The sequence below is a fragment of the Gadus macrocephalus genome, chromosome 9 (genome assembly GCF_031168955.1).
Source record: "Gadus macrocephalus chromosome 9, ASM3116895v1".
In the NCBI taxonomy this organism is placed as follows: domain Eukaryota; kingdom Metazoa; phylum Chordata; class Actinopteri; order Gadiformes; family Gadidae; genus Gadus; species Gadus macrocephalus.
In genome coordinates, this window is record NC_082390.1 from 20,799,451 (window position 1) to 20,906,436 (window position 106,986).

Sequence of the window (106,986 nt, forward strand, 5' to 3'; positions counted from 1 at the left end):
ACCGACCGACCGACCGACCGACCGACCGACCGACCGACCGACCGACCGACCGACCGACCGACCGACCGACCGACCGACCGACCGACCGACCGACCGACCGACCGACCGACCGACCGACCGACCGACCGACCGACCGACCGACCGACCGACCGACCGACCGACCGACCGACCGACCGACCGACCGACCGACCGACCGACCGACCGACCGACCGACCGACCGACCGACCGACCGACCGACCGACCGACCGACCGACCGACCGACCGACCGACCGACCGACCGACCGACCGACCGACCGACCGACCGACCGACCGACCGACCGACCGACCGACCGACCGACCGACCGACCGACCGACCGACCGACCGACCGACCGACCGACCGACCGACCGACCGACCGACCGACCGACCGACCGACCGACCGACCGACCGACCGACCGACCGACCGACCGACCGACCGACCGACCGACCGACCGACCGACCGACCGACCGACCGACCGACCGACCGACCGACCGACCGACCGACCGACCGACCGACCGACCGACCGACCGACCGACCGACCGACCGACCGACCGACCGACCGACCGACCGACCGACCGACCGACCGACCGACCGACCGACCGACCGACCGACCGACCGACCGACCGACCGACCGACCGACCGACCGACCGACCGACCGACCGACCGACCGACCGACCGACCGACCGACCGACCGACCGACCGACCGACCGACCGACCGACCGACCGACCGACCGACCGACCGACCGACCGACCGACCGACCGACCGACCGACCGACCGACCGACCGACCGACCGACCGACCGACCGACCGACCGACCGACCGACCGACCGACCGACCGACCGACCGACCGACCGACCGACCGACCGACCGACCACACCGGGGGTCCCTTTGTGCAGGCTACCATTGCCTTATCAAAACGCCCAGGTCAAAAATGACACTTGTTGCCTTCAATAAGTGTGTGCTTGGAGAGAGATAGAGAGAACATATCTCTAGAGAGAGAGAGAGAGAGATCGAGATCTGTTTTACCCAGGTCAGAGATCATGCAGTCTTAACAAAAGACTGACCATTGATCCCCTACCGACTTGCAGGAGAGAGAGAGAGAGAGTGAGTGAGTGAGTATAAAAGTGAGTGAGTGAGTGAGTGAGTATAAAAGTGAGTGAGTGAGTGAGTGAGTGAGTGAGTGAGTGAGTGAGTGAGTGAGTATCAAAGTGAGTGAGTGAGTATAAAAGTGAGTGAGTGAGTGAGTGAGTGAGTGAGTGAGTGAGTGAGTGAGTATCAAAGTGAGTGAGTGTCAAAGTGAGTGAGTGAGAGAGAGAGAGGATGAGAGAGAGAGAGAGGGAGGGAGAGAGAAAGGGAGGGAGAGAGAGGGAGAGGGGGAGGGAGAGAGAGAGAGAGGGGGAGAGGGAGAGAGAGAGAGGGGGAGAGGGGGAGGGAGAGAGAGAGGGGGATATAGAGAGAGAGAGAGGATGTAACACTTTAGCTGAGCCCCCCTGTTGCTCTCGAGCAATGGCGTTTGTTTCCAAAAAAGGGCTCTGACTATAAGGACTGTGGAGGTATGAACAAAGGAAGCGCACGTTTCCAAGACGCGCCGTCCCTTTAAATCGTACACCACGTGGTACATCCAATAACGCGGTAGCAACAAACTGGTGTTCGACCCAGACAGCACTGGTCAAACGCACTGTATTAGATATCTATAAGAAGTATGAGATTCCTGCAAGTTTGTCCCCACAGCGGGTTAGCGAGGCACTCAAAACAGATGGGTTAAAAACTGCGCAAGTGTGCCTCTACGGCTGTGTTATATACTATACGAACTTGCCCTTTCGATTTTCAATGGACCGGGCCTAGAGGAATCAAACCCATTCAAACTCCACAGCAAACAAAGCCACGCCACCGGTTTTATGCAAGTAAGATAGATTAACGTTAATATGTGACCTTTTTCACCCCACCGTAAGGGCTCAAACGTTTTCTGGTCGGTCATAAATAATATCTTTTGTACCGGCTTAACATCCGTACATTCTTCACACAACACAAAAACCACAGGTATTATTTCTCCCACGCGGTACAAACATTAGATCTAGACGGGATCGGATACTGTCTATCTACGAAACCATATAAAATACACTCCTAGCCCTTTGCTTCGTGAGTTAGTTATTTAATTTAATCTGTTAGCGTATCCGAGGCCGTTTATCTAACCGACTGTTTATGAATTTCAATCCGAGGCCAAGACCACGGAGCCTCGAGACCAGACGGAGGCACAACAAGCTCTTCACCTAAACGTTTCTATAACTAATTATATTGCAGATTCAATCTTTAAGACAATGGGCTCTGCTTACCTAATTCTTGAATGGCCTGCGAAGAGCTTGTTATGCGTCTCGGTGGCCGCGTGGCTCGAGTCTCGGTCCGGAACTTCCCAAGAACGTCGGGGTCACCAAATTGCTGAGTTCTTCAAGGAAAGGGATCGAATCCAAAGGAATAGCTTTAAAGAGACTTTATTTGTATAAAGTATTTTCGGTATGGTAAACTGATACTCTGAAGCAAAGAGAGAATGAAGATGTATTCTAAACACGTGCTGAGCGTCTCCTAGCTGATCAAAAACATAAACCCATCTATGTCTAATCGCTGCCGAGAAGATTCTGAAGACAATACTCGATCTGTAGGCTGTTATGGTCTGAACAGCGCGGTCCGGAAGTAGTGGGGGGAGCCGATGTGGGGTAACCCTCGGTTTTCTCGCCTGGTCTGTGGTGCTGCCTTCTGTGGCTAAAGTATTTATTGCAGCCTTCAGTAAGGTCTTGCTCCCCTTGTGGCTATGTATGGTATTTACGGCTTATATGTTTGGTCCTACTTCATTGGGCCTATGTGTGGGTAGCTTAGATTCTTAAAATACGTAACACTGCCGAGCACGCAGACACAGCTCTCGCTTTGGAAGTACAGAGATTGCATATAGAGATGGCAGCTCTGAAGACCCTGGGTGATTGGTTGCAAGGCAGTGGCTAGGTTGATGCACTGGTAGAAGCGGAAATCATAACAGCAGGCACTGCCCACTCCTTCTTGCATTCAGAACAAGTTGCTCGCAACAGATGTGCCCACCAAGCCCCAGCGACTGCATTATACATCCTGCAGTATCGTATGAAGGTATTATTGTAGCAAAAGTCTTTAGCACCTGTAACTGCAGAATTTGAATGCGTACACTAAAGTCACAGTAAATTTGAAGTCGTATATATTTATTTTGCATGTGTACTCTAAAGTCACAAATGTGTAACAGTACATTTGTAGTCGTAAAAAAAAATAATAATAATTTATACCATTGTAAACACAAAATAGGGTCTACGAGTACGCTAATCTGTGTTCCAGGTGCACAAATCCTTTTGCTACAATTATTGCAGCGCAGTTGGTGCAAAACACATTCGCACACCCGTGTTTCATAATCTGAGAACATGCCCAAAAGGTGTGCATTCGTAAACCCAAATTTGAACAAATGCATCAGAAGTTGCACATCTGTGAACGCTATGTTAATTCAGCATTTTAATGAGCGAGCACAAAACCATTTTACAACTGCTCGAATCTGCTCCTGCAAGTCTCAGCTGTGGGGTTTTTTACAGGTTGTTTTGCAACACCCCTAGGTGGTAAATGTGTAGCAAAAGTATTCGTATCCGTAGATGACAGAGCGTCCGTGAGCGGGACAAAATAGTCCCGCCCATAATTTCCTAATCCAATGAAAATCGCCGGCAGGGATGCATTTCTCAAATTACACTGGGACCCACTGCGTGCCAGTCATGGAGCTATAAAGATCGCAGCATACCCAGCGCGGGATACGTTTCTTTCTGGAGAAGTGAAGAGGGCGTCCTACTGAACGGAGATGGGTATCCTACATTATGTTAAATGAAATGACTTGGTTCAAGTGAATTCCCCCCAAAGTATTTCATTAACATGAAATACTGAACGGAGGTGGGTATCCTACATTATGTAAAATGAAATGACTTAGTTCAAGTGAATTCTCCCCAAAGTATTGCATTAACATTTCTGAATTTATGTTATGGCGACCATTAAAATACATTCAAGGACATTTGCGGCATGTTAATGAAATACTTTGGGGGGAATTCACTTGAACCAAGTCATTTCATTTAACATAATGTAGGATACCCATCTCCGGCAACAGTCATGGCATTGGAGATGTTTTTACTGGTCTATGTTGGATCCCTGTGGCAGTCCTCCTTCAACATCAACAGTACCTACATGCTCTGACAGAACTCGTCCCCTTGTTCTTTGCTCTGGATCATACCAACTATGCGCTCTGGATCCCAGTTGATCTCCGGGATACGACTGAACTACCAACAATAAACCCAGATCTTGCCAGATAATTGAATACTGCCAATTTCACAATTCAGAAGAGCTACCGGGTCATCTCGGTAATCCCCATCAATCAAGCACATGAGCAGAAAAATGCTTACCCATGATTTCTGAAACTGCAAAATAGCATGTTTGCGCCAGAACACGCCTCCTCATTTTGCCGAACCGCCCCTTGGGGCGCAAGATCATTCCCTAATTTACCGACGCGTGGCACAGGAGGGAAAAGAACGCTCTGCGCCAGTTGCAAACTAGCAACGACACATACGCCAGATATTAAGTCAATTGCGCCGGATGCAAGATAGGACAGAATATAGCCTATTTAAACCTGGTTGTCAGAACAGGCTAAATGTCAGATGTCTGGTTAAAGTGACAGGTGCTTATGAGTGCAAGTGATGTGCAAATCCGCATAGAGTCCAATAAATAAATACAAAGTACAGATATAAGTAGTCTTTAAGAAAACCAACAGTATATAAAAACAGAATAAAAAGTTGTGCATGTTATACAGAGCCACTAGAGTCTACCGTAATGATATACTGGTGCAGGGATGTAGAGCTTTTGTAATGGATCTGCAGTATGTGCTGTTGAGGAATACGGGAGGTTTTTGTTTTCATAGCCCTCAACCTTCTACCTGATGGAAGTGAATTGAAGAGGGAGTTAGCAGGCTAAGATTTATCCTGAAGAATTGTTAGGCCTCTGCGATGGATACGGGCCTTGTCGATGTCTGAGATGGGGGGGAGTCTGCAACCAATGATTTTGGAGGCCGGGTGGACAATCCTATCTAGTCGCATCCTCTGCTGGACAGTAGTTGGACAGTAACTGAGAACGTAAGGACACTCTCAAAGGTGGCTCGGTAGAACTGCAGCATCCCCTTGCAGGCCACCCCACACTTCTTCAATTGGCGGAGAAAAAAAAGCCTCTGGTTGGCTTTTTTCATAATAGCAGTTATGCTATCCTCCCATTTCAAGGTGGAGGAGATTATTGTGCCCAGAAACTTGAAACTGACACCACCAGCCCATTGATGTACAATGGCTTGGTCACCGTCCCCAACTTTGGAAGTCAACCACAAGCTCCTTAGTTTTTGAGACATTTTGCTCTAGGTTGTGGTGGGAACACCATTAAGTAGGGAAGGAATCAGCCCTACCAGAGTTGTGTCATCACCAAATTTAAACATTTTCACTGTGTGATAAATCGTTTTTTGTACAGAGAATATAAAAGTGGTGATAATACACACCCCTGGGGGGTACCAGTGCTAATGTACTTGACCTTCGAAAACTTGTTATTGATTTTGACTACTTGATGACATAATCCAATGACACAAGGAGTTCTGAAGACCTGTGTTTTGGAATTTATAGAAAAGTTTGCTGGGTAAAATTGTATTAAAGCAGAAGTGTAGTCTATAAAAAGTACCTTTGCGTAGTTACCAGGGGATCCAAGATGTTGTAGAATTGAGTGAATGCAAAGGGACACAGCATCCTCGACAGACTTGTTGTCCTTTAGGCAAACTGGAAGCGGCCTAGACTGATCGCTTCGGACAGACGGTCACATACAATTTATTTATACAATCATTATGACAAATGTACGATTAAGAGTAATTTAAACAAGTAATGATGGGCTTTTTGGGCAGAGGAATAATAACAGCAGACTTAAAGCATGTAGGGACTCAGCATTCCTTCAGAGACCAGTAGAAAATGTCTGTGAGTACAGAGGTCAGTTCATCAGCACAATGTTTGATGGTAGGTGATGATACAAGGTCAGGGCCTGCAGCTTTTCTACAGTTCTGCTTTTGTAATAGAAGCCTAACCTCAATCTCTTCCGTAACAAAAGGCGGTGTTAGGGTTCTGATGCTCCTTGGTTGTGTGATGGCATCGTCCCAGTCTTTTATCAAATCTGTAATCTGCCTCAGGCCTTCCCACAGCCTTCTGCCATCATTGGCCTGAAGTTTGCTCTTGAGTTTATTCTTGTAATCAGCTTTGGCTTTTTTAACAGCTCTTTCAAAGTCATATTTGGCTGCTTTGTAAAGATCTCTGTTACCACCTTTATAGGCATTATGTTTGTTTTTCCATAGGTGTTTTATCTCTGCTTAACCATGGCTTATTATTAGTGTACACAGTTATAGTCTTAGTAGGAACACACACATTTTCAGAAAAGCTTATGTAGCCATCAACCAACCAAGTGAAATCAACAGACCAATCTGTGTTATCAGAACAGTCTTTTTCAGAAATCGCTTGGGAAGACCATGGCTTAACTACCTTAGTCACAGCTTTTAATTTCTGATGTTAGGAAGGAATTAGAAGGATAGTGTTATTGCATGAAAGGCATCAGCTATGCTACAATAGCATTTGTCTAGTATTTTTTCATACCTGTGTACCATGTCGGCACCCGAATCTGATGTTTAAACCTGGGCAGAGATTACTTCAGGCTGATGTGGTTAAAGTCCCCAAGGATTAACAAAGCGTCTGGATAGTCGTTTTCAATATCTGTGATGTGTGTAGAAAGTTGCTGGGCTGCTTCGGACTGGGCTGCTTGTGCAGGTATGTAAACAGTGACCAGTATGATGGAATTAAGTCCCATGGCAGATATAACGGTCTGCATTTTATGGTGAGTGTCTCGAGAACTGTGGAACAGGTCTGTGAGATGACTGTTGTGTCTATGCACCATCTCTGGTTCACTTAGAAGCATACACCGCCACCTTGGTCTTCTGAGAAGCCTCGGTACGGTCGGCGCGAGGGAGGGTTAATCCGTCTTGTTGTACCGTGGAGTCGGCAATGGCATTAAACCCAGTTTTCGGTGAAACACAAAATGGAGCAATCTGCAATGACCGGTCTGCTATCAATGAGGATGGCGAGTTTGTCCTGCTTGCTGACCAGTGAGCGGACGTTGGAGAGTAGAATACTCGGTAGTGGGGATCGATTCCTCCGCCGTTTAAGCACCGGCTCTTGAGGATGTACTGTTGCACCCGAAAATACTCTTATTTATTTTTTCATTACCTTACAGGCACTTGTTTGTGGATTTGTTGCTCAGAATTTACTTCCTCTATCAATCACACGGTTAAATGCTGCCATTCCGACACGCTGCCGTTCCGACACGCTGCCAGTCAGACATGCCCCCATTCCGACATGCCCCCATTCCGACATGCCCCCATTCCCCATTTCCGATACCTTTTAGTACCGCCATTCTGACCAATCACTTCATACCAATCAGTGGCGCCAACTTCAGGTCAACATTGGGGGGGTTATTAATATTCCGTTCAAATGTGTTCAGGGTGTAACGTTGCATAGGGAAGGAGGGCCATGTCCCAACCAACTTTGGGAAAGAAAGGATTGTCCCGACCAATATTTTGATTTATTATTTAATATAACGGAAATATATTTTACATCATACATTTAATAAAATATTTTAGCGAGAACTCCCTCGCTTCGTATGCCTCGCGCGATGGGCACAGCATCGGTAAAATATTCACTGGGGATATATTCACCTCTGGAGCACACGCGCACGGGAGCCGACCACTCGGCTGCATGGCGGGAAAGACTGGAGCACCAGGAGGGAAGTTGTCTGGCACCGGGAGAGAGTTTGGCACCATGCCGGTGCAGGCCGTACCCGTCGGTTATACGCTTCACAAGTTCCTCACTTCTACTCACCTTACCTTTTTTGCAGTACTTTAAATGTAATCTAGATTTTATTTTAATAGTCTTTTTTAGAAATAATCACATTAATTAATTAAGTACAATGATAATAGTTATGACATTTATATTAATGAATTCATGTCGGAATGGCAGAACGTTTGAAAATAGTAAAGTACCGACACTCCGACAATGGAAACAGAAACTGTCGGAGTGGTGGGACATTTGAAAACAATGGGAGTCCCGCCACTCCGACCATTAGATGTCAATGTTGGAGTGGCGTTATGTCGGAATGGAAGGCGGTCCCCCACACCAGGGCTTATTGAATTAGCAAACGTGCTGGCAAATGACCCAAAAGCTCTTGCAAAACTATCTATGGACAGGACCTCTGCCTCATACAAGCTCAATCATGGTGTCAAGAGGACAACTCAAGATGAAATTTTGGAGGAAATAAGAAGTGTCCCCTTCTCCCTCAACATTGATGAGGTGACAAGTAAAATGTACAAGAGGATATTGGGTGTGCTTGTTGGCTACTGGTCTGAGAAACTTCAGAGGATGCTTGCGCCACACTTACCAGCCCTGGAGGTAGTGTCTGTAACTGCGGAATCCCTTTTCAAGAAACTGGACAAGCTCTTTGAAAAGATGGGTCTGCCGTGGGATCATTTGGTCTCCATTCTTATGGACTCATGTGCTTTCAATGAGAGGCTCCTCTTGACATAGATGGTGACTCATGCCAGCCTATACACAATGCCAGCAAGAAATTATGCACGCCATTCGAGCATTGGGTCGAAGGTTTGCTCTCAGATCTTCAAACAGACCACAGATGGTCAGCAGACATGAGATGGCCTCAGAGAAATGTCCATTATCCTCGGAATCCATGCTTCACGGCCTGAGGGATAGATTCCACTTCGGTGGCTGTTAGTGCTGGATGTAAGCCTGGACACATTGCGCATGTGGGATGCATTCATCATCTTTTACTTTGCGTTCCTGGGCAATGAAGATAGGGCAACACACGAAGACATAGTCAATGGCATTTTTGAAACGCATGGGGTACAAGAAGCAGATAGGACCTGCATAAAGGAGTTGTGGTCCAAAAACATCACAATCGATGGGAAGATGAGAAGAGCTAGAATTAACAAAAAGATGAGAGACAGCATACAATCCTAATCTCTTAAATTATGCAGAAGAGGCAAAGATCAAAAGGTAGATATTGTTGCTATGATAAATATACTTATTTCCCATATTTTTTTTGATTGATTTGTCAAGAATTTTGTCAACATTTATAGTAATTGTTTTAAACCTATAATGCCCTTCTATGCTTTGGAAGGTGTTTTTGAGGAGAGGATTACACTGCTTGAGCTACACTTCTATGCGTCTCCCCTTCCAATGCTAAAATAATACAACCTCCTCTTTCAATGCAAGGAGCCGAGGATCCACATACTGCATGATGAACAAGAAATACTCCTTAGAGAGTTTTTGTCCTGTTTCATCAAGCCGGAGATACTCGTGAGAAAGGGGAAGACCTTGGCGGGACCAAACATGAAGCTTCTTGATTTAAGTTTAACTGAGACTCATCTGCCTGAGCCTTTTATCGGATATGAGGCCATATCCATTCTCGGAAAGTTTGGAAAAAATCATCCTGTGGCAAAGTCTTTCAATAGGAAGGTATATGGTATACTGTGCAGCTTGTTTACCCAGATTTTGTTTGAAATAAGTGTAACTGGTCTTGAACTAACCTCCATTTACTGTATGTCTCTATGTTAATCCAGCATTTATCCTCATTATAAAATGTTATCAAAGCCTACAACAGATGTGCCATTGATCTGAAAGCAAAACTGCCTCTGGACAATCCAGTTCTGAGGACCCTGTCATGCTTGGACCCGAATGCCCGGGGAAGCCAACACATCATTCCTCACCTGAAGAAATTGCCAGACATGTTTCCAGCTGTGAACCTTACGGAAAAGGAGAAAGCTGGTTTTCATGAAATAATATACAGGTGTGTGTAATTGTCAGAAGATACCATTCAGGCATATGATGCTATTTCATGACATGAGAAAAGACTTTCCATTTGAGATGTAACTACACATGCACACACACACACATACGTTATAACCAGTCTAACTAATCATAGACGCAGATCAGATGACTATTTCTTTCCTATGTGTTTTATCTATAGTTCTTGCTGAGCTTCCTTTTCATTTAATGATTTTCTTTGTGTGCCAACCAGCGGCGATTCTAGGTTCTGACTTTTGGGGGGGCTCAACCCCAGGAAGCCACAGGGGTATATGAAGTATATAAAAATTCCTGTCCAAGATTTTCCACAACCTTTATTTTCTTAGTTACTATGCTGTTGTATGTCTAAGCCAATAGCTGGCAGTAGTCACGTTTCTATCTAAGGCTACGTTTACACGATGACGGTCTGAACAGAAGACGCAAAAGTGGCGTTGCGTCTTCACTTTTTATTCCGCGTTTAGACGAGCGTTTTCGGGAGGAAATCTGCGTGCATACGGTGACGCAAAAGTGTGTGGAATTCGATTGGGTATGCATGCCAGGCTGCTAGGTGGTGCTGTGATAGACTATCACACAACACCGCCATGTCTGAGCGCATGCGTAGAATCTTCCTTCTCTTATCCGTACCGCAAAAAACAAAAAGATCCTTCTCTGTTCAGTAATACTATCGGTAAATATCCTGTACATTTTGTGGAAATACTCCTGTATGCTTGTCCGACGCATGGAAATAATCTGACATGTTTGTTTATTTCCTTGTACTGGCACATGTATGTGACGTAAACGCGTACGCGACGTGAGCAGATCTGAGCAGTGTTTTGCGTCTTGGCAGTTTAGACGGAAACGCTACGGCGGAGCGTTTTCAACTTTTCCACTCTGGAGGGTGGTTTCAGATTTATGCGTTTTCATGCCCCAAAAACGCCGTCACCGTCTAAACAAAAGGCACTTCCGATGAAATATTTTGTCGTTTTCACCCGCAAGCGTCCTTGTGTAAACGGGGCCTTAAAAGGATCTTTAGAAAGTTATCTTGATTTCCATCAAGAGAGAGAGAGAGAGAGAGAGAGAGAGAGAGAGAGAGAGAGAGAGAGAGAGAGAGAGAGAGAGAGAGAGAGAGAGAGAGAGAGAGAGAGAGAGAGAGAGAGATAGATAGATAGATAGATAGATAGATAGATAGATAGATAGATAGATAGATAGATAGATAGATAGATAGATAGATAGATAGATAGATAGATAGATAGATAGATAGATAGATAGATAGATAGATAGATAGATAGATAGATAGATAGATAGATAGATAGATAGATAGATAGAACTTTATTGTCATTGCACATGTTACAGTGCAACGAAATTACCAGTTACATTCCGTCCAAGAAACATAAAAGGCAGTGTGGGGAGACAGGACAGAGAGACTGTCTCCCCAAACTCGTTTGATAAGAAACATGCTGCCTTCTTCAGAAAATAAAAATAAAAAAGAGGGTAACGAGGGAAAAAAAATGTAATACCTAAACTATGCACTTCTAAGCGGGGCACAGTGTAGGGATTAGCAAAAAACACCTCAGCACACAAGCAACATATAAAAAACATCACAAACACATGTGGGAGGGGAAAAGGGTATCGGGGAGGGGAGGTATCACAGCTCAGACCCCGGGAGGAGGACACAGCCAACGGGCGCATCGCATCACTCACGGCATACTGTACGGTAACGAGGGACGGAGAGGGGGAGGGAGTCAAGTAGGCGGTGAGTCCAGGGGTGTGTGTTATCTGTCTTGTGTGTGTGTGTGTGAGCCCAAGGACTCCATCTCCACCCAGACTCGGTGTCTCCCATCCGATGCTGATGACGAGGACACGACCGTCGCCGTGGAGACGACCACGAAGAGTTCTGAACCAGAGACAAAGTTCACGGGAGGTGGAGGATAGGGGGAGGGGTGGCAGGGCATCTGTCTGCATAACAACCAGGGGAATGGAGAGATATCAGCCTTCCAAGGCCGAAGTGGGGGAGCCGAATAAAGATAACGATTTCTTTGGGTCAGGCCGACTCTGCAATTTTTCGCCAACCATAATGTCTCTCTGATACTCTCTGCAGTATTCCAAACTCCAGAATCCAAAAAGCCGAATTTCGGTGGCCCGTTTAAGCCCGATCCAACTTCACCGCATGAGTCTGTGTGTCGGCAGCCTGGCACAATCAATCAAGAGGTTGGAGCGGAAAACTAACCACATTCCAGGGCTTGTCGTATGCTTTTCAGTGTTTCCCCCAGAAAATGTCTTAGTCGAGGTGGTCAAGGAGCGAGGGGGGGGGGGGTCAGTTTCAATTCCTTTCAAAAAGCCTTATGGCACGACAATTTTTTGTAACAGTATTACCGATGCATTATTGATCTTTATTTTTTACACCTGATGGAAGTATGTTTTCTTTCCCTACGAGAGTTTTCTACTTTGTTAGAAAACTCTCAGTTAAACACGTTATTAACGGCGTTAACGCAAACCAATTTTAACGGCGTTAATTTTTTTATCGCGCGATTAACGCAATTCTTTTTTTTTCTTTGGCTCAAAACAAAGAAGCAGTAGCCTGACTGCTATGTTCAAGGCAGTATGTTATTATGTTCATCGTTTAATTGCAGTATAGGCTTTTTTTTTTATCGTCCTGCTTTGATTAGTATATGCCAATGTTGTTATCAATAAAAAAACATTTGCACAAGGCAAGCCGATGCACTTCTCCATGTTGATAAGAGCATTAAAATGAGAAAAATTAATGGGACAAAGAAATCAATGAATATTTAGCATAGAAAAAACATTTGCGATTAATCGTGAGTTAACTATGGCATTAATGCATTTTAATCGCTTGACAGCACTAATAATAATTAAAAATATTTATTAAAAAAAATTAAAATACATTGGTAGCCAAGGCGGGGCCCTATTGTTGTTAAGGCGGCCACCTTAACAACACAGTACTGGGGGAAACACTGCTTTTGATAAAAGTCTCTCTTAGGTCCTGATATATAGTGGAATTGCGTTGTTTTCAATCGAAAATAGATGCAATGTTTTTTTCTTCGATGACAGAAAGGAAAAAATGTACCTCTTCAGCGGTCCACACGTATCTATTATTCACATTGGCCATCAATTCGTCGCAGCCCTTATACCACAGATACTCCAGGGTATATAGCATATAACCGCGTTGTCTGATTACAGTTGAATGCATTTTCCACAATGTACCAGCTCTCGTTTTGAAGGCTGAACAGACAATTTGACTGGAATTATTTATTGTCCAAATATTAATGGACACGGTATAATTGAAGGAAATGCAAACAGACATCCTATATCATATATATATATATGATATAAGATGACTATGTATACAAACGCTTAAATGTATGTATATATATAATGACGCTACAAGTTGATGTCGGCAGGGTTGCTGTGGCCGGTTGTTATGCGGAAATTGGAAGGACGTTGTCAGTCCTGTGTGTTCAATGTTTGCCACGCCACAGCTGTTTCGAAAAGTGTGTTTCCATCTCCCATTTTGCGCATTTACTCTTTCGAATCTCAAAAACCACCAAGAGGCAAAACCAAGCGAGCAGACAAACTTTTTTGCGAATTAGAGGATTTTTATGCGAATTTTGGTGTTTCCATCACCGTTTACTGATTCGATACTGCAAAATTTGCATAAAATCAGGGGGATGGAAACGCAGCTAGTGTCAGCTAAATAATGGAGTTCTGAACCACTAAAGTGATGAAAGGAAAAAAGACTGTTTGGATGAATGAACAATCAATGGATGTGAACTGTAATAACAAATTTGAGGGATATCAAATTTCCTTTGTGTAAGTTTCACTCAAAAATGACTATATTTTCCTGAATATGTTACTGAAACACATTGGTACAACATGTACTAGATTAATAAAATGAGAAACATACCACTATTTCGGGTGCACTAAACTATGTTGTCTCACTTTCAGGGACCCATACATTTTTATAAAACTTCTGATGCCAAAAAATCTTGTTCTGATGCAAGAAAAAGGGTGCTAATTTTCAGTTAAAAAAACCCGCTGGCATTATTTTATCAGCCGAGGACGTTTTCATTGCCATAAAACCGTGAGCTAATCAACAAGTACAACATGTTCTAGACCAGTGGTTCTCAATTACTTTCTGTCGTTCCCCCCCTAGGAGACCGACATTTTTTCACGCCCTCCCTGAATTGAAATAGCCTACTATTGAGAACCTGCTAATATTTATTTATTTAGATTAATAAAATTAGCGGAGATAACATCTGCAACAACTTAAAACAATTTCCAACTTCAGTTTATTAACTCAATTTATAACATTTAAAGAAGATTGCTAAGTCTGTGTGAATCTCAAAACAGAGAATCAAGAGCAAATGATTCACTGGGGTTTGCATTTAATTAAAAATATTTTTAAACAGTAAATTGGTCACTTGTCAGCTTCATCAGCTTATTTCCTTTAAAAAAATATATATGTTCATCTTTCAAGCATGAATAAAGACACCAAGTCCCTCTGTCATGACTATGTAAGATCAAAATTCTTGTAAAACTTCTGACCCTTGGTATTGGTTATTTAAAATAAAATAAAAATAGGTAACTTATTAAAATAAATAAATACGCGGCGTTTTCCTGAGTCTCATAGTATTAGAATATGTTGTACTTGTTGATTAGCTCACGTTGTTATGGCAATGAATACACCCTCAGCTGATAAAATAATGCCAGCGTTTTGTTTAAACTGAAAATTAGCACCCATGTCAACTTTTTTTTGCTCCTTGCACCTTATCATGCTATGCAGCATTACAAGCCTCTGCTGACTAAAACATGAAGCAATTCAAGAAGAGGCATAGATAGAATCGCCTTGTGGTCAATTGTCATTTAATAGACATCTGACAGATTATGTCAAGGTTTTAAAATTATTATTATTATTATTACCAGGTCAAGTTATAACACAGCTGGAAATCGTGGATTTTCTGATGAAGACTAGCTAGCCTCTTCGACAGACAAAACAGCAGAAACTATGTTAGGCGCGCTCGTGCTGTATTTTTGGTTTTGTCAAACAGGAGACGCCCACCCACCAATCAGAGGATAGAGATTCCTGCAGGAAGGTTGCGCTCGATTTCACTAGCCCATTTCAGCCTGTTCATTAGTGTACAGCATCCATCCTCTCATTGCTTTTGTAATAAAAAAAAAAAAGGGGTGTTTTGGGTGGGCTTGAGTCCACCCAAAGAAGGTGTAGATTCGCCACTGGTGCCAACGCTAATGTTTTTGTCTAAAGTAACTCTTAATGATAAGGCCAGTATTGAGATATAATCTCTCCACCTAGTTGTCGGTCTTCCCCGTGCCTGGAACACCACCAAAGGGAGGCGCTCAGTGGGCATCCTTACCAGATGCCTGAACCACCTCAACTGACCCCTTTCTAAGTAAAGGTGCAGCGGCTTGGTTGGGGGTCAGCAATCAGAAAACAAACGCTAAACATTCACCTTCATGTGTGAAGTTAACATTCACAGTAAATCAACATGTGTGTTCTCCTCTCACTTTCAGACCGGACCAGTCTGACAGACCGGACCAGTCGCACCAGTCAGTCAGACTGGACCAGTCGGGCCGACCAGCCATCCTACCTAAGACTGGATCAGTCAGACCGGACCAGTCAGTCCGGACCAGTCATCTTACCTGATCATGTAGTTGATCTTTTTAAGTTATTAAAATCCAGTTTAAAAATGAATAGGAAAAACCATCAGTTGATAAAAACATGTTTTTGCAGCATTGGATTCCACCTGCTCCTATTCATAGTGCACTAGATCTTTATTTCCTTTTTTGAATATAGGTTCTGAAACTATGATTACCCGAGGCTTGACATAAAGTATTCGGGTACTAGAATACATCCAGACTCAAACTCAACCTCATATGGATGTGTGTGAAATGACACCACACGCCGTCCAGGTCTCCTGGTTTGCGGAGTGTCTTCACCTCCATGGCCGGTTAAAATACACAAAGATCTCCATTACGTCCTCCTTGGGTTGACCTATGGCAAAGTAGGATTTGTGCCCATAGATCCCAACGGGGATGACCAAGATCCCCGGCCCCCAAATTTCATAAAACTGCAAAGCATTCGTTACTTTGTTCAAAAAGATAGGACGTACCACACTTTGTTACAGGAACAATCTGAGATTGTCACTTTAATTTACAGCTCGAAGAGTTGACTTCCGATACATTTGTAAATATTGTGGCAAATTCAATCCTGATGCATCCCAGCGCTGTTGTCCATGCTAAAATAACCGATGTACTTCTCAGTGTGTAGCGCTACGTTTAGCATGCGCCCCTTGTCATTGTAGCACGTCATAGTAAGCTACATTGATACTGAACTTTATCAATAAATCAGGAGTGCTCCTGGACGACTTCTCCTCTGGAGGTGATGAGCTGGAGGGAATGTGACGCCGATGACAGGAGACCAAACCATACCGTACCTTAAAGATCAAATGAACTGAAATGATCAACACCGATAACGTGTTAGTTTGACCATTATAAAAAAAATATTCTGTAACAAAAGAAAATGCGTCTTTTAGTATTAGAGCGCCGATGACGTCACTGGCATGGTAGGACTAGGTCGTGCTGCAGACACGCAAATTTGTTCAACACACAAAATAGTGATTTTAATATGGCTGGTTACGCGTTTGAGCCTGTGAGGGACATGCCTGTAGTGTCCGACTGCAACCCGGTGGGGAGGTTTCAATTTCAGGCTCCAGCTCCACCTTCGGATCGTGTGGGTGCTGCCGGAGCATGGAGACTGCCATTGAATCGGTCTGCTGCCGAGAGGTCCCGGTCAACCTTGACCATCAAATGGTGGGATTAGGTTGCATAACCATGCATAGGGCATTTCGGATGCTGTGCGGCGAGAGGGAGGCTTTGGAAGTGGCCATGCTCTCTCTAATGCCGTGTTTCCACTGCAGGGTGCGTTACGGTTCGGTTCGCCTCAGTCCAGAGTAGGGAGGGGGCGGTATAGCCCAGCGCAGTTCCGAGGTCGCGTTTCCACCGCCGACAGTACCCTTTATGATAGGCCGGATGTCGATCGCCAGGGCAGCTACGTAAACATCGTGACATCATAGCAGCGCGACACAGTGTAGCCTGCTCAATAAAAACAATGGAAAAGTTGAACGCGACACATTAAACCAAGAGCTACCATGGAAGTCGTCCAGCAACAGTTCCTGGCCTTTATGCTTTTCATATGGCAGTTAATACCTCGAGGCTACTGTTTGTTTGTTTTTATCCTCACGTCGCCTGGAAGTGACGATTCTGTCGAACAATCAACGGAGGAGGTGTGTAGCCCGAATTTTCCAGCACCCTTTCAGGCGTCTCAGTACCCCTACGGAGGAGTACTGAAGACGAGGGCAAAACGAGTACGGCTCAGTCCGGGTCACGCCCACTTTTGGCAGTGGAAACGCAATCCGTACCGCACCTTTGCGAACCGAACCGTACCCTGCAGTGGAATCGCGGCATATGGGACGTCCGAGCGGAGACGCTGGAGCGTCCCATAAATAGCAACCACAAGTCGAAAACGATCTTTCCCCCTCCGATTTCCTTTGATGCGTTTCAGGAATATCTCCGTAAAGGCGGAATCATTGCGGAAACGCGACGAGCTGTACAAACGCTGTAGTACCTACATATTCAAGGCGCTGGTTCTCCACAAAAAAAAGTGGAGCGCATCCAGCCTGCGCGCATCCAGCCTGCGCGCATCCAGCCTGCGCGCATCCAGCCTGCGCGCATCCAGCCTGCGCGCATCCAGCCTGCGCGCATCCAGCCTGCGCGCATCCAGCCTGCGCGCTGTCTAAAAACATTCAAGCCGAGGAGATAGTAGTTGTTTAACCTTTTATATTGAGTAGAAATACTTTTTTTATGTAGTTAGTAATTAAATTGACCAAGGGGCTGTATTTAAAGCTACAAAAATACAAAAAAAAAACGGACTTTCGAAGCAATTCTAATGTCGCTTTACACAAATCCTAACACGAAACCGCATAGGTCCGGTTTTATTTGAAACCAGTGGGACCATTGACCTATTAAAGAACATGGTTTATTATCTGCCTAATAACATGGTTATTAAAGACATGGTTTCACAAAAAAATCGTTTCCGGGTGGACGGGACCTGAAAGACATGTTAGATGCACTTTGCGCCACATTTTCTTCAATAAATGAAGCTTTCGTCCTAGTCCAGAAATATCTCGCTGGGTTTGTTTATTATTCCCGTCGCATGGAGGTGACGGTTCTGTCGACCAATCAACGGACGGCGCGTGCAGCTCGAACTTGTTGGCAGTGGCACCCTTTCAGACGTCTCAGGTCGTACCCTACTACCCAAATGCGAGACTGCTCATCACAGCCAAGACTGGACCCCGCCCACTATTGTTGGTGAAAACGCGAACCGTGCCGCACCTTTGCATACCGAACCGCCGGTGCCATTATTTGATTCTGAAAACCTCTCACCTACTAACTGGTAGTGGCTCAATCATACACATACAAAAATAAATAATTAAAGTAATGTAAGGAATTTAAACAGATAAAAAAGCTCTAAAGCTCTCTTTCTCTCTCTCTCTTACTTTGATGCGACTGTCTCAGCGTGACAGTAGTGCAGAGATCGAGTTTAGCAACGAAAAGGTGAAATGCTACATAAAATGGACATTTGGTTGGTTCATTAGCAGTAGACATACATAGCTTATTGTCAAGCTATTTAAGCATTAAAAGGAAGCAATATAATGAGGCGACACTGTGCCAGAGATGTCCAGATTCTAAATGCATTATTAGTTCCCAAAATAATTGAAGACAAAATGGAGATGGTCTAAAAACGAAACGATTGTAATTAATTTCTTTAAACATGACATCTGCTGCCGCTGCCCAGTGGTGAGCCAGGTGAGGTAACTGATGGTCTTTCCACACACTTTCAGGAATGGACATTTGTTGTGCCATCCAAATGTTTGTTTTAACCAAATAAAAAAGTATAAATATAAAAAAAGTGAAAACGATCACTGAATCAATCCATCCTTCATCTTAGGATACGCTTTCCTCCAGAACGAGAGGGCTGGAGGGAGCGTGTGTGTTAGGGAGGGGGGAGGGGCCAACTGCGGGAATCACATTGTCCTTTCCAGCATGCTGGTCCAGAAGTGGGTCCTGATGACAAAACAAAATGAAGAAAGTTATAGCTTCTGTGAAAACCTTTTCGGTTCGAAGGAAATTTACAACTAACAGCAAGCCTGAAACATCAGGCTTGTTCAACCTTTACTTTCATAAGATATTTACCTCCTTAAGTCTGTAAAGTCCTAGTTGAAAGTGACAACACAATACATCCAGCAGGAAGCCCATCATTCCATGAAGCATGCCTGAAAAACATGATGATTTTGTAGGTGAATTTAGTCTCATTACTGAAATAATTATGCAACTCTCCAGAGATCCATTTACATTCAACACCATCTGGTCCTCTCCAGGTTTAGGGGCCGTCATAATGAGCCCGCCTACATGACGGCCTCTTCCTCCTCTCCTAGTGAGTCATAAAGAGCCAGCCTACATGACGGCCTATATTGCTCCTCTCCAGGTGTAAGGGGCCGTCATAAAGAGCCCGCCTGCATGATCACAGTTGACTTCAAATCAATTTGGTATGTTGTACGTCCTGGCACTTAGTGATGGCGGCGGGCCTAGACGCGCGGCTTGGAGCTCCAGACCGCTGGCTCACCAAGGCCAGCCAGACCATGTGTCCATCCTTCTAGGGAGGATAGGAAGGATGGACCCCCACGGTACACCCCCATCAGGAAAAGTGCTCCCATCACTACTAGGACAGTCAAAACCTGGCCAGCAGACTCCACGCCACTGCAGATCAGTCTCCATGACACCGGATTGGTGGAATACAAGCATGAGGACCTGGAAGGGTTCACATCAACACGTCAGGAACTGTGCAGACTCAGTCACTGTGGACAAGCGTGTCCGGGTTTACCCCGACGCAAAGCCATGGATGAACAGAAAGGTGCTGCAGCTGCTCAGGGAGAGACTCCGCCCTCAGGTCAAAGGACAAGGCCTTCTACAACATCGCCAGGGCCAGCCTGGACCGAGGCATCAAAGAGGCCAAGGCGGACTACAAGCCAACACGAGCCAACAGGCTCTCCGCCGACGGGGATAACCCACAGCTGGCGGAAGAGCTGAACTCCTTCTACACACGGTTCGAGATGGGGCCGAGGGGGAAGCCACATCACAACCCCCACACCCACCAGCCCCCAGCAGCCTCACCCTCACAGAACACGAGGTGAGACGCACCGTGAAGGCGAGAAAGCAGCGGGACCGGATGGGGTCCCGGGAAGGGTGCTGAGGGACTGTGCTGACCAGCTGACCGGGGTCCTCCCCCAGATCTTTAATCGGTCCCTGTCGCGGGCCATCGTCCTACCCTGCCTGAAAACCTCCACATCATCCAGGTCCCAAAGGAAAGCACGGTGAGCTGCCTCAACGACTACCGCCCGGTGGCACCCACACCCATCACCATGAAGTGCTTTGAGAGGCTAGTCCGTAGCCACATCATCTCATCCATGGCGCCCAGACCAGACACACAGAGTCCTCAGGATCTACCACCTTAGGGAGGAGCTGCTCGTGACCTTCTATCGCTGTTCAGTGGAGAGCATAATCCCATACTGTATCTGCGTGTGGTTCTCCAGTTGCACAGCTGCTGAGAGGAAGGCACTACAGCGGGGATTTAGCTCGGCCCAGAAGATCACCGGCTGCCCTCTCCCCTCTCTGGAGGAACTGTACAACGACCGCTGCCTCAAGAAGGCTACCAAGATCTCCAAGGATCCATCCCACCCGGGTAACCAACACTTTGTGCTGCTGCGCTCAGGGAAGCGTTTCAGGACTATGGCTGCACGGACAAACAGACTAATGCCGCTTTTCCACTGCATGGTACCAGCTCGACACGACTCGACTCAGCTCGCCTTTTTTGCGTTTCCACCGCGAAAACATGGTATCTGGTACCTGAAGTGGCTGCTTTTTCTAGTACCGCCTCGCTCTAGGTTCCAAGCGGCTGAGCCGATGCTAAAAGGTGACGTCGGCAGACGGCCGGCCACTGATTGGCCAGAGTGTGACGAAGTCACGAGAGCGACATGGCAACCATGCTGGTAACAGCCATAGCAGCGCCGCAGCCAACATATTCCACTTCTTCAACATGCCAGCTAATAATACGAACACGAATACCATCGCATCGATGTTCTCCATTGTTGTTATGTGGGTTCTGTCCATGTGTGGGTTACGTAGGTGTTGTTTGCGTCGCGTACAAAAATACGTCACGGCCCTTTCGCACAGCCGACCCCGCCCACGTCCCGGAGGTACTATTTGCGGTGGAAAAGGACCCGCGCTGCTACCGTGTCGAGTCGTGTCGAGTCATGTCGTGTCGAGTCGAGCAACATGTGCGGTGGAAAAGCGGCATAAAATTTCCACAATCGAGCCGAGTTTGACCGTAATAATAATAATAATAGATTGAATTTATATGGTGCTTTTCTAGACACTCAAAGAGGCTTTGCAGTGAGGAGGGGGACTCACTCACCACCACCAGATAATAACAACCCTAACAGGAGGGTTAGATCAGAGCTCCATGTGAGGAGTTCACGCACAGCGCTGCCAGTCCAGAGACACGTCACAAGACCAGACGTCTGGTTCTGGGTTAAAGATGACGTACAGACGGGTTTAAGCCATGCTGGGCTGTACACTGGTGGAAGCCCTCTCACATGGTGAGATCAGTGCAAAGTTCACACTGATAGACACTTATCCGGACGAGGGATGACGAGAAAAGGAAAATTAGCAATGCCTTATTCCCAGCCTGTTATTTTTTAGCAGGTATTTTTGATGAGGAAGATCCGCTGCACCAGCAGTAGAAAAAGAAAAACACCACCTATGCAATTAAATATTTTACAATTCATTTCAGGTGACCTCCTCTTTTCAGATGTCTGTATACAGATGATAGTAGTGACGAATGACAGGCCGATACTAGGACCGATCTAGGAAGGCAGGGGTGCGACCGAAGGGGCCGCTTAATGGGGGGCCAGTGGCCCCAGTGGTCGGTCTGGAGCTCGTCTGTACCTGTAGTGGAGAAGATTCCTCCGACGATGCCACAAAGGCGCACCAGGAACTTCCAGAAGGGCATGTGCTGCTCTGTGACGCGGACCATCAGAGAGCTGATGTCATACTTCATGAAGATCCCAGACACACCGTGACTGCCTGCAGCGTGGTTGATCGGCCGCTCCTATGGCACAAGGGTGGGGCCCAACATCAACAGAAAGACGAATGGGAGGCAGACAGACAGACAGACAGACAGGCAGACAGACACATACGCGCTCAGTGACGGAGTACTGGTGTGTATCAGCGGCGATCTGGTAGGTGTTGAGTTTGGTGGGGACTATGGTGATGAAGTACTGGTACATGTGGTTATCTGGACAGAGAAAGGCATCCATTAGTTAGTTAGGCAACATGAAACCAGCACAGGTGATACAAGGAGGAAAGAAAATCTTCTAATAATGAATATTGTTATGTATGCAATGGATAAGGGCATTGTTGTTACTTATGCCTTAGGGGGCGCTCTACGGCCCCTGTTAAGTGTAACCTGTAACATTGTTCCTCCCCGCGTAAATGATGAATTGATTGGTTAATTGGATAGCCATGTCTCGACCTGCTTTCTGTGACACTCCATTACTATAAGTTATCCTCATATTATCCTGAGAACATAATACATATGGTGCCTCATGAGGGAAAAATATTGAATAGTAATGCCCCATTTCCACTGCAGGGTGCGGAACGGATCGGATCGCAAAGGTGCGGTAGGGAGGGGGCAGTATAGCCCAGCTCAGTTCCGAGGTCGCGTTTCCACTGCCGACAGTACCCTTGGTGGTAGGCCGGATGTCAATCGCCGCGGCAGCTACGTAAACATCGTAAACAACGTCTTCCTCCGCAAGAATGCAGACGAACGTCTCCACCTCCTTGTTCGCCCAAGCAAGCTTTTTACGCGACATGTTAATTGTAAAGAATAATACCTTGAGGCTACTGTTTGTTTGTTTTTATCCCCGCGTCACCCGGAAGTGACGATTCTGTCGACCAATCAACGGAGGGGGGGTGTAGCTAGAATTCCAGGGTACCCTTTCAGGCGTCTGGTCTCGTTTTGGGTACCGCAACGGAGGAGTCCCTAGAATGGGGTCGGAACGGGTACGGCAAAGTCCGGGTCACGCCCACTTTTGGCGGTGGAAACGCGATCCGACCCGCACCTTTGCGATCCGATCCGTTCCGCACCCTGCAGTGGAAATGCGCCATAAGGCTTGGTCCCGGGGACCCGGGGGGAGACCTGGGGGGGGCAGGACCTAGGGGGCGGGACCTAGGGGGCGGGCGGGACCTGGGGGGGCGGGACCTGGGGGAGGGCAGGACCTAGGGGAGGGCCTGGGGGGGCGGGACCTAGGGGGGGGCGGGACCGATGGGGGGGGGGGGGGGGGGGAGGGACCTAGGGGAGGGCAGGACCTAGGGGGGGGACCTGGGGGGGCGGGACCTAGGGGGCGGACAGGACCTGGGGGGGCGGGACCGAGGGGGGACTGGACCGAGGGGGGACTGGACCGAGGGGGGGGGGGGGGGGGGACCTACGGTCAGGGGAGATCTTCTCCGTCCCATCCAGGGGGTTGATGGTTCCATGCAGTTTTTCTCCAAAAGAAAGATGGTCGATACGGTGGGAAAAATTGTAGGCTGGAAAAAAAAAAAAGTCAGATAGTATCTGTCTACATACAAGTATTAGCAGACGTCTCAATCTGTTGCATAATTCCCAAAAAGAGGCAGAACATACTTATACATGCTTGAATAACTAGATTTCAGCACCAGTCAAAATTACAACTTAAATATACATCATAAATAAGTAATGTCTGCTGTATGTAGAGCTCCATTAATGCACTTACAGTCGTGGCTAACGAGGGCCGCCAGGTGAGCATGTCCTCTGGGATGTGGGATAGCCCTGTGGGGTCAAAGGTCAGAGTCACGTCAAAAGGAAAACCATCAGAGTATCCTCAGAGTGTGAACATTCACGCTGATGCAGCAGATGTATCCAGATACTGAGTTGGATTTGGATACATGTAGGTATATTTATAGGCAAGTACGTACTTTCCCACAGTGATGTGGAAGTTTCCGGCCACCTTGTTGACGTACAGGTGCCCGTGTATCCTGCAGGCAGCTTGGGGCGCGCTAGGGTGGTCCTCCCTGGACCAACGTCGACAAAACATCTTACAGAGCCATTACACAACCCAAGTAGAGAGACTACCACAACGTTCACCACCTCTCCCCCCAATCACAGGTGATTTAATCCCTGCTGCTGATGAGAGATTCAATCAACACTGTAACCCATACCTACCTATTCCCCTCATCGTTGTCCGGCCAGCAGGGAATTTGCCGGGTAAGCGTTAAGTTAAGTTAGTTGCTTTAAGTTATCCGCTTAAAGCAACTAACCTAGAGATTAAATATCGAGCGTGCGTAAACGTCTCTGTGAGCAAACTACGTACTCGTTCTTCCGACCTGCGGCTAGTGTGCCAGCGTCAGAGTCCTGCACGGGTCTTATTTTGCAAACCCGCACCCGCGATACTTAAAACCGTATTTGACCCGTGTTCCGATAGTAGCGCGAATGACATTCTGCACCCGACCCACTCCTCCAATCCTGAATAACATATCCAGCACCGGAGAAGTCTCTCTCACAATTGCAAAACCTGCGTCCGACCCGCGCTGTTCAGGCGTCCGACTCGACCCACACCCGTGTCCGACACAGTACATTATTTTTCACCCATTTCATCCAAATAGTGAGGGTCACCCATCGGGTCTCCGAACCCGGTCTGGACTTCATGTACCATAAAGTGCTTTTCCCACGGGAGGCGTTTGTCGTGCCTGCTGCGTTCTCAATGGAGCGGCGAGCGGGCAGAGAGGGGGCGCAGCGTCCTGTGAAGCGGCACGACAAGCCGGCGCACTCCCGTGAAACCCTTGCTTCCGTGATCGACGAACGCATGCTCGCACACGTGGAAACGGTTGTTATAGATGAGAATCACAATAAAATGTGACACTGAATTTTAAACCGCACATTGTAATTTCTGCACCTATTATCAAAATATGTATGAGTAATACAGTGGAAAAAAAAGGAGAAAACCACATTGGCATGTTGATTTACGGTGTGGGCTCCTAAAATTTCTGGTTGTACCCCTAAAATGTTCAGTTAGGGGCCACAGTGCTCCTAGTGATAAAAGTGAGCCTGGAGCCCTGGCGGGGCTAGCCAGTCTAGGTTAGGGGGGTAGCTGGTGTACCTGGGGGGTAGAGAGCTGGGAGAGTCCTTCATCAGAGACTTGAAGAGAACGTGCTGGAGAGAATGCTCCTCTCGTAGCCTCTCCTGGATGTGCTGCAGCGTCCTACCCAGCACAAACAAACACACAAACCCTCAGTGTGGCCGCCCTGATAAGGAGCATCCTGCCACCTGCTCATTACAACAGGCCTATGAAGAAGTGCACTTGATGCGTCTTCCACAAATAATGGATAAAGAATTGAAACAGGGAACAAATCAACAGGTGGGCTCTTGAGTGAGAACCAGCTGAAGAGGTGGTGTGAGGGTCTGACATGGGGTGTAAGGCGCGTCGTACATGTGCCAGAACCTCTGCTGAGGCGATAGTTCAAAGTTGACCTAAGCATAACGAAAACAAATCATACAAAAAAATTAATGTCACAAATATAATAAATAATAATAATAATCAAGTCATTATTGTGTTTGTCTACCGTATGACATTCATACAAGTAAACAAGCAGCTTACAATGAGGGAAATTAGATTAAAATACATCTAGTAGAGAACAGGTAAAATGTGAATGCAACAAGCTCTAGAAATAGTTACTTATTGTGCTACCTAGTTTGTATGTAGAATAAGGTACAGTGAATAGTAGCTTGTTTGTATAGTTGATTCTGGTAAAGCCTGTATAACGGCCTACTCACCGGTTCATAATTTAAACCATCTGAGGCAACCATGGTCTCAGCCAAATCCAACACGTCTGCTCCTATATCTGTAAATATAATACACAAAGAGTTAATGACACGCATGGATTACAGTGGGGATTAATTGAATAAAGTAAAGAATAAAGATAGATCTATACTTACATTGACATTTCATTGCCACTGTTATATCAACATTAAGTCTCAGTTTGCTGTAATGCAGAGGAAAATAAACCACAAAGCCATTAATTGAATGTGGCAAATTGTTTATGGATCAATTGTCAGACGTTAGATATTAAGAAAGTACGGCTCTACTTGCTACCTCTTAAAGTCTTTATCAACTTCATATTCATAATGCATCCAGGTTTCTCTGTAGACAAAGAACTCCAGGAAGGCGAGTATGAGCATAAAGGTGAAGGCCATCAGAGACACTGGACGGACATCGGGAGGATCAGACAGGCTAGGATAATAAAACCATGAGAGCGTAAAGGCATCACCAGATTGCATTGGTTTTACCTGTTCCACCGCTGGCTGTGGTTTCGACATAGCTATCTGGTACTTTGGGGAAAGCATCCAAACCCTTCACCAAATGCAAAGCCTTCTTCTTAGTGAGTCTCCTCATGTTCGACCTGTAGAGCAACGCACAGCTTCAAACCACATCGTCCAGCAAGTTATGTTGTACTATAATAACTCAATGTTGAACTAAAATGACTCTATGTTGTACTATATTAACTCAATGTTGGACTACAATGACTAAATGTTGTACGGTAACAACTAAATGCTGCGGCTATGGATAAGCAATGGAGCAAGGTATAAACGTCTACCTTAATGATCCACCAACGTAATTCAGTTTTGTTCAGAAGCAACAACTAAATAGTGATAAAGCCCTCAGCTATAGTGTAGTATTCTTTGAGTGTAGTGAGAGCGGACACCGAGCCGCTGTGTTCCGGATCAACTAGAGGCACGGAATTCACTTAGCGCCCTCTTTTGGTGACAATGAAGATTGTTTTATTTTATTACACGGCTCTCCTCAGGCCCCGTCCACACGGAGACGTTTTTTTGGTGAAACCGCTGTGCGTTTCGGCCGACTGTCCAGACGGAGCCGGCGGATCCGGTGCCCGAAACCGCATATTTCTGAAACCATGTCCCAGGGTGGTTTCAAATATATCCGGACCTATGCGGTTTCGTGGGATTCGTGTGGACGCCTGAAACGCAAACGATGACGTCATTGCCCCCCACCAGCTGTGCGATGTCAGAGATGCGTTGACATTTTTTTTATTTGTATACTTTTTGTAGCTTTAAATACAGCCCCATTGATAAATTGAATTACTAACTGTACATTAAAAATCATTTCTGCTCAATTTATAAGGTTGAATCTCCCCGTGACTCAGGAGCGTCGCTAGCAATTGAAGACATTCGGGGCTGCAGCCCAGAAGTTAGTCATTTTAAAATGGGGTTCAGGGGTTTCTCCCCCGAGAAATTTTGAAAAACGGGCTGATGAAATATGCAATTGTAACGTAGTTTGAGGACGAAAGGAAAGACCAATCGTCATGTCTGACTCACGTCGGGGCAGGCCTACTGAGTAGGTTAATGTTTACGTTAAGGATAGGAAAGTGCACCACATACACCAGCAGACAAAATGAGGCATTAGAAAAGCCTGTAGCCAAATAAACACTGTCATGCGCCTACCCAATGAATTCAACCGGGTCGAATTCACTGCTGGTCTCCTGAATCTGTGCAAGCAGCACTAAACAGCAATATCGACCTGAACATTTTGCAACAAATGATTCTAAATCTGCCCATAAATGTACACGTCAGAATTTTGCGGTTTTCACTGGCTTTCACTGTAGCCAGTGAAAACCGCAAAATCTGCCAGTTGTCAAATTTGCTCAACAAAATGTTAAACTTCAATAATTGTCAGTCAATAGTCAACTTATATAGTCCATTTATTGAAGCTCTCAACAGCATAACCATATGGGAAAACACAGCACACGCAAAGTACATCCATGTAATCAGCCGTTCAAAGCATGAATGTATGACAACTGGATGGCAGGGGTTGCGAACAAGGATTACACCGCAGGGGGAACATGAGAGTCCCAGCTCGCCGCATACTTATAGTTGCAGTGAGCTCTCCTTGAACCACAGGGCCATGGCGCTGACATACTGCCTGTGAGTGGACAGGGTGTGCTCGTCTGTCAGGTTGGCCACCAACGCCATGTCATCAGCGTATTTAAATAGTTTTAGTCCATTGATCGTAGGATCATAGGAAAGAGAATTGGTGACAAGGCACATCCCTGTGGGACTCCTGTATTTAAAAGGGTGTTGGTAGATGTCCCACCATGCACTCTCACATGCTGGGGTCTGTTCATTAAGAACTCGTTAATCCAAAGCATCAGTGTTGGGTTGACTTGTAGCTGCTGAAGGCGATGTAGAAGTGTGTTGATATTTACTGTGTTGAAGGCTGACGAAAGATCCATGAATAGAATCCTGACAAAGGAGTGTTGGGAGTCAAGGTGCCTTGTCACATTGTCCAGGAGAGCTAGACTGGCATCCTCCACACCCCGTCTTGGTTTATAGGGGTGATATATAGAGGTGAGTGCCACAGGTCGGGAATCGTTCAGGGCTTTGGCATTAGGCTTTTTAGGAACAGGAATGATGGTAGTCTCCTTCCATGCCTTGGGAACAAAGCTGGCATCCAGAAATAGATGAAAGAGTTGTGTCATCACACCACCTAGCTGGGTTGCACACTCCTTTAATATCCGTCCCTTCAGCCCGTCTGGTCCGGGTGCTTTTGTAGACTGGAGACGGTTAAGATTGAAACAACCCTCTTCTCCTCTACACAGATGGATTCAGAGGGGTAGTTGTATGTGACCCCATCCTCCACAGAATCAGTGCTGTTAAATCTGGCATTGAAGGTGTTGCAAACTTGAAACTGATCCTAAGTTCTGTTTAGTTATGACTGGTTTTTATCGGATAAAAAAAACCAGGAACATGCATAAGCGTGAGCGTCATCACTGGCGAGCCGTCTCGTTATCAACAGGAGAGTGAACGCGCCTATATGCCCTGTCATAGGCCCCATTTGTAAGTAATTTCGTTGTTGTCATAGGCCCTGTGTAAGTAATTCCTTATAAAATAAATGTGACATCATGAAACAAATGTAATTATTTCAGAATATCGACAATTTATGTATAATGCCTTATTTATTTCGTACCCATATATCTACAAAATTGTTATTCATTTAATTTAGACTCAAATGGCAATCAATACTCTTTGATGTAACAACCAAGGACTGGACGTGTATTGTGGGCAGAGAGGCTTCTAGAACAGAATAGAGGACATCTAGATAAGGCCATGGCGGGTCTGGTTGAGCGGATGTGTGGAGCTCCCTAGACAGCCGTCCATGTTGAATGTTGGCGTTCGAGAGAGGGTTTGGCTTCTCGAATACTTTAAGGGTTAAACGCCCGGGTGTCTGATGTGTCCCTCATTATAATGCTCAGACACAACGACGGTACTAGAGAAGTAACAGAATGACGCTGTGCAACCTTTGGGTTCACTGCAATACTGGAGCATTGGGACATATGTAGTTCAAATTCCAGGTGAAAGAGTTGGTTCTCTTACACTTTGACCAGGTGTTAATATTATTAATATTATTTTTATTCATTCATTAACAGTTCAACAATCGTACAGCTATCACCAAACATGACTCATCGGTATTGTTGTGTCCATTCCCAAATGTCTTTTATCATTCAAGGGCAGGATGTTTTTCAGTCATCACTCTTACAATGTGTTCTGGTTAACTGAGCAATTTCCCACAAGGAGGAAAATGTTTAGAATTTGTTTCATATTTACAAAATATCTCCATTTCAAAGTTTTGGCAAGCAGCAAAAATTGGAGTAAACTTAGGAGGGTGAACTACCATGACCGATTGTTCAATAAACAGACCCGGGCCAGGGCGGGGTCACTCCACTGGGGCAGAGTCGGGCCCCTCATCCCTCAGGCCTGCGGTCTCCTGGATGTCAGAGGTGGGGGTGTCCACGGGCCCCTGGGAGAGGTCCTCAGAGCACCTGCTGGCGGCGGGCGACAGGGCGTCGGGGCTTGTGTCACATGACTCTGAGCTGTGCTCAGAGGGTGCTGTGGACGTGGTGTTTATCGTCATGGTTACGCTGGGGTCCAGCATAGGATCAAACTCGTCATCGTCGTTGTCTAAAACAGGTGGCTCATGGATATCTGGGGAAATACAAATATTTAAATGCGTATTGAGATAAAATAGTCATCATCCATCTGGTGAAGATAAGCGTCATACAAATGCAAACTCACTGCTGAAAGCGTCAGGGTGCTGTTTACCAATCTTGCCCTTCAGCATCCTGGAAGGACAGAGAATCAACTCCATAAGAAATACACAGGGGAGTGAATCAGTGACATTATGTGTGTTTGGGTGAGCGTGTCACCTAATTCTCCTGAAGATGCTGTCCAGATCTTTCTTCATCTCTACCAGGGTGCGAGTATGCACCAAGAAATGCTCATTCATCTGCTGCAGCCGGACGTTGGACAGGCCGTTGAAATTGATCAGCATCTCATTGGTCTTCTCAAACCGGTCAAGCCTGTTTTGAAGAAGAACAAATGTTGTCACTAAACACCAAGTGTCCTATACACCAACACTTCTGCAAAGTCATATTTACTGTTATACTTATCACCTTTGTACTTTAAATGATTATCTTTTATTGATTATCCTTTCAAACCAATTAATGCAAATAAAGCCCTTTGAAGGGCGGTTTTGTTTGAGGTGTTCTATATTAATTATCTGAAAGGCACATTAAAAGGTAGGATAATCAATTTATTATAGAAGCGTCAAATTCTGCCTAAATAAATTGAGTGGATAAAAATGACTACCATTAGAATTGAGTAGCAAGAAGTGGTGAGGCTGCAGATTACAGCAAACAGCCACCCCACTCTTTTCAACAACTACGGTGGCCAGTACTGGCCTGTTTTGTGTACGATGCGTGTAGGTATTTCCGTTTTGAGAAAATGTTAACATTAATTTTGGAGGGCATGAGATAGTTTAACCGATCACAATTGGCTATCTTAGTCATCATTGGTCACTGTACGTGTTATAGGACAGGACAGAAGTAAGCATATTTATTTTTCTCAACCACGGTCCTCTTTTTGCATCCGTAGTGGTAACCTACAATCATAGACCTGCTATAATTATCGCTATTGGTTATATGTATTGATAAATAATCTCGATAGCAGTAGGCATTACGAGCCAGTTTTTACTTGCACTGCTGTTCATGAATATAGGTTTCTCTTCATGTGCACTGCTTTCTCCCAGAGTGGGGTACCCTACTTTGAGTTGTCCAACAGCGAAACTACCTCAAAAACGATCATTTCCAAAACATGGATTTATTAAAGAATGCAACAATTAATCATCGTCATCGTCTTCTTGGCAGTGGTTGACTGCGGCGCCCGATAGAGGGTTAAGCTTGAACACTTATGGTATAACGCCACAGTGTGTATGGATATGCGGAGGAAAACACAAAAATATATAAATAATATTATATATAAATATAATGTGACCATGGGCATGGACGCTGGTTCTAAGTGCTGAAAAGGATCCTGGGAATGGTCAAACTATTATTAGTTAAACCTTCTAGCGTAGCGCCCTCCTGGGTCCTTTGCGGCAGTGACATTAGTGAGGGGCAATGGTTGTAGTAGGTATGGTTGGGTGGTTGGAAGAATCTGCCACCACCATTGAGACGTTTAGGTTGGTTTGTTAATATGCGTTTCTGTCTTCAGCCTGTGGGGTTAACAAAAAGTCAGTTCTCCTAGTCGAGCGGTGTATGGTTAACGGTTGAAAACTCCCATGCGGTTCCTTCTCGTGTGTGTGTGTGTGTGTGTGTGTGTGTGTGTGTGTGTGTGTGTGTATATATATATATATATACATATACATATACATATACACACACACACACACACACACACACACATACACACATACATACATACATACATATATATATATATTAGCGTTCGAGCTGAAACAAGGGGTTTAAGTTACTCACACTTGAAGTGAGGGATGGAATTTCTTTGTTTGACTTTCAAAATCTAGATTGCTCTTGCTGGTTTTTCCCAACTGCCAACCCTACCTTTACACCTTTTATTCAAACATGGACCAGAAGATGATACTAACATGTGTCTTTGAGCCTGGATGATGGCATTAACATCCTCGGAGTTGACCATGCTCAGCATCCTGTCGCAGAACACCCCGGAGGCCGTGGGCTCCGTCATGATCCTGACAACGACAATGTGGGGTTATCTTAATCCATGTGTGCTAAACATGTAGAACGTTAAACGGATGACGCATAAATGCATTTATAAACAGGGAATAAAATCGCACCAATTTAAGCAAGATAATCCATACCTTTGAGTTGCATACGATGATAACTTAGTACAGGTTGGTTCCGATTATCTTCAATATGATGTTTTAAAGAGACTTCTAACAGTCCAAGAGGTCTGTTGGCTAGCTCGTCATGCTCCAGGGACGTGTTCTTTAGGTCAGTGCAGCTTACTGTACAAACAAGCACTGGCCATCTAAAATTGGTCTGTAGTATAAAATAAAAGTAATAATTGGGTTAACTTAATAAAACGCAAAAATACTTCCGTGTTTGCCGAATAATAAAAGGTCACATGATAACTTCCGGTAGGATGGATCTCAGCCAGCGTTAACGTCACCCACGTGACCCAACGTCGCCCACGTGACTCAACGCTGCCCACGTGACCCAACGTCAACCACATGACCCAACGTCAAGGCTGCGTTACAGGCGCGTTCTCTCTCCTGATTACCACGGACCTATTAGTTGATAACCATGGATTAACCAACTATTAAAGAAAGGACAGCGGACTAAAAAATGGCCGCCCATTCATTCCTATAGATATATATAGAACACTCGTCCTCTATCTAGGGCTTAAAGGGGACTTATTATACCACCAGGTGTGAGTGTGATTAGCCTTACAAGCCGTTTCGAAAATCGGCCTAATATGACATCACTAGTGGGTGTGTCCACCTAGATCTGTGCTGGATAGATCTATCTACCAGCCTACCCAGTGGACTGAAGTAAACATTGCTCATCTATCCAGCACAGATCTAGGTGGACACACCCACTAGTGATGTCATATTAGGCCGATTTTCGAAACGGCTTGTAAGGCTAATCACACTCACACCTGGTGGTATAATAAGTCCCCTTTAAAGGGCTTTACTCGATGTCTCGTCCGCGCTGCTGATCAATGGGGTCGAACGTCTGCACTGGCGGCCATCTTGCCACAGTCAGCTGCTCACCCATAACATTGTGTTGGTTGTGGTACATGTACTTTTTAAATAACCATAACTTGCTAAATTTTCCACCGATTTTCAAACGGTTTGACATAAACGTCAGAGATGTAGTTATGACACTGCTTATGAAGAATTATGTTAGGTTCTAAAAAAAATTATTAATGTTCTAAAATAGGTACACGGTTATAAACACGTCAATAACGTTTGTAAGAAACCAAACCGTTTGTAAATCCATCAAGATTTCAGCGAGATAAGAGAATTAAGGTATGGCCACACCAAACGCATTACACGCGTGACATACGCAGCTAAATGAGCCCCCCCAAAACTTATTTTCCCCCGCTATTTTTCTTTTGTTCAACAAACATGGCTGAGATTCCCACAATTGCTGCACTGTATTTTTTGTGGGAGTCCGAGGAAAGTAGGAAGCCCAAACGCTGCCGTGTTTGGGTGCATGACATCCTCCGTAGGCAATCATAGCTGGGTGAGTTTCACCACCTCCTCCAGGAACTCCGCCTGGATGACGGCCGGTTCCAGCGGTATTTTAGGTTGACTGGGGCCATGTTCGATTACCTGTTCTTTCTGCTTCTGTGCGTCCTCCATTTCTCTGCCGGTGACGTCGGGACAAGCTCAACGCTGATTAGCTATCCTGGCTAAGCGTCACGCGTAGGAGCGTAAGAAGTTAAACTTCGCGCGTAGGTGCGTTAGGTGCGTAAAAATGCGGCTAACGCGCCTAGTTTTAGGTGGACACGCCCACTAGTGATGTCATATGGGGCAGATTTTCGAAACAGCTTGTAAGGCTAATCACACCTGGTGGTATAATGTCCCCTTTAAAAACGCTTGTTCGGCCTTCGGTTCGGTCTACGAAGGCCACACCTTCATAGACCGCGTTCTTCGAAGGATACTTCCCCTGAATTGAGACACAGCCAATGAAGAAGGCTCGCCAGTGATGACGCTCACGCTTACGGGTGTTCCCGACAGCAACCGTTCATGTGCATTTGAGAGTCAGGACACAGTCGGTCGGGAACCTAAAAGTTCACAGCAGGGTTTTTTCTATCCAATAAATACCAGTCAGAACTAAACAGAACTTAGTAGGATCAGCTTCAAGTTTGCATGCCTTTATTTCCTTGATGCCTATCACCTACTATCCTTTTGCTTTTATTTAAGCACATACAGTATTGCACTGTATGGAAGGCAACACTCGCCCGAGCTGGTTTACCAGTATACAACGTTTAAAACTGAGCAAAGTCGATGCCATCAGACGTTAACAACGTCAATCAATAGTAATGTATGTGATATGATGGTTGATTCTTTTATATTGACTAAAACGTTTATGTTCCGCAAATTCAATAGTAAACCATACGTCACCAACGGCAACTCTGGGGTCATGGTACCTTCAAAAGAGTCTGAGTTTCCGGGAATTTTGGAGGTTGGGACCTTAAGATCGGAGGAAATCGCCTTAAACACTGTTAAGTCTGAGATTTCCCTCAGAACTTTATGCGGAAGTAGAGAAACCTGAGCCGCCGAGTTGATGTCACAACAATGGCTGCCCATTTAATTGATAGACTAAAGTGAACTTGCAAGTGAGCAAGCACTAAGAGGCGAACTTAACACCCATTTTAACATTTGCATTACGATACATTATAGCTTACAATTATAAACATCAACTGATAAATTCTCCCTCATGTTCAACCATCGCAAGCAGTCCTAATAAGTGATTCATGTGATTCAGCAAAGCAGCGCAAATAGGTCCCTGCGGGTATCCATACTTGTTGTTGTTATGAAGTCTAGTCTCACTAACGATATGTTTTTCCGGTTTAATGTCATAGCCTACGTCCTACGAACGTTTGCTGAACACTCTTATTTCGGAAGAAGGGAAGGCTTACGTAAAGACACGTAAGAGCTTCTGAACCTCCGAGCTGCTTTGAAGGCGGCCTCTATCCAGATGAGCCATTGTCAGCTAAACCAGTCTATAACGCATTACGCGTATTTCTTTCACGCAAACACTGACACATGTCCACAGATAGAAGTTGGACTGGGTGTACAACTGATTTAATGAGACAAAAATAAGAATAGATTGTTCAGAAACGGTATTAGCACCAGCATTCACCACTGTTGATATGCGAGTCAGCCATCTTGGATGCTGAGGTCGGGGATGTTCAGACTTCAGGGACAGGGGGCATCAGGGAACGGACAGACCGACTTCGAATTGTTTGAACCTGACCGGGGTTCTCACACTCGTCCACAGCTATGTAGGGATATAATTATTACAAATATTATTACAAATATAATATTCTAACATTATCGAAAGGATCCCTACAGAGAAATAAAACAGAATTCTTCTATCTTTTGCTCTATTACGGTCTGATATTGTGCACAACCAAATATCGTTCAATGAGAAGTCTCGTGAGAGATTTTGCAAGAACAAGATGGAGTGAACGTGAGTGACAGCTGGAGAGGAGAGGTGTTTCAGACTACAGAAAACTGAGCTTCGATGGGATATCATACTTTCATCATACCTTTGCTTCTATCCAATTCATTGCTCCAGTCTTCCCTTAAGGAGCCTACAGTAATGCATTCCTTATTTTCACTATTATGACTGACCCTTTTTATATTTAGCATTTATGATTTCATGCAATAAATCTGCTTTAAACTTGTTATTTCAAACTGTAGGTCTATGTGGTTTATGGAGTCTAGTGTGGCCATATAAATGCATTGATATATAGCCTATGATGTGTATGGCTAGTGGCTTATTTTCAGATTTGAGTATTTGAGCATTTCTAATTAAATTCAGACCGTATTTTTTTCCAAATTCCAAATTCCTTTATTAAGGAATAAAGTAAAAAATTACATGATGTATAAAAAATACAAAAATGCTTTTTCTAACTAAGGTTTAGTAAATGCATAGCTGCAGTACATGCAAGTAGCGTGAATATCTCAGAATACAACTATTCTACCATTTATATCATTCAATAAAGTTATTACTAGGCTGAAAGAGTAGAGTAAAGCTGGTTGGAATCTGACTGTATCGACATCATACAGTAACAGGAAGATCACAGAATAAGTTAGGTTGCACAAAACTCAACCGTCAAGATAATAAATACATGACCAACATTTCATACATATTGAGAACTTGAGTAATTCAAGGTAGCAATGAAATACTACAGTACAATACTGAGTATTGTATAATGAGAATTACACGCAATCATTGGGAGATGCATAAAAAACAAGGTATTTGATAAAGAATGAGTTTATGAATCACCCTTCTACCTGGGGATGATGTCATATGAATAAATATAAATAAATAAATAACAGAAAATAAACAAACCGTACACCCCCCCCCCCCCCCCCCCCCCTCCTCCTATGTACACAATGTGACCCTCTATTCCCAACCAAACACGGGTGGAATTCCACAGTAGTGTTAAAATACCATTATAGACAGAAAACCACCAGGATAAGCACAAAGTGTCCAAAACATCCTGTATTGATTTAACATTGAGTGAATTGAAATGTGCTTTGGCTTTAATTTGAGATATATATATATATATGAATATATATATCATCCCAACATTTTGTGGTGTATTAGGCAATAGCATAGCATATGAATTGTATAAAGTCTTCTCTCCATGAATGTTCTATGATTGATGTAAACTGATATTGGTATTGCTGAATAAGAAAGGATTGGTTATTGGTATTCTCTGTCGTATTGTAGAATTGGGTTGTTAGTTAGGGTACAAAGAAGTTTTTTGGGCTTTAAAAAAAAAAATACATATAAAAATAATTTCGAACCTTAAATGATCCCACATACTTATTTTTTAAGTAATACAAAAATGTACTTCCTCTAAGGCCATGCACTTGAACAGAATCCTCATGCATTGGTTCAGCGGTTTCGACAAGAAGAGGGCATCCACTGCTCATGCTGAATGCCCTGTGGGTTGCAGAGGCCACCAGCCCCTGGGCTGGTAATGGTCTCACCAACTCAGGTCTGTGATGCGACATCAAGGCTTGTGTATTTGCGGCGGCACTGTGAACAGCCCTAATTCCAATGACATCAACATACAAAAATACTCTATTCTACAAACAAACAGGAAGAAAACTTGTGTGAATGTGTGTTAGATACTAACTAAAAGGCTTTTTACAGGCATGCCATCTGAAAACATGCCTATTGAACAATAGGTATTAAACACAAGGAATAGGGACATCTGATATAAAATATGACGGACGCACCATACATCTGCCACAGAACCATTTGAGATTCTGTTTTTTTTTTTTTTTTTTTTAAATCGCTTTTGCCCACCCTCTACTTTCCTAAAGCATGGATTAATAGCATTTTTAACATTTCCATTGTACCAGCAAAGTAAAGTTTCAGCATTTGGTCGGAGGTAGCACCAGGATGACGATGCTCGACCAGGACGGGAAGAATAGTTCATATAAAGAATCAATGGTTGAGATAAGGAAAAATTCAATAACTTACACATCAACAATATAGATCAACAAACAAATGGTGAAAACATGACTAAGAAATAACGTTTTCAGCTGCCCAGCGACTAAAGGCCAACTGTGGTGACTTCTCTGTAAGTGCTGAACCAAAGAAGCATCCCAAGATGTCCTCAAAAAATGTGCACTAAGGGGCTCCTAAATCACCAACTCCTGCTCCTCCCTGCTCCTCCTCCGGTTGACTGAAGGGGGGAGGTTAAACGGCAGCAAGGAGCAGCTGCATGGTGCCGGTGTTCAGCTCATCCTCCTTCACCACCACCACCTCCTCCTTCACCACCACCACCTCCTCCTCCAACGCCCCTTTCAACACCTCCTCCAAACCATCCTTGGGCATGGATCTTTCTGCAGTAACCTCGCTCACTGACGCCTCCTCCACGTCCACCTCCTCCTCCTCCTCCTCCTCCTCCTCCTCGTCCTCCAGGTACCCCGCCCCCGCCCCCTGCGGTGCGGGGGGCGTCGGCCGCTGCTGCTTACGGCAGCAGGGTTTGAAGAGGTGGGGGTCGATCAGCACCTCCCCAAAACGACCCTTGTAGATGATTCCGCAGCACACCTTTTGTCTAAAAGAGCCACAGCAGATGTTATTATTAAACCTTGTTGTTTTGTTTTCACCTGCAGAAAGTCCCTTAAGAGTAGACGCCTAGCGAATTAAACAGCCTAGAATAAATGGGGACGAAATTGACGATGTAACTGCACAAAAGAGAAACCTATATTAAAGTAACGCATGGCAAGTAAACATTGACATAACAGATAGACATAATTATAGGTCTTTGAATGTATGATACTTAACCCCTATAGAGGCAATCATGGTGACTATGACAAAGATTGTCCCTGCGTTCCGATACCAATACTACCATACTATTTAGCATGTCTCAATGCATAGTATGGAACATGCAGTATGCCAAATATACCAGGATGTTTTACTACATCTGGTCGCATTTTGCAGGATGCAAGCCAGCATGCTTTGGGCTCTTCTGCCCCAAAATGCTCTGCAGCAGAAGATATGTGGGTGGCACTACAGGTGTGCTAATCAGTGACATCATCTGTAATTTGTCCCAAATGTATGCATATGCAACAACACATACTTTTGTCAGGGTAGCTGCAGTACGTACTACAAGTAGGAAGAAAAAGTATGCGATCTTGAACGTAGCCAGTGCCAGTCTGACTGTTAAGTTGTCATTCTCCACCTGTCCACAAGATGTCTTTAGACGTTCCACTTGCTTCACAGATCCTACCACTCCCATCTGCAATCACTTCATTGCCCTCCACTGAGCATCCCTGTCCATCTCCCCCCCCCAGCTCATTCCCTGAACCCTCTCTCCCCAGATACAAAAGTCAACTTCCTTGAGTGTGCTTTATTAAATCATTTTTGCTATATTCCCCAAGTTCTCGTCTGCATTTTGGTCCTATCCCTGTCCTATCCCTCCTGTCCCTCAGAGTCCTGTCTCTCAGAGTCCTGTCTCTCAGAGTCCTGTCTCTCAGAGTCCTGTCTCTTTGGGTCCTATCCCTCAGAGTCGTGTCTCTCAGAGTCCGGTCTCTTTGGGTCCTGTCTCTCAGAGTCCTGTCTCTTTGGGTCCTGTCTCTTTGGGTCCTGTCTCTCAGAGTCGTGTCTCTCAGAGTCGTGTCTCTTTGGGTCCTATCCCTCAGAGTCCTGTCTCTCTGGGTCCTGTCTCTTTTTTTGGTGGTGTCTCTTTGGGTCCTGTCCCTCAGAGTCCTGTCTCTTTGGGTCCTGTCTCTTTGGGTCCTGTCCCTCAGAGTCCTGTCTCTTTGGGTCCTGTCCCTCAGAGTCCTGTCTCTTTGGGTCCTGTCCCTCAGAGTCCTGTCTCTTTGGGTCCTGTCCCCCTACTAGCACCAGTCGTGACAGATAGCTGATGCCGCAAGAAAGCTGGGAGATTTCCCAATTTGCAACTCGTGCGGGTGGTGTACGAGGCATCTGGAACACACCATAAGCCAACATCTGGCCCCCAGTGAACCAAGCATGGAGGCATGACACCCACCTCTTCCAGTAGGTCAGGTCCAGGAAGGAGAAGACCGGGGGCTGGCTGGACCCGGGGCCGATGTCCGTGTCTGAGCCCTCGTCAGACAGGTTGCTGTAGCTGGGGGACTGGGCGGGGGAGGTGCTGGAGGTAGTGCTGTGGGCGTCCGAGTCTGGATAAAAGCGGTGAGAGCAATGAGTAAGACTGAGATTGATTATAATAACTGTTTCCCATTAAAACAAGAAAAGTGTCCTTGTTATTTAAATTTGCCTAAATGTATATCATAAGTAAATATTAATTCAATTATGAATAATAATAATAATAATTCCTCATTAATAGCGTTGAGGTGCTTACTGTTTCTCTTCAGCTCCTTCTGCAGCCTGCTGATCTGTCTGGGCCGGGCCTTCTTCAACAGGGACTTGGTCTTCTTGGGCCTGGAGGAGATCTTGAGGCTGGGGCCTCCTCTGGCGTCGACCACCTGACCAGCACGGTTCACAGGGAATTATTAGTTTTAATAAAAACAAATATAAAGGCAATATTATTAGACAGAAAATACAGACTACGTAATAGCACCCAAACTGATATTACCGATATCGTGTTGAGTAATGTTTTTTGTTGTTAAAATAAGGCTTACATGGTTCCAGTTCTTCTTCGAACCAACAGGCAGCTTCTTCCACCGTTTCACCAGCAGCACGCAGGCGTTACAGATATCTCCCGTCCTACTCTCACTCAGCCTGCAGAGGGTGAGGGTGCATTCATTAGTAAAGATGATCCTTGAGTTCTGTAGCGATATTCCCACGTCAAATTTTACGTCACATGCTTCTTACCCGAAGCAGCTCGTGAAGTCCTTCTCGTAGCGCCTGCTGTCAGTGAAGCGCGAGCTGGACGACTTGGCGCGGCAGATGCAACATCCGTCCAGACTTCGGTACATCTTCGGCTTATGGAAGCCGAACATCTGCCCACAAACAGACATGAGGCCATTTACAAATAAGTTATTTTCAGCTTTCTGAATGAGTACGATTGTGGGATACATAACAGTAGCCTCACTGAAGGTAAACATGAGAGGCTAATCGATGAGCACTAAATGAGGTAAGTATATGAGGTAAGTAGGTCAGCAGTCAGATAGGCCGACTCTAATACCTAAAACACAAGCAGAAAACCCTGATAAAACGTTCATGTTTTAATACATAAGAGGAGCATTGAGGCCGTGTTCAGAGAGCTGCAGGTCGGGGAGCTGAGTGGTCGGACCGTCTCGATGTGTTGCTAGGCAAACTAACTCTTCTGAAGCACATGTGTTCCCGAACTGCGGCAAACGGCGAGCCGCGCCCCCCGACGCCTCACCAAGGGGGGCCCGGACCCCGACAGCAAGGCGGCGGATACAGTACGTGACGTCACTCAACATGGCAACACACGGAGGTGTGGACAGTGATGCGATGTTTTTAAGATCCCAATTATTCAAAGTTAACCATGCAATTAATCGAAAAACCAACAAAAGTAGTGCGTGTTATCTATTCAAGACAATGAACACTGTAGTTTAGGAAATACCAGCTTTATGCCGAACGAAGTGTGAATATAACGCCCACCTCGCGAGGCAGCGTGGCCCGCGAGATGCTGCTGCGCGCCCATTTTACGACCTGCTCCACGAGCCTCCGAGAAGAGCCCTATGAACGGCATTACAATCACAAATAAACCACGAGCCTCCTTTACATTCAGATATAACATACACAACGACTCATCTGATGTGGAGGTAAAACCTAAACCTATAGTATCGTCGTGTAACTTGATATTCACTCTTTGTTATTCCATACCGCGTCACGGTGACAGTCGACAACTACGTGCGCACCAAGTTTTACTAAATATTGTCCAGATGTTGAACGCGTAAATAGTTACTTGCATGCTCGGGAAACTAGTTTGAATTAATTCGGTCAAAAATGGTCTATCTTAATAATGAGTTGTGGGAAGCGCCTATCCCGCACTGGTGGGCGTGAGAGACAACTTACTAACCCTAACCCAGCCTGTCTGGGGAGGGTTTAGTGATCTACAGCCCAGTTGAGCCTCCATGAAGGGTTCCACGATAATATAGGCTACTTTGGACCACAATAGCCTGATATTGTTAGGTTGTTTAGAGGAAAGATAATTCAATACATGAACACATTACCTTTGCCCTTTGATCAGCGCCCAATAACAACAGTCCTGTTTACTACTTCAGACCCTCTGATGGATGCCCATCAGCCCGTCGCACCGACGAAACACGGAAAGTCTTCAAAATGTTGCACCTTGTGCATGTTCTGGTTCATAACTGGTTCACTTATCTCTAAATGGGCGATGGTTCCCAGCACCCTCGAATCTGCTTTTGAATAACAACCTAAATGTAAACAGTATACTCCAAAATCCCGCCAAGGTTTAAACATTTAATTGCAAAATAAACCTTTTAACATTACTCACCTTGTTGCAAATGCCTGAAGTTATTCCGAATGTTTATTTTGTTAAGTCGTCGTTACAATGTCACTATTATGAAAACCAAGCCGCCTCACAAACCCGCTTCTTGTTGATGTCTCGTTTGTGTGGAGTTGTGGACATATTGCGCATGCGTCCCGTCCACGCCTCCATTTCAGATCGGAGGTCGGCGTTTCTTCAATCAAACCTATTTACATAAAGGGATGACGTTTCAGTGCGTCTGACTCTACTGCCCATATAAGGATGGAAACATTGCGCGGGAACAGGGGGCTCGGCTCTGGTTGCCATGGCGCGTTGAAGAATGTAAGCAAAGGGGCGGCGCTTGTGTTTTACTATGGCGTCCAGATGCCCCCTCGGTTCATCTCGTTTACTACGTGGAGAGAGTTCTAAGACCAGGGACCTTTAAAGACCCCACACCGGTCCACTCAGTTCTTGTGCTGACTCTAGAAAAAACGGATGTCAGGCAACCTGTTAGCTCAGCACAGCGTAAAAAGTACAAATGTATCTTTCTCTCTCTAACTCTATCTCTACACTACCGTTCAAAAGTTTGGGGTCAACCAGACAATTTCGGGTTTTCAGCTGTGTTTTTAGCTGTGCTAACATAATTGCATAAGGGTTTTCTAATCATCAATTAGCCTTTCAACAAGATTAGCTAAACTTAACATTGTACCATTAGAACGCAGATGGTTGCTGGAAATGGGCCTCTGTACACCTATGTAGATATTCTATAAAAAATCTGCAGTTTCCAGCTAGAATAGTCATTGACCACATTAACAATGTCTAGACTGTATTTCAGATTAATTTAATTGATGGAAAAAACTGCCAATCTTTATAAAATAATGACATTTCTAAGTGACCCAAAACTTTTGAATGGTAGTGTCTATATATAAATTGTAATAGAGACAGCATTTTTTTCCCAGTCATTTTGTCCTGTGATTCCTAATGGCCCACACATAATAGTATATTATTTACCAGTTTGTGCCAAATTGTATAAGTAGGCCTACATTTGGATAATGCTTCAAGCTATAGTTTCAATTTCACTAGTTGGAGAGTTTTTGTCTGTCTCTCTAGGTCTATCTAGTCTTTGTCTGTAGAGATGTGACATATGTTGGGAGATCTTAAATTCCCCAGAAATTTAGATATTTATTCAACCAGAGGAAACTTTTATAGGGAAATCTGCCCATTAGAACATGAGTGATATTTCTCACCTGGGATTAATAAAGTATGTCTATTATTTTAGGATCTGTGCCTCTCTAGATTAATTGTACGGCTCTGTAAGGGAGGACAGCTGGAAAAGATTACATTTTAGTCTAAAAAAAAATATATATATATTTGCCTGCCCTTTAGCCATGTGACAGGACTTGTCAACCAAAAACTGAAGTCATAGAGTAAACAGCAAAGAACACCAGTATTACCAGTAGCCATATGTCACATCAATTTATTCTTGCATCTCAACAATGCCTTTCATTAATATAGAAATAACTTATTGCTTACACTCATCTATAATTTAACAATAATAGGTGATCATTGAGAGTTAACGGTTACAGGACAATGCAATGACTTTCCCTCAATAGTTAAAACATTAAATAGTTCCCAAACAAGCTAAATGCAACTGCAACATGGTATTTCTAGTTCTTGTTGGAACCTGTATGCAAAGTCTCTATCTCTTACAGACAAAAACAATTAAACACAAACACAAGCATTATTCATGTAACACATTGTGCTAAGAGCTATACACCTCACTATAACATAAACCATACCGATACATAAAGCCACAACTCCTTTAGAGGTGAAGCAGAGAAGATGGTTCACAGTGAGGTTATTTTCGTACGTACCAGCTTAGTTTCCCTAACTTAGTCAGGGAATACATTTGAGCAGTTCAGTAACCCAGTATATAAACACCTAAACCTGGTGCCACCCTGAATGTGTCCAGTGCATTGCTTCAAGCCAGAGAAGATATAAAACAAAAATAAAACGTGGTATTGTTAGCGAACATGTCAAAGTAAAAAATAAATCAAAGCCCCAGAGATACCAATTTAGCCATGCAGGTACAAAAGTTGTGCAAACATTACAATTATCTGAGGAGGAGAGCAGGGATGCTGCACTAGGCGCTGCGAAGCCAGAATCACCATCTCCTCCCATTATCTTCTCTCTTATGTGGAATGGTGTTTAATAATACAGTTGAATCAGTTAATCTGCAGTCTTGGTGCGTTGGTCGTGGAGTACTCTCCGCTCCATGAGGCTCTTCTGGAAGGAGGAGGGGTCAGAGGGTGACCCCCCTGACCAGGGAGGCCTCCAGCGTGACGGTGAACCCGTGCAGCGTGTGCACGACGCGCGAGACGGAGTCCACAGCACTGCGGTCCCTGAGCAGGGCGCTCTCTTCGAACGTCCGCGGCGTCAGGGGACTCTCTGCCAGCAGGGGGAGCCACCGAGAGATCAGCCCGTCCCTGTGGAGCAAGCCAGCTGCTATTGGGGGGGGGGGGGTAAGGGGCGACCTCCCTGACCTCTAGCACTAAGTCCAAGACCTTCAACTACCATTACCAAAACCTATACCTAAACTAACCATCTCTAACCTAACACCTAAACTAACCATCTCTAACATAGCACCTAAACTAAACATCTCTGACCGAACACCTAAACTAACCATCTCTAACCTAACACCTAAACTAACCATCTCTAACCTAACACCTAATCTAACCATCGCTAACCTAACACCTAAACTAACCATCTCTAACCTAATACCTAAACTAACCATCTCTAACCTAATACCTAAACTAACCATGTCTAACATAATACCTAATCTAACCATGTCTAACATAATACCTAATCTAACCATCTCTAACCTAACACCTAAACTAACCATCTCTAACCTAACACCTAAACTAACCATCTCTAACACAGTACCTAAACTAACCATGTCTAACATAATACCTAAACTAACCATCTCTAACCTAACACCTAAACTAACCATCTCTAACCTAACACCTAATCTAACCATCTCTAACCTAACACCTAAACTAACCATCTCTAACACAGTACCTAAACTAACCATGTCTAACATAATACCTAAACTAACCATCTCTAACCTAACACCTAAACTAACCATCTCTAACCTAACACCTAATCTAACCATCGCTAACCTAACACCTAAACTAACCATCTCTAACCTAATACCTAAACTAACCATCTCTAACCTAATACCTAAACTAACCATGTCTAACATAATACCTAATCTAACCATGTCTAACATAATACCTAATCTAACCATCTCTAACCTAACACCTAAACTAACCATCTCTAACCTAACACCTAAACTAACCATCTCTAACACAGTACCTAAACTAACCATGTCTAACATAATACCTAAACTAACCATCTCTAACCTAACATCAAAACTAACCATCTCTAACCTAATACCTAAACTAACCATCTCTAACCTAACACCTAAACTAACCATCTCTAACCTAACACCTAAACTAACCATCTCTAACACAGTACCTAAACTAACCATGTCTAACATAATACCTAAACTAACCATCTCTAACCTAACACCTAAACTAACCATCTCTAACACAGTACCTAAACTAACCATGTCTAACATAATATCTAAACTAACCATCTCTAACCTAACACCTAAACTAACCATGTCTAACATAATACCTAAACTTCACCAAAACATATTTTGAGTCATTATTTAAAGTTGTTTCACTGGATTGTCTCGTTAGATAGCAGGCAGGCATAACATGGAAATGTCCTAATATAAGTTAACTAATTACCAACTGTTATTGATAAGGGGAATCCATACAGCTTTGTTAAATAAAGAAAACTTGACTTTGCATAATATGTAAAGTAAGAGCAAGTAAGAGCAGATTATTATACTGCGAAAATGATAACCTATATTGGGTTTGTAGTTTTAGGGTTGTGTGGCCATGTACCTGACTCCCAGGCACAGGAACAGCTGGAACTTCCCTTCCTTGCCCATGTTTCTGGGGGAGTCATTAATGGCATGCACGTAGTGGCATAGTGAGTCAGCAGGCATCCGCTGAGACTCAGAGCCTGGCAGGTCATCAGTTTGATCCACCGTATCCATGGAAACCACTGCCTTCTCTGTAGGGGGACAGCGTGGGCATGGTACTTATGTACTATGACACTGATGAGGACCCATGATACATTTATAAATGGTATTTTTGGTAATGGTAAATGGTATAAGTTTTTGCATTGCCAACTGTTCAGCAGTTTGTCCATTCTGGGCTGCTGTAGAAAGATGGCAGCAAAACATGGAAGAGAATCTACTCCCTAAGTAGACACAATGGGCGTATGCTAACTTCCAATGCTACATCAAAGAAACAAAGCTGCTAAGATTGACACAACTGACAACGGCAGCACCATGCTAGAACAGACCTGAGGTCTGTATGGACTCACGGCAACGCAGCCCACAAGATTCATGAATAACCTTGCACTGTGTGTCAAATAGATAAGAGGTGACAGCTATAACATAAGCATGATCACAAAAACGATAATATTAGAAACATATCCATTGATAGCGCAAAAATCTGAATTATTATGAGAATGGTGTCGATTACCTCGGCACCATTCTCGATGGTCGATTAAGACGCAAACAAATTTAAAACAGTTAAGTATCAAGAGGGGAGATTGTCAAGTTAAATTGGTTGGCGCCTCTATTATATTGTTTATGGTAGCAGGTAATCGACTTGTGTGGACTTCCTGGAAACATAAAACTACCTGTAAGGCACAGACTTAGAAAACAGTCTTTCGTAATAAACTCTGGCACGCTAACTAAGTTGTTGATGCTTCGTTTTATGTGTAGGGACCCTATTCATGGTACTGCAGAGTTTTGGTGCTATTTTGAGCAGTATTAGTGGTTAAAAATGCAGATTGGAAGCGTTCGGGAGGGCTTATTTGATTGGTACACACCCAATGTGTACTCAATATTGGCCAGAATTACACTTTAAATACTGAGATCTGATACGCATCTTTGAATGGATCAAACTAAAATACAAACACAACCTATATGAACCATTTCTCCCCTAGATAAAGACATATACAGATGGAATAGTGCCCAGCATTGAATGAGCCTCCAGGGTCACTCTCCTGTTGAGACCTCAGTGGTGGATGAGGCCCTCGGGCTGAGCTAATTACATGGCACACTCCCGCTCCGAAGTGAGCTCCACTTCTAACGAATATTGAGAAATTAAAGGTGACTTATTAGGAAAAACAACACTTTTTCTGGGATTTCTCTCTCTCCATCTCTGGTGCTGCCACATGCATACAAACCTTGAAATAAGTCTGTACATGCTTTTTTTAGTTAGATATGCATTTCTCAAAGTACCCTGCCTACAGTTTCCAGATGAGCGAGTCCGTTTCGGCGCCTGCTCTGACGAAGGAATAGGGCCCATTTGAATATGCCCACCCACTTCCCCATCCCCCTCCCATCAGAGCATAAATATGACTTTGTGGACCAGCGGACGAGCGCTGGGCATAGATGTTCGCGCATTTCAGAATTCAGAGATTCTGTACAAAAATAAATGTCGAATTTGTCAGTTTGCCATGTGTCTGCCACCGGAGCTCCGGCCTGACCCCCGGAGCGGAGCGGTCAGACTCCCGCCAGACCCCCAGAGCGGAGCGGTCAGACTCCCGCTGGACTCTCGGAGCTGACCTGCCGGCAGCTCCGCTCCGGTGGTCCGGCGGGAGCTTCGGCAGTTCAGCTCCAGGAGTACTATCCCTTTTTCCTTCATCTCGCGGTTCAATCTGGACCGCTTGGAGAGTCCAAGCCAATGTTCCTTTCCCCCAATTCCTTCTCAACCATGGCCGAGATAACCCCAACTACGAGTCTTTACTTGTTGTGGAAGTACCAGAGACGTCAGACACAGTCTTTCTGATTCATAATACCATCATACTATGTTTACTTGTTGGAAAAACATCATAATATGTCACCTTTAATAATAAAATATATAGCCACCGGCAGGGATATAGACCTTTGGCGCAGCTTGTCAAGCTTACATACATAAATCATAAGGTCATCGTGCTTCACGCTGCTCAGCCAATCAAAGAAATGGTTTACAGAGTGGGGAAAGGAGCAGGTCATTGTGGGAAAAGGCGGGTCATTGTGGAAAGGCTTGCTAGAGAGGGGGAGGATCAGAGAGGAGCGAAACAGTAGAGATGACAACTGGTCGTGCTCCAAGATAGGAAAAGATGACTCCAAAAATCAAGCTTTCAGGGTGAATGGACCCGCTGCGAGGGGTGACCAAGCCCGTCTCATTTGTTCAGGGACCTGAAGTGAAGCGCCACTTTGACACAAAGCACGGGTATTTTGAGCAAACATACACAATGTAGTCAGAGGTGAGGAAACGAAAAGTAACCGACCTCAGACCCCAGTATGATCGGCCCGCCAGAATACGCTTCCATTCATTACGAGCAACGTCCAAACCATGTTCACTAAAGGTAGCATGGCTTTTGGGTCAACCGAAAAAGCCATTTACTGACGGGGTCGCTGTCAAGGAGTGAATGAATGCTGCGCTGAAACATTGCTTTACTGTGTGAGTTGTGTGAGAAAATCAAGCAAGTCCCAATGTCTGCTCAAACAACGTCAAGAAGGCTGAAGGACGTCCTGCGCAGGGAAAAGATACAGTAAGTACCAACGTAGCGATAAGCAGCTACATGAGGACGGCTTTACTCCCTTCCAGGTAGGGTTCAAGTAACTGGCAGGGCAAGCAAAGCCCATTTGTCTCACTCAAATGTGTTAAGGGGGAGTGAGTGGGAAAGATTGTCTTTAGACCAGTGTTATAAGTTTTGTATTTGATTAAAATAATAAAAGCACTTTGTTTAAAGAACAACAACAAAAAACCTTTAAATGTTACTTTTTTAGTAAACAGTTGTAATACAGTACTGTTATTCATGATTAGGCTGCTTATTTATTTTACTTCATGTTTATTGCTTCATGTCTTCATTTGTAATGAAAATGTGCAATAAATATTGTTGAAATGCTATTGAAATGTTCTACCTTTTTATTACATACATACATAACTACATATACCCCTGAATCATAGCGAGAGTAACTACATATCCCCCTGAGTCATAGTGAGAGTAACTACACATCCCCTGAGTCATAGCAGAGTAACTACATATCCCCTGAGTCATAGCAGAGTAACTACATATCCCCTGAGTCATAGCAGAGTAACTACATATCCCCTGAGTCATAGCAGAGTAACTACATATCCCCTGAGTCATAGCAGAGTAACTACATATCCCCTGAGTCATAGCAGAGTAACTACATATCCCCTGAGTCATAGCAGAGTAACTACATATCCCCTGAGTCATAGCAGAGTAACTACATATCCCCTGAGTCATAGCAGAGTAACTACATATCCCCTGAGTCATAGCAGAGTAACTACATATCCCCTGAGTCATAGCAGAGTTAGACATTGGAATGGTCACACCTTTGCTCTGCGAACATTGGATTGGCTGGACCTCTTTGAACGCTAATTGGGTAACCTGCTCTAGTGTTATACAATTATTACAATTATGCACTTGTTTTTTTATGATTAGTAATGATCACTTAGAATTTGACAGGAAACATGAGGTTCCCATTGTTGATAACATGGGATTAGTATGACTTCACCTGTTCCAGGTCCTTGCTATTGTTATAGCTAGTTTAAAAAAGTATCAATTAAAATCCACAAACCAATGGCATCCCAGACACACTGGGAGACCAGAGCAGCCTGGACCTTTGGTGTCATTTTATAGTGTTGTATCGATATCAATGTAAATACAATTAATTTTTTTATTTGAGTTACTATTTATTATTTTGTGACTTGATCCATAATTTTCTATACTATTTTACATCTTTTGTGTTGTTTTCTTTACTGAATTAAAATAACCTCAAATTGTCCGTAATTCTGTAAACCCATGCAAGAATAAATAAGAAACACATTCACACCCTTACCCACAAAGTCCCAAACGAACACATTCCTCTGGAAGAGGCGGTTGGAGCGGAGGCCATGGAGGAAGAACTTGTGCAACGCCTGCACCAGCCCCCCCTCCCCACACAGCAGCACCGTCAGGTTCTCCCTCTGGAAGAAGAACACACACTCTAATTTAATTACAAATTAACAGAATTTCTCTCTTAAGATAAGTCTAGTTTCATTCTTTCAATTGTTCTTTTCAAACTGCTTGTACATTAATCAGTAATGTAGGATTATGAACTGGTCTGCAGAAGGTCTGCCTGGGGGCTCCTAAAGCCCACACTACAAGGAGAACATCAGGAGGAACGGCTTCAGCCCAAACCAGGGTCCAGCCGATCCACGGGGACACAGGAGGTCCAAGGCCCTCCGCTCCTCAAGCATCAGGAACTCATTCTTCCCTCACTACACTCTTCTTTTATGTAGTATAACTGAGGTCCACATTTGCATTGCCACTGATCAAATAAAGGTTCAGATGGTGTTAAAGGGATCTGATTGGCTGAGGGTTTGGAGGCCCCAATGGCCGTAGGAATGCAACATTCTCCCTCGGTCCTAAAAGGCGCTTCGGATAAAAGTTTCCACAGTAGGTCCTAACATATATCATACTTTACATGCTGACGTCTTAAGTGGACTCTGAATGTTCCTGCTTTAATACCTCCTGCTCAGGCTTGTGGAAGTGCTTCACCAGGTTGTTGGCCGCCTCTCTCATCTCCTCCTGGACCTCAGTGGACAGGATCTCTGTTCATCAATGGGAAGAGGGATGGAACAAAGGAGACACAGAGGGGAGTTAGACGGTACAAGTAGCGTCACATTTCACGACAGTAAGATAACAAGAACTGGCTAAGATGCGCCACTTTCTGCAGAGGACCTGTAGGCATCCTGGAGTCAGAAGGATACCTGCTTATTGTTGAATCTCCTCTTTACAATTCATTGTAAGTCGCTGTGGGTTAAAGCTGCTGCTACAGAGCTAACAGCTTGCGGAGGTACTGCTAGCCAGTGTTCTCCAACGCGTGCTCTGCTCTCAGGGTACGTACTGCTGCGTCCTCCGAGGGATCCTAAGACCGCCTGCACAGCCTGAGGCGGAGAACCCAATTCAGCTGGAGTTGTCCCGGACAATTTCCCAGAATCCTCCTCTGCTCCCGGGGACACCAGCTGACCAATCAGAACCCTCTCCAAGCTTCCGTCCCCCACGCCCTTGCCCAGCCATCGGCCACAGGGGAACCTGGAGCGAAAATAAATACATTAATTTATCGTCTACCACTAAGCATTTAGCCTATAGTTTGTTAAGACCCGTGATACATTTTTGACATTGTCAATGTCGAGTTGTAAAACAGACATGATTTTGGTTTTAATGTTAGGCCCCGGCCGCTCTCTCCAATACAGCCCACAAAGGAACACATCCACAGAGGAAAATAGTGTCCGCGCTTTAGGCAGTGTAATCATTCAGAATTCTGAGTGTAGCGCAACAGTTCAATGAATTGAGAGGGTAAGTGCAGGAGAGGGTAGGTGTAGGAGAGGGTAGGTGTAGGAGAGGGTAAGTGTAGGAGAGGGTAAGTGCAGGAGAGGGTAAGTGCAGGAGAGGGTAAGTGCAGGAGAGGGTAAGTGTAGGAGAGGGTAAGTGTAGGAGAGGGTGTTCCAGCCGAAAGCAGCGTAAGCCTCAAGTCACGGGGATGCTCCCAGCTCACCGACCCTGTTGTTCTGAGAGCCCTGTAATAACGTGGAGCTGTGCTGAACACGCCTGCACAGCAGGAGGGGGAGATGAACATATCGTGGATTCATATCTCGGAATAGACAATGTCAACAGGTCACCCGGGTCTGAACAAATCAGCAAAATCATTTCAGAACATTTCCCAATATCAAAAGATCAAAGCCAAGGGCAGGAGGAGCAGAAGGCTCTGAAATAGAAAGGCAGAAATATCTTTAACAGATATAATATGAACGGTATTAAGAAAACAATGATCTTTTATTTGACATTGTCCGCTTGAAGCTTTAATTGCCAAGAAACACGCTATACTGTAGAATTGACTTGAAATTGAAAAACGACCAGAAGTAAAGTGAGCTTCAGATCAGTGGGGATGAGGAGGAGTGGAGGAGGAACAAGATAATAAAGTGACAAATACTAGAACTTTGTGTGTAAATGCACCATTATCTTATTTCCCACAGATCAACAAGCTAAAATGAATATGGGCTTTATAAAAACACAGTTTGTACCGGAAAATTAGCCCATCAGGAAGCTTTATGTAGAATCAGTCAATGTTTGGTAACAACATTTGAACCAGATTCTAAGAAAACTACATAACCTCCTTAAAGGACACAAGTTGAAGTATGCCTCTGTTTCTAGACCACTAGCACATAACAAATGTTTAGGTTTACATAAAACATGTGCCCTAAATTACACAACTTTTGGTTGGGCATCAATAGGCATTTTTACACTGCCAAGCTGGTTCGGTTTAATTGCATTTACATCAAAATGAAACCCCCAATATGTGTTGGGTCCGAGGGGGTAAATTAGGGTTACGAAATCCAGCCGGTTTATTACCTCGGCCAGTGTAAATGCGCGGACCATGCTGGGAAAAAGCTGGGCATAAGACGGGCCTATTTGTAAAACGTTTGATGATGAGGAGTTAAGACGTAGGCCTACGGATTATGTAACTTCGTGGACATCAAACATAAAAGGATGGGAAGCCCTGTAGTCCACCCAGTGGTCCGCCGTCCCAACTCCCCTCTGACTAACCCTTTACAGCTTGAACCGGTCCAACATGTCGCACACACGCTCCCAACACAGCTCCCAACCCAGCCTGAATACCCAGGATGTGCTGCCTGACCAGCTGAACAGCCAGGGAAACAACATGAGCAGAGGACTACTTACTTGTAAGTGTGTCCAGTGACCTCGTTGTAGACGACCACACACTCGATGAAGCACTTGGCCAGCAGGCCGCCGCTATCCTGCCCCAGCTGCAGGGTGCTGAGGCGGCCCAGATTCTGACACTGAGAGAGAGGCAGCTTTAGACCACTTTACTACTGCTACTACTGTCATTATCAGGTCATGCCTGGAGCTGAGCACCTTGATGGAACCACTTCATTAATATAGCATGAACGCATTTATATAGATTCATTTGACAAAAAATATCAAAAATAGGGATGTCCCGATACCACTGTTTCACTTCTGATACCGATACCGCAGCTTTGGCTAGCTGTCGATACCGATATCAGTCCGATACTTTGTTTTACTCCTGAACGAATAATAATAATAAAAAAATACATGGAAGCACTTTGCTCATGACTGCCAATAATCCAAAATACATTAAAACATCTCACTAAAGAAAAGTTGAATGGCTTAAATCAAATGAAAAGGTTTGAACAGAGTTCAAATGTAAGTAAACAAGGTAAACCTGCACACATTTAAAAATAATTTGGATGTAGATAGCATGACGTGAAGAACATCGTTAGCCTTTAGCTTCTACCGTAGGTAGGCTACATCGGATTATGTAAGAAGCAGCTAGCCTCTAGCCATATAAACGCCCACACCCAAACGCCCGATATATAATAATCATATTTCCAATCGATCAATCATTTTAATAGATTGGACGTCTGCGTCTTCCGACATGGTTTGCTTTTGTGATCGCAAAGCTTGGTGAACACAACAGTTGTGATCCGCTCTTGCCCAAGCTGGAGTGTCTGACGTGACTGTGTGATCGCACACGGCAACAGCCGAGGTGAGCCGTGCAGCAGCCAGGCCAGGTTTCTTCTTTACGGTTGAATTATTGCCAAACTGCTGACATGACTGTTCAACAAGTAGCTCTCATGCGCTAGCTCTCATGCGCGCGCGCCTAATTGGCGACTATTGTTGTTATCACGTGCAACGCTGCGCGGATCGGATCATATTTATTTCTCCCCTCCGATATCCGATCCAACGTAATGGGCCAATATCGGACCGATGCCGTGGATCGGATCGGGACATCCCTACGCCTCGTTTCCACATACGTATATTTTTCGTATCCGTGCTTCCGTAAATTTACGGAAGGAGTCGCTAGTGTTTTACGTACGGGCATGAATTTATTTACGGACAAAAGATGTTTGGAGAAATCAGCGGATTGCTTACTCCGGGTAGGAAATTAGTGCCCAAATGAAGGAGTTCAAGTACCTCGGGGTCTTGTTCGCGAGTGAGGGTACTATGGAGCGTGAGATTGGCCGGAGAATCGGAGCAGCGGGGGCGGTATTGCGTTCGCTTTACCACACCGTTGTGACGAAAAGAGAGCTGAGCCGCAAGGCAAAGCTCTCGATCTACCGGTCGATCTTGGTTCCTATCCTCACCTATGGTCATGAGGGCTGGGTGATGACCGAAAGGACGAGATCGCGGGTACAAGCGGCCGAGATGAGTTTTCTCAGAAGGGTGGCTGGCGTCTCCCTAACTCGGATTAGAGCCGCTGCTCCTTTACTTAGAAAGGAGTCAGCTGAGGTGGTTCGGGTATCTGGTAAGGATGCCCACTGGGCGCCTTCCTTGGGAGGTGTTTCAGGCACGTCCAGTGGGGAGGAGACCTCGGGGAAGACCCAGGACTAGTTGGAGAGATTATATCTCAACACTGGCCTGGGAACGCCTCGGGATCCCCCCGTCAGAGTTGGTCAATGTGGCCCGGGAAAGGGAAGTCTGGGGCCCCCTGCATGAGCTGCTCCCCCCGCGACCCGACCCCGGATAAGCGGATAGGAGACCGGTACTTTGGAACATGAGGATCGACATATACAGAGATAAAAACAAAACCAACAGGCTTGGAAAGAGATCGCTGAGGAGTTTGGCCTGCAAGGTACTTAGCCTACAAGTTTTGTGAAAAACATAAAAACTTTCATACGGTATCTCCGTAAAACGACGGCGAAAGTTAAATTTTTTGAACGTATATTACGGACATACCGGACAGAAATTTTACGGAGGGGAGGAGTCTCAGAGGAAAAACGGACATTACGGAGAATCACATAGGAATGAATGGACTTTCGGTCGGAGACGGTTGGATCGCATACGAGAATGTACGTATGTGGAAACGAGGCGCTAATCAAAAATCAAGAAAGCCATAAGCAAAAAATTCATGAATAAATCCTAAAACAACCACATCATAATAATGAATGATTTGGGAAGTGAAAGTCTGAATTAATTATCTGCGTCAAATGAGACCATTTGCATTGTTTACCAAGAAGGGCCCATGAGCATCGGGATGAGGTGAGAGCCTCTGCGTTGGAATGCTGATGTACTGACCTGGAAGAAGATCTCCTGGGTGTTTTTGGGGATCTGTCGGACCCCCGAGTTCCCGAGCTCTCCGGACACACACACCCAGGGGTTGACTGTTGTCATGGCGATGCTGAGCTTCTTCATGGGGATGATGACAACGCGATACGGAATACCTTGAAGAGAAGAAAATAGTCCAGCACTTAATGTCTGATAACATCTGCTCATGTATACATATTTATATAAATATATTAGGGCTGTCAAACGCTTACCTTTTTTAATCGCATAGTATTGGTGAGGTAACCATATTTTTTTAATTATATTTTAAATCCACTCCAATTGTAGTTAAATTACATTATCAAATGGAATTACACATTACCGAATATGTTGAATATTAAACTATGGAACACCCCAGATTTGGGGATTGCAAACAGTTTCTTAGTATAATTGTAAACCAACAGTACTAGTTAAATCTTTAATTTGAAATCTTCAATAAGCAAACTTTGCCAACTCATAAACAAAATCAAAAGATCCTTGAAGTACTAGGAATATGGTACTGTCTGTTTTTGTGCTTGTCTATCCTTGATTTATTTATTTATTTCCCCTTTGTCCTCAATGTTTTATGTCCATGTGTTGTTTCTCCCCTTCCATCTTAAGAACCACAATGGAAACGAGCCTTTGGGCTTTATTGTGTTTTTATCCTTTTGAACACTTTTTTTTTTTTATATCGGCCCACAGCAACAATATATATATTAACCAAACTAAACAACATTAATAATATAGGCTGTTCTGTTCTGTTATTTTAGGGCTACTGACTGATGATGAGGCTCTAAGGAGAATAAAGAGCAGGGCTACTGACTGATGGCAGTGAAGACGCGCGTGAAGCAGAGGTAGTCCACCGCATTCAGAGACAGGAGGTGGAACAGGAACTGCTCTCGCTCCTCCCCACACAGCAGGAAGGCATGGGGCCTGTACAGCTGCCTGCAGCAGAGAAAAACCAGGAGGAGAACATATGAATAGTAGTACTGATGGCTGGTTTAGGCTGCCTCAACTGGCAGGTTAAAGCAGCCATCCCCACCCACACTGAAGGACATCTCCTTCATGTCAGCATGGGGCAGCCTCATGTTCCAGGTCCTACAGGTCTGCCATCAGCCCCCCCCCGTGCTGGACAGGAGGAGTCCTAAAGACCACTAGGAAGAGAGAAGCAGCCCTACAGGGGGCGCTGTAACACTAGTGGAATAACACCGTTAATTCTATTTATATTGCACTTCTAAAGTAAGAAGGTCTAGGAGATGGTTACTGATATTAAAGCGGCGGAATATTCAAAGTAAGAACGGGGTCAATGCAGAGCAGGAGCAAGGAGGTAAAAAGTAATGACCTAAAATAAATAAGTAAGGGCAGTTCCCCATTTCTTTTAACCAACTTTCCTGTTCATCAAACATTGATATATATATATACAACATATAAATAGATGTCTATTATGCAACATTTGTCTTGGTTCCACTCTTACAGCTCTATGCCCGGTGGTGGGGGGCTTCTACTGGATCTGTTTCTGCGTATTGTCATGTCGTTGTCCTAGTGATACATGGTGTTTGAGATAGGGGTTCAGGGTTCAGAGGTTGGACGGCTCTTGCCTGAGCAGCTCCTGGTCGGAGAGCAGCTCCTTGAGATGTTTGGAGAGGAGCTTCTTCTCCAGCGCCAGGTGGATCCAGGCCCGGACCAGAGCCACCTCAGACAGACCTTCACTCATCCTCTGGACGAACCTGGAGGGGCAGGAGGCCGTCAGCAGCACCATGGGAGGTGCAGGGCATCAATCTGGCCCTAGAACACGGTTATACTCTCAAGAACACACAGGTGTTTAAAATGTGCTGAGAACATTTTGAGTTGACTGCGCCTGTCTCACTTTTAGACAATTTCGATTTTAGACTGCTGCCGGCTCAGTTCTGACCAATCACTCTCTCCTGTAATTGGTTCAGGAATTTATGTTGCCAGTTCCACCTGCTGGGATGCAACACTGGATTCCACAGATACTCTGGGAATACCTCAAGGTCGAAATAAACCAACCGTGAACTGCAGAGCAGGCTGCTGTGGTTCCTAGCAGAAAGGGTCAGATCCCCCCCCTTCACTCACGGTGTCTCTAACGCCTCCACGTAAGGGCCTGAGGAACCATACCTCATGTCCTGCAGCAGAGTCCCCTTCAGAGGGGTCAGCGAGTCCTCCTCAGACCTTCTAGGATCCTGCCCAGAGACCCCTAGACCACAACCACAACCACAACCAGACCTTACACAACAACATAACCTGTAGAAAAGTCCCCCTCTCCTTTGTAGCTCCTCTATTAAAGACTTGAGTTATGAAATATACTTTGTGTCAAGAGTGACAGTACTAATATCAATGCTGGCATCTTATTTGGAGCAATCTCACCAACAAACATCCACACACATGCATATCCCCAGGATATTCAACACACTAGTACGGTGATCACATGACCTCCACACACACCTGAAGGCCGGGCCGGCGAGTCGCTCTTCCCCCGGACTGCCTGGTAGTGGAGCAGGTGGGACCACAGCGTGGAAGGGCCCTGAGAGGCGAGCAGAGGTCAGCCCTCACACTGTAAAGGCCTCTTCACATTTACATTTTGTTCTTCACAGGTAGCCAAAGATCACAAAGCAGAAGCATCTGTGTTGGTAGACAAACTGCATTGTTGTGTTGTTATGGAAATCCTTTTGAATAAGGGACTATTCAGAGCTCAACAAAATACTTTGGAAAGTAATTGAAAGTGTATTTCCCGCACACTAAGCGGCGATAGGCTATTGTAGCTCGCCAAGTCATTGGTAGCGGTTAACGGAAAGCAGACACACCCAGAGACGGCCGCTTCTTGACGCACAGCGCTGGATTTAGAATTAAACGACACAATTAATAAAGAGAAACGCTGAGGCCCAGAGGATTCAGCAGTGCACCTCCTGAACTAGAGGAAAGGAGTGAGAGAGAGTGAGTGAGTGAGTGAGTGAGTGAGTGAGTGAGTGAGTGAGTGAGTGAGACCTGTTTGAGCGTCAGCCCGTGGCCCCAGGTCCTCTCCAGCAGGTCACACAGACCCTGGATCAGCGTCCCCTCCTGCAGGCCGGAGAGGTCCCCCGGGCCCCCCGCCTCCAGGCTCTCCTTCCCTATCCTCTCCACCAGCAGGCGCTTGGTCTACACACACACACACACACACACACACACACACACACACACACACACACACACACACACACACACACACACACACACACACACACACACACACACACACACACACACACGAGAGTGTATTTTTTTGCTTTATTTCACATATAACAAACACTGGGACAAATGTAGTTGATTTCTGTATTTAACGGATGTTCAGCTAACTGTGGTCAATAATAATAATAAAAAAACATTTTCTAAATGCGCATTAAACTGTCAACTCATGTATTGTAATTGATTGTATGACGTGTACTTTTAGGGTTATGAAAGGACCTATCTTTCAGCGTTCAACACGAATGACCAGTGCCAACATTAGACATTTTTCACCATTGAGCGAACAAAAGAAAACAGGCTGATTATCATTTAGGGGGCCACTCAATGACATGCAGAAGCATCACTTAAGTGGTGTGAGAAATACACACTTTCTACTCCTCAATCACATATAAGGTAACTTACATTTCCTATGGAGAAAGGGAGGGGTGTGAGGGCAAGATTGCGGGTTGTACATTGGCTACTTGACCTGAGAGTTTAAGATGTATTCTTTTTTTTTTTTTAACCAGAAGAATACCTTGATACCATATATACGGAATATGGAGTCGCGATGACTGTTGTTTCCGGTCTTAACTGTATATAAGAACTTAACGATAAAATCACGCAATCTTTTACTGCTGGTAACGCCAGAAGCGGTCCAGTCTTGACTTAAATTAGTTTGAGTGAGTTCTAATCAGCTACAATTCTTTGGCTGAAGAACACATCATTGAGATTGAACATATCTTCAAGTCACCTGGCCAAGACAGGCAGCAGTAGCCTACTGTCACACATAGCCTACACACAAAACACTAGAAAATAAATAAATAAAACAACTAAAACAGTCGGCAGGTGGGAGGGAATATATCATTATCGCAAGACATTTCAGGAGGCTCGAGGAGGAGAGTAATATTAAGTTTGAGCAACAAGCTCAAAATGTAAAGACATTTCCCGAAATGTAAAGACACTTCGGGAGGCTCAAGGAGGAGAGTGAAGGGGAGGGGCTGGAGGGGAGGGGCTGAGGGGGAGGGGCTGAAGGGGAGGGGCTGAAGGGGAGGGGCTGGAGGGGAGGGGCTGGAGGGGAGGGGCTGGAGGGGAGGGGCTGAAGGGGAGGGGCTGAAGGGGAGGGGCTGGAGGGGAGGGGCTGAAGGGGAGGGGCTGAAGGGGAGGGGCTGGAGGGGAGGGGCTGAAGGGGAGGGGCTGGAGGGGAGGGGTCCAACAGTCTGGAATAACACAGGTTCCTCCTCCTGAACGAGCACTTCTGTAAAGCAGGGACGTGATCGGTAACGGGCATGGAGTCATACATAAGACTCACTCTGAACCTCATGGAGTCATACATAAGACCCACTCTGAACATTGTGGAGTCATACATAAGACTCAGTCTGAACATCATGGAGTCATACATAAGACTCAGTTTGAACATCATCAGGTGATGGGACCCTGATACATGAACTGACCTTCAGGGACCCTGATACATGAACTGACCTTCAGGGACCCTGATACATGAACTGACCTTCAGGGACCCTGATACATGAACTGACCTTCAGGGACCCTGATACATGAACTGACCTTCAGGGACTCTGATACATGAACTGACCTTCAGGCGACACTCGTTCAGAAGCCCGTAGACAAACTCCCTGTGGGTTTGAGTGACAGCTGAAGGGGAGGGGTCCAACAGTCTGGAATAACACAGGTTCCTCCTCCTGAACGAGCACTTCTGTAAAGCAGAGACGTGATCGGTAACGGGCATGGAGTCATACATAAGACTCACTCTGAACTTCATGGAGTTATACATAAGACTCACATTCTTAACTTTTATAGGTCTAAACCCCCCATAAACCTTATCGAAATGCAATGTTAATGTGTGCATGTGTGTTTGTGATATTACGTGATTCTGGTCATTGTCGGTTCCTGAGGGTTCCCTGTTTGTGGTTCTCTTGGGTTCGGTCCATCGTGACCCCGTGACCCGACCCGACCTCCTGTAGATCCAGGACAACAGCCAATCAGATTAATTTACTCATTCATTCATCTGTTCGTCCATTTCCTTTTTTACAAGATTTTGTTCCATCATTTAAACTAGAGTTTCCGCGTGCGGGTTGCGCACGCTCAACCTTTAGTTGTAATTAAACCCATAGTTATAATGTGGAAACCCCAGTCCATAATGTAACACATTTCTGAGTGCATAATATGATAACACTTTGCCTATAATGTTACAACGTATAACATTTTGGTTCACCTATTACGTAATGAAGCAATCATAATAATTTTCTCCTTACGTTATGATGCAAGCATAATCATTTTCTCATATAAGCCGTTTTCAAACATGTCCTCCGCTATGGAGTTAGATTCATGCCAAAACCCCGCACACACGCAAAACGTGTTTTGCTCACGCATAACGATTCACACGCACACAAAACGTGTTTTACTCACGCAAAATGATTCACACACACGCTCAGTGTGGTTTGCAAATACAAAACATCATTCACTAACTAAAGCATTTTGCTTCAGAAACAAATACAGTATGTTTTACACAAAGTACAAAAAAAAATCCTTCAAGTACACAAAACAATTCTACAAGTACGGAACACGAAAGCTGCGCGTGGATCGGAATGCATTTGCGCACGGATCGGATTGCATTTGCGTACGGAACAGCAAGGCGGAAAATTAGTGCCAAAAGTCACGTGACAAATAAATGTCCTGTTATTCACACTACACAACAGCAGGTGGCGGTGTTGAGTCCGTTTAAGGCCGCCAGGACGATCTTTTTTCTCCCCAAAATCTTTATTTGATGCCAAAACAGAGTGGCGACACTTCCATTGGACTCCTTTGTAGCGCCTACTTCCGGGGTATGGAGCCCCGAATACTTCTGAGTGCGGGGTTTTGGCATGAATCTAACTCCATACTCCGCATTTTGCCGCAATTGTATATCAGGAGATTCAACCCTGAGGGTGATTCACACTTCATGGTGATTCATGCTTTATATGCGGACATCGATGTCGTTTAGACATCAGTAGACTCCGTTACCGGAGAAAGAGAGCGTATTTTTTTGCTTAATTTCCCATATAACAAACACTGGGACAAATGTAGTTGATTTCTGTATTTAACGGATGTTCAGCTATCTGTTGTCAATAATAATAATAAAATATAACCGCAAGCGGTGATTAACGGGGTCCGAGCAAAATGAAAAGACAAGAACACACTAATGGAAGATACATAAAGATGACATATAATTATGAAGGAAAGATGTTGATGTTCCCCTTACTGTGCCTCGGCTTTCAGGTGACTGGGCTGCAGAGCAATGGCCGAATATCATGTTCAGCATAGTAATGCGTGATATAAACGATATACGATATAAACGATAAAAAATGGCCTACGATAGAGATTTTAATTCTATCGCTCTATCGCGATAATGCATGTTGATGACGCAAAATACAAAGTTTCATTTTTGGTTTGGTGGGGTTCCATTTTACATTGCAATTTTCGCAACAGTGCCAGAATTTGTCAACAAACTCACATGTGTGCAAAGAACGTTAAATCATTGGACAAAAGTGTCTGGGGCGGGGGAAAGCGTTAAAGGAAAAACAAAAGGGGGAAAGCGCCGGTGAAATTAAACAATCATGGGTAGGCCTACTATCCAGCGTGATATACATCGATCTGCGGACCGGTCCAACTCCTTCTCCCTCATCCTGACTCTGCATTTTTATGCATATTTCCAGCATACTTTTTATGTGCTTTTGTCGGACCGTCGGGTGAAATTGAGTCCTGGCTCAACATGGAGCAAAGAGGAGACGGAATGTCTTTTCCATAATGCGCGTGGCTGAGCGGGTGCCTGTTACGTCCAAAGAGGCGTAGAACTTCATCGGACCGAGGTGCGTTCGCTTTCACATCTCAAGTGAACCGCATCAGGGTTTGTTTAGAAGCGAACCGAGACCACCGGAGTGGTCTCGGACCGGCTGTTCGGTCCGTTCCCGAGTTTGATGGTTTTCGCAACAGCCCAAAAGGTCTGCACCAAGGGACCGAACTTGTTTAGTGCGCACTAAACACGGGAATCAATTCAAAAAGACAAAATCTGTTTTAAACAGACAACGGCTTGGCTGTTCCGCTCTCAAACTATGGAACACAACCTCCTTTTGATCGATAAAAAATATCACGTGATTGACAAAATTCTTAAAGGCACCCAGTGCAACTTTATGTAAACATTCAATGAAAAATAAACATTCAATTTCTAGTCTTTTTTACACGTAGTAAGTTTCAATAACTCCATACCATTACATATCGACATTCAAGGAGCAAAGATGAGACGTCGTTGTGTGGTGAGAACTGATAGAAAATCGTAAACAACAACCATCGCCGGTGGGGAGAAGCCATTTTTCCATTGACTGGAAGCCTGCTTTATTTATTGTAGGTTACAAAAAATAAAGAAAATGGCGGCATTGTTGTTATCGATTTTGTATCAGTTCTCACCACACAACGACGTCTCATCTTTGCTGCTTAAATGTCGGTATGTAATGGTATGGAGTTATTGAAACTTACTACGTGTAAAAAAGACTAGAAATTGAATGTTTATTTTTAAGCCTCGAAAGTTGCACTGGGTGCCTTTAACAGTCAATGATCGATCATCAATTAATCATGTCCAACCCTGATTGTCAGAACAGTGTCTGTTCCGTTTTCCCTGTTCTCTGCATCTTGGGTGGCATTTAAGAACCAAGGACGTATTCACACCAGGAAACTCCTTAGTTCGATATCTGTGGTCCGGACCAAAACGCAATTTTTCGCAACAGTTCGAGAATCTGTCAACAACGCAAAGCGTGTGCATAGATCGTTCAATCATTGGACAAGACGGTCGGGGACGGGGTAACGCATAAAAAAAAAAAGTAAACAAACTATGGAGATTATGGAGATTCAGCATGCTGCCCACGTTGTGCTTATACTGATTGGTTTCATAGTTACAAACATTTGCAGTACTTTTGGAGCATCAGAGGCGTTTGGCACAACGTCGATTTTATGATGTTATGCTATCCGCGGACCGCTCGAACGCCTTCTCACCCATCCTTGTATTCAATGCATCGGAATTTTTATAAGTGTTCTCCAACATACTGTTGGCGTCTGCCCAAATATCCAAAAGATATTTCGTCTCCTCTTCGCTTCATGTTCATGGCGAAACCGCAAAGGTCTTGTACGGTTCGGCCTTCCGTCCACACGAAGCCGGCGAATCCGCTGACCGAAACCGTAAACTTCTGAAACCACCCTCAGAGGTGGTTTCAAATCTACCCGGTTTCGTTTTGGATTCGTGTGGACGCCTGAAACTGACTGAAACCGTAAACCATGACGTCATCTCCACACCCCTCGACCCTCTAGCCAATGACTGTTAAGCCCGCGGAGTCTCAGAACTGACAACAACAAAGATGATGGCGGACTACAGGCTTGTAATTGTTCTGCAGCAGATCATGTCCCTTGTTGGGTTGCTAAGCCATTATTTATTGAGACTGTTGACTGACTGTTTGTTTGTGTTGTTAGTGGTTCGGGGGGCAGCCTTTATGCGCATGCTCGCCTCTTCTTCTTATTTAATTTTCCTCTTGTTTTCTGTAGCAGAAGCAGCGCCCCTTATGGGCCTGGTATGTGTACTACAGCGTTTCTACAGATCTACCCGGTTACGCTTGACTCCGTCTTTACGGAGATACTCCGAAACCGGATAGATCGAAACCGGAACAGTTTCGCCCGTTTCGGCTTCGTGTGGACGGGGCCTAAGTGTCGTGCCTTTTAGAATGGTTTGCACTAAAGGAAAGAAACCCAATACTTGACGCTTTTTCTTTGTTAAAGTCTCTGCAGCTAATGTACTTGAATTGTATTTAACTGCAACATTATGTTGAATGATTACAGTGTTGCACAATAAATGTTCTCAAAACGACATACTATATTTCTCATTTTTTTTTTAATACATTTAGCAGTTTGGCTTTCCTTAGGGTCTATGTCACCTGTTCTGAAATGTTTATTTTATGATTTTTATATCGTGATATATATCGTTATCACAAGAGGCTGCAATGTATATCGCAATATGGATTTTAGGCCATATCACCCATCCCTTGTTCAGCATTGTCTAATCAGGATTCAAACTCTAAAACTAAGGATCACCAGTACAAGGCTATTATTATTATCCCATTGAGCCACTGACAAACCTGAATGTAGCCTCATTCACATGGTGGAAATGTCTATTGATAAGAACACAACATCCAGAAAACTACAAGCAAACATTTCTCAAATGAATTAAGGGCTTTAAAAGCAAATACCTGAGAAATCTTTGAAATTCTGGGGAAATTAAACATTTGTTGTCATGAACACTAACGGAAGAAATGTTAATATGACAGAGTTCATTATGGAGGAAAAATGGTTAGCTAAGAAGTTCCCCTTAATGTTGATTGCCTAATTATTTTCAGGTGCTGTTCAATGTTGTGTTTCTTAAATGAGTGGCAATGACAGAATGTCATGTTCAGCTTGTTCATAATGCTCTAAACGGGATTCGAACACTCAACCTAAGGATCACCAGTACATTATCCCATTGAGCCACTGACATTCCTGAACTGCATGAAGTCTCATTCACGTTGTGAAAATGTCTATTGATAAGCACATAACATCAAGAAAACTCCAAGCACACTTTTCACAAGAGAATTAAGGGCTTTCTTAAAAGAGTATAGATAAAAATGTGCACTGTTAATGGTATCCACCTAATGATAGCCGTATGGTAGTTAATAACAAAACATTGGACATTTGGCTTTTCGATGAAATTGTGGGTTTTATAGATGCATCTGATTCTAGAGATTAATATTATGAAAGAATTTCGAGTCCAGGTCAATCTGGTGAGGAGAAATAAGCCTTATTAATGTTTTCTTTACAATAGCGCCACCTTTGGGTGCAGTACCAGTACCAAAAATTCAAGAGTTTTCGACTAATGGAATAGGCTGCAGTATGACTTTTACAGAATTTGTGTATGCGGTGTGTGTGTGTTTGCATACGGTGTGTGCGTGCGTGCATGTGTGCTGTGTAATTTTTTTAATATTTTCTTTGGACTAGCCTACTTCAGGCCTATACTTTAGATGTGGTTGTGTGTATGTGGCTTTATCTAGCTGGAATCTTTGTAATATATGTCAATATTTTAGCCTAACCCAGACATTTAACGGGGAAAGCCAGCTCAACTAGGTGCCGGTCTAAGCCTGGATTAATGGGGGGGTTGGCATCAGGAAGTAAACCGTAGTAATGACAATAGCCTATGTGTTTCTTAAAGTCAGAAAGAATACTGATGATGAGTTTAATTTAGGCCTTCAGTGTTGCACTCCACTCTTCTGACTGGCATAGGCCGCAGACGGGCAGTGTGTTTGCGTGTGTGTGGGTATGTGTGCGTGCGTGCGTGCAGTGTTGGGAAGTAACGGAATACATGTACCGGTGACACGTATTCAGAATACAAATTATAAGTAACTGTATTCCGTTACAGTTACAATTTAAATTGTGGTATTCAGAATACAGTTACATTGTTGAAATCAATGGATTACATGACGATACTTCTGTTTCAGCAGTTTATTCGTGCTTTTACACCAACAGCATTTAGTGCGCACTAAACGAGTTTGCTCCCTTGGTTCGGTACGTTTGCGTTGGTGTGAATGCAAACCCTGGTACGGTTAGCTTGAGATGTGAAAGCGAACGCAGCTCGGTCCGATCCAGTTCTAAAAAGCATATGCCTCTTTGGACACAACAGGCATCCGCTCAGCTGCATGCATTATGGGAATTATTGTTTGATTAGCGGTAACTCCAAGACTAGCAGCACTGTGTCGGACCGTCGGGTGAAAATTTGTCGTGGCTCAACATGTCAAGAGGAGTCGGAATGTCTATTGGATATCCCACCCTCTCTCTCTCTCCATCTCATAGCAAATATCTTCTGCATGAACATACCCTTATAGTCTTTGTTCCTCTACAGCCAATTATGTAATATAGTGCACTTTCAGGGAGACTTGGGCCAAACACATTTAGCCAGTTTGAACAGAAGAACACACCAGAATAGGCCTGTTTAGTAAGCAGGATTTGATGCCGTATTCCTACACTTATAAAACAGAATTCAATGTGGAAGCAATCCAAGTATTCAGAATAAAACACTCAGATTGAGTGATGTAACGTAATACGTAATACAGAGCCCTTCGTAAAGTTGCTCAGCCACTGCATACATACATAAATACATAGATACATATAATATACATATATAAATATATGCGCGCACACACACACACACACACACACACACACACACACACACACACACACACACACACACACACACACACACACACACACACACACACACACACACACACACACACACACACACACACACACACACGTGGCTGCTTACCTGTTGGGGTTGGGGTCAATTACTTGTTTGGTGCGTGGCTGCTTACTTGTTGGGGGCATGGCGGCTGAGCACGTCGGCCTGCAGGGTGGGGAAGAAGCCTGGCTGGTGCAGGCCCTGTCCGATCCTCATGTCCAGCAGGTGGGGGTGGATTGCCGTGTGGTCCGTCTTTAGGAGCCGCTGCTCCCCCGTCTGGACTGGAAACACAGAACCAGAACCATCAGGTGACCAGGTCAACACAGAACCAGAACCATCAGGTGACCAGGTCAACACAGAATCAGAACCATCAGGTGACCAGGTCAACACAGAACCAGAACCATCAGGTGACCAGGTCAACACAGAATCAGAACCATCAGGTGACCAGGTCAACACAGAACCAGAACCATCAGGTGACCAGGTCAACAGAGAACCAGAACCATCAGGTGACCAGGTCAACAGAGAACCAGAACCATCAGGTGACCAGGTCAACAGAGAACCAGAACCATCAGGTGACCAGGTCAACAGAGAACCAGAACCATCACCAGGTCAACACAGAACCAGAACCATCAGGTGACCAGGTCAGGTTATGGGATCTTTGGAAGAGGAGGAAGTTTCAGTAATCCCTGACACTGCTCCTCTTTTTATGTCCCTCAAGCATGTCTGTCAGCGGCGCTGGAATGAATTTCAAATTGTTGGTGCAAATCCAACTGATCAGGGGTCTCATTTATAAAACTGTGCATGGGATCGTTACTAAAAGTGTACATATGCCCAAAAGCCAAGTTTTGCGTGCGCCAAAAAATATTCAGATTTATAAAACCCTGCGTACGCACACCGTACGCAATCTCGAAGTATACCCTTTGCGCTCAAAGCCTGGGTTTGCTATGACACGAAAGTCACTCTCTTATAGCATCTCTGTATCACCATGGTGACTTATGCTGCCAACCAAACCTGGTCGGGAGGAGGTTAAGAATTTCGGGTTAGATCGCAGCTTCCTAGCCCCTCCTTTGACATTGTCGCCACCATTTGTGGCTTTTTCCGTGGACATCGGAGCCCGTATCGTACAGGGATCTCTCCGGAGACAGAGGGTCTTTCGGGACAGATCTTGCCTGAGAACATTCTTTATGAGAGATTCAGGTTCTCATCAGAGGGTATTCACTATTTGATCGTCCTTAATGGACCTTATGTAGGCAATGCTACATAAAGAAGTCGTGGACTTACTATTGCGGAAAAAATACAGTGTGCCGTGCTTTTCGCAAGGTTGTAGCTGCGCTCAATAAAAAAAATGATGCGTTTGTGTTGTTTCCTAGCTCTTTGCCCACTCAAACTGTCAAGGAAGGATTTTATACACTTTCAGGAAAAGAAAACCTCTGCCTCCGTGAGAGATTGGTCAGTCTTGAATTTCTGCATGCGGGGTTCGTCTCCCAAATGATGAGCATTTATGTGTACTTATTCACTAAAGGTAAATTAAGTATATTTTTTGCTTATTTCGATCTTGAACCCATGTTTTCAAGGCCGTGCTGGCACCACATCTAGATGGGGGTAAAAAGAATGGACAGGATGGACAGGCGAGATTTGAACCCTGGTCGCTGGCATTCAGGGTTATATAGACGGGTGGCCCGACATCATCCCCGGTCACGTTTGACTTTGTTGCTATTAAATACTCAACCTGCGCATGCGCGATGGATAACATCCAGTGTTAGTCACTGCCTCTGGCGGTCATCCAGAATTCATAGAACCATAGTTACATACGTAACTATCGTTTTTATGTTGAGTCATACATCCTGTTCTACACCCTGTCTCCTGAGAGGCACTACACCCTATCTCCTGAGGGGAGCTACACCCTGTCTCCTGAGGGGAGCTACACCCTGTTCTACACCCTGTCTCCTGAGGGGAGCTATACCCTATCTCCTGAGGGGAGCTACACCCTGTCTCCTGAGGGGAGCTACACCCTGTTCTACACCCTGTCTCCTGAGGGGAGCTATACCCTATCTCCTGAGGGGAGCTACACCCTGTCTCCTGAGGGGAGCTACACCCTGTCTCCTGAGGGGAGCTACACCCTGTTCTACACCCTGTCTCCTGAGGAGAGCTATACCCTATCTCCTGAGGGGAGCTACACCCTGTCTCCTGAGGGGAGCTACACCCTGTTCAACACCTTGTCTCCTGAGAGGCGCTACACCCTCTTCTCCTGAGGTACTGAGGTTAGGGTTCACACCATGGGTAAATTCTGAGATGCAGCCGTTTGCACCCTGATCTTGTAGGAGAGGAAAAGGCCACGCCCTCTCTGATTGGGAAACTCACCTGGCTCAAAGAGCGCCGGCCCCTTCTGACAGCCGGGCGGCCCCTGGGGTACCCCCCGCCCCCGCTCCAGGCGCTGGTCAAACAGACGCTGTAGCGGCTCGCTGTCCACCCAGCGCGAGATCAACTTCCTGTCCACGAACGCTAAAAACATGGAAGTCTCCAGAAAGCGGGACAGGAAGTGAAGGTGACTCACAGGCTGGATGGACAGGAAGGAACCCTGGGAGAAAAACAAGAGCGGTTACCCTCTCATGGGCCAGCAGTCCTATCCTAACCCCGTCTTATTAGCCCTATTGTATCACAACATTGGAGCACAATCATGTCCTACAATATAAATTCCCTAATAGAAATTTCATCATATTTTAAGATAATCCTATCTTAATATTGAGGGTTTTTTCCTGCCTATGCAGATGAAATGCGACTGTATAGTAAATATGATAATACAGTAAAAATACTATTATTTTAATATAAGTTAAGGTTATTGCGTACTTTGTGGAAGCTGCAGGTCCCCTCTGGGTTGCTGAGCCAGGAGTCCAGGTCCGAGGCGCTGTGAGAGACGAACTCCTCGTAGCGGCCGAACACGGCGGCCAGCCGCCCGGCGACCACCTCCCTCAGCTCCACGTTCATCTTGGCCGACCGCAGCTCCTTCTGCTCCCAGTCCTCCAGCGGACCCGTCAGACAGCGCCCTCTGCAGGCCAGGGCCTGCAGCCTCTCCAACACCGCCAGCTCCTCGCCGCCCAGGTTCCCGTTCTGCCTGTCCTCTATCAGGTCCTCCAGCACCAGGGAGGCGGGGGGGCGGGGGGAGGGGGAGGGAGGGGGAGGGGGGGAGGAGGCGGGCTGGGAGGTCACTCCGTAGCGCAGGAGCACCTCCCTCAGCTCCTGGGCCAGCTGGTCCTGGTCCGGGAAGGAAGGCAGGCCCTCTGGGACCTCCAGGCTCCGGTTATCAATGTCCACGAAACACAGGGTGGCCTGGGGGACAGACAGGCAGAGAGACACACACAGACAGACAGGCAGGCAGAGAGACAGGCAGAAAGGAAGAGAGACAGAGGGAGAACATAACAAATTAAATACATTTCTCTAATGGACGTTGGGCAAAATGATGAATATTTTTCCACCTTGGAATATTGCTCCAAAACATATCTCATGTCGTCACGCTGACTCACATTCTACTGGGATGAGATTCATTGAGCAGTGCAGCAACAGTGCACACATAACAACAACAACAACAACAACAACAACAGGAAAAGTCATAGCAGCTTACTGGTCCCCACTGATGGAACCCTAATTCTAACCACATCATAGAAATGAGGAACTTTCAACTAGTGGGTATTAATAATGATAATTTGGATATTTTTTGTGCCTTTTAAGATACCTAAGGTTGTTTAACAAAAAAAGGGAAGAGAGGAAGGGGGGGTTAGGGGTCAATTAAAAACTGCCCATTAAAAACATGGGCAGGGATGGGGCAGAGCGGATGTGGAGTGGTAGGCTGTTCCATAGTGCGGGAGCAGTGGCAGAGAATGCCCCGTCTCCCATGGTCCTTAATCTAGTGCAGGTGATGGCCAGCAGGTCCTTGTCAGAGGCCAGCAGAGAGCTTGACCGAGTGTGGGGGTGGAGTTTGTGTGGGTTAGAACGCTGGTATCTGAGTTCTGGACATATTGGAGTCTGCTTGGTGGGCAGTCCAGATAGGACACCGTTGCAGTAGTCCAGATGGGAGCAGAATATGAAGGTGTGGATGAGTGTCTCAGTTACTGAATGTGTGAGAGTGTGAGTGAAGGTTGGAGTCATGGCATGTTTGTGAGCTGGTAGAAGGCAGATCTGTTGATGTTCTTGATGTGGGACCGGAAGGAGAGAGTGGAGTCCAGGATGAAGCCTAGGTTGCGCACCTCAGGAGGTGGGGAAATGGAGCAGCAATCCACAACCAGAGCCAGGTCTCCAACCTTCCTGTGCAGTGCTGCAGGGGCCACCACCATTTCTGTCTTGTTGCTGTTTAGTTTTAGTAAGTTTGTGGTCGTCCGTGATTTTTGTTCCTATAGGCAGTTGACAACTTGTGAGCTGGGAGGAGGGGTTTGTGCTGATATAAAGTTGTGTGTCATCGGCATAGCAGTGGAAGTTTAGTCCATGTTTCCGGATTATATGACCTAGGGGCAGCATGTAGATGGTGACCAGCAGGGGACCAAGCACCAAACCCTGGGGAACGCCATGATCGACTGGTGCCGGATCAGAAGTGGAGCCATTGAGGGTGATGAATTGTTTCCGGTCTGTGAGGTAGGACCGGTACCAGGACAGTGCTGAGCCACTGAGGCCGATGAGCTCAAAGTGGCGGTGGAGAAGGATGGTGTGAGAGAAAACCAGATTGGAGGGTTTCAAAGAGCTCATGGTGGGACATGTGGTGTTTTTTGCTGGGCAGCCACTGCTCTTTCCAGTATTTTGCTGCGCAAAGGGAGGATAGAGATTGGACGATAGTTTTTGGGGTCGTCTGGGTATGAGCCTGGCTTTTTGAGAGTGGGGATGACTGCCGCCATTTTAAAGCTGGATGGTACTACACCAGAGGCCAGAGATGCATTTATGATGTTTTCCACTGGTTGGCAGAGGATGGGAAGACAGGCCTTATTCAGGGAGGTGGGCATTGGGTCCAGACTGCTGTCTGAAGTCCTGGCTGAGGTGACTAGTTTTTCTACCTGTTGGTATCCAGTGGAGAGAAGGCAGATAGGCAGCACTGAGGTGACTGGGCAGCTGAGTATGAGAATCCTGTTGGGGCAGTGTGGGGCAAGGGGAGAACCCAGGAGACTGGACCTGCCGATTGAGTGTGTCCACTTTCTGCTGGAAGAAATCCAGGAACGTGGAGCAGAGGTCAGCAGCATCCGAGGGTTTAGCGGCATCAGGAGGGTGAAGAAGACGGTTTATGGTGGAGAAGAGAAATTTTGGGTATTTTTGTTGGTTACTGATAATGGTGGAGTAATACCTTGTTTTTGCCTGGGAAAGGGCTTCTATGTAGTTTGTGACATGTTCTTTGAATGCTGAATTCTGCTGTATCGTCTCTCGAGCCTACGTCCTGTAGTTTTCATCCTGCGGAGTGCAGGGTGAACCAGGGGGAGGGGCGAAGGAACGACATGCAGCGCGTGGTGAGAGGAGCTACAAAGTCCAGGCTGAGGGAGAGGGCATGGCTTTAGTGTTCCACCATGCCATCAACGGTTTGGTAGGGGGGGGGGGGGGGGGGGGGTCGCTAGGGAGTCAGATAGAGTGGAAATACACACCCGTTTCTGAACGTGATGGGCCGTTTGGTGCACTGCTTTGGGAGAGGCACAGGGACCAAGAACAAGATGGAATGGCGGTCAGAGACAGCCAGTTCAGTGCACTGCAGGTGGGAGGGGGTTATGCCAGCACAGCACACCAGGTTCAGCGGGTGCCCCTTTGTCATGTGTGGGGCCCTGCATGTGTTGTGTAAAATGTAAGCAGTCAAGCAGTAATAAAAAAAAATCTGTCGCAAGTCAACAACTTCTGGAATCCAGATGAATATTAAAATCACCCAGCATGAATGAATCCATGCATTTAATTGGTTGTAACCAAAAGGGGCAGAAGCTTCAGCCTTATATCAAGTCCCCCCTTTTCACATTTCTAAGATTAACAAACAAATGTCATACATACAGTGTGTTTGCTTTAACATGCATATACATACCTACATATATACATGCATACATACACACCTACATATACCCATAAGGGTCAATATTTATATCCAAACATGGTTTGTATGTTAGGAAGAAGTAGGTTATTACGAGCTTTATACATAACTAAGGCAGTTTTCTGGTTCACCGGGTCAATGGTTTCAGCAGGATGGCAGACGTGGTGTCGGGCAGATTGTGGGGGGCAGTAGACTACAGCTACAGGAGAAACTGTAGCTGTTTGGACCCAGTCAACAGTACACTTACATTTAGGGTATTAAGCAGACTATTTTATCCAAAGCGACTTACAATAAGTATATTTGTCACAAGAAGTGAAACAATATATCGCTTTCGATACAGTAAAGATGTTCATAGAGCCAAGTGCAAGTACTAACAATCGCTAGGCTAACCCATTCCCAGTGTACAGCAATGATAGCAGCTACTGCAGATGCTACACAATTAAGTACTATGAATAAATACAACGTACATTAAGTGTGGACATCAAGTGCGTACATTAAGTGCCAGGACGTACAACATACAATGGTGGGGGCGAGGGATAGGATGGGATGCCGAGTCTAGGTGAACTTCGAGCCGGTGAGTTTTGAGTCTTTTGTGGAAGTTTGCGATTCATTCACTGGGATCTCTTTGACAAGGATGTCAGCACGATAGATAACAGCAAGCCCGCCGCCACGGCCAAGGCTGAAAGGCTTTTGGATATATCCATAGTGGCTTGGTTGAGAGTTATGTACTCTTGCCGGTTCTGCCATGTCTCAGTAAATCATAAAAAAATCCAGTGATTTTTCTTAGATAAGGTCAAGGATAAGGAGGTTTTTGTTATTTAAAGAGTGAATGTTAAGCAGCATGAATGATGTTGTCCTGGTTAGTGCAGTGTCGGGGGTGACAGTGTTTACACAGACCAACAATCAGTTTTTTTGGATAGCAGTTAGATAGCAGTTACAGGAATCAGCAGAGATGACACAGAAACTTGGTTTGCCAATTTCTTCTTTCTTTCCAAAGTAGTCAACAGAAAGATAGATGGATAGATAGATACAGTATATACTTTATTAATCCCGGGGGAAATTCAAGTATCCAGTAGCAGCCTAAAACATACATAAAAACAGTGCAGATGGATGTGCAAAAATACAGATATAAATAAATAAATAAATAAAATGTCCATTGTTGTTATCTATTGTCCTCCCTGCCTTTACTGGGAGCTGTTGTACAGTCTGATGGCCAGGGGGACGAAAGAGTCTTTCAGTCTATTAGTGGAGCTGGACTGGGACAGCAGTCGGCCACTGAAAACACTCCTCTGCCTGGTGAAGGTGTCGTGCAGTAGTGTTGGCTCGTTCGTTCGCGAACCGGTTCGAATGACCGAGTCTTTAGGACGAACGAACTGAACCGGTTCGTCTCTCTCGTTCGTTCGACTGAACGAACGAACAAGTTTCCGGTAGCACTAACTCCACTGAGTCTGACTGACTCAACTGAGAACCGTGCAATGGTGTGCATTCCATGATGCGATTTACCGCTACCGGAAACCAGGCTGAACGAACATACGATTCGTGAACGACTCCTCCTAGTTCAGTCGAGTTTCCGGTGAATCGATTCACCGGAAACTCGACTGAACGTGGAGGAGTCGTTTGCGATTCAGCCTAGTTTCCGGTAACGGTGAATCGCATCATGGAATGCACACCATTGCACGGTTCTCAGCTGAGTCAGTCAGACTCAGTGGAGTTAGTGCTACCGGAAACTCGACTGAACGAACGAACGATTCGCGAACGACTCCTCGTGGCGAACTGAATCACGCGAACTGGGTCACGGAAACGAATCATTGAATCCACCAGTATCGTGCAGAGGGTGGTGGGTGTTGTCCAGGATGGACAGCAGTTTGTCCAGGGTCCTTCTCTCTGCAACTGTCACCAGAGAGTCCAGCTCTGTGCCCACTACTGAGCAAGCACTCCTCACCAGTCTGTCCAGTCGACCAGCGTCTCTCCTCCTGCTGCTTCCTCCCCAGCAAACCACAGCATAAAAGAGCACGCTGGCCACCACAGACTGGTAAAACATCTGCAGTAGTTTTTTGCAGATGTTGAAGGACCCCAGCCTTCTCAGGAAGTACAGACGGCTCTGCCCTTTCCTGTGTAAAGCGTCCATATTTGCTGTCCAGTCCAGCTTGTCGTCGAGCTGCAGCCCCAGATATTTATAGGTCCTGACCACCTCCACATCAACCCCCACGATGGACACGGGTTGGAGATGTGATTTCTTCCTTCTGAAGTCCACCACCATCTCCTTGGTCTTGGAGGAGTTGAGCTGCAGATGGTTGGACCTGCACCACCTCACGAAGTCCTCGACCAGGCTCCTGTACTCCCCCTCCCTTCCATCCTTGATACAGCCAACTATCGCAGTGTCGTCTGAGTATTTCTGCACATGGCAGAGCCCAGAGTTATGCCGGAAGTCGGATGTATACAAGGTGAAGAGGACGGGAGAGAGCACGGTCCCTTGTGGTGCTCCGGTGCTGCTGACCACACTGTCTGACGTGCAGCCCTTCAGTCTAACGTACTGTTGTCTCTCTGTGAGGTAGTCCGTAATCCATGTAACCAGGAGTGGGTCCACTCTCATCTCTGTCAGCTTGTCTCTCAGCAGGAACGGCCAGATGGTGTTGAAGGCGCTGGAGAAATCAAAAAACGTGATCCTTGTCCAGATGAGAGTGGGCCCTATGGAGCAGATAGAGGATGGCATCCTCCACGCCCACCTTCTCCTGGTATCCAAACTGCAGTGGATCTTGTGCGTGGAGGACCGGGGGTCTGAGGACATGGAGCAACAGCCGTTCAAATGTCTTCATAATGTGTGATGTCAGTGCTACTGGTCTGAAGTCACACGGCTCCCTGGGGTGTTTTTTTCTTAGGAACCGGGATGAGACATGAAGTCTTCCAGAGCACTGGGACCCTCCCCAGCTGCAGGCTCAGGTTGAAGACATGCTGGAGTGGCTCCCCCAGTTCAGCAGAACAGGCTTTAAGCATCCTTGGACACACTCTGTCCGGGCCTGCTGCTTTCCTTGGACGAAGCCTCCTCAGCTCTCTGCTCACCTGATCCTTGGTGATGGTGGTGGGGAGGGGGGTTGAACTGTCCATGGGTGTGGAGGGTGGGGGTGGGGGTGGTCTGCAGTCTGAGGTGGTGGAATTGGGGGAGGTGATGGACATGGTGGGGGTGTGAAGTGGGCCATCGCTGGTTGTGGGAGCTGGAGTGTCAAACCTGTTAAAAAACAGGTTTAGCTGGTTTGCTCTTCCAGCATCCCCCTCTCCTGTGATGCTGCCCTTCTTCTTGCAGCCTGTGATGGTTTTCATGCCATCCCAGACCTCCCTCATGTTGTTATGCTGCAGCTTCTGTTCTACCTTCCTTCTGTATTCCTCCTTCGCCTCTCTCAGGTGAACCTTGAGTTCCCTCTGTACGCGCTTCAGCTCGTCTCTGTCACCATCCTTGAATAACCTCCTCTTCCTGTTCAGGATGTCCTTGACATTACTGGTGATCCAGCGCTTGTTGTTGGGGAAGCAGCGTACAGTTTTGATAGGGACCACAACGTCCATACAGAAGTTCAGGTAGTCAGTAGTGCAGTGTGTGACCCCCTCTATATCCTCACCATATGCTTCCTGCAGCACGCTCCAGTCAGTACATTCAAAGCAGTCCCTCAGAGCCTCTGCTGCTTCAGGAGACCATTTCCTGAAGGAGCGTTTGGTCGTAGACTGTCTCTGGATCTGTGTTTTGTACTGTGGAAAGAAACACAGGCGCTGTTCTCCCTCAGCGGGAGAGCCTCTGCATTGAAGAAAATCGCTCCTTCTGCAGCAGAAAACGAAATCCAATCCCGGCGGCAGGATGTGCAAGGGTTTTACATCCAGCACAATCCACCACCATGGCATTGCCTCTACAGTTCCTTACAGTTAACAACAACAACTAGGTTGTAGGGGGGTTCCACAGCTTTCACCAGGATGCCTCCATGTCCCATGACTCTGCACAAAGGAGGGGCAGGTGCGGTCTGACACGGACAGGGCTGTGCAGTTTAAGGTGGAACTGACACACTGTGAAGACTGCGGACGGTAAAGCTGAGGGTGGGAGGGATAAAGGGGCTTGGACTTTAACTGATTAGAGTAAGACTGCCTTTAAAACTCCAGCAGTGAACATAAAGATGGCCATAAGGAGTCCCAGTCACTCAATCTCTGCCCCAGTTCATCCTCATAGTCTTCAGACAGGAAGAATATCAATGCTGGAATGTTCCCCGACATTCTGACCACGTGAGTATGGATAAACGAGACATCCCACCAGCATCTCTCGTTCCATAGAGGACATTCCTTAAGGTGGTCATCGACTCCTCCTCAATCAGGGCATTTCTAGTCATGTCATTCTTACATTCCTCCAGATATATCAGGGGAGCTGACCGGTTAGACCTCAGTCAGGCTGGGGCAGAGTCCTGAACGGGTTCAGGTACCCGCGGATTTGATTGAAACGGGTGATGCAACGGTTGAAAAATAAGTATGCGTCGGACACGGGAGGGATTGCCGTTTTCAAGGCGTCACGTGCAAATATAAAAATCATTATTAGTGAAACATCTACAAAATATGCCTGCATTTCAAAATGCAGGAATATTTTGACCCCCACCCGAGAAGCATGCTCGAGTGTCAGCGGACGCTGACACTCGAGCATGCTTCTCGGGTGGGGGATACAATGGGATACAAGTCGGGCAACGACTATCGGACGTAGAGGATTCCAGTGATGAGGCCCTGCAGTATCGGGACGAAGTTGCTACTTACATTGATTACAAAATATCTGAAGATGACTCTTTCGATGTATTATCATGGTGGGGAGAGCACGTCATTCATTTCCCAATATTGCTCAGATTGATCATCGCCATCCCTGAATCCAGCGCAGCGAACGAGGATGAGCGGAGGAGTCAACTAAAACCGTCAACAGCTGTTTTTGCACAGCAATCTAAAGCACCACGCCAAACACCAGATAGTGTAATTCCACGGCATTCCATCCAATGTGTCAAATTTTATGCCGACCCGGCTCGGGAATGTAATTCGTGCTACTGTCGGAAAACGGGTCAGATGCAGTTTTAGGTATGGGGGGTGAGGGCGGGTGAGGGCGGGTGAGGGCGGGTGTGGGTTTGCAAAATAAGACCCGTGAAAGACTCTGGTCTTTGGAGGATTGGACCGTTTAAACTTCCCCATCGGGGCGCCCCGTTGGCTCACCGGGTAGAGGGCGTACCATTAAGGCCCAGTCCTGACCGCAGAGACCCGGGCTCAGTTCCTCCCCTCTTTCTCCCCTACCTCCCCTCTCTCTCCCCTACCTCCCCTCTCTCTCCCCTACCTCCCCTCTCTCTCCCCTCTCTCTCCCCTACCTCCCCTACCTCCCCTACCTCTCCCCTACCTCCCTTCTCTCTCCCCTACCTCCCCTCTCTCTCCCCTACCTCCCCTCTCTCTCCCCTACCTCCCCTCTATCTCCCATACCTCCCCTCTACCTCCCCTCTCTCTCCCTTACCTCCCCTCTATCTCCCCTACCTCCCCTCTCTCTCCCCTACCTCCCCTCTCTTTCCCCTACCTCCCCTCTCTCTCCCCTCTCTCTCCCCTCTCTCTCCCCTACCTCCCATACCTCCCCTACCTCCCCTCTCTCTCCCCTCTCTCTCCCCTACCTCCCCTCTCTCTCCCCTCTCTCTCCCCTACCTCCCCTCTCTCTCCCCTACTACCTCCCCTCTCTCTCCCCTCTCTCTCCCCTACCTCCCCTCTCTCTCCCCTACCTCCCCTCTCTCTCCCCTACCTCCCCTCTATCTCCCCTACCTCCCCTCTCTCTCCCCTACCTCCCCTCTCTCTCCCCTCTATCTCACCTACCTCCCCTCTCTCTCCCCTACCTCCCCTCTCTCTCCCATACCTCCCCTCTCTCTCCCCTACCTCCCCTCTATCTCCCCTACCTCCCTTCTCTCTCCGCTACCTCCCCTCTCTCTCCCCTCTCTCTCCCCTACCTCCCCTCTCTCTCCCCTACCTCCCCTACCTCCCCTACCTCTCCCCTACCTCCCTTCTCTCTCCCCTACCTCCCCTCTCTCTCCCCTACCTCCCCTCTCTCTCCCCTACCTCCCCTCTATCTCCCCTCTATCTCCCATACCTCCCCTCTACCTCCCCTCTATCTCCCCTACCTCCCCTCTCTCTCCCCTACCTCCCCTCTCTTTCCCCTACCTCCCCTCTCTCTCCCCTCTCTCTCCCCTCTCTCTCCCCTACCTCCCCTCTATCTCCCATACCTCCCCTAACTCCCCTCTCTCTCCCCTACCTCCCCTCTCTCTCCCCTACCTCCCCTCTCTCTCCCCTACCTCCCCTCTATCTCCCCTACCTCCCCTCTCTCTCCCCTACCTCCCCTCTCTCTCCTCTACCTCCCCTCTCTCTCCCCTCTATCTCACCTACCTCCCCTCTCTCTCCCCTACCTCCCCTCTCTCTCCCCTACCTCCCCTCTCTCTCCCCTCTATCACACCTACCTCCCCTCTCTCCCCTACCTCCCCTCTCTCTCCCATACCTCCCCTCTATCTCCCATACCTCCCCTACCTCCCCTCTCTCTCCCCTACTACCTCCCCTCTATCTCCCCTACCTCCCCTCTCTCTCCCCTACCTCCCCTCTCTCTCCCCTACCTCCCCTCTACCTCCCCTCTCTCTCCCTTACCTCCCCTCTATCTCCCCTACCTCCCCTCTCTCTCCCCTACCTCCCCTCTCTTTCCCCTACCTCCCCTCTCTCTCCCCTCTCTCTCCCCTCTCTCTCCCATACCTCCCCTCTCTCTCCCCTACCTCCCCTCTCTCTCCCCTACCTCCCTTCTCTCTCCCCTACCTCCCCTCTCTCTCCCCTACCTCCCCTCTCTCCCCTATCTCCCCTCTCTCTCCCCTACCTTCCTCTCTATCTAACTCTATAAAAATAAATAATATATAAAAAATAATAATAAAAAAATAAACCTTTGAACTGAGCCAATGGTACCCTCGACAAGCCTTTCTCCAAGTTAAAGTCCTTACGAAGGGCCTGACATCGGCTCCTGTTCTGTGGATATTCAAAACTTAGATGAGGGGGCCCAGCGAGAGAATATCCAACTTGAATTTACTGAAGACAAACTTCACATCACTAAGAGCTACGAGCGCTACTCGTTTTTCAATTCAACCCAAATTTGTTTAACATGATCTCCCAGTAGCGACCAATGTTAAATTCTGGAAGAAAGTGTACCATGGGAGCTTTACAGGCTGGCGTCTCAGTAGCATCCTAAACATGCTTACTGACTGAATAACAAGTTGAACATCAAGCTAAACATTTAGCTACCTGCAAGCAAACAACAAACTAAACAACAGTTTTCAGTATTAGCATCTGAAAAACATGGTCTTGTTGACAACACAATATTTATCAGAATGAGGCTGGGGGGATTATAAGGGCGAATTATGTTTTATCCCTCCGTCATCATACCTCATGGGGCAGGTTAAGGGACGACCTTTGAACCCCGTCCCTGCGCTGGAGCCCCATCAGGAAGGGGACGGGGGCGTCCAGCAGGTGCAGCAGAGGGCCAGGCAGGATGGGGAGGTAGATGTGCTGCCACTGGAAGGGAAACAGCAGGCAGGTGATGCCCTCCGCCACGGTCATCAAACACTGCAGGTCTGGTGGGAGGAACAGAGAGGCTGTATATTAAAAGGGGCAGTAGGACTGAGGACGGTAAAGAGGGAGAGCAGCAAAGCTGGGAAATAAACAACCGAATAATGCCCTCCCCATCTCAGCTCCCTCCCTCCGTTTCTGAGACGCCATGAAGATCCAGAGATGGACCAGGAGGGGTCTGAACTCTAAACTCTCAAACAAAGATGCAGGCAGATGCAGATATCTAAAAGAAAAAATCATCTCACAGAGCACTAAATTACACTCAAAGTAAACTTCTTGCAGGGACAATCCCGGTCTGGGTGATAAAACCATCTTAACCGTCTGTCGTGGCTTCACTTAAACAACATTTGCCAATATAATTTTTCAAAATGACTTTCTTGCAACGATTCTACTGCTTGCATTTATTGTGAGCGCACCTGCAACGACTGTAGACAATGGCACATTGCCATTTAGCCATGTGCTTTTGGTGAACAACGACTTAGAGGGGTAGTTCGGAATTTTGGACATAGGGCCTGATTCCCAAGTTAGTCTTGGTGTTCTTTATCATTGGAGACAGTTTTCAACACATTTCATTCAGTCCTTCTAGTTGCAGAGTTCGCTCATGTTAGGCTAGGGCACGGCAACGGGCAATACTAGCCTGCTAATAAAACAGTCTTACCCACAGTACACCCGAGGCAAATCAATTATAGCGCCAGACGGTCGATGTAAATGTCTGTGTTGATAGAATAATGTTAGAAAAAAAACCAACCTTGCATTGCATTGCATTTTGAGGGATTTGCTGTGTCTCAGCAACAGTGTTATATTCCTGGTAGTAGGCTACGGCAGCGGTGGACTGATACCTAGGTTAAATTCCGCTGCTGCAGAGAAAGTAACACAGACATTTACATCTATAGTCTGGCGCTATAATTGATTTGCCTCGGGTGTACTGTTGAGTGGGCAAGACTGGGTTATTAGCAGGCTAGTATTGCCCGTTGCCGGGCGCTAGCCTAGCACGAGCGAACTCTGCAACTAGAAGGACTGAAGGAAATGTGTTGAAAACTGAACACCCAGGCTAACTTGGGAATCAGGCCCTATGTCAAAAATTCCGAACTACCCCTTTAAGAACACTACAAAATGCCTTTTCGCAAAGTCTAAAGTGCTGTTCCCACTATACAACTCCCCCCATAACTCGTGCAGTCATAGTTGATTTATTGCACTACTGGGATGTTTCTCCTCATCTGACCGTGAACGCTTAACGGATGCCAGGTCCCGGCCGCCTAAAGCACAAAGACAGTCCAGTGGAGCTTCAGTGACAGAGGGGATTACCTCGAGAGTACAGCAGGACCTGCATCTCCAGCAGCACGCAGGTGAGCAGACGGACCACGTTGTCCACCCCCAGCAGGGCGAAGGCGTCCCCCAGGGGGTAGTCTCCCAGGGGCAGGTCTGTTGCGTCGGGTTGCTGGCACACGATGGGCCCCTGGACCCCGTGGAACCGGAGGGACCGCCCGGGGGGGGGCAACGGCACCTCATACAGGACGTTGTGGATGTAGCTCTCCAAGGGCAGCGGGGGGGCCGCCGGGGACATCACAGCCTGGTACAACTGGGACAGGAAGTGGCGGGCGGCCTGCAGAAAGGGGAGGGGCATGAGGAGACAGAGGGCCTTGGAGCCGTACAAGGTGTCGCTGGCCGGGTCAAAGGACGCCGTGCAGCCCGGACAGGGAGAGCCCCCCCCCCCGCCCGCCAGGGAGTCGGCGTCGGAGCCGTCCAGACTGCTGAGAAGGGACTCCATGCTGCAGGCGGAGGGGGAAGACCCATAGGAGGAGGAGGGGGAGGAGGCCGAGCTCGACGCTTGGTGCTCCACGCGATGCATCTGGAACAAGGTCTGCATGGCGGTGGTGATACGGGGGTTGGTCACCCGCTCGTAGAAGGTGTGGACGAAGCCGTAGGTGCGTGTGCCGTCGTCGGCGGTGATGGTGAAGGAGTGGAAGAGGGGTTCCCGGGCGTCTGACTGCTTCCGGAACACCAGCCCCCGGGGCATGCACAGCTGAGGGGGAGAGGCAGACGAGAGAACAGGGAGACAAGAACAGAGGTGGGGGTGGTCTTCAGAACAATCATTTATAAAAAATAAAAAAAACTATTCTGTAAAAGACAAAAGCAGAAGATGAAATCTCTCCTTAGATCAAAACAGCATTTTGAGCAATTTGTCAATCTCACCAGGTTGACAGCATCTTTATTAAAGGGACAGCGGTCTGTGCTCTCTGGGTAATGGACTAGAACCTTCGACTTAAACGACCTTCGGATCGGGCTCTGGTCAAATCCTTCTCCTGACAGAGAGAGAGAGACAGGCAGCAGAGAGAGAGAGATGGTTAAACAAGCACTTCTTTTGCAAGGAGGATAAAGCCTTTATTTGCTTGGAAACAGAGGTCGCGAGGTCAGGACTCGGGATGAACGATTTGGGGTAGTAATCAAATTGCGATTATTTTGACCAATATTGCGATTGCAATTTAATAATGCAATTTTTTTAAATTATTAAGTTCCTTATGTTCTGTATTATTCACTAAAATAGGCCACACAGGCCGATGTGTTGAGATTAATGGATATTATAACCTCTTTATTTAACTATTTTTGCTTTCACAGCCTTTGAGATTTGCATATCACGATTTAGATTTAAATTCGATTCATCGTTCAGTCCTAGTCAGGAGAAGACATTGGGGTCTGGGGTCAATATGCTTTTAGTTTATAAAGAAGTAGAGAGTGCAGAAACACTTGCTTAAAGTGATGTAACTCATTATGAGGAAGATGAAAAGATGCAGTGAAGAGTAGACATTTTAATGTCAGGAAGTGGAAGACGGCTCAGCTTAGTATCTGCCTCAATGGCAGAAACTGATATTTTTCTAGACTAATTTTATACATTTCAGGAAAAGATCAAGCTGGTCAAAGATGAGCTTGGTAATGCAGGAACTGCAGTACCAACCATCAATGTCCGGTTGAATAACTGAACTGACCCCGCAGCCATGCGTGGTGTTTGTTGGAGCACCAAGATGTGATGGGTCAGGACGCAGTGGGGATATGAGGGGGAGAGGGAGGCCCAGAGGACAGCTAGATGACCAAACAACTAAGAGATAAAACAATAGATCAAAAAAATAATTGGACAGACGGACAGACAGACAGACAGACATGTGCTAGTTGCTATGGCAGCCCTTGATGCTGATGGGTGGAGGAGGGTGAACATGTAAACAAGCGGTCAGCAGCTTCCCTTCTCCAAACACCAGCTAACAAGGTAACCAAGGTAACCATGTACACAGAGCCACCCAGCCCGAGGCTGGTCTGACCCACTGGTGGATTCAGCTGGAAGGCGAATGGCGACAGACGTCGGTCCTTATGGAGTGATTAGAGGAATGTGTTGCACTCCTCTCACAGCCACAACTATATTTGCATTTTCTCTTTCGAGGAATTTTATTTTTGGTTTCTGTCAGGATGAACAGAGTGCTAGATGCTTGTCACCAACCAAGTGACTGACAGTGAACACCGATACATTCAGGCCGGGTTAGGCATCTCGCTCTAAGATATCCACAAGTACATCGTGGACACTGGGCATCGAACATAGAACCTTTTGGCTTAAAGTGGAGCGCTCTAGTCACTAGACCTTCCTGCACCTCTGACCTGATACAATAGAGAAGAACGTTGACCAACAGATTCATACTGTTTAATAATATTCTCTGAAACCAACCATCCTCATGGTCTCCCCTTCTTAAATCAGGACGGATTACAGTGCTTATGTGTGTGTGTGTGTGTGTGTGTGTGTGTGTGTGTGTGTGTGTGTGTGTGTGTGTGTGTGTGTGTGTGTGTGTGTGTGTGTGTGTGTGTGTGTGTGTGTGTGGGGTTAGCTTTGACGATGCTAGTATTACACATGATGAAGGAATAGAGGAGACTTTTGCCTCTATGTCCTCATCAACGCCCTGATTCCACGAGACTCTGCGTCCAGATATGAACCATGGAGGGAGAGATGTGGTTAGGCAGGACTCTATTGAGAGCCTAACAAGAGCAGACTCTCTGCGCACACACACACACACACACACACACACACACACACACACACACACACACACACACACACACACACACACACACACACACACACACACACACACACACACACACACACACACATTGCTAAGGCAAAAGTACTGTGTGTGTCAATCACAATCCTTTACAGGTGATGAAAAAGTGCTGAGTGCTCACACACACGCAGGATGTATTTGAGATTGTTTGATCAGATACACAGATCCTTCCCCAAAGGAAGAGCACTGTACTGCACTGTACTCCTGTTACATAAGAGCTCTGCTGCGCTTTGTTGTCTACCAGAATTTAATTGCTGTCCTCATTCATTTAATGTGACACTAGTGATGCATTAGAACAGACATGATACACAGCATCATGCAGTGATGAGTTCTCTTGTACACAGCATCATGCAGTGATGAGTTATCTTGTAGACAGCATCATGTAGTGATGAGTTCTCTTGTACACAGCATCATGCAGTGATGAGTTATCTTGTACACAGCATCATGCAGTGATGAGTTATCTTGTACACAGCATCACGCAGTGATGAGTTCTCTTGTACACAGCAGCATGCAGTGTAGCAGTGCCTTGATGAGTGCTATGCTAACTGGATGTGTAGGCCAGCCCACATCAGCTGTGTAGTAATGAAGGTCGATATGTCCATCTTTAAGCCAGGAGGACCGATGCACTATCTTACCGTTGTATTTATTTGTGTAAATCGAGTTTTTAAAATACCATTAACGCTTGGTTTGTAATGAAACAGTGGGAAAAGCCCGTTTAGATTCCATTAATTGCATGGCCATGATATTGCTCTTTCCTAAATCTATAAGGATCAGGTTAAAGGTATACGGTCTGTGTTCCCCGGTAATGAGGGATGGATTGGTCAACATCTCAAATGGTTTCCATCATTTTATTGTCATATACGCTGACACAGAGGAAAGCTTCCATCAACACCCAGACTCCACGGTGTTGATCGTTATAGGCTTCAGTCTGAAGAAGCTCCTATCTAATGTCGATAACGCACCTGTTAGATGTTGGGGTTCGAGGCCGGAGTCCGGGTCCACTCCGACCACCGCGAAGTACTGGGCGAGTCCGGTCATCTTCTAACCTTTATTCTACTTCATATCCAATAAACCACGTCTGACTATCCAAGGCTGTGTTGTTTTGCTGCCTTCTGGTCCAGTGGTTCGGCTCTGACGCGAGTATCAGTAGGGTGTTGTTCCGACTGGGAGGAGACTAGCGGTCCCAGTATCAGTACCAGTACGGTGTTGTTCCAACTGGGAGGAGACTGGCAGTCCAAGTATCAGTACCAGTAGGGTGTTGCTCCGACTGGGAGGAGACTGTCCGTCGGTCGGACGGACATTGTTTGCGTGTTCGTCTTTTTAAAAATGCATTATGGACAATTGAATGGCATCTAGCGGATCGGACTTCTCAGGATTTTTTTTTTTTGTATTATCCCATGAAAAGAAGATGTTTGTGTTTCCGTTCCGTTAGATGAGCTCTTTATGTTCCCGGTCCAGACCAAGATCAATCGTAGATTGCAAGTTGGTCTGGGGAGTCTGCTGTCATTTTCTTCAGCACAAGAGGCGTGATCAACGGGCCTAGTTCAATTGACTGTGTACGCAATTGGCTGCTTGCCGTCTCTTCATTGTCGACCCTGTGTAAAACCAGCCAATAGGGCTCGTTAGGTCGCCTCTTCCGGTAGACCCCTCATGGGACAATTAGAATGGGAGTAAATTAAAGGGACACTGTGTAAAACATTAAAATACAATGCAATATTGTCACCCTCATTCACATCACACAGAGCAACCATTTTCCCAGGACCCTTTTTAATAATGGTAGACGCCAAGCCAAACTTGTAGGCCAAGTCATTTTGATGTTTGATTGCTAGTCTTAGTTACATTTTTAAAACTTTTCAGTTTTTTGAAGTAACAATGCTCATAAAAAACTCATAACACATTGACCAGATGTGAAGAACAGGCCCCAGAAGTCTTATATAACGTGGATAATGAATTAGAAAATGATGTTTGGGCAAAAGCCTTTTAGAGGGAAATAAATGTTTGAATAGCCTGTGATGTTCAGCTATGACATGTTTTTAAAAAATGGTCAAACCTTCTGTTAAAATAGGTGAAAACGCAATGTTGACTATTTGCACAAGTAGTAGGAGAAGCTGCCAGCACTTGTCGCCCCTCTGCAAAACATCCCCAAATATAAGGGGCATATTGCTGACAGAACACCATGTCTGGATAGCATTAAAGGGGACATATTATACCCCCAGGTGTGAGTGTGATTAGTCCTTACAAGCCGTTTCGAAAATCTGCCCCATATGACATCATTAGTGGGCGTGTCCACCTAGATCTGTGCTGGATAGATCAGTCTACCAGCCAACCAAGTGGACTGAAGTAAACGTTGCTCATCTATCCAGCACAGATCTAGGTGGACACACCCACTAATGATGTCATATGTGGCAGATTTTCTAAACGACTTGTAAGGCTAATCACACTCACACCTGGTGGTAGAATATGTCCCCTTTAAGCCCTAAATCATTTCCTTCTTCTAGTCTGACTCCAGGTGGCTTGTTCTTACTCTCTTTTGCCGCTTTCACACCAAAAAGAACCGAGAGCCAGTTCCGGGCTGGTGCTAGGGCCAGTTCCAAACTGGTTCCAGCCTTACCCCAGTTAAGAACCGGTTGGTTTCACACCGGCGAGAGCCAGCCACGGAGCCGGCGAGAGCAACGTCATGACGTCACTGCAAACGTTTGCTTACGTCTCCGCTTTACCAGCAACCCTCGCAGTTTCAAACAACAAGAACAATGGTGGAACTTTTTCTGGACCTCGGCAGAAGACCAAAATCCAAGGAGACAGGTTGTCTCCTCCACGGTCCACTGTGATTTTGTCTTAGCGTCCATCGTTCACTTCAGTGATTTAAAAATGCCGCCCTTCGTTGGTCTTCCTGGGATAACCCCGCCCCCTGCGTAAAAGCGGTTCTCGTTCTAGCCCAGCTCTAAAGTGGGGCCAGAGTTGAACCGGTTTTTAGGGGCCGGAGCCGGTTCTTTGGCGGTGTGAAACCAAAGCCCTGGCCCTAGCTCCGAACTGGCCCGGAACCGGCCCCGATTTTGCGGCGGTGTGAAAGGGGCATACGTAGCCATAATTGAATGAGTCTATCCAAGCTTGTAGTTCTCTGTGTGAAATGAAGTCGGACTTCAAATATTCTAATACTAGTTTCATCTCGTATTGGGCAACTCCTTCCAATATATTGTGCATTATGTCAACAGAAAAATTCTCTGATACACTGAAGAACTTAAGCTCATCAAGTAAACAAGAACGCCTAACACCATACACATGAGTTAGTGTTGGGTTTACCTGCATAGCTTCACAACCTTTTGATCGTAAAGTCACGCTGGGGTCATCCTCACAAAAGACAGTTAGAAACTTTTCTTTCTCAGTCAGGCAAAATCGACAGCAGTGATGCATATAACCCATCCTACAAATCAACATACAAGCCATCTGGGGAACTCGTCTTTGGATGCTTCTTCATCATTTCAGCTACTAGAATGTTCACCATTTTCCGCCGTGTGCTGTCTGACAACATTTCTGTTCTGTCATACTCCCTAATGACATTATCACCACCAGGTTTCTTGCGAAGTATTTCGTCACCCAACTAGGAAAACAACTATAAGATGGAGAGCTCTTATTTTAGCCTGCAGCATTCATCGCACATGACTACCGCATACACATGAATTTGTTTAGCTTCAACGTCTTTTCAGCAAAACTCAAGACAGCAGGATGGAGGACTTGCTGATAAATGCTTACTTGTGAGAACATGACACTAAACTTGAAGTGAATGGATCCAGGAGACTTTTGCGCATTAATTAAGAGCTTCTGCCGGTTGCCATCAGATTACTGTGTTGGGCAAATAGAACTTTGCAGGGAGCAAGTAGAGTTGTGTATTTCCATGGCAACAGGCCATGAATTATCTTTCATTTGGGAACTTTCTCTAGGTATATTGGTGTTCTGAGACAAATGGCTCAATGGGCCAGGACACGGTTGAATAATTTGGAGCCAATATGCCACAAAAAAGATACTTACAGCATGGGCATCAGACCTATTTGGTCTTGACCGTTTCCGCTAGGGACTTTCATCGCTCAGAATGACAGTAGAGTCAGTATCAGAGTCCTCTTGACTTACAGCTGGTGTCGACTGGCCAACAGCTGGTGCCTCAGAAACAAAACCGGCATAGCAATATTTTACGTAAAGTTCATATTTTACGTAAAGCCATTTTCATCCAATCAGGTAAAAGAGCACCTCCAAGGTCTCCTAAAAACAAGAGAGAGAGAGAAAGAGAAAGAGAACCCTAGGACATACAGGTTGCATCATCTGTTCTACCCATGTCCTATTTAGATAATTAACATTATTAATACAGAATATAATCCTGTGTCCCCACTGCCAAATTATCAACATGGAAAAATAATTCAATGGCATCTCTATCAGCCTGAAAAAACCACAACAACATCACATTGATTAGACAATACAAACCTTCAGAGACACCATCAATGGATAGCTCATAAACACCAGTATTTGCACCAATCACTTCTCCAAACACCTCCTGGTCAACCTCAGTTTTAGAGTAATCAAAGAGCTTTTCATTAGGCAATTGGCTGAGGGAGATGTCTTGACAGTCTTCACAAACAAAACTTCTGGAATGCTATGGGGAATACAAACATAATGGGCACATTTTCTCCAAAGCATGAACCATTTAGGTCATTGACTTAAGGCAACAGCCTTAGTTATGAGTTAGTGTGTTTCTCTGCAATGTGAAAAGCTGTTAAAAGCTTTATATCTTTGAATAATATCAATGTTAATAAACAGACAAACTTCAAATATGATTTATGGGCAAAAGTCACTACTACACTGGTCATAATGCATTAAGGAATACTGAATATCAGTTCATTAAGTTGATTTACAGACCAGACAAAACCATTTCAATGAAAGTTAGATTTACCACACTCAAGCAGTTCACTGATCTTGGCTTCAGAAATGCTGATGAATTTCTGGATGCCTCTGAACTTGACTTTGACCAACATGATCCGTTTGCCTGGAAGGAGGGATTACAGACAAAACCAACTTAAGAAAAACTACCAAACTTTTTTCCAGTACAGCACTAGATAAACACAATTCCATGCATAACCTTCTCTAGGCTTTGAAATCAGGCGCGTGCCGTCCATATGGGCAGGTGGGGAGGCGAACTCCCTGCAAAAGCATGCTCCCGAAAAAAATAGTTCCTCAGTAAATCATTGATCCAAGTTTATTTTTAATAATGTGATTGTCACATTAACTATCTATAGTTTCTGTAGGCTTTCCGACTATTGTTGGTCTGTTGATATGATATCCAATTGATGGTGGCGATTCTAGTTTAGTTTAACGTGTCATGCAATGTGGGGCAGGGGATCTCAACGGCCGCGTCCCTCCGTATGTTTCTCGCATAACCCTGCAGGCTGCAATAAGAATTGCAATCCGCGCTATAAGACGCCCATATGGTCGTAAAGTATTCTGCCCCATGGTCATATTTTAGGAGTGTTGTTGTTTAAAATCGAATTACTCCGCCTGTATCTTTCGGCATTGAAGCCTATTTATTTATTTATTTCAGCAGGTATTAAAATTGTATACCTGATTTCATACCTGATTTAAACAGCTGTTATTGAGAAATATCTGATTTCAAAAGTGTTGTTATTGAGAGATTTGCACACTTCGTCGGGCCAAGTTCCAAATCGAAGGTCTGCTTGATTGATGACTTGTAATTCTACTTTTCATGTATTTGCAATGCACTCGCTAAGCCAGTTGTTAAATTGTTGTTAGATTGTTCAAATAAAATATGGAAGAAATAACTTCCCTATAATGTCGAATTTGTCCTTTTTGACTTTGCAGAGTTGGTGTTTCCATTGCACATAGGCTATTCTAATTAGCCCGACATCACATGACGAGTGTTGCGGATGGCACTTCAAAAGCGTGCAGTAACATTAGGCTATTAGTTTATTTTTAATTCTTACTCACAATTAGTTTAGTTAACATGTTTTAATGTAGCTCAAAATATACATATATATATACATATACATATACATATTGTGGGTGTGGTCATACGCCAGTAGTTTCTGCCCCACCGAAATGAAGGGGCACCGCACGCTACTGTTTGAAATGCATTTGCGCTGAGCTGACAGAATCTAGCCTACTGAGCACGTGGCGGCTAGTTACCTTCATTTTTAACAACCTCATCAGCAATACAGTCAACCATCTTTCACACTGCAGAATTACACAAAGTCGCCATTGTCGCCAAAATAACTAAGCAGAGGGAATTTAATGTCAAATTTCCACAATGGTAAGCATAAAACTAGCTAATAGTGATAGCTGTGCTCAAGAAAACGTAGGCTCAGTGGCGATGGTTAGCTATGATGACTGCTAACTAACCTAGCGCTAGCTGTTAGATAGCTAATCAACTTCACAAGGTCACTAATGCCGCTTTTCCACTGCATGGTACCAGCTCGACTCGACTCGACTCAGCTTGCATTTTGGGCGTTTCCACCGCAAAAACATGGTATCTGGTACCTGAAGTGGCTGCTTTTTTTAGTACCGCCTCGCTCTAGGTTCCAAGCGAGCTGAGCCGATGCTAAAAGGTGACGTCGGCTGACGGCCGGCCACTGATTGGCCAGAGAGTGTGACGAAGTCACGAGAGCGACATGGCAGTGTCGCGTGCAGCCTTCTCTGACTCTCTTTTGTGTCTGACAAAAAGCGCCAGACCGAGCAGCACGAATACCATTGCATCGATGTCCTCCATTGTTGTTATGTGGGTTCTGTCCATGTGTGGGTTGCGTAGGTGTTGTTTGCGTCGCGTACAAAAATACGTCACGGCCCTTTCGCGCAGCCGACCCCGCCCACGTCCAGGAGGTACTATTTGCGGTGGAAAACGACCCGTGCTGCTACCGTGTCGAGTCGTGTCGTGTCGAGTCGAGTCGAGTCGAGCTACATGTGCGGTGGAAAAGCGGCATAAGCGAGATCATGGGACAGCATAACTAGAACTCTTAACGACAACAGAGCCACAATGCAATGGTTCGCTGACAATCAATTGTCTGACATAACGTGATTAAAATATCAAGAAGTCATTCATTATTTTCACATTTCGTGGCATGTTCTAATCAATAAATTATCATACTGTAGCTGCTATTTGAACTTTCCTTACCTTGCTAGCGTTAGCGATTAGCTAACGTAGCTAGCTAACGTTGTCACTACAAATGTGATGTATTATGCAGTTTAGACCTCTCACGCTAAATCACACAGCACCACTATATTTCCATGAGGCTAAATAAGCAACAGATGGAAAACAATGACATTATTTTAAATGATTATGGACAATCACCTTTCTATTGGAGCCTCTTCAAAATGGCGCTGACTTCAAGTGCAGATTCTTGAGGTCTGGCTGCGTTGTTCCAAAAAATAGGGGTGGAGCATTCTTTCCACTAATGTTTTTAGCTCTGGATTTCAAATGTAACTTCTGTAGAGGAATCTACTCTACCTGTAGAGGAATCTACACTATAAGTGCAAGTTGAAGTTTACAATGTGATTTCAACACTGCAAATTTTACTGTGTACCCTTAATAGCTTTCCAAATTCAGGTATAGTAATAAGGGGAGATTTCAACATGATATTAGATCAAATCATTGACTGTTGGCCTCCACGTGTTTCCACTGCAGTAAATGTCAACTTAAAATTATTTATGTGAAATTTAACTTGATTGATGTATGGAGGTTTAACAATCCTAACATAAATGTGTTAACTTGGAGTAATAGAAGTGCCACCAGACGTTCACGATTGGACTATTGGTTCATTTCTGATCATTTGAATATTGATAAAATATCAGTTAATAGCATCACAACTCCATTAACAGATCATAATGTAGTCTCCATTTTTATCCCCTTGCACTCTGCCTCCTCTACAGAATGTAGAAATGCTTACTGGAAACTAAACAGTTCACTTTTACAACACAAGGTGGTAAAATCAGACATAAAAAAACTAACGAATGTTGGAACAAAGTAAAGTCCGAGGATGCTTTTGGTAGAAATTGGGAACTTCTGAAATTTAAAACTGGCCAATACTCCAACAAAGCAAAAGGTGCCTTTATAAGATCAAGAAAAAGGTGGATTGAAGAAGGGGAACAGAACTCTGCCTATTTTTTCGGCTTAGTAAAATATCATGGGTAATTCAATTTAATCCAGCTATTTAATATTAACGATACTGTAATTGATAATCCGAAGAGCATAGCTGTTTTCTGTTCAGACTTCTATAGAAAATTATACAAATCGAAATATTGCCATCAATCAGCCACTACTTTCTTGAACCCTCTTATCGTCACACCAATCTCTCAAGATGATAGGAAATTATGCGATGACCCTATAACCTTGCAGGAAAACACATTTGCAATTGAACATTGTAAAACGAACAAATCTCCTGGAGTTGATTTAGCTCCCTTTCTACTTGAAGTAATATTAGAAAGTGTTGAAAAAGGTTATTTACCTCCTTCACTGACCCAAGGCTTAATTATGTTAATCCCCAAACCCAAAAAGGATCCACTGTTTATTGATAATTGGCAACCTATTTCATTACTAAACACTGACTACAACATTTTTGCCTCAATAATTGCAAAACGATTAAAAAATGTTTTAGACCCTATTATTGATGAAGTCCAATCAGGATTCATGAGAAAAATACATATTTCAAACAATATTCGGCTTGTCTCAGTTATAATTGATTATTCATTTGTATGTCCTGATGATAGCTTTATCTTTTCCTTGGACTTCTATAAAGCCTTTGACACAGTAGAACATAACTCTATATTTCAAACTATTGAGAAATTTGGTTTTGGTGATTTTTTCTGTAAAGCTATTAGAACAATGTACTCCAAAGGCAATAGCTCTATCAGATTAAAAAATGGGACTTCGCCGAGATTTGAGCTGCCAAGAGGCATTCGGCAGGGCTGCGCTGCCTCTCCCTACCTATTCATTTTATGTACACAACGTCTTTCCACCCATATTAAAAATAGTGCTTTAAAAGGAATTTCAATTGCAGAAAGAGAAGTGATCCTCACCCAACTAGCAGATGATACAACATTATTTAAAAAAAAAATGCCAGCCAAGTGCCAATTGCTATCAAAACAATAGATTGTGTGAACTTTTCTCCCTTAAATAAAGCGACACCCGGTTACCAAGTTTGTAACATACCAATCAAAGATAAGATTACTTATCTAGGGATTAATGTAATGAAAATAAGGAGGAGGAGAGATGCTCTGTAAACTTTAATTTGATTAGTGATAAGACAAAGAAAAAGCTTAATCAATGGCTGCAGAGAGATTTATCCTTGAAAAGACGAGTATTGTTGACAAAGGCAGAAGGTTTATCTTGTCTTACATATGCAGCTATCCCATTGTTTGTCAACAAAAAACTCTTTAACTCCATTGATAAATTACTTTTCAATTTTTTTGGGAAAAACAAGACGCATTATGTGAAAAACATCGGTTATTATGAACACCTTTCAATGGTGGTCTAAATTTTCTTGATTTTACAACCCTTAATAATACTTTTAAAATAAATTGGATAAAGCTTCTATATGAAATTTTAGACATAACTATATTTTCTCTAAGGTTGGAGGTCTAGAACTTTTACTTTTGTGTGATTATAAAATAGAAAAAATACCCTTAATTTTATCCAAATTCCACAAACAAATGCTCTTAGCATGGTCGTTAATCTACATGCATAATTTCTCCCCACATAGGCGCTTCATCTGGAATAATCGGTTTATTAAGTTCAAGAATAAATCTTTGTTTTATAAAACTTGGTGCATAATTCTAGAATCCCAATTACTAAATGATAATGGAACTTTTCTGAAATATTCTGAATTCCTTCACACTTTTGGCATTCCAATCACCCCAAAAGAGTTTGCTATTGTTATGGATGCCATCCCATCTGGTATTTTAACTCTCTTGAGAGGGACTGGAAAACCAAACTGTTTACCAGCTTTGGATCCTAAGTTGACCTCAGTTGGTAATGTGTGTTTCGCTACCACAATGAGAAATAATAATCATAACACTCACTCTATATTCCAGAGAGATGTCACCAGTCCCCCAAATGTTGTTCCCTATTGGTCTAATTTTGTTGACAACTTGAATTGGGGAAATATCTGGAACCTTCCTTACAAATACCTCCTTACGAATAAAGTAAGAAAATTCTCTTTCAAAATCATACATAGGTATTAACCTGCTAAGCAATATCTCCTTAGGTTTAAGCATGGCATATGTGTTAACTGTTCTTTATGTGGAATATGTACAAAACAATGGTGCACCTGTTCAGGCAATGTCCCTACACCACCACTTTCTGGAAAGATATATCCCGATACATTACTGATAAACTTGTCTCTGATTTTTCTTTGTTGTGGAAAGATGTACTGTTTAGTTTCCATGACAACAAAAGTAAAAAAACAGAAAGAAATATACCTGATTAATTTGTTGATCATTTGAGGGAAATATATTCACAAATCCAAATTTAGTAACTCTAAACCTTCTTTTACTGCTTTTGGTCGGGAAACAGAGCAGTACATCAAAACCATCTATGACTCAAAAAATAAGAAAGCTGCTAAATCCATTCAGTTTTGCTCTATTTTTAATGTGTTTATTTGAAACTCCCCCTGGCTCTGCTCTTGATAAATGTATTTTCTGTATTAATGACTGTTTGCTTGGTCTTGTTTGTATCATGAAGATCTAATAAAGATTCATAAAAAAAAAAAGAATAGCATTGTTAGCATTGTAGCATCATCAGCGAGAGGTCTGGGCCCCGTTTCCCGAAAGCATCTTTAGCCTAAGTGGATCGCAGAGTGGGTCGTACGAGCATCGTACAGTTTTCACACCGTTTCCCGAAAGCATCTTTGGTAACAAACCTCTTAAAAACGCTCACGAGTCACGAGTAGCTAACGAGTGCTCCAGGGTACTCGTAGGACGCTAAGAGCCTCGTTAGCCTACTATAGCCTCAGTGGCGTAACCAGCGGACATTCCTAGTATTGGATGCGTTTTATTATAACACATTGGTAATGGTGTATCACGTGCGTCTGAGCCTAATGTGGGCCATTATGTTCTTAGTTTGAGAGAGACAGTCCAGGAAATGTTTGAGCAGGCAGGGCACTTAAAATGTGTGAGAGAAAGTGGGGGGGATCTGTGCAGACTGACAACGGCTACTCATAAAACGTAGCCTAAAATAATGTAATGTAATAATGTAAAATAAAAAAATAATACAATTATTAATTATAAAAATATTAATAAAAAAAAATGCAAAGGAGCAGGCAAAAGGCTGGGATATGGTGGGGATTGGTCACGTTGACGGGAATGTTTAGTGACATGTGGGAGGGTGGAGGGGGTTAAAAAAAAAGTCTCAATCACTCTTCGACGTGCATGAAAACCAGCCGCGTAGTTATGAGGGAGGCCGTCCTCACACCGATCTTCCTCGTCGTCATCGTCCTCAATGTCCTCCGGTTCAACCAAAGCTACCCCAGCCTTAGCTGCAATGTTGTGCAACATAGCTGTCACACATATCACAACGCATGACTTGGCCGGCGAAAACTGGAGCCCTCCGCTGGACTTGTGAAGACATCTAAAGCGCAACTTCCACCTCCCGATCGTGCGCTCAGGATTAGGACTGAAATATATGTCGGCCTAGGCTTAATCAATTGTGTTTTAATATCTTTAGCATTCATATTATTGCAATCTATTCTTTTCGTAGGCTACTCTGCGGTTGGCCTTGATGGGGAGATATTTTAACCCTTTTTAACCCCATTTTCCTCCGACATTCCTGCGTCTCCCCCTGCGTCATAGCCCGTTTCAGCACCATGTCAGTGGACAGGTACAATCCTACGTTCGTCTTGGGTGCAGCGAATGCGCGTTCACGTTAAGAGGAGTTTCGCGAAACGCTCCAAAGAAATTATCGATGGTTCGAAAGATCCACCTTTCGAACCATCTTACGAGCGAAGATCCATCGATATCGTGAAACGGGGCCCCGAGCGAGTACAGTCGCATTGTTTACCGACAATGGAAGTATAAGTTAATAACCCCCCCGATGATTCTATATATGTGATCTTTAAATTACACTCCTGCCATCTGAACAACAATTAGTATTTAACAATTATTATTCCGGGCCGATACAACATTTGTTTCACTACGACTCCTTTCAGCTGCCCAAAAAATATATAAATAAAATAAAATGCTTGAGGTGGCGTTTTGAAAAGAGAAAACGTACATTTTATTAGTACATGGTATAAAGATAATTATGAGCCTTTGATCCAGAAATTTTTTAGGAATGTCTTATGCACCAAGTTTTTTAATGTCCTTAGGAAAGGAGCCTCGATGCTTCCTTTAACCCTCCTTTAGCACAGGTTACTCCTGAGCAACCTTTACGAAAGGAAAGGAGATAGTGGTATCCCATAATCCATTACGGCGGCAATATTTAAAGCAACAGGCCACCGGCGAAGAGTACCGACTCTACGCGAAGATGCATGGGAGACGCGGGAAAGCAGAAGAAGAGAAGAGAAGAAAATACAATTGATAATAAGGGATACCAATTCCAGAAACATATTATTTGAAAATGCCGCCATCACATTTAAGAAAGACTACCGGGGGCAGCTAATTTCAACATCAACATAAATTTAGCCTCTTTTTTCCAACATGTGAATGGGGATTCAAGTGGCCTAAAATGTTCTCGTTGGCCAAGGACTACCTAAGTGATTCTCACTGATGGCGACAACCTGATTGAAATCAATACGACAATAACGCATGGATCGAAAGAGCACTTGTTGTAGTTCATCTTCGCAAAACTTTAGTTCCACGCTAGAGACGCTAGAGGTCAGCAATACTCCCCGTCATAGGCGTCGATTCCGCTGGGGACGCACGGGACGTGTCCCCACCAGTTTTCGTCAAGATTCATTTTGTACCCAAAAAATAAAAACTTGAGTTGAATTATTATGGATTATTACATGGCTCTTCTCAAGGCTGTAGACTGCTCCATTCACTTGCATGGGCCTTCACAACATTCAACTGTCAATTATTTTTGTTTATATGTATGCCGTCTTTCAGATCCTTTCATTACCTGCACTAAAGAGAGAAAAAAATAGGGCATCGTCATTGTACCGAACACTTCACAAAATGTACTTCCGAATGCATCTCTGTCCCCAGCACATTTCAAACCAAACTGACGCCCATGCTCCCCGTAACGCAATGACGTTGTTTAGGAAAAGCCTAATTCATTTAAATCAGTGCTGTCTTTTCCTATGTTCTAAGGGAAGCACCTTTTCATCTGTCCTTGACCCGATGACGTTTTTCCACAAAGGTTAAGGAAAGGAGAAATAAAGGTAAGGAGATTTGACTATTTGTAGAGGCCCCTGGCACCGAGGCTTCTCCGAAGCATTTTTTGAATTTGATCCACCTTTCCTCCAAGAACTTCCGGGTCATCTCGTTAGGAAAGGAAATTTCCCCTCTTTAATAGGTCAATGAAATTTCCTATACAAAAAAGAGAATTCGTAGAGGCCATGGACCTATGGCGCGTTTCCACTGCAGGGTGCGGAACGGATCGGACCCGCATCGCAAAGGTGCGGGTCGGGTCGCGTTTCCACCGCCAAAAGTGGGCGTGACCCGGACTTTGCCGTACCCGTTCCGGCCCCATTCTCGGGACTCCTCCGTTGCGGTACCCAAAACGAGACCAGACGCCTGAAAGGGTCCCGTGAAATTCTAGCTACACCCCCCCTCCGTTGATTGGTCGACAGAATCGTCACTTCCGGGTGACGCGGGGATAAAAACAAACAAACAGTAGCCTCGAGGTATTATTCTTTACAATTAACATGTCGCGTAAAAAGCTTGCTTGGGCGAACAAGGAGGTGGAGACGTTCGTCTGCATTCTTGGGGAGGAAGACGTTGTTTACGATGTTTACGTAGCTGCCGCGGCGATCGACATCCGGCCTACCACCAAGGGTACTGTCGGCAGTGGAAACGCGACCTCGGAACTGAGCAGGGCTATACCGCCCCCTCCCTACCGCACCTTTGCGATCCGATCCGTTCCGCACCCTGCAGTGGAAACGCGGCAATAGAGTGGCGAAGTCACGGCCCTTCCGGCAGACCCCTTGGGACATAAGTGATCGTAAAATATGAATGAGTTTCAATGGCCAGGCTTTAAATGCCCCGGATTACACGCAGGGCCCACGGACTGGGGGTGTAAAGGTACGGCCACACCAAACGCGTCACCCGCATAGGATTACGCACGTAACGCGCCTAACCTGTCGCTTGATCATTATGCGTCACAAAAATGGTTCAACCTGATTGCTATCGCGGCTACATGTCACGCGTAGGAGCGTAAGAAGTACAATTTTTTGAACTCCGCGCGTAGATGCGTTTAAAACGTGGCTAAAGCGGCTAAAGGTGCGTTCACACCAAAATACACATTTGTCGCCCGTTCGCGTTGTCGCCCAAGTTTTGTCGCGCGACAAATCATAAACTGTCGCTGTGTAAGTTTTGTCAGGGGAATTTGCTGCGATTCACCCCGGACTGCACTGCAGGGAACGGTTGGCCAGTTGAACGCTGATTGGCACACGTCATTCAGTGGCCACGCTGTTGAACGCTGATTGGCCGTCTTCACGCCAATGTCGCGGAAAAGTTTAAATATTTCAACTCAAGCGAATTTGTCGCGCTACAAATCCTCGTGAACGCGCTCGCCTGTGCAGGGCTTGGCACGTCAAATCAAAATTTGTCGCCGGATGTGCCCGATTCGCGTCTCTATGTTCACTTTGTATGGGATTGTGTTGCCCTTTCGCGTTTGGTGTGAACGCACCTTACCGTGCTGCTTTAGCGCGCGTAACGCATCTACGTGCCTATGGTTCCCTATGCAAAAGGGGAATGTCGCATGGTAAAAACTAAATCGTTATTTTATACCACTTACAAGGCTAGAAGTGCCCGAAACTTCTTTGGTAGTATAATAAGGGTCTTAACATATAAAAAGAGGCATTGATAACTTTGTAAGTGTACAGATTGTTTATTATGTGGAGGGGGACACAGTAATCCAGTGGGTCTGGGGGTACTCCCCCTGAAAAGAAATTGCGATTTGAATACCATTTCCTGCATTTCTACATACATTTCTGGACTACGGTAACCAATACAAAATCCGGGAAATAATTAAGTTGGTCATCATGCTCAATTCTGCCAGAATAAATATGCATAATCAAAATGAATCAAACTTTTAATATAAAGAAAAATAAATATTCATTCATCGCATGGACAGAGGTCAGTGAATAAAAGCTACTGATACAATAATTTTCCTCCTTTAAAGGTGATTATCCTAGGACATTATCAGGACTTGAACCGAGAGACACAATTGGCAGAGTATCTCAAAACAAAAACATCTAAAAGAAAAACAAATGTTAACAAAATACCGATCAGCGACCATGAACTGGAAATAGAAAGACTAGAAAGACCACTTTTTAAAAGTGTGGAAACCAAGAGAGGAACGTGTCTGTGTACACTGCCACCTGGGCATTGAAACAGAAATACATTTCCTGTTCCAAATATAAACACATTCAACAAATTCATGGCTTTAATAACAAAAAGCTTCCTTCTTTGTTGGGGAAGATAAAAGTGTTAATGTCTGCTCCTGCCACAATGAAGAACGAGAGAAAAAGAAAGAGAGACAGAAAAACAGAGAGACATTGGGGAAAGACAGAGGCACACACACACACACACACACACACACACACACACACACACACACACACACACACACACACACACACACACACACACACACACACACAGAGCGAGAGAGACAGGGAGAGATAGAGAGGCACACAGAGAGAGTGTTATATGTCCATCAGTGGCGGCTGGTAGTTTTTAAAGTGAGGGAGGAAGGACCGTGCGCTTGGTTGCCATTGGCCTGCTTGCACTGTTGGTGTATGGTGGCATAAGAATGTGAGACTCAAGTTGTTTCAGGGTGTTTTGGTGAACTACAAAATAGTAGGGAGGGATAGTTATGTGAATACATTTGATACAAAGCCACCAGTGGCATCACTGTAATTTGAAAGCTGGTGGGCAGCACGTCTTTGAAATGGACTACAAGGGCAGAAGGAAAGGATGCAAAGCCCATTAGTCAAATCAGGCCTACTCTTGATTTGTAAAAGTAAATAAAAAAATCTGGGCCTATTTTTTCCCTCAATGACTGAAGATATTGGTTGTAATTTAGCTATGTTTATTTTCAGGTACAATTGTTTTAAGAAAAGACTGACCAAAAGTGATGCCATTTAAAATGCATCATGCTCTGAATCATTCACCCTTTCCACAATATCAAACAGAATGGTCAGAGTAGCAAACTAGTAAAAGAACGAGAACATTATTCTAGATTCAACCTGATCTATAGGCATGGTGCCTAGCAAGGAAAGTCGCATAGCAGCACCAACGTGAACTTGACACTAGTCGTGGCGTTTGGTTGCCCTATCAAGATTTTTCACATCAGGGAAACCATAAACAGCCCAAGTTGGAGATTGGCCATTATTCATTAGCAAACAGGGCCAGCAATACAGTCGATTGCTAGTAATGCTACCAGGAAGCCATGAGTACCTAGCAAACCATGTAGCACCCACAACACTGACGTTGCCATTACTTTTGGTGATCTCGATTTTGCGAAGTGGTCTACCTTTTTCTATGGTCGCTAACTTAGCACTGTAACTCAATGAATGGAATGCTTTGTGTAATTAAACATGAACAATGTCCTCTGTTTCCAATGTTTCCATTGTACACTTTATTCGCAAATGTTAGAATCTCGTTATCCTTCAGATGATTTCACCTGCTTTGCGTCACTAGACTGTGTGCAGGCAGAGCGGGTTTGTTTGTTATCGACAGCGTTGCCAGATTGGGTAAATTTCCCGACCAATGATAATTTTCCCAGCCTAAAGCGGTTAAAAGTAGCCCAATTTGGTGGGAAATCTGCCCAATCAGGCAACACTGCTCACCAGCCAGGGATCCTGCTGATTGGTTCATAGCGCAGCGCGACTAGATATTTGCGCGAATCAGACGCCTGTAAGGTCACACCCACTCAGAGGAGGACTTTCCTCCTCTCTCCCATTGAAACCCATGTTATTCACCGGCCGCCAGTACTTTCTGGGAAATGAATGGGAGTCAACGGAGACTGAGGGAGGACCTTCCTCCCTGAAGTAATTGTCAAAAGGCGATAGGGGGGGCTAATGTCCCTTTACCCAGGGAAACGAACATTATATATTCCAAGGCATTAAAGGCACCCAGTGCAACTTTATGTAAACATTCAATGAAAAATAAACATTCAATTTCTAGTCTTTTTTACACGTAGTAAGTTTCAATAACTCCATACCATTACATATCGACATTCAAGGAGCAAAGATGAGACGTCGTTGTGTGGTGAGAACTGATAGAAAATCGTAAACAACAACAATCGCCGGTGGGGAGAAGCCATTTTTCCATTGACTGGAAGCCTGCTTTATTTATTGTAGGTTACAAAAAATAAAGAAAATGGCGGCATTGTTGTTGTTATCGATTTTGTATCAGTTCTCACCACACAACAACGTCTCATCTTTGCTGCTTAAATGTTGGTATGTAATGGTATGGAGTTATTGAAACTTACTATGTGTAAAAAAGACTAGAAATTGAATGTTTATTTTTAAGCCTCGAAAGTTGCACTGGGTGCCTTTAAAGGGACTCTCACGTTTGTTGCATTTTTATACTTTTTTTAAGATAAGGTTAAATTGGTATTAATAAGGTAATAACACTCTAATATGCAAGACAGACCCACCAGGAGTAAAAACAAACAATTATTTTACTCTCATAATATTTAGTGAAAACTTCAACCAATACAATTCTTCGGACCGAATGACCTTATTGGCCGACAGACCTGTCTGTTTGCTGCATGGATATATAAGGTTTTCCGTCTGCTTCTTGTGGCGCATTCGGGCCCGCGTCATCAAGGCGCGTCCTCAACTAGAGGGTTTGTTTTGATTCCACGGCAGACAGTAGCGAGTAGCGACTGACGATGGCAGACCAAAGTGGTCCACGGCGTACTGAAACTGCACCATTCAGTCCGATTAGGGGACTCATCTCGGACTCAGACTCACAGAGTTACCCTCCTCTGGAGCCTCAGGAAGACCTCCAGACTGTTGGCCACCAACTGCACCATTCAGTCCGATTAGGGGACTCATCTCGGACTCGGACTCACAGAGTTACCCTCCCCTGGAGCCTCAGGAAGACCTCCAGACTGTTGGCCACCAACTGCACCATTCAGTCCGACAAGGGGACCCGATTCAGCCTCAGAAGCCAAGTGGTCCCGCTCCCCTGGATGATTCTCAGGACCTCCAGACCGTTGGCAACCAACCGCACCACTCAGTCCGATTAGGGGACCCGTTTCGGACTCAGACGCGAAGTTGTCCCGCTACTCTGGAGCTCCAGGAAGACCTCCAGACCGTTGGCAACCAACCGCCACACTCAGTCCGATTACGGGACCCATTTCGGACTCAGACGCGACGTTGTCCCGCTACTCTGGAGCTCCAGGAAGACCTCCAGACCGTTGGCAACCAACCTCCACACTCAGTCCGATTACGGGACCCATTTCGGGCTCAGACGCGACGTTGTCCCGCTAATCTGGAGCTCCAGGATGGTAGATATTATGACCCCTGGGAGTCTAAACATAACCCATGGGAGTCTAGAACTTTTGTACTGTAGCGACCCTGGGACAGTTAAATACTTTGTGTGTTATGTGTTACATTATATTTCGTTGTCCGTTATGCCAGTTGTTCTATGTGCATGTATTGTAATGTTCATCTTGTCAATCAGCGTGGGGGCGAATCATTAGGTCAGCTGGGGGAGGGCCTTGGAAGAACACGAGGGTGGGGGCCTGCACGCGAGTGAGACCGTGTTGGGGGTTGCCGGGGTAACCGGGGTTTGTTTTGCGTCGGTTTTCTGCCGTTGGTTACAATGTTACGGGTTTCAGTGACCTGGTTTTGGTTCATTAAAACTACCTTCAACTACTAATGACTCGACATCATTATGTCGTTACAGTACTCTAAAAAATAACGCTTAGTTTTGTACTCTAAAAAATAACGCTTCAATGCCCCACGGGGTGGGGCATTGGAGGAAGGCGGGATGATTTGAATGTGCTGTAATTCTCAAATGCAACAAAGGTGAGAGTCCCTTTAAAGTAGTCATATTTAAGGGCATTAATTCATTACAGTAGTCTGGGCAATCTACATTTTTTATTCTCAACAATGTTAAGGAGGATCTTCCTCCCTCTCCTCAATGGAGAAGCCTCCACTGATGTCCATACATCGTATGTCCTTCATTTCTCCCTTCAACCCCATCTCTCTATTTATCCTATCTCCCTTGATCCATCCTTCTATACTGTCCTTTCTCTTCTCCTCACTTGAAAGAACCAAACACATCCTTCCTGTACTCATTCGAAGGATAAACTCCTGGGAATTTTTTCCCTTGCTGACTTCATTCAGTATTTCTTTGTGAATGTGACAGACTTCTACATTGTTTAGGCGAATTTGCAACATTGTGCTTCTCAGGCAGGTGTTCAGCCTCCTCAGAGCACTGAGGCTCCTCTCCGCTTCAGCAGAGGCTGCAGGAACAACCACAAGAAGTCGTACGAGTGCTTCAACTTGGGTGAAAAGGCCAGGGACCTCAGGCAACTGATCCCTCAGAATAGCTGTGGCCTCTGAAGTGGTTGTGTGCAGCTTAAACATGTTCAGCTGCACCTCCAGTGACCTCTGGTCTAAATCAGGAGACTGGTCCACCACTGCAGTGACCATCTCCCCAGTAAGGAGGACTTCCTCAAGCTCCACCCTGATCAAACCTCTCCTTCAGCTGCATGTCCACAGTATCCAGCGCCTTGAAGAAGTCAGCTCTGTGGTATTCTTCTGGGGTTGTGGGTGAGTATGCAGTAGGGGCATTGCCAATGAAGCTTTTGGTGGACGGCGGAGGTGGGGCATGGTTATGGGCTGAATATTTAGCTTGGTGATCCTCTCCATTGCGTTGATATACATCTCCTGGAACTTCTCCTCAGTTCTCTTTGCCCTCAGGGTGGTCCTCTCACACAATCTGCTGAAGAGAGCAGTCCAGACACGGTTTCTGTTCGCTTCTGCAGTGTGCAATTAAGGCACTCCAACTCCTTGATTATTTCAGTGGCCAGCATGAGTCCTAGCACTGTGGTGCCTCTTCCAAATCTCTTCAACAGCCATCTTGCCGTCACACCAGTGTTTGAGGCCTCTGTTTGGGCTGTGTCCTCTACTGTAAGCTGAGTAGCACAGATTCATACTGACGTAGCACAGACCGGATTGCTGGAGTCCTGGCCGTCCATCTTGTTTGACACAAGGGCTGCAGGTTGCTAACTGACCCTGGTGCTGTTGTTGCAATGTTCACAAATTTAGTTTTGTACTTGCCCGAGCTTGGCTCCACACAGCCAAGCTTGTGGAGCCAATCCCGGGCATCAGATGTCAGTGATGACGCTGTACAAGCAGCCTAGGCGACCAGATTTACACAGTGGGGGCCACAGTGTACATACAAAGCCACTGGCTGCTTCTCCCTTATCCTGGCCTGTGCCCCCTTGCTGTTGCCTGACATGTTCGCTGCTCCATCGTATGTCTGTCCACGCAGACCAGACAGCAGAAGATTCAAGCGCAGCAACACATCTTTGGCAGCTTTTGCTAGGTTTTCCTCAGTTGTGCTTGAGACTTCGTAAAATCCCAAGAAGGCCTCGTGGGGGACCAAATCATTGTCTACATACCGGACACATATGGCTTCCTGTTCAGTGCCTTCTATTTCCTGCGTTCCATCAATAATAATTTGAATACTGGAGGAGAGGCAGCTTGTGAATTGAGCTAATGATTTCCTGAATTATGCTGTTTGCAAATAGATTTAAAACTTCATTCTTGAGTGTCAAAATGGTTTATTACATTCAAGAGTCTCCCTCTGCTGACAACATAAGGAGACTCTTGAATGTAATAAACCATTTTGACACTGGTCGGAACCCCTCTCTGCTCCTTGCACTGGACGCGGAGAAGGCATACGACCGTGTCGATTGGATCTTTCTTTTCGCTATTCTTGCAAAACTGAATATGGGACAGAATTTTATAGCATGGATTAAATCAATTTATAATAACCCCAAAGCCGCTGTTATTACAAATGGGACTTCGTCAGACTTCTTTGTATTAAGAAGAGGAACAAGACAAGGGTGTCCTTTGTCAAGTTTGTTGTTTGTGATCGTAGTTGAATTGTTGGCATCATGTATGCGAGACAATAATGATATTAAAGGACTGAAAATCAACAACGAGGAACATAAAATATCCTTATTTGCAGATGATATAATTTTATACTTAAAAGAACCAGAACAGTCGTTAACATACTGATATAATGAAATTCAACAATTGGGAAAATACTCAGGATATAAAATAAATTTCAACAAATCTAACGCCTGTCTCTTGCAGATGATGCCAACACAAACAATGCTCGACTCATATCCTTTTAACTGGACTCCCGAAGGGTTTAAATACTTGGGCAGTTAAACAGAGAAACCATTAATTGAAGTGTTAAAAAACAACAACTGTATGCTCTGTTCTATAATTGACCTGCCAACAAAGTATAGATAATGCTGTGGTTATTGTTATGATATATAGTCTGCTTTTGTGTGTTTTTTTATTTATTTTTGTTTGTTTTGTTTGTCTTTGTTATTATTGTATTGTCATTTTTGCTATGTTTGTCAAATTGTGAGGAGGGTTGTGGTGCGCTGTGGGACATGTCTGTATCTTACCTGTCTCACAAATAAAAAGAAGTATAAAAAAATATATAAAAAATTCATTCTTGATTTTGGGGGATGTGTAATCATGTTTTCTTGTTGACAGCCATTTCCCTAGGCCAGGGTCATCTTCTCTGCTTACTTCTAGTAACTGGCAGAAGTTTCCCTCTTCAGCTGCACGGCCCCTGGGAGCAGCTCCCTGGCGAGCCAAGCTGTACCAAGCTGTACTGAAGCCCACAATCTTCACGAGCCACCGTCTTGAGAGCGTCCTGTGCAGCTTTGGCCGAGGATGACTGGACCTCCACTGGTTCTGCTTTGTGGCAGTGGCTAGTGACAGGAACTTAGTGTGCATTGCTTTGGACATGTTTTCCAGTTTGGAAACCAGTTTTAGCAAACGTTGGATCCGTGTTCTTGCCATTTAATCTGT

General features: G+C 45.2%; 5 protein-coding genes and 1 long non-coding RNA gene across 10 annotated transcripts; 1 reads left to right on the forward strand and 5 right to left on the reverse strand.

The window, feature by feature from the left end:
- Window positions 1–18,801: 18,801 nt before the first annotated feature.
- Window positions 18,802–26,957, reverse strand: LOC132464788 (endoplasmic reticulum-Golgi intermediate compartment protein 2-like). The gene is made up of 14 exons (XM_060061362.1): window positions 26,802–26,957; window positions 26,494–26,606; window positions 26,300–26,408; window positions 26,143–26,189; window positions 25,981–26,048; window positions 25,637–25,677; window positions 25,307–25,408; window positions 24,126–24,221; window positions 23,924–23,979; window positions 23,619–23,717; window positions 22,328–22,425; window positions 22,077–22,239; window positions 19,266–19,345; window positions 18,802–19,136 (listed from the first exon to the last, which is right to left on the reverse strand). Exons 2-14 carry the CDS (start codon window positions 26,597–26,599, stop codon window positions 19,017–19,019), a joined length of 1,185 nt encoding a protein of 394 aa, XP_059917345.1. The 5' UTR covers window positions 26,600–26,606; window positions 26,802–26,957; the 3' UTR covers window positions 18,802–19,016.
- A 2,652-nt stretch (window positions 26,958–29,609) lies between these two features.
- Window positions 29,610–32,725, reverse strand: kxd1 (KxDL motif containing 1). Its single transcript, XM_060061363.1, has 5 exons — window positions 32,396–32,725; window positions 32,165–32,266; window positions 30,426–30,578; window positions 30,295–30,341; window positions 29,610–30,204 (listed from the first exon to the last, which is right to left on the reverse strand). The coding sequence occupies exons 2-5, from the start codon at window positions 32,260–32,262 to the stop codon at window positions 29,936–29,938; spliced, it is 567 nt and encodes a 188-aa protein (XP_059917346.1). The 5' UTR covers window positions 32,263–32,266; window positions 32,396–32,725; the 3' UTR covers window positions 29,610–29,935.
- Window positions 32,726–37,506: 4,781 nt separating this feature from the next.
- On the reverse strand, window positions 37,507–42,396 carry LOC132464790 (SIN3-HDAC complex-associated factor-like). Of its 2 annotated transcripts, none has more exons than XM_060061364.1 (6): window positions 42,217–42,396; window positions 40,599–40,726; window positions 40,406–40,505; window positions 40,126–40,249; window positions 39,793–39,943; window positions 37,507–38,355 (listed from the first exon to the last, which is right to left on the reverse strand). In XM_060061364.1, exons 2-6 carry the CDS (start codon window positions 40,724–40,726, stop codon window positions 37,995–37,997), a joined length of 864 nt encoding a protein of 287 aa, XP_059917347.1. In that variant the 5' UTR covers window positions 42,217–42,396; the 3' UTR covers window positions 37,507–37,994. The 2 variants fall into 2 exon arrangements, with proteins under 2 accessions (XP_059917347.1, XP_059917348.1); XM_060061365.1 differs by lacking the exon at window positions 42,217–42,396 and adding an exon at window positions 41,930–42,074.
- On the forward strand, window positions 40,725–42,211 carry LOC132464791 (uncharacterized). Its single transcript, XR_009527347.1, has 2 exons — window positions 40,725–41,518; window positions 41,981–42,211. It is a non-coding gene; the product is annotated as an uncharacterized LOC132464791 (long non-coding RNA).
- A 1,254-nt stretch (window positions 42,397–43,650) lies between the features above and the next one.
- On the reverse strand, window positions 43,651–86,334 carry LOC132464792 (DENN domain-containing protein 5B-like). 2 transcript variants are annotated; one of them, XM_060061367.1, is made up of 21 exons: window positions 85,714–86,334; window positions 82,845–82,954; window positions 81,957–82,674; window positions 80,469–80,656; window positions 69,827–70,306; window positions 69,341–69,557; window positions 67,113–67,260; window positions 60,560–60,650; window positions 60,269–60,385; window positions 58,462–58,611; window positions 57,922–58,000; window positions 57,595–57,673; window positions 57,057–57,185; window positions 56,282–56,403; window positions 55,453–55,598; window positions 53,077–53,195; window positions 51,242–51,429; window positions 50,863–50,945; window positions 50,192–50,318; window positions 46,164–46,335; window positions 43,651–44,675 (listed from the first exon to the last, which is right to left on the reverse strand). In XM_060061367.1, the coding sequence occupies exons 1-21, from the start codon at window positions 85,787–85,789 to the stop codon at window positions 44,492–44,494; spliced, it is 3,723 nt and encodes a 1,240-aa protein (XP_059917350.1). In that variant the 5' UTR covers window positions 85,790–86,334; the 3' UTR covers window positions 43,651–44,491. The 2 variants fall into 2 exon arrangements, with proteins under 2 accessions (XP_059917350.1, XP_059917349.1); XM_060061366.1 differs by having other exon boundaries at window positions 60,269–60,388; window positions 85,714–86,333.
- Window positions 44,682–46,155, reverse strand: LOC132464793 (uncharacterized). 3 transcript variants are annotated; one of them, XM_060061369.1, is made up of 3 exons: window positions 45,511–46,155; window positions 45,079–45,456; window positions 44,683–45,024 (listed from the first exon to the last, which is right to left on the reverse strand). In XM_060061369.1, the coding sequence occupies exons 1-3, from the start codon at window positions 45,881–45,883 to the stop codon at window positions 44,756–44,758; spliced, it is 1,020 nt and encodes a 339-aa protein (XP_059917352.1). In that variant the 5' UTR covers window positions 45,884–46,155; the 3' UTR covers window positions 44,683–44,755. The 3 variants fall into 3 exon arrangements, with proteins under 3 accessions (XP_059917351.1, XP_059917352.1, XP_059917353.1); XM_060061370.1 differs by having other exon boundaries at window positions 45,079–45,159; window positions 45,214–46,155; XM_060061368.1 differs by having other exon boundaries at window positions 44,682–45,024; window positions 45,079–46,155.
- Window positions 86,335–106,986: the final 20,652 nt, after the last annotated feature.

Bases quoted from the DNA above. Each gene is read 5' to 3' on its own strand.
- LOC132464788 (XM_060061362.1), bottom strand. From the start codon at position 26,599: ATGAGGAGACTCACTAAGAAGAAGGCTTTGCATTTGGTGAAGGGTTTG. The intron at 25,678-25,980 runs GTGAGTAGGCCG...CGTTATGCTTAG, and splicing joins ATGGTTTAAATTATGAACCG to GTCAACTTTGAACTATCGCC. The intron at 23,718-23,923 runs GTAAGTGCATTA...TTTTTTTTCCAG, and splicing joins GGCCCTCGTTAGCCACGACT to CCTACAATTTTTCCCACCGT.
- kxd1 (XM_060061363.1), bottom strand. From the start codon at position 32,262: ATGACGGAGCCCACGGCCTCCGGGGTGTTCTGCGACAGGATGCTGAGC. The intron at 30,579-32,164 runs GTTAGTATCATC...TCTTCAAAACAG, and splicing joins ATCCAGGCTCAAAGACACAT to GCTTGACCGGTTTGAGAAGA. The intron at 30,342-30,425 runs GTGACACGCTCA...CTGTCCTTCCAG, and splicing joins AGCATCTTCAGGAGAATTAG to GATGCTGAAGGGCAAGATTG.
- LOC132464790 (XM_060061364.1), bottom strand. From the start codon at position 40,726: ATGTTCGGCTTCCATAAGCCGAAGATGTACCGAAGTCTGGACGGATGT. The intron at 40,250-40,405 runs GTAAGCCTTATT...CGTGCTGGTCAG, and splicing joins CGAAGAAGAACTGGAACCAT to GTGGTCGACGCCAGAGGAGG. The intron at 39,944-40,125 runs GTAAGCACCTCA...GCTTTTATCCAG, and splicing joins GAAGGAGCTGAAGAGAAACA to ACTCGGACGCCCACAGCACT.
- LOC132464793 (XM_060061368.1), bottom strand. From the start codon at position 45,883: ATGTTAGACATGGTTAGTTTAGGTGTTAGGTTAGAGATGGTTAGTTTA. The intron at 45,025-45,078 runs GTGTTAGGTTAG...TGGTTAGATTAG, and splicing joins GTTAGAGATGGTTAGTTTAG to GTATTATGTTAGACATGGTT.
- LOC132464792 (XM_060061366.1), bottom strand. From the start codon at position 85,789: ATGACCGGACTCGCCCAGTACTTCGCGGTGGTCGGAGTGGACCCGGAC. The intron at 50,946-51,241 runs GTACGTACCCTG...ATTGATGAACAG, and splicing joins ATCCCTCGGAGGACGCAGCA to AGATCCTGTCCACTGAGGTC. The intron at 44,676-46,163 runs GTACATGGCCAC...CTTGCTCCACAG, and splicing joins TTCCTGTGCCTGGGAGTCAG to GGACGGGCTGATCTCTCGGT.